Source organism: Hyperoodon ampullatus (genome assembly GCF_949752795.1).
Source record: "Hyperoodon ampullatus genome assembly, chromosome: X".
NCBI classification, from domain to species: domain Eukaryota; kingdom Metazoa; phylum Chordata; class Mammalia; order Artiodactyla; family Ziphiidae; genus Hyperoodon; species Hyperoodon ampullatus.
Window position 1 is genome coordinate 112433988 of NC_136913.1, and position 144179 is coordinate 112578166.

Sequence of the window (144179 nt, forward strand, 5' to 3'; positions counted from 1 at the left end):
GCCTTACAGGTGGCCAGGCAAATGTTAGTACCACCGTGAAGCGGTGCCGAGGTACCACCAGATGTCAGTTGTAAAATGGCAAAGAAAAGCGAGGTTGAAGTCAAGTGGGTGAGCCCTGAAAGCTTGATACTTTGGCAGAGCCCCAACTTTGCAGGGTGTGGCTAGCCCTGTACTGCGCTGTGCTGTGGCCCAGCTAATCACAGGCCAGCTATCAAGGGCCAAACCTCAGCTGGCACTGGTCGTCTGTACAGTCAGAAATTGGTCCTTGCGATACTTGGGGGCCTAAGCAGGTTAAAGTGGCAAGTCGTGGCAGTGGGTGAAGTAACGGGGGTCTGATAACCTGGATTACAGAGAACTGAGGCTACAAGGCAGAGGCTCACTCTTACAACAAGCCCTGTTATCTAGCATCATCCAACCAAGCAATCAAGGACTTGGTCAGCACTTTGCCAGGGTTTTGGGGGATGGCGCATGTTGTCCCCATCCTGAGAAAAAAGTCTCTGCTCTGGGATAGCTTACAATCAATTTAGGGAGTGAACACTAATAATGCAGAGAACGACTTAAAGAACAATCAAGTTCAAAGGCAGTAAGTGCAATCGAAGTTCAGAGATGAAATCATGCGCAGGCACTAGTCCAACTGGTACTACATCACCACGGTGGGATTTCATCTGGGCCTTGAAAGATGAGCAGGATTTGGATACGTAGAAGGGAAGAGGGACAGTGTTCCAGATGTGAAGAGCACAAACAAAAGTTTAAAGGTGGCAATAAACCAGATGTATATGTGCGTATGCACATGCACGTGAAGTCGTGGCAGAGGAGGCCCGTAGGGCAGAGTGGGCTGAGGTCAAGAGCGCTATGGAAGGCTTCGGACTTGCTGTGATTGGTGACAGGGAGTCAATGTACGTTGGTCACCAGAAGGTCGGGGGGGGATATGGACCAAGTGATGCTTTAGGAAGTCATCTAGCAGCAGTAGTTGACAAAGGACGGATGCTCTGGCTGATGTCCATTCTTGGTGTGTATCTTCCTGTGGACACAACTGAGTATATTATACTTCTGCGTTCACATGTCTGCGTTCCTCACTGACACCAGGAGCTCCTTAAGAGAAGTGGCCATGTTTTCTCCATCTTCCTCTTCTGCCATCTACCTGGCTCATAGTAGGCACTCAATGAACACTGAATAGAAGAATACATCCTTTCATTTTAATTAACTGAATTATTATGACATTCCATACAAGGATGACAACTGTCAAAGAGAATTAGACTAAATTGTACCTGATACTAAAACAAGGCAAATCACAATTCAATCTTTTTAAAAAACGATTTGTGAAACACTTCAGGATCTTACAGTTGTAAGATCTTTGTAAGCAGCAATTACTGTATAGTAAGTCCCGTTTCACAGGATACTAGATGAGTTTTCTACCTACATTATGGACTTAAGATATGTCATGCCTCAGATCATATTTCACTAAACCTGTATACATATAGGAAGAACCTGTTCTAGTACAGCTAATTCTTAAAGTGGACATCTGTCCTGTTCTAGTGTTCAGAAGGGATTTCATTGTAGCTGCAACTCCCTTTAAACAAACCCAACATCGAAAAAATCCAGCCTGGTAATAATTTTCTCTTTAGAAAAAGATTCACGATAGGACTCTTGAAAGTAGTAAAAATTTCCTCTTAATTGAAATAAGATTTGATTTTTAAAAGTTAAGTAATTTGAAATGCAAAAAAATGAGTTGATTTATGAAACTTTGACTTCTCTTCCCAGGAAATCATTTGTAAAGTGAGGCATGCCTATAAGCCTATTTGAGATAAAAGGGGTTAGGAGAGGGCAGACTTCTAGTTTGGGAGACAGTGGGCGGAGGAGTTGAGAGACCACAGTCCCTCACCATGAGGCAGGTCTCCGAACCTTCGTTTCTGTCTGCAATAAATGTCTTTTCTGCCCTCCCCTCCCAAGACCAGTTCAGTTCTGGGCTGTGGGGGTACACAGGGGAGCTGTCCCAGGTAGAGCAGAGTCTAGTCCACATGTTTATGTGTACACTCATTCAACGATTCACTAAGCACCTACTGTGAGCCAGACCCTGTGCTCAGCTCTGGAGAGAGAACCATAAGCAAGACAGGAAAGCCATGGTTCTGGCTTCCAGGAAGCTGCAGAGCAGCAGGGAGACATGTAAACAAGGAACAGGCTTGGAAGGATCAGGAAAGTCTTCAGAGACTGGGACGTTCCCCAGAGGAGGGGAGAGGGGTCAAGTGCTGTGGGCAGAGGTCACAGCAGGTCCGTACAGGAGGTCTGGAGGGGTGAGGGAGAAGTTCAGTGAACTGAAAGAAGCTGAGAGTGTGGAGCAGGGAGCACAAAGCCGAGGAAGGTGATGCACTTGGGAGTGGCTCCAACTGACTTGCCTTCTAATATGCACAGCTTTCCTCCCTTCACCCACTTGCTCCCTTTCAAAGAGAAGATAATTTAATTTAGAAGAATCAGGTTTTATTTAGTGATGTGAACATTAAGAATTTGCCTACATAGTTGAAATATTCACAAAGGACTTGATTATTCACACTCATACATACAGAGGAAGTCTGCTGAATAAAAAACGCTCCTTTACCCATCCAAGCTGCTGTCAGGGACAGCAAAGGGCCTGCCTGTTCCACAGCAGTCTTCAGTCTTCATGAATGTTGAAAAGCTTCGCTACTTCATTGAGATCTTCATGTTCCTCACCGTCCTTAATGATCTGAGGGACAGAGGAACAGGAGCGTGTGGGCTGGGCCGCACACCAGGGCAGCCCGGGCCAGTCGCTACTTCACACTGGGAGGGAGTCATGGGAATGGCTTTCTACGAAGCCCAAGTGAGCATGTGCCAACGCCCACGCTACCCAGCCATGTCCCGAGTGAAAAAGAAACATACCCGAGCCAAGGCGATACCTTTGTTCTGCTCAGGCACAGTCTGACCTGGGTGGACAGTGCGTGGCAGGACATCTGACGAAGTCACAGGGACGGTTTCCGCCCACACCTCCCATCTTCCTCTCAGAGCTCTGAAGGGCACCTACCTTCCTTGCTATTGGCATTCGGTTGAAGATGTTCCACAGCACGATTCCCACCACCACTTTGTCCCTGAGGTAGAAGATGACGCCTTTGCCGTAGTCCTCCCCTTGGGCGGGGACCTGGGGGACTACAGGGTTGCTGGGAGGAAGAGTGATTTCTGAGGCCTCAGACTCTGTCTCACTCTCTGATCGGATACCAGTCCCTGTAGCCAATCCCCAAAACAAACAAGCAAAGTCAAAACAAAACAAAGTCAGTTCTTATGAGCTTGGAAATTCTACAAGGCAACTATCTTTCAACACCTGCTTCAAGCTGCTTCTAAATGATTTGTTTTTCTATGCGGCCTCAGTAAACACTGGCCTATTCCAGCCCCTCTCCATTGACAAAGCCAACAAAAGCTCTTCCTTGCCAGCTCCTGGGCACTGGGTCAGTCTGACCCCAAACTTCCTATCTCATTTTAAATTTACACTACAGATATTTCCTGGTATCTTTTTTCAAACTACAGAAGACTTGCTCTTGTCCCCTGAGAAACATTCTAGTGCTACATGGCCAGTACAATAGCCACTAGTCACATATAGCTATTCTAATTAAAATTAATTCAAAATTAAGTTTATTTTAGTTAAAATTAAATCAAATGTAAAATTCAGTTCCTCATTTGCACTAGCCACATTTCAAATACTAAAGAGCCACATGTGGCTAGTGGCTAATGTATTGGGCAGAGTAGAGATAGAACACTGCCATCATAGCAGAAAGTTCACTTGGATGGCACTGCTAGAGACACTGGCCAAAGCAGAAGGCACTTCCATATGGAAAAACCATAGTGCAAGTGTTTCCTCCTGTGCAGGGTGGTGGCAACAGCCTGGGGAGAGGGCATTTTGTCTTCTGGGAACAATCAGGCTTCAAGTAATACTGCCCAGTGGAGAGAGTAGTGGCCTGTAGTTTATAAACACCTACTGTATAAGTCCCTGGGTCCCCCTCCTGGATCCACTTCCCAGGAGAGGTCCAAATTAAGGAGTGGGTATATGTAATCCACTTAGATTACACAAGAAAAGGACCTCATATCCATGTAATGTCTTGCTTTCTCCTTCTTAAAGAGCAACTTGTCCTTGAAACGCCTCTAACAAGAGGACACAGAGGTTAAATAACTTCAGCCAAGGTCACGAAGGGAGAGAGAAGAGACCTAGGAGTTAATGAAAGAGATGTGTGTCGGAGAGAAGTTCATTCCGAGAGGTGCCTCCCGTCTAGAGAAAACCCGCTATTAAGATCTGACAAATGGAATTAGAGGCAGCTCAAGGACTACTCAGCCCACTTCTTCACTGTTCAGGGCCCAAGGAGGGGAGCAGGTCCCAAACTAAGGTTCTCAGGCCTAGTTCTTAGGATCAGCAGGAAGCAAAAAAAAAAAAAGCCATTGAAAAAGTTCAGGTTTTCTTCATCACACAGGTCTTCCTAGTCCCTCGGGACAAACTAGACTTACAGAGTCGTTGAGTTAGCCACTGTCCAAGAGTCCAAGAGTCTAGGACGACACCCACAATCCACAATATCTATGCTTTGACCAGGATACCTGATTTCGCCAGCTCTCAGACCACTAAAGAGTGAGGACTTCGGGTTTGGTTTATTTTAAAGCACAACATGAAGAGAGGCTTTCACTGACAGTTCCCTCTGGCCAATACAGATACCCCTTGTTCAGGAGGATTTGGACCATGGTTTCTCAACACTCTTCCAAGAGAAGTGGTTGGGCTTCCTTACCTGACTGCTCTGTGGCAGATTTGGGGTTGTCTTGTGCGGTTGCTTTTGCAAAAACGCCGACTGTGGGCAAACTACTGTCCACAAGACCAATAGCTTCATAGCCAACATCGGGGCCCAAATCACTCCTAAGGAAGGAGAGAGAAGAGGGTGTTCTGTCAAAGGACTGTAAAGGATGGTGCGGTAGAACGTTTCCTCTAAGGCACCACACTTTCATGCCAACCAAAGAAACTGGTATGTGCCACAGCAAGAGAAACGCCAAACTGATCTGTCGCCTGCTAGGACGTCTGGGGACAATTGTGAGAAAGCACGATTATTCCAAACAGGTTTTATTTTCCTAACAAGCCACTATGCAGATCACAAATCCATACAATGATCTATACCTTCTTAAATTTAATCATTTAATTTTTACCATATCACATTTGGGGGGGGTGGGTTCCCCACATTTACTATTCACTACCTTCCTTTACTCTTTTTAAAACTGCCTTTTTGGAACTTTAAAGAGTGCTCCATATTTATGGAATCCAGAATCTGGGATCTTTTGTGGTTTTATTAACTGACAATATTTCCTCTTAGCCTTCAATTTTCAAGGCTGAAGGGCTTTCTATAAAGTGGCACCTTCACTCACTTGGTCATTTTATTTTCATTGTTCTTCTTGGAAGCTTTTCCTATCATCATCATGCTGTTTTTAATATGCTAGGAACTTCACAGAATACTTGTGGCACAGACACACTATGGTTTTGTAATCATCCAAGCTACTTGAGATATTTTGTTTCTGGTGTTCTACATTTTGTTATCTTCTTGGCCACAGAAGCTCACTGGACTGGTGTCTTCAGGGAACAGTCTACAATGACTTCTTGGATTTGTTCCTGGAACCTAACTGATAATTGTATAGCTACGAACTACTTTTTTGCCTAACTGCATTATCTTACACGTGTTGACCCTGAAACCCATCTGTTGTGTTTTTTGCTGCCCACTCATGAAACTGTGTGTGATTGTCTTAAAATGTACTCCCATCAGCTGAGAATTTCCCCAACAGAAACTGCTTAGAGGCTTCTGAAACCCTGAAGTTTTATGTACCCCAACTTTCACATCAACAGATGAGAGTGGGCCAAACAGGGCCAGCTCCAGTATTCAAGAATGTCCATTGCTAACTTTCTACTATCCAGAGAGCTGCCTATATACGTCTGACTCTGAGTTGCTGATCTTAAGGGTTACATATGAGTGAGCTTCCTTTTTTGTCAGTAGGTTGGGCTCAGTAGAATTAGCAGCAAAGAGCAAATAAAATATACTGCTGTCTGTATCTAAGAGCACACTTTTGTACTACCTACTGTAGCTCGAACTCTGAGCTATTTTAGCAGAAGTGCTGATGCCATTTCCATTCATTCACCTAGTCTAACTTATGTCAGATGGAACCCTTTTACCAGAAGATGGCTCAGGGGTAGGATGCGTGGACACGAGACGGAATTTTTTCACCCCCTGTATGAAGCTAACTGGCCCACCAGGAAACCAAAGCATATAACTCTGGTTCCATTAATTCTGTGTTCTAACCAATTGAGTCCTCAAGGCACAAAACTATTACCAGAACATTGACTGATGCCAGTACGGCTTAGCAGCTCCAGTCATATTTTCTCCAGCCAATCTTCCGCTCACAACAGCGTGATCATGGTGCTCCACCCGCCTCCTACCCAACTTTATATCGTAGAAACATGCAGCATCTCCTGCCTTTGGAGACAAACACATTACATGAACACATGATAAAAAAGCAAGTTAAGGACAGAACATACACTTTTGGGGCTCAAAAAATGCTTGTGATGTTAACTAATGATTTCCAACCACAGGCCAGAATCATACCTACACTATCAAAAACAGTTGCGCTTCCATTTTTACAAAAACCATTCTGTGCTTCCACAAAGCTAACCTTAATCTTCCATGCTCCAGCTTACAGCTGTTTCTTCTCATTCTGCCCTCAGCAGAAACAGGATATTTAATAACCATGATTTGCAGAATATTCTTTCCTGTGTGGAATCCAGTTTTTAGATGTGACTGCCTCTTACCTAGACATCTTTTCCAAGATAATTTTTTTTGGTCATTCACTATTCATTCAACAAGTATTTACAGAATACTTACTCTGTACAAAGCATTATGCTGTCTGGGCTGCAGAGACACGCCTGACATAGACCTTGCCCACGAGGAGTGTATAAGTGAGTTGAGGAAGGTGTGGCACTCTCCCTCACTATGGTGTACCATGCCAGAGGTATGCAGTGAGTGAGCTCAGTGTTTCAAGCAGAGAGAGAACCCCCGGCTGGAGGTGAACAAGGCCAGCTTCACAAAGGATGTGGTATGGGAGCTCGCTCACCCTTTGTTTGTCTTTGTGGCTATTCAGACACCCCCAAAGCAACCTAAAAATCCAACATGTGAGCAACGGCGAGATAAGCTCTGAAATCCACCTAATGGGATATTATACAGTCGTTACACTGTTTATGGAATCTGAAGCAATGTGGAAAAAACTTACATTTGAATGTTAAGTGAAAAAGAAAATACAAATGTTTATACGTAGTATGCTCGCCATGACTGTCTACAACAAAGAAAAAAACTATGCGTGAGAAAATGAAGGGAAGAAACTACACCTAAACATCAGTGGTTGCTGCAGGGGAATGTCCCTTTCTCCTTTTTGCCTGTGTTTTTCATACTGAGCGTGTATTGCTTTTATAACAATTTTTTAAACTCCAGTACACTGTAACTTTAAAAAAAAAATCTTTACGGGAAAAACACCCTGCAAAGTTCCTATGTCCTCAGTTGCAGAGTCCATAATCAAACACAATACACTTGTAATGATCTAACAATAGGGAAATTACCTCATGGTTCCTACATACTATAGTCTTGTTTGTGTCATAACAGATTTTTAAAAACAGCTAAAAATAGTACTCAAGGAAAATGAAAATGGAGTAATTTTCCTTTCCAGAGAATGTTATAAAACTGCCTCATCCTCCATTCCCTGGACTCGAGTTCAGGCAAGGGAATAGCAGATCAGTCTGAAAGCCACGCACACGCCCACCAGGGTCATGTTGATGGCTGCTGCCAACAGTGGAACCAGGAGAGACCTACTCCTGTGGGCACGAACACTGCTCATTTCCTTTTCCACGAGCCTGCAGCGTGAGGCCAGACCTGATCTCGTAAGCCAAGCAGTTCACAAGTTCCTGCTCTCCACCCTCAGCTTCCAAACACACTGACCCTATTTGGGTGAGCTGCTGCTGAGCCTTCGCACACCACCGGGCAGACCTGCTCCCAGGCCGGGACCAAGGCACCGTGCCTGGTCAGGCTGTCATTGCATACTTACCACCCAGATGTTAGAGCGGGCCTGGAGCTCTGCATTTACCCGGAAGCCACCAAAATCAGAGTCTATCTCCAGTCCGCCAGTCTTGGCCAACTCAACATTGGGCTCCAGGCCCACAGCTGCCACTATGTGGTCAGTTTCTACCTGAGGACAAAAAGAATTCAGTCAATTATTACAGTTTCCTCATATGCCTATGAACCCAGCGACTGTAAATCACAGTCACAAAAAATCGGGGCTTCACACAAAAAATCATCGGGTAACTCTGGTCAAAAGATTTTAAGTTCCATTTCATAAAGTGCCACCCCTCCACACATACATACCCCCTACCATCTGAACAGAAATCTGCCACCCTAGGAAGGTCTCAAAAATCTGTGATACACATAGGAAGAGGCTATGGGAAATGGTTCCCAGGCGGCTACTCTGGCTCTCATCATTCTTCTTTTAGCAAAAGACAGTTCATTAAGAAAATGATGACAGGTTAATGGTGACTACCAAGACAACTAATCTACTGGTTATCAAATGAAGGAGTAAGAATGAGGAAAGGGCAGAGCAGGCTTGGAAGGTGTTCTGGCAGCCTGTCTTCCCCTCCTTACCTTCCGGCCATCTTTCAGCTTGATGAGTAACCTGCCACCGCTGACTCCAACTGATTGCACAATAGCACTGGGCAGCACCTTAACCCCCTCTGTAAAGGCAAACGAGACCTGAGGCTGAGCCTGTGAGCCTACCACCTTCATGACAACCAGAGAAGCTGATGAGAGTAATCATTAGTACGTAGGCAGCCTTGGAGAGCCACAGGCACCCACGCCCACAGTTCACTTCCAGCACTTCCAGGAATCTGGTGTGTCAGATTCAGAACACCTACATGAAGCTGGCTGACAGGAGAATGGTGGAAACTTTTTATCGGGCAGCTGGTAAGGCTTATGGACAGGGGGTTCCCAAAGAAGCAAATTTTGCCTTAGTCTTCACTCAAGGCAAGAGTGGGAGCATATGGAAAGAGTGTCTCTACCTTGCCTGACTTTTTCCATGGTCCAGTTGCTGAGGTATTCGGGGAGGATCTTTCCCATATTTCCTTTCTCAGGGAAGAGCTGAATCACTTCTGTGCCCGAGGCTCGAGCTGGGAAGAAGAAACAGAGTAGGTATAGTGGAGGCAAAAGTCAATCCTAGAAGACAGGAAGAGAAGTAAAGGAGCCACAGGCAGCCATCTACTGCACACAGGGCAATGCCGCGACCCAGGCCAGAGCGCCCATTTGTGGGGCACTAGGGCACAAGTGCATCCACAAGGCAAATACAACAGATGCCAGAACTTGTCCCTGGATTCAACTACATACTGTGAACTCAGTGCACTTATACTTAGGCTTACACAAGTGCCTTGCAAGCTCTGAATAGTAAGCACCCTCCCGAGAAGATGCCCTGATTTCACACAGCTGAAAAATAACATTAAGAAAAAAATGGTTGCCATGAAACATTCAAACTGGAACTCACAGATCTGTCAAGCTGGGAACCATCATGTATCTGAAAGAAGTCTTTGACTTTTACAGGGAGCAGCAGTTCAAAGATACATACAGTTCTGTAGTCTACATTGCGCCTACCATCTTAATAACTCACTTTCCTTAATATTTTATTTCTAAGGAGTCCTGGCCTCCTAGAGGCGAGAGGAAAGGAAAAAGGAAAGAAAGCGGCACTGCTCAGCTGCTCAGATGACAGCTTTTCGATCACTAAGGCATCCCTCATCAGAGCTAAGCTCAGTGATTAGTTTTTCACCATGTAAACCTTAATCAAACTCTTTCTACTGATCCTGGTAAATGCATCTCTGAAAAGCATGTGATATAAGACCAGAGAAAGAAAATCAAGGTCACTCCCCAATACTCACCCTTTCGGCCAAGAGCACAGGCCAGTTCGCTACCAAGGAAGCCCCCACCGATAATTGTAATCGACTTTACTTCCCGGGAAATCTTCTCTAAGGTTCTAAAGTCTCCAATCTGCAGGATCACACAAGTTTAGTCCATTGATTTCCCAAAGGAGCATAGGATGATAATACCAGGAAATATTTTTGCTAAATCTTTGACAACAATAATTTGCACATAAGATCTTCTCCTTGTATAAAGTGACTCGATTACAGCCTCTATTTTATTGATGTAAATTTCTTTCTCCAATGTAACACTCTTTCTAATAACAGTGGTTCTCAACTGGGGGCAGATATACTCCCCCTCCCCCAGGGGACATCTGGCAATCTCTGGAGACATTTTTGGCTGTCACGACTAGAGTGGGGAGACACTAGTTGAAGCTAGTGGGTAGAGTCCAGGGATGCTGCTGAACACCCTACAATGCACAGGACAGCCCCTCACAACAAATGGTTATACGGCCCAAAATGCCAATAGTGCCAAGGCTGACAATCCTTGTTGTATCAAGAACTTAAAGGACAGTACAAACCTTTTCTGATACCCATAGCAGTGGCTGAAATTTTTCAGCAGTTTTCTTAAGTAAAGCATGGTGTTAAGAAGCAATCCCCTGCTTCCTTTTTCACTTAGGTACTCAACTTTTCTCCCTAAAGTCTCCACAATAGCACTTGCAGTGAAAAATGCCAAGAGGCTATAAGGAGTTCCAATGACTCAAATGCATCAGGAGAAAACAACTATGGAAGGGCAATCGAAGGAACTATAGCAAGCAATAAAAAACACTAAATCTGTTTTTCTCCTAGGAGCTCAAAACCCTTGAGTGAGGTATCTGAGGTGCAGAGAGAGGAAGTGACTTGCTCAAGGCCAGATAACAAGCCTGTATGAAGAGTCATAGTTAGAACTTCAATCTCCCAATTCCCGGGTGGGTACTTGGGGACCACAAGATCATGCTACCTCTTCAAAACCGCCACAACGAAAGCACTAAAGCTGACAATTACCTTTCTGAAAAGTGTTGTTCTACTCTTCACCTCTGCTCCAGCCCTATCAATGGCAGACAGACTTCTTGGAGTGCCTCCTGGAAATAAGAGGAGAAAAATCCTTTAGTCCAACGAGCAGGAGCTAGCCCAAACAATCCCCCCACAAAGGTGGTGCTGTGGTGTGTGCTGCTGGTGTCACAGCGGCATCAACAGGATACAAGACTTTGTTTTCCCTCCACTCTCCCCACAGTGGGCTTTAATCAATTTCCTTTGAAAAGCAGATTTGAGAGTCTCTCTTCAAAGGGCCCACCATTCCCATAGATGGCCAGAAGCCCTCATTTTTTGCTCCCATTCTCTTCTACTTTTTCATGAGGATTCACCAGAAAGCATGGCTATGTTTGTTTAAGCAACTGCATCCTTCTCCTCTCTTGATTACTGATTGGAACTGGCAATGAGGCCATGAGGTTATATCACTTTCAGGACACAGGGCAGAGGGCAGAAGGCAAAGGCTAAGCAGGGAGAGAAAAAAGAAAGGCAGTCCTCTTCAGTACCCATCCATCATGCCTTTACCAGAAGGAACAATACGGATAATCCAGACGGGCAACTGATCAGATGCTTGTAGTTAAGTCAAGCTTTGCACCAAGAGAAGACACCCACTTCAGAGTATGGGTTTCAGTTTTCTTAAGATTAAGTAATGTCTTTATACTAAAATTTGAATGAGCTGTATCAGGGAATAAAGCCATCTCCAGAAATACTCACCTGTTGCAATCAAGCACTTTTCATAGGTTATTTGAGAGCCATCATTAAGTTTCGCCACATTGCCTCTCACATCCAGCTGTACTACCTGGTACAGTCAAACACATACACACACAGAAAGATATAAATTGGCTTTAAAATTTTTTACTGAGATATACAACATAAAATTCACTATTTTAAAGTGTACAATTCAGTGGGTTTTAGTATATCCACAAGGTTGTGCAACCATCACCACTATATAATTCTGGAACATTTCCATCACCCCCAAAAGGAACCCTGTACCCATCAGCCCAATGAGAAGAGTTAGTTCTTGACCTAAGGTGATCCTTAAGAAACCATTTCTAGGTAATCACTGGCACTACAGTTTCTGGTACCCAGTTTCTTCAAGTAGTCATAATTTCCTAAGCAGCCAACATTAGAGTTAAGTCCCTACTGTCCCAAAGTTCCTGCCCAATTTGTGGAAATGGACAACAGGGACAGACTCTTCTGCCTGGCTGTTTGGGACCCTTACTTCTTTGCTAACAACTCTCCTACATCCTCAACAGCTTTGCAGGATGCTTTCTCCAACTTCTAGCTTTCACTAAAACTGAGCCCGCTCCCCCCGCCCCCAGGAAAGCTCATACATAGAGACTGCTCACTCACCCAAACTCCTCCCCATCACAAGGAGAGGGTGTTGGCTGCTGGTGGTTCCAAGTTATTCTTGTACTATCATCCCCTCTGAAAGACACCGACATATATCCCTACAAATCAGTGTTATCCAGCCTCCTCCTGGTCACTCCTCATTCACTGAAGTCCTTGGCAGCTGGATTATACTTCTCCTCTGAGTCACATCTAGAATCCTCTCTCTTAAACTTCTACTTCAAACATCTCACTCTTTGGTCACAATTTTCCATCCTTCCAGCTTTCTCTCGGTTCCACCGCCACCTATCCTTGCTTTTGATTTTCTCCATTTACCCAGTGGGCTGCTCCATTCCAACTAATCTGGGCCAACAGTAGATCATCCAAACTGTGCTCTTGCCAGCATCCCTAATTTCCTTGCACCCTGCTCCTTAGGGTGAAAAGCTTGAGCTTTGCAGTCAGAGAGGCTGGGGTTCCTGGCTCTGCTCTATTCCTTATGAGCAGTGAGACCATTCATTCAAGACATATTTATTAAGCACCTAGTATGTGTCAGGCACTGTGATAAGTGCTGGGGACACAATGTTGAGAAAAACAGATACCTTCCTGCCTTCAGAGTGTAGTAGCCAAGACAGACAATTTAACAAGTACTACAATCAAGGGTGAAAAATTGAGTGAGAAATGCTCTAAGAAGGACAGTACAGGTAGCGCTAGAAACATATGACAGGTGCACTCAATCGAGTTTTCTGGGGTGTGGGGGGGTGGGCAACGACATAAACTGAGATTGGATGTGTGTGCAGCTTCCTTAGCCGCCTTTGATTTGTCCTGGGTAAGATCCCTCTTCAATCCAACGCCTGTACTCAACCCTCAAACTGCTCACTCTCAGATAACCACCTGGTGTCCTAGTTTATTGCAAAAACAAGTAAAGCCATCAGATGTGATCTTCCTCAGCTTCCCGTACGGATTCCCACCTCCCAACGCCCAAATAAAAACTTTACTTCCTTTCTTCCAGCTTCTGGGATGAGGTGGCCTTTCTGTTCTGTTTCTATGCCTGACCCCCATCCCTTTCTTTCTCTCCCAGAACATTCCCCTATTAGTCACCTGCTCATTCCCCCATCTCTCTCCTGACATCTTACCCCTCAGCCCATTGACATGTTTAAGTCTGTCCCATCCTAAATGTCCCACCTTTGACTCTATGTCCTCCTCAAGCTTTTGTCCAATGTCATCTCCGTTTTGTCATTTAAACTTTCTGAAAGAGAAGTTTATCTTCTTTTCTAACTTCACAATGATATCTGAACATCTAAATGTAATGGGTCATTTTATGATCCTTTTTCTAGCAGATTCCTTTGCTGCGGTAATACTATGGATCACATCCTGCTTCTTGAAACTCCAACCTTGGCCCCTGCCCTGGGTTCTCCTCATCCTATGCTTTTAGTACTTCTTTCCTAGTCTCCTTTTTGGACATTTTTTCTTAAGGCTGTTCCCTGAAATTTCGGTTCCTCAGGGTTCCATCTTTGCCTCACTCCTTTTCTGACTACCTCAGTTCTCCCAAATCTGTATCTGAGCCCAGAACCCTCCTCTGAACATTATAGTCATGTATCCAACTGCCCTTAGGACATATCCACACAGATATTCCATTTAATACTTAACAGTGCAAAACGAAATTTTATGTCCCCCTTAAACTAGGTCTTCCTCTTGCAATGTCTCTCTCAGCTGGGGGTGCACCAGCGTCTACCACACAAGCTGGAAATGAGAAAGTCATCTCTGCCTCCCCGTCTCCCTCACGTTCTGCCTCCAATCAGTTGCCACCACGCCCTACCAAGTTTGCCTTATGCCGTCAGTCTGTTCCCTGCTCTTCACCACCTTTCTGTCAGGAAGCTATACAATGATGTAATTAAGAGCTTGGGCTCTGGAATCAGAATTCTCCATTCAGAGAGATCTGGGCTCAAATTCTGTCTCCACCACTTATTAACTATGTGATCTTGAGCAAGTTACTTAACCTCTTTTTCATCTCAATTTCTTTCTCTATAAAATGAAAATAATTATAGTACCTACTTCATAAGATTTTTGTGAGGGTAAAATGATGTAATACACGTAAAGCACTTAAAAAAACTATGCTTACTTCACCTTCTTCCTCATCATCATCACCACCACCATCACCATCACCACCACCACCACTACTGCCCTAATTTGGGCTCCCATCATCTCTCACCTGGATTATTATAATCGTCTTCAAAATGGTTTACTTCTAATCTTGTTCCCCTGAAGACCATCTTCCTCACAGCCAACCGAGTGATTACTTAAAATTCAATCCAACTGTTTTAGATCCTTGTTTAAAACTCAACAGCTCCTCAGTGCCAATGGGATAAAACTCAAGCTCTTTCACACGACAGAGCTCTCGACGAACAGACCGTGCACAACTTCTCAGTTTCATCTCCTGCCACTCCTGAACTTTCTGCTCTATCGGTACCTAGCTGCTTGTGTTCCCCTGCACCAAACATGCTTTTTCATACCCTTGTGCCTTTGCTTATGCTATTCTTTTTTTTTTTTTGCGGTACGCGGGCCTCTCACTGTTGTGGCCTCTCCCGTTGCGGAGCACAGGCTCCGGACACGCAGGCTCACGGGCCCAGCCGCTCCGCGGCATGTGGGATCTTCCCGGACCGGGGCACGAACCCGCGTCCCCTGCATCGGCAGGCGGACTCTCAACCACTGCGCCACCAGGGAAGCCCTATGCTATTCTTTTTTACTTGAATGCTTTTCACTTTTCTCTCATCTGGTGAATGCCTCTTCATTCCATAAGATTTCTCATTCTGTAAGACTGCCTTCTCCAGCAAGCCTTTCCTGAAACCATCATTATACTGGGCACACTTCCCAATAATTCCCACAGTATACTGAGTTTCTTTCTTACTTCACATCTGTGTTATGATTATCTGTTCATGTTTCTGCCTAATACTGTTAGCCCCTGGAGGGCAGTGCCTGTGTGCTATTTACCCATAGGTGATACTTAATACATAAGGTCTTCTTACCAGCTTATCCACAAACCCATATCCACCTTCTCTGCCTAACATCCCCTTATAGGAGAAGTGGGCCTATCCCTATCAAAGGTCAATGCCTCCACTTGTGCTCTGGATCCCATCTACTCTGGGCTTTATTCCTTCTGATAACCCTTCCCTCTCTACTGGAACATTGCCATTAGTTTACAAACACACTCTAGACCTCCCTCTTGTTAACAAAAACAAAACATAACACAACAAAACAAAACCTTCCCTGGACCCTAAATGCCCTCCTGTAACTGCCCCCAGTATTCAGGCACTCAACTTTGTAAAGTCTAACAATATTTTCCATGCTGATGTCATGCCTGAATTATTTTACTATCCTGAATAATATACATTTGTCAATGTCTTGCCATCAATAATCCCAAAGAAATGTTAATGTGGAAAAACAGGAAGAAGAAGGAAAGGCAGAGGAGCAAATCAGAAAAAGGAACAGCTTCAGAGTCACGGTCCCCAATGATTTGACTTCCCCGGGAAAGTTTAGCTAGCCTGCTACTCTAGGCTTGAGACTAGTGCTTTCCCCAGGAAGACACACTAATTAGTGTAGACTGGCAATATTAAACCTAAAATGACTTGATCTTTCTTTGATGAACTACAATGGCAGGACAGACATAAATGGTACTGGGAATACAAGTCACCATGTTCGCTGCCCACATGGGCAGATAGGTGGAGCCTGACAAAGGAAGCAGCCTACTAGTTCACCTTCTTCCCAGTGAGGACGGCCACACCACCATTCTCAATGTGAGGCAGCTCCTGAGCAGAGACATAGAAAGAAGGTGGCTGGAAATATATGCTGTATGGAGGAAAGGGAAAAAATATTATAAGTACCTGGAACTGCTATCGACTTCCCCCAGAGCTTTAGTAAAATTGCTTTCACCATGGAAAACTTTTAGGAACATTTTCTAAAGTAAGTCTCCAAGGCCACTAAATCTTGGTTGCGACTTACTCATACAGAGGTGTTTTATGCTAGTGAGTCTCAACTGGGAGCAGTTTTGCCTACCAGGGACATTTGACAATGTCTGGATACATTTTTGGCTATAATAGCTTTGGGGGAGTATGCTTCTGGTATCTAGTGGGTAGAGGCCAGGGATGCTGTTAAACAGCCTACGATGCACAGACAAGGCCCCCAAAACAAAGAATTATCCAACCCTAAAGGTCAGCAGTGCCAAGGTTGAGAAACCCTGCTCTGGATTTAGGTTCCTTTCAAAGTTAGAACACGGGGAGTGTCCAAGGAGCTGGTATGCACATCCACCCAAACGAGCTGTCCAGAATGGCACTGGTCAATGGACAACTAGGTCTAGCTCCTGAGATGATTTTGCCTCAAACAGTAGACAGTAACCATGAAATATTAATTAAGGGATGGATAACATAAGTGGAAGTATGCATCCTGCCTGAGAATAGGACATGATAATACGAGTGAGGGAGGCAGGTAGATTTATAAAATTTAGTCCAGTGTCAAAGGGATCCACTAATGAGAAAAAAAATTGATACCTGAAGAACATGGTACTGGACTCAGGAGATCCAAGGAGTCTTTTAAAAGGAAAGGGCTTCTTGACTTGTATTTCCAAGTCTCTCATGCAAACATTTTAATAGAGGTTCTTCCTTACAGTGTTCCCACTATATACTCCCAATTCTTTTTTTTTTTTTTTTTTTTTTTTTTTTTTGCGGTACGGGGCCTCTCACTGCTGTGGCCTCTCCCATTGCAGAGCACAGGCTCCGGATGTGCAGGCTCAGCGGCCATGGCTCACGGGCCCAGCCGCTCCGCGGCATGTGGGATCCTCCCGGACCAGGGCACGAACCCATGTCCCCTGCATCGGCAGGCGGACTCTCAACCACTGCGCCACCAGGGAAGCCATATACCCCCAATTCTAAGTGCTTCCTAGGGCATCCAAGGAAGTGCCACCGAACAGTTTCTTTCTTTTTTTTTTGCTTTTATGGGACATGCCTAGGCAGGTGTGAAGAAGTGACAACACAGGCTGAGCTGCTCTTCACTACAGAAGTCTAACACAAAGGTCCTGGAAACAGGAGCATTAGTGCTTCAGAGGCCAACATCACATCTTCAGTTGTTGGTAGATCTGGTTAACAGAATCCAGGACTCTTGCCACTACAGCCTGTTGTCGCCTCTAAGCTATACCAAGTGTGTACCACAGCAGACTCCAGTGTGCAGCCAAGTCATCTGTCCTACTCACTACATGTGGTTCATGCAAAATCCTGACCTACTCTTTGTGCTTAGCTGAAGTTGCTGGTTGGACCCATTTTACATAAGTGAACAGACCTCCTCTCTTTCCCATTCCATTGTTTGAATCGCAGTGTCTTTGTGACGTTTGGATCATCTGAAAACCACAGCTCTTTTGAAAGAGGAGGTCTCATGTATGGCAGCTCAGGATCTTCAGATACGATTAGTACCTTTAGACATGAAACAATGATACTTATCAGAGCCAAGTCATTTAAGAGGCAAATAAAGTGTTCACATTGGCTAAGTGCTTGCAGACCACACCCTCCATGCCAAGCAAGACAGTATGTGCCTTACCCTGGCCCCAGGATCCCGAGCCCGGATGGATCTGGCTGCAGCAAAAGCAGCAGTGCCTCCACCGATGAGCAGGAATGGAATGTGACTTGGTACCCTGACTTCAGGAACTGGCTCTCCTTCTGGAGCTGTAAGCAAAAGACCAGACAGGGTGAACTTTTTTTTAAGTCTCAGACAACTCCTTACCACTATTTAAAAAAAAAAACAAAGGGCTTCCCTGCTGGCGCAGTGGTTGAGAGTCCGCCTGCCGATGCAGGGGACATGGGTTTGTGCCCTGGTCCGGGAGGATCCCACATGCCGCGGAGCGGCTGGGCCCATGAGCCATGGCCGCTGCGCCTGCGCGTCCAGAGCCTGTGCTCCGCAACGGGAGAGGCCACAACAGTGAGAAGCCTGCGTACCGCAAAAAAAAAAAAACAAAAAACACCTTGCACTTGACTCAATCCTTTACATAAAAAGCTAGCAAAACACTGCAGCTACATTAATCTTATCAAATTTCATTGCATTCTGATAGTATAGGAGAAGGAAGCATCCCTTTCATTTCATAAGTGAAAAATACCCAAAAAAGAGGTGAATAATTTGGCCAATGTCATTCATTCACTAAGTCTCTCAGAACTAGAACCTAGCTTAGTGTTTAGCTATTTCTAAAATATATGAGAAAGTATATATTAGAAAGCTTCTGCCCTTCCCATTAATTTCTTAATGACCAACAGGAACATATCAAGTTCAGTTTCACCTTTTGTTAGCAATAAAGGGGGAAAACTCAGCAGATCAATTGTGGATTATTACACAATGTTCAAAACTAAGGAGGTGGTATGAAGGAAAGCAATGGAAATCGCCTACCCAGAGTCGTGGGGCTTATTAAAGGATTAAAACATTCCTCTCTGAAAAATCAAGCCAGATGTGTGGGATGGAAGTGATGGCTAGACCTATATGCTTCAGGGAAACAAATATATCTTTAACAAATTGAAACTCCAAAGACTCAAAAGGGGAACAAAACAGACCAAAAGAATGTCCTCATGGAAAAAAAAGGGGCTTCATCTCTTTTCCAATAATTTTCCTTGCCAAGCTTGCATTTTTTATTTAAAGCTTGCCCTTAAGAGTCTAATATAAAGAAAAACAACCAATCATAATTATCACTAATTTTATTCTCAAACCCAAATTACAGTCAAACACTGTAACAAATTGCTCCCTGGTCTGGGGTAATACCATAGTTTCTGGAAGCTTACAATCTCACAGCATCATCGTGTCTAAACAGTATACCTGCAAAGCATAGCACCCAAATTGTTTATAACTTTCCCTTTATATACTGAGTCTCAAATCATACTCACCAGATGATGTGGCCTTTTTCTGTTTCTCTTCTGGTGTCAGCCCTAACCCTGAAATTCTTTCATTGTATCTTTTTTGGTCATCTTTTATTGTCTTGTAGGCCTGAAGACCCAAACATGGAGAAAATTTATTTCATCATACAGCTAGCTAGCTCATACCAGAAGTAACATTCATTATCTTTCGATTAAATGAGAAACTTTTGTCTACATGAGGTAAGTTCTTCTATGTTAGAATCACTAAGGCAAAAATTATTTTCTTAAGAAATAAAAAATACCGAGTGTGTACACACTTGGTGTGGAAAGAATACACGTAAGCAGAAGGAAATGTTGCAGTTTCAGATTTCCTTAGGCTATATGTGAAGAATTTTCCTCATATTTAAGGTACAGCTAAAGAAAAAAGAAAAACATTTTATACTGGAAGAATAAAGTGCTAGGAAGAGCTAAACTTTATAAAAGGGGTTTTGGACTATGCTGGATACTACCTGTGAAACCAATCTATATGGTCCTGAGTAGGAAGCTGGGACATAGGTTTTCTTGGTAGATGTCCCAAGTTTCGCTAAGTACTTAGATAATGCCCTGAAGCATGTCTGCCTGTATGCCTAGTCTTATAGAGTAACCCATCTTTCCCTCAATGGCCTAACCTTTTATGACACTCAGATACTTAATGGGCAAACATCTCTCTTAAGCACCTACTGTATTTCAAATATACCATCTTCTCTATCCTTTCAAATTGAAGAAGGGTACCTTAGCACTGACTAGTTTTTTTTTTTAAATACAGCATCAGAATTTATTGAAGATTTTTTAAAACGCAGTAGGCAAGAATGAATTGTTTTCATTACAACACTTTTGCTCTTTTGTACCCCACAGGGTCAATAAGATAGGAATTTAAGTGACCATATGTCAGTTGAAATCCCAGATTGTTAATTAATTGGAGGAGAAAGTAAGGACAATCAGAGGAAGTATCATAAAACATGTTCTAAGAATACTTCTATGAGCCCCTTACAAAGCAGCCCACTAGGCAATGTGCTGCAATAAGGAACCTGGACTCTCAGACCTGGACTTGACATTTATGAGCCTGGAAACATCTAACATATGATATGAATGGACTAGAAAATTAAGTACTGTATGTTAAAAGATAATGGTTATTCCTTGAATTTACCACTAAATTCATCAAATTCATAAATCGAATTCAACTAACATTAATTTCAGGAAGAAAGTTTTTTTTATCTTGGCATCAGATATCATACACAAGTCCAGCATTTACCCATTCCTTAAAAAAATATTTATTTTAAGAAAGAGACGTTTACCTAAAAAGACGGCTTAAGCTGGTCAGTGTGAGTGAACAGAGAAATAAACTGGGGTCATGTTCACATTGAGAGGGATATCCAAAAATAGCCTAGGGCCTCTCATACCTCCTAATGGCTTCACACACGAAGGGAAGAGCAGACCAAGAAATAGCTTGAGGTTTAGTGGGGAAAGGACAAGAAAGAGGTTTGTCACATATTTATATACATATATATTTATATATTTAGCTTTTAAGTAAATGTTCCAATATAAAAATAAGTTTACAGACATACTAAATAAAAATTTACCTTTTTCCCCCGAGTGTTTCTGTCTCCCCAGATTGCACAGATTTTCAGTTAGTGACATGAATACATGTCAGGTTAAGAAAACTACAAACTTATGAAATATGTTAGCAGACAACTTTCCTAAACAGATGAATATAACGCCATATATTCATCTTAAAGGAATATGAAAGGAAACAGTTCATTTTCTGGGCCAGGCAATGTGGTCCTATCAGTTGAACAATGGCAAAGGGCCCAAATACTAAATCTCATTAAATATTCTAAAGGCCACCCTGACTCTGCTCACTGACAAATCTAAGCCACCTCATTATTTAAAATGTAATATAAAACTATACAAAATAGTTTGGTAGACAAAAGCTTATCATTTAATCTGAAATCACTATAATATAGCAGCTTTATTATTACCAGTGTTGGATAAACCCAGAGGGCAATGAGGCATTTAACTGAATGGCTTGAGAGGAACTTGTGCTTCACAGACATTTCTAGGCAGGAGAAAGCAACAGTGAGTGGCCCTATCTTGTGGCCTGGCATTAAGAGATTCGCCTGGCCAGCTCTGTGGAGGCCATCCAACTCTGGTACAGCAACATAAACCAGAGGTTTAATAGCTTTCAACTGTTACAAACATATCAGATGCAAACAATTTAAATCTATTTCTGAATGAATGGGGTGGAACTGATGGGAAAAGTTGAGAGAGCTATAAAATGGAAAAGTTAAGGTTTAGACGGTAGTATCTGAATTATGAAAGAGAGGCATTTAAGAAAGCAATCCACACGAATGCATTAGCTTGTACCACTTCAGCCACTAGGTTTGACCAAATTACAGATTACAAAAGGGACACTGCCAAATGAATTTACTTGAAATAGAGGCTGGGGATGAGCGGGAAGAACACTGCAATTTCTATGGCTTTTTGGACCTCCTCCGAAGCATTCAATAAAATGCCTTTTCACAATAAAAGTAGGGTTAATTTATTGTTTCCCACAAAACACAAAAATTACATTTTACCTAAAATGATTCAAAATGGTGTTCAAGTTACCTTTACTTGCATTCAATGTTTACTCTTTGAGACTGTCTTGTTAGGTATGCAGCACTAAAGCACAATATAATTTAGCATCATAAAAAAAAGAATTATGAAATTGGCAAAAGTTTCAAAGAAAGGGTTGATGATGAGGATTTATAATAATCATTAAATGTACAGCTTTAGATATATCTGGTAAGACTTCCACAGTCTGAAGAATGAGACTGGAGGACTCCCTAGTGACTGACAATGTCCCTTTAATAAATACCTAGAAAGCACATGCTGTGAATATTTCATTGTATTCTAATGGATCAAGTTTTCATTAGTGCCATGGTCTCACCCACCCTACCCCAAAATATATTTTACTGTAAGTATCTTACATAATAAACTCCTGCCCCAGTGACTGTTGCTCCTACAATTAAGAAGTATACTAGGCTGCTGCCATCTTTCCCAGAAGCACCTGTAGACGCTAGTGATCTAGAAGGGGATCCTAGGTGATGACACTGCACAACTGTAGGTAAAGATAAGGCCAAGAAAGAAACAAAAGGAAATAGAAAAAGCACTAAGTATTAATGAAGAAACATTCAACACAAAGGCAGGGAAGCATTTTTGGTTACCCTGTGCTAAAAAAGAAAAAAATGCTGCTCCAGGAATGGAGGAGAATGTATATTTCCTCAAAGTCTGTTATCAGACAGAGCTCACCTATTTCTTACTCTGATTTGACCCACAGCTGGTAAGAGCTGTCTACTTTTCTTGTGCACTTGGGAGTTAGGTCAGGGAATGATAATCTAAGTAGCTTCAAATAATTTTCATGTCCCCCCCTTTTTTTAACCTAGATCAAGTAACAAAGATAAGTTCACCGTCTTACCAGGGTAGAAAGAACTAAAACTGTAATGTCATCCAACCATTTTCTCTCAATAAGTAAAACAAACAGCTTCCTTCAATCAAGGGTGCTACTAGGTGTTATCTAAGTTGGTTCACTGGGCCTTACATGATCCAACTTTAGACTGATCTGCTTAGTCACAGTAAACCCTGCCAAGTTAAAGAAAAATGCCCACAGAATAACTCCTCTGTGACCAGCTAAGCTGATCAGAGTTCATTTAAGGAGATATTATTGTGGTACTACTACATAGCAGTTTAAACCATATTTCTCACCTCACACAAACTCCATCCTAAAACTGGAGATACTAGGTCTACTTCTATAATTTAGTATTTGGGTGAGATTCAGGGATAGTTTTCCTTTCAGGAATGCCAGATTGAAGGTTGTTGTTTTTAAATGTTTATTATCCCAAACTAAGGAAAAATAAAATATTTGACAAATGGGTCAAAATCAAATATTGTGCTAAGGAGCTGCAATGAATTTTGACCATATTCACAGGTTAGTGTGTCACATCGAAGAGAAAAGGTACAATTTTGTGGATTAGTCAAATCTAAGAAAACGCAGAGGCTTTCAAGTAAAGAGTAAAAAGACAAGTGAAAAAAGCAAAGATAATCAACGGGAGATTAAATTTCAGTCATTCCCAAATTGGCTCTCATAGGATATTAGACAGTAGGCACTTTAAAGAAGGCTTTTTGGAAATTTTTCCAAAAGGAGAAAGGAGAATTAGTTGTAAAAGTCTTAAAGCAGAGTAGTACTGAGTCTATTAATGGGAGCTGTTTGGCAGCTTCTTTACACAAGCTGCTTTTCTACTTACATATGCACCAGCTCCTATTGTTGATAAGCCCACAATAAGGACTAATACAGAATTATCGATTTTGCCCCCTGATGCACCAGAGCTAGTCATTTGTCTTGTCATCTGGAGTTCTAGAGGAACATGCCATCGCTGGAACAAGTTGCCTAAGGAACAGAATTTATTAAGACACACACATACAAAAATAAAATAGTTAATACATGTTTATGACTAAACATTAATGCACTGTACAAGTAAAGACTTAACTGGCCATTGGGCTGTGTGATACTCACTGTCAAATGACCAAGGGAAAAAATCTTCAAAACTGTACACACAAATACAACAGATATCAGAATGCACACTCTTACGTTGTTGGAGTTTTAACAGTACAATTTAATGCTGTCCAGGGAGGAGTTTATAGCTTCCAGAAAAGGTAATGAAAAACACACGGGCAGTTCATCAAATACCTCTCTCTTCACATCTTCACCGTAAATGAAGTAAACATGGAGAGATGACTGAATAGATAGATATAACAAGTTAACTACAGACTACCTGGGACACGCTAACAACTACTTAAGGAGTAGTCTAAATGGCTGGCTCAAACCTTGCACAAAATAATAAACTCCTGCAACACAATCTAACCAGAATACAGTTTAGTCTTGTGTGAAAGGTAATGTGTCCTAGAAGACAGAAATGGTAAAGCTTAGAAGAAAACCAGAAAAAAGAATTTAGGTGAATTTATCTCCCCCAAAGAACTGAAGAATTTTGGACTATGAAATATTTTTTACAATGACAAAATTTAAAATATCTACCAACTATCAATACTTGGCTCTCAGTCCTCCAAAATAATACAAAGATTATGTTGATGTAAAAACTCGGTACAGCTATGTAAGAATCTGAGGATCATAACAACGCTCACACATGGAACTATAAGAGTTTCATAGACTTCTTTCTCCAGGCGGATGCTGGCATTTTCAGATGAAGGAAGAAGGTCTCAGCACCTTCTCTGCTTGTGATATTCCTCGTGTTGACTACTGACCTAGAACAGGGGTTTGCAAAACTTTTTCTGTAAAGAACCAGATAGAAAATATTTTCAGGTTTGCAGGTCACATGGTGTCTGCTGCAACTACTCAATTCTGCTGATGTTGCACAAAAGCCATAACATATAAATGAATGGGCGTGACTGTGTCCCAATAAAACTTTGTTAATGGACACTGAAATGTGAATTTAAAAAATTTTTCAAAAAATAGTCTATTAACAATTTTTTTCAGCCATCTGAAAAATGTAAAAACCAATTTTAGCTCAAGGGGCATACAAAAGCATGTGGGTTTGGCCTGTGGACTGTAGTTTGCCAATCCTGATCTAGAACAGTGGTTCTAAAACTTGAGTGTGCTTCAGAATCCCCTGGAGGGTTTGTTAAAACATGGATGGCCAGACCTACCCCCAGAGTCTCTGAGTTGGAGGATCTGGGATAGGGCTCAAGAACGTACATTTCTAACAAGTTCCCAGGTGATGCTGATGCTGCCAGTCTACACTTTGAGAATCACTGGTCTAGAGGCAAGTATATATGTTCTGGTCTGACCAAGCTTTAAAAGACAAACAGAACGGCGCCGGTAGCTATTCCATATGTACTTGCAGAGATGTGAAATAGGGAGCTTTCCCCCTTGCTTTCACAATTACAGGGCTCAGAGGGGTAAAAACACGTCCAAAACAGGGCTGCAGTCTCTTACCTGAAATGAAATCCTTGGGAACATGTGCATTCCAGAACTTGGAATTGTTAGGTTTTAAGTATATAATGCATACACCATATAGTAACACCCAACACAGTAAGGGGCAGCAACCCAGTCACACACATTAATGTTTCTATGACCAAGCACACTGAGTGGAATAAACAAAAGACTCTAAGTAGCTTCTCTCCAGTTCAGGTCAGGTTTTACTGACAAATGAGTTACAAAAACTTGATTTTTAGTCCTATTTTGATTTCTAGATTATAGATAAGAGACTACGGACCTATATTCTTAGAACTGGAAATGTATTTTTCTCAACTGTTTTTATTTCTTACCTGTTTTAGAATTCTTCATCACCACATGAAATAAAAGGGCTTATATTTGGAAATAACAACAAATCACTAAAATAAAAACATGTGCAAGAGTGGAGAACCTTATCTCGATCTGGGCAAGCTTCTGATTTTCAGAAGTCCATAAAAACGATGAAGCATCAGAAATAGAAACTGACAACTCTCAGAGCTTAGGAAATGAAACTGGGTAGAAAAAGTTCCACATGGCTTAGTACAAAGAATTTAGTTTTGTCCCTTACCTTCACTCCAAGTTTTTTTTTACTGAAAATAAATGCTTTTAAAATCCCGTTTATCTCTCTAGAAGATCCTAAATACAGAAATAATAATAACTTTGCTTTAATATAATAATTTAATATAATATTCTGATTTTGCTTGCTTTTCACAAACATAAAACTAAAGGTGTAGATTTGGGTAAGTTCAGCAGTTCTGGCCTCAATTTGCACAAAAAAAAAAAGACATTTAAAAGTAAATTGGTTTTCTCAGGGTATATGCCCAGTAGTGGGATTGCTGGGTCATATGGCAGTTCTATTTTTAGTTTTTTAAGGAACCTCCATACTGTTCTCCATAGTGGCTGTATCAATTCACATTCCCACCAACAGTGCAAGAGGGTTCCCTTTTCTCCACACCCTCTCCAGCACTGATTGTTTGTAGATTTTTTTTTTTTGATGATGGTCATTCTGACCGTCATACCTCATTGTAGTTTTGACTTGCATTTCTCTTAAAAAAAAAGGTGCTAAAGAACCTAGGGGCAGGACAGGAATAAAGACGCAGACGTAGAGAATGGACTTGAGGACACAGGGAAGGGGAAGGGGAAGCTGGGACGAAGTGAGAGAGTGGCAATGGACATATATACACTACCAAATGTAAACTAGATAGCTAGTGGGAAGCAGCCGCAAAGCACAGGGAGATCAGCTCGGTGCTACGTGACCACCTAGCGGGGTGGGATAGGGAGGGTGGGAGGGAGATGCAAGAGGGAGGGGATACGGGGATATATGTATACATATAGCTGATTCACTTTGTTATATGGCAGAAACTAACACACCGTTGTAAAGCAATTATACTCCAATAAAGATGTTTTAAAAAAAGTAAATTGATTTTTTACAAAGTAAATGGGTTTACATTTAAACTATTGTTTGAAAAGAAATATAATACAATACTGTCATTAACAAACCAACTTTTTACATACCTAGTGACTCTAATTTTGTAAAAGGTGATAATATTGTATGGATGTTCATATTTTCCCTCCAATCTTCTTTTACCTATAAAATTATTCCCACACCTTTCCCCCCATAGCCTCAAAGTCTTAGGAGATTTTACATTATGACTGAAACATGCCTTTTCACTTGTCTTATTAATGTGGGAAAGCCACCTTACTCCTTGACTTCTCATTGCCCCAATCTTACTTGTTTTAGATTTTCTGCAGTCAGACCACATGTACAGAGGTAGAGCTTCCTTCCTCACATTTAGGATTCAATTCTTTCTTTTTAAATTTGATCATTTATACATAATAATATGATTGCCATTTTAGCGATAATTAGAACCTCTACTGTGTCATATAATTATCATTTCTTTTTAGTGGTTGGAATAATTAAGATCTAGTCTCTTAGCAAGTCTGATAATATAATACAACATTATTGTCTATATTCAGTATATCGTGCAAAGATTCAATTCCTGTAGGTGTCTGCTCAACAAATATTTCTTGAATTAATGAATAAAATAAGGAAATAGAAATTCTTCCCAGTTCTACTGATAAGGACTGAACATTTTGAAGAATTCTTTGCAAAGAAGTTTTGGCCATATCCCATTGTACAGGCTGCTTAATAATAGATTAGTAACTTCAAATACCACAGGCTAGCATTAGAATAGTACCTAAATTAGCAAATTCATTTCTTTAGGTTTCATAATCTCCTGTTTTCCCATACTCCCAGAAGGCCTTTTCCAGAAATACATCCACACAATTGAGGCACCTAGGAATCTCAAGTGGTTAAGAGGTCTATATGCTCTTGAATCTTGTTTTCTGAATGTCAAACTTATTTTTCTGACATGGATAAAACACAGGATAGGACAAGCCTAGATGATCTGTCCATTGTAGTTCGATGCCTCTTGTGTGAAACACTCTGAAGGCACCAGAAGAAAAATGATTTAGATGACAGAAAAAAAAAATCTAACTCTATTCTGCAAAGTTAAGTCCTTCACAGTACTAGGGTTCAGTCACTGAGAATTCACCACGTACCAGAGACTGTACAAAATGCTGAGGACACAAAAATAAATATGAAATATGACATAACTCCTGTCTCAGATAGTGTATAGTTTAGGAGGGGAGAATGGCTGCTACTATTCTGAATATCAGAAAATGAACTTGACACAAATCACAAGAGACTCAAGACTGCTCAGTTTGGTTTTTAATCCTTAGGTCAGAAGAATGGAAGGGAAAGAGTCATTATTCATCAGAACAGTAGTTTCCAAACTTGCCTGATCATATGAATTACATCAAGGGGCTTGTTAAATATAAATATAAATTCCCAAGGCTCTCTCCTAGAGATTCTCATTCAGTACTTTTAGGGTTGGCCCTCCACTCAATTTATATGACCAGGCAAGTTTTGGAAACATAAAACTTACAATATGCAACAACGCCCTTAAAATATTAGAAAATGTCTAGAAAATACAACATATTAATTGGTTGCAGAAAATGCTGACTTGCTAAAATTTTCTTCTGGAAAGTTTTGCCTCAGCAGAAAGAGTGGGTAAAGGCTCCTCTTCTAGGCTTCAAAGAAAGTGTCATTTGGCAGTGTCCAGGAAGCCTGGATCCTTGCCCACAAGATGTCCAGTTTCCTTTTTAAAGAGGTGAGAAGGATTCTGAACAGAGAACAATGTTCAAACATTTGACCCTCACCTCAGGGGTCGGTGATCAGTCTGATCACATAGGTGGCACAATGTTTGATAACCAAATAAAATACTACAGAACAGAAAATATCTACTACCTAACCAATCTGCTCAGTGCTGAATGCAGATATAAAGTGGTGACTATTAATTACCTTTAATCATTTCTGGAAAGAGGCAGAGCATCCAAATAAAGTAAATAAACAAATAGTAGCAATTATGGTTTTAAGGTAAAAGGCAACATGTAATGGAAATGAACCTGACAATGGTGACAGATGTGGATGAGATGTTTCAAGGGAGGTTTAAAGTTTGCTATAATCCTGGCAAAGAACTAGTGGGGAGGAAGGGAAAAAAGGAGGGGAAATGGCATATCAACAAACAATGCCTCTTCCTGAACTATGCAAAAACATATGTAAATGCTGCTATGTGCAAAAGAAACCAGATTAAAAGCAATCAGTAATCAAGCCAGAAAACAAGGTTGATTCCTTAAATGACAGAAGCATTTCTTTTTGAAATTGTAACCACCCCCACCCACCGCTAAAGGTAATGATGTTATACTCTGGTGCTTGGCCAAAGGACAAAGTAACTGTATACAAAGAAATGATGGATATGTCGAGAAGTCAGAATATATTCTACAGCAGACTGCCTTAAAATAAAGTCATGCAATGGAAAAGAACATTTTCAGTGAGTATTTTTCAGTAGTTCTAATATCATCAACCACCTCAAATGTCTCATAAATCAATTTACCTTTGCAAATCCATACTTAATTGATGAGAACTTTTGGTCAGACTTCAGAATGCTGGCAAAAGTTGTGAGTTTTAAGCAAAATAAGCACACAAAGTTTGAAAGCCCAGTGTGGATGAAAATCTTCAGCTTACCTAAATTCCTGTCCAACTTACATAGAGCATCCTCATTTCAATGCACAAAACCCATACAGATGACATCATAGACAGGATGTTAGTTTTTAAAATCTAATCTGGTTTTTAAGTTCCCAAAGCAACATGTCTTAGAACATACCTCAGGTACACCCATCAGGAAACATTTTCTTGAGGCATAGCAACTGGAAAAACTATTCAAATGCACATTTCCGAAGACTCTCACAATCTAAGAGAAATATTTTCCACTTTTTTTTAAAGCACCCAGAAGGCAGTTCCAAATTGAAAAGGCCTCAAGGCAGTTCCACACTGACATAGCAAATGTGAATATCCTCGGGTGGCCATTCAAAGATGATTGATAAAAAAAAAAAAAAAAAAAAAAAAAAACCAAGAACAACAAAACAGCACCTCCTATAGGTGGATAACTCTTTACCCCCCTGAAATGTGCAGGTTGGAAATCAGCAGGCTCAAGACATGCTTAGATAAATTCAAGGAATCTGATGCCCAATGGGCTAAAGGGGAACCGGATTCATCCTTAACCTTTTGAGGTCAAACTTTAGGAAGCAGTGTGGAGTTGGGGAAAGAGGATTAGGGACCTAGAGACTGGCAAACTAACCATTGCTCTGCCTGTTACTTAGGTATGTGACCTTGAGCAAGCAATTTCACCTCTCTGTGCCTCGGTTTATTATCTATAAAATGAGTGGGTTGAACTTCACTACGAAATCCCTTCTAGCTCTAAAATTTGTTGAAACAACTTCATGGAGGGCAAATACAATGCTTTCTGCAAACTGTTTCTTCGAAGCGTTGAGACTACCAAGAATTACACTGACCAGGCATCTCAGACTAATTCTAGGCCAGCTCTTCCCAGTGGCTGGCGCACGGCGGACTGACCCCTTACTTGCACTGATTGCACTGTTTCTGTTTCACAGGGCACTCAAATCTATGAATCTGATCTGGGGTTTGGAAGGTAGGCAGGTAATATGCTCATTTACAGAAGGAACTGAGGCGTAGGGCTTAAGTGTCCTGCTTAAAGTCTCTCAATGGATAAATGACAAAGTCTACTTCACCTCATTGCTCTAAAAAGGCAGACTGGGGGTGGCCGGGAGGTGGCATTGGACAATACGAGACAGCCAGCTGTTCTGTTATCCCTGAATAGCAAACCCTCCCAGTAAAAGGCCTCAAGCCGACTACTGGGCTCAAATCCCTTGAAGGTCAGGCCGGCACGGCTTGCGAAACTCACGGTTTGGATCCCGCCAATTCGGAATTCACGCGACTGTGAGTGTGTTTATAGTTTTTCCCCAGGGGTGGGGGTGGGGTGGGGAGGGAAGGCCTGAGAGGCATAGGGAGCCTGTAGAACCCAGGCCTTTGGTCTTCAAGGTGGGGTTTGCCCGGGATGGGTCAGTCACCTGGGAGCCGGTTCCTCTGCCTTGGGCCTCGGAAGCACACTGTCCGCACCAAGGGCGCCAGCTTCTGCTTCAAAGCACCCGCCGCCAGGCCTCCACACCGGTACATTTCGGCAACCGTTACTCTGGACCTCCTCCTCCTTTCCTTTCTTCTTAAGCACCGACCGACAGGACAAACACCGTGGTCCTTGGCCCGTTCCCCCGGCTCCCTTCACACGCACTCTACGTAGGCTCCTCCTCCCAGCTCCGGGTGGGCATTGGACAGCTAGGCCGGCCTTCTAGGGCAGGGGAAGGGGAAGCGCGACTGGAGGCCTACCGCGCAGGCGTAACGCTCAGCGCCGCATTGCGATTGGTCCGCACGGGGAGAAGCTGTGCGCATGCGCCTAGCTGTCCAACCACTTGGAAAGACCCCAGGCTGAGTTGCTTGCAAGTTTCTGCGGGTTGATAGCAACGCGTTCCGCTAAGCGAGCTCAAAAGCTGTCCAAGGAGGGACCGGTTTGCCTGGCGGTTGTGGCCGGTGTTGCCGCTCTGTCGATGGCGGGAACCTGTAACGGCACCTCACAAAGCGTGGCCCCAGCACCGCAGTTTGTTCTTCTGTCCTAGGCCACTAATTACTAGGTACTAAGCTTTCCCGGTTCTCTGGCTGGAGTTCACTTCCAGTATTTCCGTAGGTCCAGCCGGGGCACCTGGCTTCCCAGATTCGGAGTGGACTTCCGTCTTTTACACATTGCTGGCTCTTTCCCACCCAGCCCCTGTTTGCAGGACAAGTAATCATTCCGCGCTCTCTTTCCCAAATCGCTTTTATATTGTGCAGTTCTGTGTCCTAGATGCTGTACGAGGTGCTGCGGACAGTCTCCTGCTATTATGGCTTCCGTGCTTGAGAGCAGGATGCTGGCAAAAAGAGTTCGTGCTTCCCAGACTTTCTGTGAGAGTATTCCTAAGCAGGATTTTAAGAGTTGTGGGAGGAGTAGGGTGAGGGGCTGAGTGTAAATAGGTGTTTTGACTCTACCAAATGTAAGCTAAATTGGAAATAAATTATTGGCTGTGTGCAAAACATAACATATGCCTATTTCAAAGTTTTGAGTTACATGTTCATTTAACAGGTATTTATTGAGCACTTGCCACTTGGACTGTGCTATTAAAGGAGCTCTGGGGGATATGAAAAGTATAGGAAGTGGTCACTGTCTAGTTGCGGAGATGACATATACTGGTCATTTAAATAATAAATAATATCTGATGTAGTGCAAGAGCAAGAGAAAATATGGGATGGAATAGCTAAGAAAGGACTTCATGTAAGAAGTGTTACTTGAGCTGTGTCTTGAAGGATGAGTAGTAAAATTCAAATAGTGGAGGAGAAGGAATGATATTTCAGATGGTGAATACTTTGGGACCAAAGGTAATATTTTCAGTGGTTAAGCACCATTGACTTTGCATCCGGTCTGCCCCAGGTTGAATCCTGGCTCTGCCACTTGGGCAAGTCACTTAACTTGTGCCTCACTTTCCTCTTTTACCAATCTCATAGGGTTGTTATGAAGATTAAATGAGCTAATATTTGTAAAGTATCTTAGAGGAAGCACCATGCTGCTTGGAGGTATAAAACAAAACCCAGCACGTTTTCAGGGGACGATGGTAGAGAGTACATACTAGGAAGTAAGTAAGGATGGGTGAATATGGTGGGGCCAGATATGAACAGGCAAAAGAGTTTGGCCCTAATATCGTAGGTGATGAAGTTATTATCTTTAGTGGAATAGGGATAAAGAATGAAATTACAAAGTTGTTTTAGGAAGTTTAACCCAGGAAGCAGTATTTATTGCGTGAAAATGATCCAGGGCTCCCTTACTCATTAAGAATAGGTTAATGTTCAGAAGTGCAGGTAGTAGTTGCCTTTAAAAAAAAAAACATTTATTTATTTTTATTCTTGGCTGCATTGGGTCTTCGTTGTTGTGCACGGGCTTTCTCTAGTTGCGGCTAGCAGGGGCTACTCTTTGTTGCAGTGTGCGGGCTTCTCATTGCGGTGGTCTCTCTTGTTGCAGAGCATGGGCTCTAGGTGTGCGGGCTTCAGTAGTTGTGGCACGTGGGCTCAGTAGTTGTGGCTTGCAGGCTGTAGAGCGCAGGCTCAGTAGTTGTGGCGCATGGGCTTAGTTGCTCTGCGGCATGTGGGATCTTCCTGGACCAGGGCTCAAACCCATGTCCCTTGCATTGGCAGGTGGATTCTTAACCACTGTGCCACCAGGGAGGTCCCAGTAGTTGCCTTTTAACCTAAGGCTCTTTGGGGGGATAAATATTGAAAATATCAATTCCACAAGAAGGTAAAAAATTATTTCTACTTATTTCATATTTTAAAGGTCTTGCAGACATTGAAATTTATTGCTATTTCTAAAAGCCAATAATCAACATGGATTGATTAAATACAAAGTTAATCATATCTGTTGGTGAAAGAAGCTTTGGAAAACACTATCAAAATCATGACGATCAGATACCTATGAAAACAACTGGGTGTATTTGAAAGATAGTCATTTAATGATGCACAATTAACATACAAAAAAGACACTGTACAGCACATTCATTTTTGCAATAGGTACAATGAGGTTTTCTTGTCCTCTTAATAAAAAATTATATTTTATCATTTTGGGTGGAAAAAGCAACTTACACATATTGAATAACTCCAAAACTATAAGTGAAAGTTCCCCAAAATCTCACTCCACAGAGTATTTTATTAGGGCATGGGGCCCATTTTGATATACCAAATTTCCAGAAATCAGTGTTTCTACCTTACAAATATAATGTGAACGCTCAGACTCAGTGACAAGTTTTTGCTGGGAGCATATGTCTAAATAAACTTATGTGGATGTAATATCTTTTTATATCTCCCAGAAAGTTAGCATTAATTATGGCTATGAATTAGCAAAGCTTCTTTTCACTCTTTTTTTATTTTTTGGCTGTGTTGGGTCTTCGTGGCTGCGCACGGGCTTTCTGTAGTTGCAGCGAGCAGGGGCTATTCTTCATTGCCGTGTGTGGGCTTCTCATTGCGGTGGCTTCTCTTGTTGTGGAGCACGGGCTCTAGGCGCGCGGGCTTCAGTAGTTGTACCACGCGGGCTCAGTAGTTGTGGCTCGCGGGCTCTAGAGCGCAGGCTCAGTAGTTGTGGCACACAGGCTTAGTTGCTCCGCGGCATGTGGGATCTTCCCGGCCCAGGGCTCGAACCTGTGTCCCCTGCATTGGCAGGCGGATTCTTAACCACTGCACCACCAGGGAAGCCCTTCTTTTCACTCTTACCTACTGGATATGCCTAATTAATAGTTACCTTTTTAAAAAAATAGCTACTCTTCTGTAGATAATGATCACCATGATCCGGCAAACTATTATGTAGACATCAACCAATCAGAAACAAAATACTGTACAATGAGGATTACTATTCACACTGGACAATGATAATTGGTATTCATAATGATGACCTTCGATTAGCCAACTAAGATTAAATCCTTCTCGAGGTTTAATACTGAATAGTATAATCTAGGGTTTTAGAAATGGGTGACCCACATATATGCTAAAAGAGTTAGCTATAAATATATCTGCTAACTCAGCTTAAAAAGCTTCTTAACTAGAAGACCCCATTTTCCTAGCCATTTTGAGTAACTTGGACTTGGCTGAGCAGTCACATTCCAGTTTGCTTAGAGATCTATCACTGATGCACTGAATTGTTTTCCTCATAGTGGGAATGGATTTAGTCATATTTGTCTCTTCTGCAGCTCAGCCTCACACACAAATAAGATGGTAACCCACGTGGGCTGCTGGAATCCCTGACCTTGATGGCGTTAGCAAATAACTCCTACGTCGGTGCTATTGGTATGTGTCAATATTACCTTAGCTTATGAAATATGTGGGAGGAGGGATAAAGTCTTAAAAGCAAACATAAACGGGCACATTTTATTGTATGTAAATTGTACCTCAGCAGAGTTGATTTCAAACAAATTCTGAACCTGCAAATCACTTCCGGCAGAGGGAATACTGGTCTTGACCAAGATGTGTTATGCTTATTAAGCCTTGGGAAGCTGCCCTCTTAACACCGTAAGAAAGTTCTGTTCATTTATCATCTTCCAAGCATAACCTAGGCTTCTGGCAAATTAGACCCAACCACTTTGTTCTACATTCAGTTGCAGAGGGGTGAACGCTCCTGGGGGTTTCTAATTCCTTTTGAAACTCCACCATTCTGGAAGAATTTATGATTATATGGAGGGCTCGGGAATGCAACACACTGTGAGGTTTATGCTGTGTCCCAAGATCCCTCCACCTGGACCTGGAATGGTTAGCCCCGGAAACAAAGTCCCCTTTGGCTGAAGCTGCCACCACCAGCTTCCCCCTTCTTCTACCCCATGTTCGGCCCTCTCCCGTGGCGGGCCTTCCCCATTGGCCAGACAAACACAACCGACTGCGGCAGCCAATGGGAGCCACTCTCCTGAACATTCAGAGGATGGGTGCTCGTGGTGTGATGAGGGGAGGTTGGCGCCTGGCACGCGCCCCCCTACATCTGACAAGTCTGTGACAGAAACACTAACTCCCCCTACACACGCACACCCGTGCCCCTGCCTACCTTTCGCAGCTGCGCGGGCCCCCATAACCCACAGCGTGTCTTGGCAGCGCCCTCCCCGGCTCCTTGGGGCACGCGAGCGCACCTGCTTTCTCAATAAGACAGAGCATCACTTTATCCTAAGGCTTGGGAGGGGGCTGCGGAGGCGCGGTGCAGCTGCCGGCCGCTTGGTGAAGGAGGTATCTCCGCCCCACCCCCCACCCCCGCCGAGTAGTGTCGCTCCGAGGCCGAGGTGCTCCAGAGATGCCTGAGGGTGCAGCTCTCTTTGTCCTCCCCAGCTGTGCCCGCTGACCCCGTGCGCTCCGAGAAAGTGGGGGTGGGGAGCCCGAAACCTATAAACCTATAAAATAAATGGGGGCAAGGAGAAAGGAAGACCATCCTGGGGTGGTGTGTGCGGCTCTCTCCACCCACCCTTTCCTCCTTAGGCTTCCTCCCTCCGGTGTGTCCCTGGAGTCCAGGCAGGGGAGGGTCTAGGCAAAGGTGCGGTGGCGGCCGCGGCAGCCTGGGGAGCGCGGTAGGATTGCACGCCCGAGCGTCCCGTCCCAGCGCACAGGCGCAGGGAGAACGCTTGCCCACTCTCCTCCATCTCTCCTCCCCTCCCTGGCTTTTGTGTCGCTGTCTCAGAGCTGCTAGTAGGGTGCGCTGGAGGAGGGGGGGCCCTGGGGTGAGAGGCACCCCCTTCACGCGCGCGCGCGCACACGTTGCTGGCGCACGCACACACGCGCGGATACAGACACGCACACTCTCACACACACACACACATATACACACGCACAAAGCTCGCTCGCCTCGAGCGCACTAACGTGGCCGTTTTCTTTGTGTGGAGCCCTCGAGGGGGGTTGGGGCCCGGGTCCGGTCCGGGGGAGATGGCGCAGCCCATCCTGGGCCATGGGAACTTGCAGCCCACCTCGGCCGCTGGCCTGGCATCCCTGGAGCTGGACTCGTCGCTGGACCAGTACGTACAGATTCGAATCTTCAAAATCATCGTGATTGGGGACTCCAACGTGGGCAAGACCTGCCTGACCTTCCGCTTCTGTGGGGGGACCTTCCCGGACAAGACTGAGGCCACCATCGGCGTGGACTTCAGGGAGAAGACCGTGGAAATCGAGGGCGAGAAGATCAAGGTGATCCAGACGGTCAGGTCCGGGAAGGGAGGGATCTGGGAGGGGGCCTTGCCAGAGGCGTTGCTCTAGTGGTTGTAAATGTCCAGCGCGTGGCTGTGTCGCCGCTTGCTGAGCCCAAGACCCTCGGCACGTCCTCATCCCCTTCGCCTCTCTCAGTGGCCCAGTACCCACCTCACCCGTTTTCTGAGGGCAGGCGGGAGTGGCTGCATTCATGCCCTTTGCCCCTGCCTGACAGCTCCCACTAGGAAAAGCCTGTTTGATCCTATCCTTGACCCTGAGCCGGGAGCAGCGGCACCTGTGGGCAGAGGGCGGTATGAAGAATCTCCGTCCTGGTCTGTGGGATGGATCCCAAAGCGCTTTACACATCTTGAGGTCCCTTCTACCTCGTGGGTGCCAATAGGTTGCAAAAACCTGCTTTGGCTAAGCCCCCAGGCCTTGCGGGGGTGGGGGGAGATGGAAATCCATAGAGAATGAAAGCTGCTTTATTTTAAATTACAAGTTATAATTAAGTTTAAGGCTGATTTGGAATGGGAGTGGTGTGGGGTGCTTCTGGCACAAAGCCATGAGCCCTTTTAAAGAAATTGAGACAGGGTTACCTGCCAACACTTCATAATAGATAAAACTAGTTCTTTTGGAAAGTACCCCTTAAGTGGTATCTTCTTTATTTGTCTGGGTACCTAATGCCCATTACTCATTCTGTGGGTATTGGCTTCAGCAGGCCTTTGTAAAAATGCAGAGCAACTTATCTGAGGGCTAAGGGAAGTGTCTTAGTGCCCCCTCTCTTTGGTTTGTCAAGTAGGCTAAGTACAGGTATTCTTGTCTGACCATTTGTGCTCACTTTTGGTTCATAAAAGGTAGAAACTCGATAGGACAGTAATATTTCAATGTGCAGAGGATGGAGGGAGGGAGGACGTGGCAAGGGCAGCTTCATGTGTCAGAGGAGCAGAGGGGGCAGGGTTATGGGCAGGAAAGCCACCTCAGAAGGCACTGGGCACTAAAGACCCACTTCTTTAGACCCACAGCTGGCCTTTTCTTAATTCTTTTTGTCTTTTAATTAATTAATTTTTGGCTGCGCTGGGTCTTCGTTGCTGCACGCGGGCTTTTCTCTAGTTGCAGCGAGTGGGGGCTACTCTTCCTTCAGTGCACAGGCTTCTCATTGCGGTGGCTTCTCCTTCTCATTGCGGTGGCTTCTCTTGTTGTGGAGCACCAGCTCTAGGTGCGTGGGCTTCAGTAGTTGTGGCACACGGGCTCAGTAGTTGTGGCTCGTGGGCTCTAGAACACAGGCTCAGCAGTCGTGGCGCATTTGGCTTAGTTGCTCTGTGGCATGTGGGATCCTCCTGGACCAGGGCTCGAACTCATGTACCCTGCATTGGCAGGCGAACTCTAAACCACTGTGCCACCAGGGAAGTCCCACAGCCGGCCTTTTCTTGAGCCTATGGTCGGACACTGTCGGGTGAAGGCAACCCTCCCCCCATGGTGGGTAAACAGCCCCAGTGACCACAGGGCCTCTCTTCTGAGTGATGTGGAGAGAAGGACTGAGTAACTGAGGAGAATGATGAAATGCTCTAAACTGTACAAGATTCCTGACTCCTTCATTATTAAAATGAATGTGTTTTAAAATGGCTTCAGAGACCAGGCCAAGGCACTAGATGTCAGGAAGATGGGCAGCTCAGTGTTGGTAAGGGAGTGCTCTTGAAAACAACTGAGACCCAGGATCAGGAAGACAGGGCACTGTTTGGAAATAGTGATCTTTTTTGCCCCTCGCATTTTGGAGGTAATTGCTACATTTCCTTTCAAAAGTCAAAGTAGGTCAATATCTGCTTGGCTAGGACTTCTTTTAATGTAATATTGTAAGACTCTGGCATTTCTAAAACATGCCTTTTAAAATCCAAAATAGAAATGTACTTATGGATGTGCTCTTAAACCCTCAAAACCTTTTGAATTTAATGCTATCGCTTGTTTAAAATCGTGTCACATTGAGCCAACGAGTCCTCTGGATTTAACAGAGGGGGAAATAAGTCCCCTTGAAATTTAGATGGAGGAAAAAGGAAGCGTTTGGGAGTCTAGGGTAGGAGAACAGGGGGAGAGGAGAGGAGGAAGCCAGAAAGTGGGAGATGAAAGCGAGTGGAAGAGGGTCACTACCCAATGGCCTTGGGGAAATTTTGCAAAGATTCCTTCCCTTCTAACATCCAGTACTTGATCAAACTGGATTTTACAGTCTCTGCCAAAGATTCCGGACTTTTTCCCAGAGGGCAGAGCCTGTGACAATGTGACTCACTAGAAACAGAGCCCAGCACAGCACCACGTGCAGATAAATGCTTAACACAGGCTTTTTTGGGAAGATGATATTTTCAAGAGGGCAAAACCTTGTGACACTGCTCATGGAGGAGCCCTCTGAGTGCAGATTCTGAAGGAGCTCAGGGTGGGGTGTGGGAGCAGCGGGATGGGGACCCTGCCTCTGGCAAAGCTGCTGCAAGCTCAGGGCCCAAGCCGGCAGGCGAGACCAGCATGTCCTTGGGGAGATGGCAGAGAATGGCAGCTAGCAAATGAGCTCCATAGGAGATGATTTTGCCCCATACTCCGGCTGGCCTGAAGTTTCTCAAGGAACAGGTACCAAAGTCACGCTAGGAGGTGACTGCCTTTGGGGAAGAGAGAAATGTCCCCAGGCTGAGGTGGCCCTAGACCACAGCCAGCAACAGAAGGCTGTCAGGCTCTAAAATGCCAGTGCTCACAGGAGAGTGGCAGAGAGGTCTCAGCAAGCCCTTCTCTCAGTTCAAGAATAGGGTGTGGCCTCTCCTGGGCTGCCCCGCTGTGTCCCAGGGTAGCGCATACTGTCAACCCCTGCAGGGGGATGACTAATTTAGCATATTTGGGGCTACTGTCTTAATTACCAGGGCCATCCCTAGGGCCTTGAAGCCCCATTTGGTATCTCCAATCAATGTGTCCCCCATGCCCTCACAAGATTTATAATCTAGCATTTTCTGGTTCACAAGAACATCAAGAAAAGCCTGCAAGGAGTAGGCAATAATCATAATAACAACAACAAGTTCTATTTATTGAAGAAGCAAAGGCTAGGCACTTTCCATGCACTATCTTATTTGGTCTTCTCAGCAACCCTATGAAATTAGGACTATTATTACCATTCTTGTTTTAGAGATAAGGAGACCAAAGTTAGAGAGATTAAATAATTTGCCCCAAGGCACGTGGATCTGACCTTCAGTATTTGACTCTTGAGCCCAAGCACTCTGCCATCTCACTATCCTGCCTTCCCCGTGACAGGGCCAGGATTTCAACCTAGATTCCGAGCTCATGCTCTTTCCTACTGCTCTCTCCTCTAGCGGGGCAGTATCTGGCTGCGGGGGGGTGCATTGTGCTCAGGGGGAGGTGGCATGCCAGACAACCAGCCTTATGGTCTCTTCTAGGCCAGGGGCTCAGGGTTTCAGCCCCAGAACCCAGGAGCCTTCAAGATGTCACCTTCAGCTGCACCCCAGACATCGAGCCGAGTACCTGGGTTTTACTTTTTGCACCTTGACTGTCTCATCTTGGGTATGAGAATCAGAGGATGTTCAGAGATGGAAGAGACCTTAGAGCATCTCTAATCCGACTTCCTTGTTTTACAGAGAGGAAACTGAGGCTCAGAGAGGGAACGTGACTTGCTCAAGATCACCCAGGGCCCGGCCTACAACTCAGGTCTCCTAATTCCCTTTTCGGTGCTCTTTCCATACACCATGCTGCCTGGCTTAGAAGAGCATGTAAATCCCCACTCTGGGCCAGCCTCATCGTCCATCCAACCCACAAAGTTACCTGTGACAGGGACATGGTGACACATCATATGGGAAAGCTGACAGTCCTCCCTGACATCAGCCTAGGAAGGATGGAGGCCTCCCCCAGTCCCCAAAGGCAGGGTGGAGCTTCCCTTAATGACCATTAAGTGTCTCTCACCTTACAGGTTTAGCTAAATCATATTGCGCCTGTCTCAGTCTAAAAGCATTGGAAGATGCCAACTGGGGCGTGTGTTTGGGGGTGGGCAGGTAGTAGAGGGGAGGCTCAGTTCTAACTTTTGAGCCATTCCTTGTAAATTTTCATGCAAGCACCCCCTGCTGTCCAGTTGGGCTCCTCCTATAGCCTGGGCAACCCTCTGCCCCATCACTCCAGACCAGGCACGCTCGCTGCAGGACAGCCGAGGCTGTGGGCAGGTGCTGCTCAGGATTGTGGATTTCTCTTCCTCCGCCGATCACTTGGAAAAACACCTTCGTGTGTTACATTACCGAGTGGCTGAACTAAGCGTTCCCTCGGAAGCTGCCCGCAGTCAGAATGACGTCATGTCTTCCTTAGGGCTTCTGAGCTTCCATCTTCTGCCAGTTAGCTGAATGGTAAATTATCCAGCCGTTTTGTTGTTTCTCTGTCTCCGTTGCTGCCTCTCTTGCTGTGGGTGAGTTTCTCTTTGTTGTCCTCCTTTGCCGTTCTCTGTGTCAGCCTGGTGTGTGAACGTGGTGTATCTTAGATGCAGATGGGACAGCCAGCTAGCTGAAGAGTTATCTTAAACTTTTCCCGTCATCCACTCGGGCATCCTCCAAAGGTTACAGATGTAGTTTCTCTCTTTTCCCACTTCTACCCCACACCCCCCCACCAGCCTCCAACAAAAGGACATTCATGCCTCATCTGTAGAAAGATGCCAGATATGTTCCCTAGGGATAAGAAATACCCATGTCAGCTAAGAGCACGTGCAGGGGTGAGGGACTTGCCGAAGCTTGCTCAGGCAGCGGTAGCCCCAGGAAAATGGTTTACAAGGCTAGATTTATCTTTGGCAGCTCCCCACCCTGTGCCCCTTGACTCTCCAGAGCCCCTGTCACTTTGGGCCTGCCCCCAGCCACCCATGGCATGTTGCTGGCCTTCCTCTCTCTTCCCCCTCCCCACTGACTGCGTTTGCCTTGGCTCTATCTCATCATCAAGAAGCCAAGCTTGGGGCTTCCCTGGTGGCGCAGTGGTTGAGACTCTGCCTGCCGATGCAGGGGACACGGGTTCGTGCCCCGGTCCGGGAGGATCCCACATGCCGCAGAGCGGCTGGGCCCGTGAGCCATGGCCGCTGAGCCTGCGTGTCCGGAGCCTGTGCTCCGCAACGGGAGAGGCCACAGCAGTGAGAGGCCCGCGTACCACAAAAAAAAAAAAAAAAAGAAGCCAAGCTTGGACTCCCCTGGCGGGCCAGTGGTTGAGACTCCGTGCTTCCAATGCAGGGGACACAGGTTCAATCCCTTGTCAGGGCAGTAGGATCCCGTATGCTGTGTGGCACAGCCAAAAAAAGAAGCCAAGCTTTCTGCGCTTTCCAGGATGAGCACCAACAGATCCAAGGAGCAGTGCTACCAGGACAGGGCTCATGGGCCCTCTGAGACAATGGCAACAGCTAATATTTGCAGAGCACTTTATACTGTGCAAAAGCTCTTCCTCGCATGTTATTTCATTTGGCTGGTCATTGACTCAGCTAGAAAGCTGAGGGGCTAGAACCCGGCTTTCCCAATTCCACATCTACTGCTGCGTTTCCAACAGCGCCAGCCCAATTAGCTGTCAGGCCAGACTTGATGGTGGCGGTTTCAGGCCAGGGACGAAGGGGGAGTGTATTAGGCACTGTGTCCTGTACTCACAAGGAATGCTAATCCTCACAGCATCCCTACCGGATTGCTGTGTTTATCCTTAGTTTCCAGAGGAGGACACTGAAGATAAAGTAACTTGACTGAGGACACCTAACTAGTGGGACATGATTGGGTTGAGATTTGCACCCTAGTTGGTTTGACTCCACTATACCCCACTGGCCCTTGGAGAGAAAAGAGGGTCCTGGGGGCATGTGTGTGGCTAAGGGGCAGGCGTCAGATGCAGTGCCCACAGGAAGGGAGGACTGGGTGAGGGAGCGCCAGCTGCCAAAGGGAGGGGAGATGCTCTCATTGTCCGACAGAGGCCAGGGGTTTATGAGGATGCGGAGAAGGACAGGGACACTAAACCCAGAAACAAACTGAGGTCGGTCGTGTTCCAGCGATCCTGACTGCCGTGCTGTCCCTTTCTGATGGCTCTTGAGGCCACAGCATTGGCTCTTCTGATTCTCTGCTGTGAACAGCCTGCTTGCTGGCTCCCCTCCCACCACAGACAGGGGTGCAAAGAACCTGGGGTGGGGTTTCTAAAGAACTGGAATGAGAGCAGTAGTTGAAATTCTGAGCCTCCGAATAAAAGCTTCAAGGCTCCCCAGGCACTGGAAAGGCAAAGGAGGTCTCCAGCAGAGAGGGCCCTCCCTGCAGTTCTGGCAGCTTGGGTGGCGTGCATAATTCTGAAGCCATAGAAAAGCCAAACAGCCAAACTACTCAGCCCCAAACACCTCATACACTCCCACCCACGTTCCTGCTAGTGGCAGGTATTTTTAGAGTCCTGAGCTCATGGTGTTAAAGCATCTGCCACATGCCTGAGGGCTGGTAGGCATTCAGCCTTACTCAGAGGCAAGAGTTCCGACTACCGGAGGGTGGGGGTGGGAGCCAAGTGGTAATGATATTCTCGCAGGATACCTGCCCTCTTCCCACTGACCTCCGTTCCTTTCCTGGCCTGCTCTCCTCTTTCTTCCTGCTCAGAGCACCAGAGAGGTGGAAGAAATGAAAATCTCTTCTGTCTCTGCTTGCCGAAGCAAATCAGCCTTTGAGGACTTATGTTTTTCTGGGTAACCAAAGTCGAATGTTGTCTCTGAAATCACCTTGGCAGATACCTAGGATGCCAGACAGTAGTTTTGCTGGCTCAGGCCAATACTGCTTTTTGATCACGACGACGATTATTGACAAGCATGATGACGAGTGATCTGATGCAGAAAAAGACTGCTTACAGTCTAGCTGGAGGGATGCCAAGAACACTGATGAAACGACTAGAGAACAAATAAATATATTCTAAATGGTGTGGTGCAGACTCAAAGTGCGATAGGAATGCCTAAGGAAAGAGAATTGAAGAAAAGTTGGAGAAGGTTTTAGGAAGAAGGTACAGTGTGAGCCGAGCCTGGAAGAATGGGTGAGATGTGGATAGAGCAATGAGGGGGCAACCACTTCTGTAGGGGAAGGTAGACTAGCAGGACCAAAGGGACAGAGGAGAGAATGAAGCAGGTGCAGCTGAGTAGTCGGAAACCAGCTTGGGTGGGGTCCGATTAGGGCAGACAAATGTTTCCATTTTGATGCCACATGCAGTAGAGGGCTATCGGAATTGGCTGAAGAAGAGGATGACATGCTGATACAAGCAGGGATTTAGGAAGGCTAGTTTGAAAGTGGTATGCAAGAGGCACTGGAGTGGAGACGTCTAGAATCCAAAAGACTTTGCTGTAATCCAGGAGTGAGGAGAGGAGAGTCTGACCAAGAGACATGGAAATCTAAATAGAAGAAGGAGATGAATCCGAATGTCGTGCCAAAGGAATATGGAGGCCATCTCCATTGAGGAGATGAAGGGAAGCCTGGACAATGAAAACTGATGTTCACAATGATGACTCTGGGGCCCTGTAAGATCTTCATTCAGCAAAGAGATTTAATTATATTTACTAGATTATACTTACTGACTGCTAACTCCAAATAAAGGCTATACTTCGTTTTAAGAACCATAGTAGTCAATTAGTGACCATAATCACATTTTCTTTCATAACTGAGAATTGTATAAGGCCTTGGGACTGTCGTTCTCAGCATGATTTCTCTTGTCCAAGACTTTGGATGTATAACGGGAAATAGATTGGGCTGAATGTGTTTAGACTCCAGAGTATCCCCTGGGAGTTGTATCTTTACATATGTTACTGATTGGCGTGATCCCAAAAGCTGAGATGCAGAAGAAAAATCCAGTGAGCTAAATTACCTTTTACATAACAAAGAAGTGAACTTAAAATCAATTGAGCCACACGGTGAGATTTTAACACTAACTTTGTTTTCTTTAAAAAGTCATGAAAAAAAAAAACCCAAACCAAACAAACAAACAAAAAAACCACAAAGTGACGTATGCATGCAGTAGAAAATTTGGAAAACATAAAAAAAAGAAGAAACTAAATATCACCTAAGTTCCACTGTTCATAAATAACCATTAATGTCCTGGCCTATACACTTCCAGTCTTTCCTATGCATTTGTCTATGTTTAATTTTTTTTTAAAAAATTGGGACCATAGCATATGAAAAATTTTGTTTCCTACTTTTTTCACTTACATTTTATGAGCATTTTCTACACCATTTATTCTATGAAAAGGTTATTTTAACGGCTGCATAATAGCCCATTGTATAGATATATATTGGGTTGGCCAAAAAGTTCATTCAGGTTTTTCATAACATCATATGGAAAACCCCAAATGAAAATTTTGGCCAACCCAATACATACATTTTAGCTGCTCCTCTCCTAGTGAATATTTAGGTTGTTTCCTATTGTTTTTTTTTTTTAAGTGATTAAGATCTTTGTGCAGAATTTTGACCACATATCTCTTTCTTTTCTTTTTTTTTGCTCCCCCCCCCGTTTTATTGAGATATAATTGACGTACATCACTGTATAAGGTTAAGGTGTGCAGCATAATGGTTTGAGTTACGTATATTGTGAAATAATTACCACAGTAAGTTTAGTGAGCACGCATCATCTCATACAGATACAATAAAAAGAAAAAGCCAAAAGAAGAAAAAGTTTTTCCTTGTGATGAGAATTCTTACGATTTATTCTCTTAACAACTTTCATATATATTATACAGCAGTGGTAACTATGGTCATCATGCTGTATATTATATCCCAAGTACTTATTTACGTTATCTGCTATTTCTTTTGTATAGATTTCTGGAAGTGGGATTCTAGGCTCTAAGAGTTTTGTACATTTTTAAGGTTTTTGATAATACTGCCAAATTGCCGTCCAGGAAAGTTGACCAATTTACATTCCAGTTTTTCAACTAAAAACCTTAAGAAAGACTTAATAAACCCTGAAAGAAACTTCTCTCTATATGTTGATAAGTCCATTCTGCCAATTTGTCGAAGAACCACTTCCTGTGTCAGGGCTTGTCGCCTCACTTTTATAATGCCACAGAACCATGTTTTCTCCTATCTGTTCATGTTTCACTTTCTGACTCCAAATACGGGTCTTTGTATCTTCCAGGTTCAGGTGTGGGACACCGCCGGTCAGGAACGCTTCCGAAAAAGCATGGTCGAGCATTACTACCGCAATGTGCATGCCGTGGTCTTTGTCTATGACGTCACCAAGATGACATCCTTCACCAACCTCAAAATGTGGATCCAAGAATGCAATGGGCATGCCGTGCCTCCACTAGTCCCGAAAGTGCTTGTGGGCAACAAGTGTGACTTGAGGGAACAGATCCAGGTGCCCTCCAACTTAGCCCTGAAATTTGCCGATGCCCACAACATGCTCTTATTTGAGACATCGGCCAAGGACCCCAAAGAGAGCCAGAACGTGGAGTCAATTTTCATGTGCCTGGCTTGCCGATTGAAGGCTCAGAAATCCCTGCTCTATCGTGATGCTGAGAGGCAGCAGGGGAAGGTGCAGAAACTGGAGTTCCCACAGGAAGCTAACAGTAAAACTTCCTGTCCCTGTTGAAACCAAACGGTGTAAATACAAAAGCAGTTATCACTGGAGGTTTTTTTCTTTCCCCTTTTTCCGTGCCTGTGTAACACTGACACCTGCTTGTTTCCATACAAATTGATATTAAAATAAAATTTGTATAGATTATCATATGCCTTCATGTCTTGCTTTCCTCCAAGAAGACATTTCTGATTGTGATGAGTAGAAGAGGCAGCTCGCCCTGCTAGAAAGGCACACTCCCTACCAGCCTTCTACGCTGCCTGAAATGCTCATCCTTTGAGTCACTTCTTCAGGACTAATTCATTCTCTCACATGATGTCATCAGTGGGCAGAAACACCCGGAGGGGGTGGAATACAGGACAGGTATGTGGTTCTAGGGAGTCAGTGCAGGCAGAGGGATAGAGAAGTTTTGAAAGGAGACATTGACTCATCATTATTTCCTAGGTTCCTTGGATGTCGAGAGTAGGCTGCTCTCTTCTTATTTCCCAAAATTTAAAAATAAAAATATAGGTTGCCCAACAGGCCGAGTTCCTTCCAACGCCGTTAGCTCCTGCTTCCCCATTTTTCACCAAGCAGCCCCTGATACCAAAAGTATTTCTTTCCCCCTGCCCTTTCTTGAAGAGGGCAGGGTTCAAGCTAACATAGGTCTATGATGTCCCCAGATCTTTGCTGGAAGAAATGTAACAGGAGGATTCATCCCCTACGTTCCAAGACCCTCTGATTTAGTTGTGAGAACAATGTACACACTGAAACTACTTGGGAACAAAAATTAGACAAGAATATTACCAAGTGCAAGACTGTGCTATGGAACTTGAGAGCATCATATACTCAACATCAGGGAGGAGTCACCAAAAAAATCATTGAACTTATTTTGGTTGTTGAATAAAGTGTAATATTTGGATTGGTAAAGAGGAGGGGAGTGGGCAAAAGTAGGGAGGCAGGAATGACCCTGGGGCTTGAGCAGGACAGCTAGGAGTCTGGCCCACTGACAGCTGAGCAGCCCACGCCCCAGGCAGGACAGTTTATTGCTTTTTGAGCCAGTGGGAACTTCTGGTGGCTCTCCAGCAGAAGTCCTGTAGGTATTTCTTGTACATCTGGTCCTATGGATGTGAAAGCTCCTTGTCCAATGGTTAAAGAAACTAAAAGTGGCTCTGAAGGTGTATCTATTGTACAACAGCCCCACGTAGATTTCTTTGCTTGGGGGTGCTCCTAAAGGCAGCCCTCTTGTTGGAAGCCCAAGAGGAGGGGAGGGGGTCCCAGACAGGTAGCCCCTGAGCACTGTCCTCTGATAGGCACACGCAGCTCTGGCCCTGCCCCTGACAGTAAAGGGTAACAGATGTGCTTCCCACCCGAACAGCCTGTCTGCTCCTGCGTCCCTCACTGACTACTTCCCCACCCAACCCCACTCCCGCCTGGTCTCAGCCTCGGCCCAGCCGCCAGTCTGGTTCTCATCACTTTGTTTCTGCCTGGATCCTGGTTTTTGGAGTCTTCCTAGTACCCCCAGTTAAGGCTGTGTTTTCTGACCGGTTGTCCCCACCCAACGTCCTGCCCCCGACTCTCACCCGAGGGGCTGGGGTCCTGTTGTCTGTTGGTGAACTGCCCGCTGAAGCCCCTGTCGCTGTGCTTCTCCCCGATGGAATACCCCAGGACCTTGTCTCAAACTTCAGATGCCGACTTCTTGCCCAGGATACGGACTACTGTTGTGGCATCTTTTGGCTCTCGTGACCCGGCTGCAGGGCCGGGCCACCTCTCAGTGGCTGCGGGGACACTTGTCCATACTAATGGATGCATTTTAGTCCGGGTCCCGGCCCGTCTTGGTCACACCCGTTTCTGCTTTAACAGGGTCAAGATGACAACATTCCAAGTCCTCTGACCAGGATTGCCTCTGACACCTTTCAGGCATTCAACAAACGTTTACTGAGCACCTACTGTGTGCCACTGTTCTAGGCCCCGGGGATACATAGGTAAACAAAATAAAATCCTACTCTCATAAAGGAGACAGACACTAAACAAGAAATGAGATATATAAATGAGATCGTTTGAGAGAGTGATAAGGACTCCAAGGGCCATAGAATGGGGTAAATGGACAGAAAGTGCAGGAGGTGGGGGGAGGGCAACATATTAGATAGAGTGGTCACAAGAGGCATCTTTGAAGAGAGAACATCTGAGCTGAAACCTAAATGAAAGAAAGCAACCAGCTGTGAGGGAAAAGAACCCCAAGCAGAGGAAACAGCAGATACCAAGGCCCTGAGGCAGGGGTAAGGTTGGTGCATTTGAGGAACAGAAAGGGGGCTGGTGGGGCTGAGCAAGCAGGGAGGAGAATGTTGGTTTATTTAAGTGCAGTGGGAAGCCAGTGGAAGGGCTTAGCATCATCTAGATTCAGTAACCTTTGGGAAGATTCAGCAGGTTTACCGATCGGCAAGGGGGAAAAGCCTCCAGTTTTCTTAGCTCCTCTGAGAGGAATAGGCAGCCTTCCCGGGTGCCTCCTGAGTGTGGGCCCCAGGGATGTCCCTTCCATGCTGGCTGCTCCCCACCTTAAAATCCAGACTTGAAAACTGCCCCCAGACAATTACCTTTTGGTAATTGGTACCGCCAAGGCTCTGGTAGTTTTGCTGCCAAAAGCAGGCACTCACCAATCCTACCTGCCTGTATCTTCTGCAGCTCACCTGCCCAATCCCGTCCCTTCCTGTAGGATGACATTGCTCTCGCTCAGGCACCTGGGGACAGCCAAGAAGTCAGGGGGTTCCCCACTGTGGCCCCAGGAATCCTGAGAAGCTCTGGGCTCCATCCAGTCTCCCAGCCCCAGAACTTCCTGCTGGCAGCAGCAGGGTGGCATGGTGGCGCCCAGGCCTCCCACAGACTGAGCAAGAGGACCTGGGAATGGGCTGTTCCCAGAGTGCACCCAGAGGAAGGGGACTCAGGAGGCCAGAGAACGGTGACACCCTTGTTGCTGTGAGGGTGGTGAGGAGCGGGGGGCTTCAAGAGACACAGGCTCCTCATTCAGCCTCAGTAAAGCTCTGGAACGATGCATGATGGCCAGTATCTCCCCTCTACAGCCCCCCTTCACTTTCCAGACCTGTACCCTTGAGTCTTCAACTGTGCTTCAACAGAGACAGGACCTGGAGAAATAACTACGAACATTTCAATGCCTAGTGGATACCAGACCCTGTACTAAAACACTTTATATTTTTTCACTAGTTCATTTAATCTTCCTTCAACCCTGTGAGGTAGGGATAATACCTTCCATTTTACCGATAAGAATATGGGTGCTGACCTGTCCAAGGTAGTAACTGGTGAAGGGAAATTTGTCCTACTTCAAGTCTAGGCTCTTTCTATGATATTATACTGTCTTTCCAGCTGGTTCCAAGCTCCAGGATTTCTCCCCTTGCAGGGACTGTGGGTTTGCTCCAGCCAGTCCCCCTGACCTATGGAGGCTTGACCAAGAGGCCACTCAATATCCGGGAGGCCAGACGGGGACATTCCTCCCTGAATGGGACACCCCTGACCACATCCTCCAGGAAACCCAATTGGCTGACAGAAGAAGTGTCAGCTCCGGGCCAAAGGAGTCCCTGAGATGTCCTTGGCTTGGACAATAGCTAGGAACCACACAGCCAGCCAGACTCCGCAGCTCAGCCTTTGGGGGCTGTAGGATCCTGTCACTGGGACCCCCAGCACCACCCTCACCCCAATATTGGAACATTTGCTCAGGACCCCGATTCAGCCTGAGGACTGGCTCTGGCTGAGTTCAGTGTGGCTGAGAACTGTCTCAGCAGGGTCCTTCAGTCAGAGAGACCAAGACCAAATGCTTCTCTGAGCACCGCCACCTGGAGCAGTGCTGGGGAGGGAGACCCAGGCCGGAATAGCTGGAGAAGCCCACCCCCCAAGTGTAGCTGAGTGCAGCCCACCCTGTGTGCATGCGGGGCGGGGATGGAGGGCTTGGAGACGTGCTGAGGGCTCCCTGGAAAGCAAGGCTTAGCTTCTCCTGCAACTTTGAGTGGCAGATGCAGAGAGGGGTCAGTGATTATTCTCTTATAGCATCTCAGGGGACAGAGTTGCTGCCTTAACTTATAGAGGCCTCCCTCCACCCACCATCCCTCATCCCCTCACTGGGAGGGGCCTTGCTCCCTCTGGAAGGGCTGGCCTAGGCCCCACTGGTTTCACACCTAGTTCTGACTCCATGACTGTCCATGTCCCTAAGGGCTGGAGCTGCAGCAGCAAGACTGAGATAGGAATGCCAGAGATTGCCCTAGATTAGCAGTTCCCAAACGCTGGTTCACATCTGACTGAATGAAATCCGTTGGCACCGTGTTAAAGTACAGATTCCTGGGGCACCAGCCTGGACATTCTGATCTACTAGATCTGGAGGCAAGGCCCAGGAATTTATTTTTTTTAATATCCATAGTTGATTCTGATGTGTCTCCAGGTCTTTCCCTCCCCCCCCACCCCCAGGCTTCCTGATAAACCCTAAGATCTGCAACTACCTTTCCTGAACCACGCCTTCAAAATTAGTGGTCTAGTTAACATGGAATCCAGCCTGGTGAGGTGGATCCGTTCCTAGGATAAATGAAACTGTTCCAGTCATACCAAACGTCCTTGGGCTGTGCGTCTGAAACTAGTAGGCAAGAGCCTCTTAACCATGAGAGGCCAATGAAGAACTAATTCGGAGCATAAACAGCTCTGCACTATGAGGACCACTCTGGACGCAAGGTTGATAATTCAATAGAAATTGCATGTCTGTTGTGCGCCCTCTGCTGGTAAAATTAGTGAAGGCTGGAAAGTGTTTACCGGTAGTTTTTTCTTTTTCTTTTTTAAACATCTTTATTGGAGTATAATTGCTTTACAGTGGTGTGTTGGTTTCTGCTTTATAACAAAGTGAGTCATGGAAGCAGCCGCATAGCACAGGGAGATCAGCTCAGTGCTTTGTGACCACCTGGAGTGGGGGATAGGGAGGGTGGGAGGGAGGGAGACGCAAGAGGGAAGAGATATGGGGATATATGTATACGTATACCGGTAGTTTTTTTAATGGGTGCTGACCATGTCCTGGCAAGGAAGCCCATACAGAAGGAGCTAATCCTGGTCCCAGTTTGGGTACTTAAGACACTGGGAACTAGAAAGGTTACTAATTAAAAAAATATTGAAGTGGACTTCCCTGGTGGCGCAGTGGTTAAGAATCCGTCTGCCAATGCAGGGGACACGGGTTCGAGCCCTGGTCTGGGAAGATCCTACATGCCGCGGAGCAACTAAGCCCGTGCGCCACAACTACTGAGCCTGCGCTCTAGAGCCCGCGAGCCACAACTACTGAAGCCCGTGCGCCTAGAACCCATGCTCTGCAACGAGAAGGCACCGCAATGAGAAGCCCGCACACTGCAACGAAGCCTGCTCTCTGCAAGTAGAGAAAGCCTGTGCGCAGCAACGAAGACCCAACGCAGCCAAATAAATAAATAATTTTAAAAAATATTGAAGTGTAATTGATATATAAAAACAACATATTGACTTTATACAATTTGATGAGCTTGGACGTATGCACACACCCCGTGAAATCATCATCACAGTCAAGGTAATAACCATATCCATCACCTCCAAAAGTTTCTTTGTGCTCCACGCTTTTGTGTCAAGAACACTTAAAATGTGTTAAGAGGGTGGATCTCATGTTAATGGTTACTCTTATAAGTAAGCTACCTTCACTAAATCACTGGGGCTTAACTCTCTTAAGGGAAATCTGTGACCCCTGGTGAGAACTGTAAGCCTGGCAGCAGAGAGGGAGGGGAGACATTGAGAAGCACCTCACCTGTCCAGGAAGATAGATTTTGAATCTATCCAAGGGAAGTAACCCTGGGAGCCTTAAGAGAGACCCCTGGGGTCACAGGGAGAGTCCCCTAAGCCATGACACAGTTGAAATAGACAGAAATGGACTTCATGACCTGAGCTGACTCTGTGGTTGGTCCTTAGTCTCTTCTCCAGTAATAAAGTAAGGATTGTGACCCGCCACGTTTAACTTTTTTTTTTTTTAACATCTTTATTGGAGTATAATTGCTTTACAATGGTGTGTTAGTTTCTGCTTTATCGCGTTTAATCTTAAAGTATTGGAGGAAGCCTCAGGTAAAAGCTCGGATAGGAAACCTGGCTTATCTGATTCTTACTCACCAATTCCAGGTGGAAACCCCGATGCTTCAGATAAAGGGGAAGTACACAGGTATAGTGGTCCTGCCTATCCTTCCAGGGGGATCACTCCATGGGAAGGATGATATCAGATCTAGCCTAATTTTCAATCTCTATACCTCCAACTCAAATAATGACAATTATTAATGGCAGCTAATCTTTATTGTTTACTCTGCACTGCTAAGTACTCTGTTATGTGCTTAACATGGACTACCATGCTTGATCTTCACAGTAAACTCTGAGGCACAGAATGATCAAAGCAACTTGCCCAGACTCACACTGCTGCCCAGGGTCAGAGCAGGGGCTAACCCAGGTCTAACTGCAGAGCCAGAACCACAATGCTAACTTCTCTTATCTCTATTTCTTTCAAGCCTGGAAGGAAGCTGTGCTCCTGGGCCTGGGACTAATGGCTCTGCTCCTGCTGCATTCAGGACTAAGTAGTAGATTAGTTGGGAGATGATCCTAGATGCCAGGGCTTGATCTGGTGAAATCACTCTTAGCCCAGGGGTAGGTCCAGAACCTGGGAGTAGGGGCTGAGTAGGTACCTGAGGATCGAACTGTCCTCCTAGGAAGAGAGGGCAGGGCAGGGGTATGGAAAGGCTAGGAATGGGCTGGCTCTAACAGTTGGAACTTTAAAAAAGAGATACTTTAGAAGAGCTTCTTGCACCATTTGAGAGATGGGAAAAAATGACCTTCATGAACCTTTCCAGTTCTACATTCATATGGACAACACCGAGAATAGTGTGATTGTGCGCTAGCTTTTTTTCGATGGCCGTACGCATTTTAAGCCAGCTATGAAGATAATGACGTTTTAGGCCTTTGGATAAGAGTTGCTTCCCTGTCTGCAGATCAGAAGTCTGCTTTGAAATTGTGCAGATCTTCCATTAGAGAAGATGCTCAGATTTGACCAAAACTGGGGCAGGGAGGATGGTGCTTCCGAGTCAGTACTTCCTGATACCATTTTATTTTCAGAATAAGTAACCTGTTTGTTCCTCTGTAAAATGGGATTGAAAATCATCTTTACAGGATTTTTTGAAGATTTAAATAAGATAGCATGTGAAATGTAGTGTACGGGTAAACATTTGTATATTATACTTTATTCAATTCCCCTAATATAAAGGGCATTAGGAAGAAACCAAAATGGAAGACTATTCAGGTTTTTCCAGATCATTCAGTTTTAAAAATAAAGCAGTATTGAATAAATTCTTCTCTTAAATTATTCAGAACTGAGGTAATTTGACCACAAAGCCACTTGAAAGTTACTGAGATAACTAAATCAAGTTTTTAAAATAAATAATTAATTAATTTTTGGCTGCGTTGGGTCTTCGTTGCTGCACGTGGGCTTTCTCTAGTTGTGGTGAGCGGGGGCTACTCTTCCCATTACAGTGCGTGGGCTTCTCACTGCGGTGGCTTCTCTTGTTGTGGAGCATAGGCTCTAGGCGTGCAGGCTTCACTAGTTATGGCACCCGGGCTCAGTAGTTGTGGCTCACGGGCTCTAGAGCGCAGGCTCAGTAGCTGTGGTGCACAGGCTTAGTTGCTCTGCGGGCATGTGGGATCTTCCCGGACCACAGCTCGAACCCGTGTCTCCTGCACTGGCAGGCGGATTCTTAACCACTGTGCCACCAGGGAAGTCCCTTAATCAACTTTTAAAATCACTTCAAATTGTGGTCTTTAGGACATTTGAGTCAATCAGTAAATAGACAACTGGTTAAATAGCCTAATTTTCTAAGCTTGAGATATTTATTGATTTACCCAAGGATTCTTATGCTTTGAGGCTCTGAAGATTTGCTAGATAGAAATACCCCATTCTGTTCTCAACATTTTATCAAGAAAGAGAAACTTGTACAACTTCAAACGTTCCTTCTGTTCTATGTTATAATTAATCTATTCAGGCAGATATACTGGAGAAAATGGAGGACAGGAAAGGAGATAAAGGGCAAACAGATGGAGCAATTCCCAGGCTGAATGAAAATATCCCTAACTTCTGAGAAAAGCAGGTACTTTTTAATCATTTCAAAGTCCTACTAAAGGAAAGGCCACTTTACTGCTGGTATTTACAATTATACTTTTTCATCAAATTACTGGTATTAGATAAGAAGCTGAGATTCCTGGAAATGAATTCCTGGTAATAATCATTAAAAATTTTCCTGTAAAGATGGGATCCTCTCAGCACAAAAGGAATGTTTTCCCCCAAAGCAGATTGGATTCTGTACTCATTTTTAACAAGGCGGTGTCTTTTCATTGTCTTGACAGGAAAAGCCAGAACTACCCTCATTTCCGACATTAGACAATTATACCACGTGTAATTGAAGCATTGTGATAAGATGTCATCCACCCTGCAGTCTGGAGGAATGTACTGCAGGACATCTGAACTACAAGCCAAAGTTACAGATAACCACAGTGCTGACGGATTGCCTCTAAAGCTGTCAATGAGAATATTCCACTGATGTGTAGTTCCCAGGGTCTCCTTCCAGCAGTAGCAATAGTAGTAACAGCAATGAAAGCAATCACGGCAGGAGCAGCAGCAGGAATGGCACTAATGTTAGTAGTACTAGGGTAAGCAATGGCATTTATCAAGCGCCTACTTTTTGTCAGGCCAGTGCCAAATTACATATATATATATATATATATATATATATATATATATATATATATACATATATATATATATATATATACACTTTTCACTGATGAGGAGCCTGAGGCGTGACAAGCTTAGGTAATTCACCCGAGGCTACACAGCTGGCTAGGTTCAAACCCAGGATTTAAACTTAGGACTGTCTTATTTCAAGCCTGAATTCCCTTCATACCACCATACATCCCAGTGGTATCAATAAATAGATATTTTTCAGTGTGAAGGATTACAAACAGTAGAAGAGGGGCACAGTAGCCTCTCCAAGTTGCTTGGCGACAACAAGGTTTTCCACGTGGTCGAATACCAAAGTGACAGGAGTGAGGCTATGGAAGGATCTCAAAATCAGAGAATCGAGGTGTATGAATATGAGTATGAGGTGAACCATTGTGTGATCAAGTACAAGGCAGTGTAATTTAGGAGAAATACCCTAATACTATTTATAAAAGACAGTTATGACTCAAACGAACCTAGGAGCATTCATACACGTTCCCTAAAAATAGAAGTCTGGTGAGCTTGAGACACCAAAAGCTAATGGTATGCCTACCTTTAGTACTCTGTGCTTCAACCGTGATTCTCAAGAAAGACATACTGGGTTAGGAAAAGAAAGTTAACAGAAATGATTGTGAAAGTGGTGTTGGAAGGTGGGAATGAAAAATAGGGAGGAGGCTGGTGGGAACGTAAATTGATACAGCCACTATGGAGAACAGTATGGAGGGTCCTTGAAAAACTAGAAATAAAACTACCATATGACCCAGCAATCCCACTACTGGGCATATACCCTGAGAAAACCATAATTCAAAAAGAATCATGTATCACAATGTTCATTGCAGCTCTATTTACCATACCAGGACATGGAAGCAACCTAAATGCCCATTGACAGACGACTGGATAAAGAAGATGTGGTACATATATACAATGGAATATTACTCAGCCATAAAAGGAACGAAATTGAGATATTTGTAGTGAGGTGGATGGACCTAGAGTCTGTCATTACAGAGTGAAGTAAGTCAGAAAGAGGAAAACAAATACCATATGCTAACACATATATATGGAATCTAAAAAAAAATGGTTCTGATGAACCTAGGGGCAGGACAGGAATAAAGACGCAGATGTAGAGAATGGACTTGAGGACATGGGGAGGGGGAAGGGTAAGCTGGGAGGAAGTGAGAGCGTGGCATGGACATATATACACTACCAAAGGTAAAATAGATAGCTAGTGGGAAGCAGCTGCTTAGCACAAGGAGATCAGCTCGGTGCTTTGTGACCACCTAGAGGGGTGGGATAGGGAGGATGGGAGGGAGACGCAAGAGGGAGGAGATATGGGGATATATGTATATGTATAGCTGATTCACTTTGTTATAAAGCAGAAACTAACACACCATTGTAAAGCAATTATACTCCAATAAAGATGTTTAAAAAAAGAAAGAAAAATAGGGGGGAGATTAGGGTCATTCTATCTGAATAAAATGAAGGTAGAAATAAAATCAGGAAGTTTAGTAATAGACTAACAATAATAGTAACAAAGATGACTTACACTCCTGGGTGCCAGTCACTGTTCTAAGTGCTATATACATGTATTAACTCGTTTAATTCCCTCAACCCTATGAGTAGGTGCTGTTATTTGCATTTCACAAATGAGGAAACTGAAGCCCAGAGCCCAGAGTAAAATATCTAGTTGCTGGCAGGGCAGGAACTCCAACCTACGTAGTCTGCTGCAGGCCCTGGGCTCTTAGCCACCCCACTGAACTGCCCCTTTAAGGTACAGGGAGGCTTTACTGTGCAGTTTGGGATCGAAGCTCGTAATCTTAGTATCAAGGAAAATCTCTTGAAGCTGTTTAAGCAGGAAGTAAACTTTACAGAGTAAGAAAGTCCTTAACAGATAAAAATTGGCTGAAAATAGTAAGTTTCAAGAAAAGTAGGCAAATGTGTAGATTTGATAAGCATGAGTTACAGAGAGAAGTTAGACATAATTTCAGTAAGAGTCTGAAGCCTCCTGAGTTTGAAACAATGTAAAGTGACCATATACTCCAACACAAATTACTGGTCTCTTCCAGTTATGTATTTCTTATACTTTACAACCACAATCATGAGCACACAAGTTTCTCCTGATATAATTTCCAAAACTATGAAAATGGATATTGCTAGCCTCCAGTTTCATACTCCATCTTACAAATGATTCATGAACGTGAATGAAATGTCTAGAAGTTCATCTTACTCTCACCCAACTATTTTTTATTTCCCAGTTCAGAAAATCGAATGATTATTCTAGGTCAGCATTCTCCATACTGTATCTTATGGAGATTAATGTTTAGAAGTTATTAAGTATTGGGGGTGAAATTCCAGAGTCAAATAAATGTCTGCTAATTTTTTTCTTAGAGAACCATAAACCACATGTAGCATGAAAAATCCCACAATGAAGAATCTATTTAACTGTAACCCAGCATTTCCTAAATTTATTTGACCATGGCACTTTTATTATGCAGATCATTTACAAATTATGGACAACTCTAGACCTAGATCCCTTCTTTTGCAGAAATGGAAGAGTATTACTTTTACAAGAGTACATGTAGAGAGTTAACCATGACTAGGAATAATTGGGGTATTTCATTCTCTCAATGTATAAAAACTGTTTCTGCTATTGGGGAAAAAACTGTTTCTGCTATTGGGGAGAGTGGATGTGACATTCTGAATTCACTTTCTTCTAAGAACAAATTATAAGTGATGTTTAGGTATAACAAAAATACAATAATAAAATCCAAGAACTCCAGAACAAGTTAGTACCCACATTTTACAAATAGGCTATCTGAAGTCAAGGATACTGCCACTTCCCTGGTGTTCTTCTCACATCACTAGCCACGCCTCAGTCTCCTCTGCTGATTCCTTCTCATCTCTCTAACCGCTTATTGTTGGAATGCCCCAGGGCTTTATCTGTGGACCTTGTCCGTTCTCTACCTCTACTCTATCCCTCGGAGATCTCATACCACCTTGTGACTTAAAAAGAAATTTAAATGTTGACAGCCTGGACCTCTCCCCTAAACTCCAGGCTTACACATGAGAATGTCCATGACATCCCCACTTGGATATCTAATAGGCATCTCAAATTCAAACATGTCCTAAATCAAAGTCCTCATCTTCCCTCCCAAATCTGCTATTTTAGTCTTCTCCACCTCAGTTAATATCAACATTATCTTCCCAGGTGCTTAGGCTAATGACTGTGGTGTCCCCTACAACACTTTTTCTCTCACACCTCACATCCAACAAATTCTGTTGGCTCAACTTTCACGATATAGCCCCAGTTGAACCACTTATAAACGTACACTCTTACCATCCTACTCCAAACCCCTGTTATCTCCCACCTGGATTATTACAATAGCTTCCTAGCTGATCTCCCTGATTCTGCCCTTGGTCCCCTGCATCTTATTCTCAAGTCAGCAGCTAGAGTGATCCTGTTCACTGTACTTAAGAATTTTTGTTTTTCACTGAGGTATAAAACACTCCTGTATTCATCTGGAGAGGGTGTGGAGAAAAGGGAACCCTGCTACACTGTTGGTGCGAATGTAAATTGGTGCAGCCAGTATGGAGATTCCTTAAAAAAATAAAAATAGAGCTACCATATGATCCAGCAATCCCACTCCTGGGCATATATCTGGAGAAAACTCTAACTCAAAAAGATACATGCACCCCAATGTTCATTGCAGCACTATTTACAATAGCCAAGACATGGAAGCAACCTAAATGTTTACTGACAGATGAATGGATAAAGAAGATGTGGGACACACACACACACACACACACACACACACACACACACACACACACACAATGGGATACTACTCAGCCATAAAAAAGAATGAAATAATGCCATCTGAAGCAACATGGATGGACCTAGAGATTATCATACTAACGGAAGTAAGTCAGAGAAAGACAAATATCATCCTATATCACTTATATGTGGAATCTAAAAAAATGATACAAATGAACTTATTTACAAAACAGAAATAGGACTTCCCTGGTGGTGCAGTGGTTAAGAATCCGCCTGCCAATGCAGGGGACACGGGTTCGAGCCCTGGTCCGGGAAGATCCCACATGCCGCGGAGCAACTAAGCCCCGGGCAACACAACTACTGAGCCTGTGCTCTAGAGCCCGCGAGCCACAACTACTGAAGTCCGCGTACCTAGAGCCCACACTCCGCAACAAGAGAAGCCACCGCAATGAGAAGCCCACACGCCGCAATGAAGAGTAGCCCCTGCTCGCCACTAGAAAAAGCCTGCACAAAGCGCGAAGACCAAACAAAGACCCAACACAGCCAAAAATAAAATAAAAATTTAAAAAATTAAATTAAATTAAAAAACAATACAAAACAGAATCAGACTCACATAGAAAACAAACTTCTGGTTACCAAAAGGGAAACGGGGGAGGGGTGAATTTGGAATTTGAGATTAACAGATACACACTACTATATATAAAACGGACAAGGATTTACTGTATAGCACAGGGAACTATATTCAATATGTTGTAATAACTTAGAAAATAATAATTATATATGTATGTATAACTGAATCACTTTGCTGTACACCTGAAACATTGTAAATCAACTACACTTCAATAAGAAATAAAAATTAAAAAATAAAAACACTCCTTTGTTCAAAATCCACTAATGGCCTCCTCTCCCAGAATAATAGCCAAATCTTCACAATTGCCTGTAAGGCTCTATACTACATGGTCCACATTACCTCTCAGGCTCCATCTCCTACTACTGTCCCCCCTTCTCCCCAACTCTACTGCAGACCCATCAGTCTTGTTGCTGTTCCTTGAACCAGGCATGATCCTACTTCAGGGCCCTTCTTTTTCTTCCTCTCATTATGCTAGCTGTAGATTTTTATTAGGTTTAGGTTAAGGAGGCTTCCTTCATATTCCTAGTTTGCTAAGGTTTTTGTGTTTTTGGTTTTTTTTGTAGAAGATTCACATGCCATAGAATTAACCATTCTAAAGTGAACAATTCAGTTGCATTTAGTACATTCACAATGTTGTGCAGCCATCTTCTGTCTAGTTCCTCAACACTGTCGTCACCCTGAAAAGAAAACCCTGTACCCATTAAGCAGTCGCTCCCCATTCCCTCCTCCCCATAACCCCTGGCAAACACCAATCTTTCGGTCTCTATAGATTTGCCTATTCTGTATATTCCATATAAGTGTAATTATACAATGTGACCTGTGATTTTTCACTTAGCATCGTGTTTTTGAGGTCCATCCACATTGTAGCATGTATCATTACTTCATTCCTTTTCATGCCTAGATAATAGTGCATTTTATGAATATACTAGTTTATTTATCCCTTCATCTGTTTATGACATTTAGCCTGTTTCCCTCTTTTGTCTGTTGTGAACATGTGCTGTGCTATGAACATGCATGTACAAGTATCTGAGTCCCTGCTTTCGAGGCTTTTGGATACATACCTTGGAGTGGAACTGCTGGGTCATGTGGTAATTGTTTAACTTTTTGAGCAACCACCAAACTTTTTCACAGTGGCTGAACCATTTTGCATTACCATCAGCAACGAATGAGGATTCTAACTCCCCCTTCAGGACTTTTGCCTTTGCTGTTGTCTCTTTGGAATGCTCTTCTGATAGATATCCAAGTGGCTCACTTCCTTATCTCCAGGTCTTTAACTCATTTGTCATCCTGTCATGGAGGCCTATTCGGATCACCAAATTTAAAACTGCAACCTCCCAACTACCAATCTGTACTCACTATCCTCCTTCCGTACTTAATTTTTCTCAAGAATGTTGATCATCATCTAACATACTATACACTTTTCTTATTTTCTATTGTCTATCTTCCAACACTGAAAAATAAGCTCCACAGGGGCAGAGATTTCAGTCTGTTTTGCCAGCACCTAGAATAGTGTCAGGCACATAGTAAGTGCTCAGTAAATATTTACTAAACAAATAAATGAGGTCCAAAGAGGTGCTTTGGCAAAGTTTGACAAAACAGAGTAAGAAACAGTCTTTGTAGTTCAGAGGTTATTTTTCTAATAATGGTGATGGATTGAAACTGAGCCAATCACACTTTTTATTCAGCTGTAACCAAGAAGCATGCGTGCGTAAGATGGCTATTTCTAAATCAGGTGAAAGGACTATTTAGAATAGCCTGAAAGTGAAGAGATCAGACTGTCAAGCTAAAATTCATTAGCACCAATTAAAACTAAACTAACTGCCTATAATAAGCAAGCTTAGTACCGACTGAGATGTCTTATTTAAATGAAGTAAAAAAATGATGCTATGGGATACAGAATTTTAAGAGCATTATACTTTACGAAAATGAACCTAATATATACTGTAAGAAATAGAATCCTATGGAAGAACACAAAGGTGCACCCCTGCCTAAAATATTCCTATAGCAAGAATGTGGTTTATCGTTATTTGTGAACTATGACAGAGGCACAGAAAATATCTGTATATAAAAAGAGAACCTGGGGCTTCCCTGGTGGCACAGTGATTGAGAGTCCGCCTGCTGATGCAGGGGACATGGGTTCGTACCCCGGTCTGGGAGGATCCCACATGCCGCGGAGCGGCTGGGCCCATGGGCCATGGCCCCTGGGCCTGCGCGTCCGGAGCCTGTGCTCCGCAGTGGGGGAGGCCACAGCAGTGAGAGGCCCGCGTACCGCAAAAAAAAAAAAAAAAAAAAAAAGAGAACCTATGTTAAAACCACAAAGAAGTTATTTCTGGGCAAAAGTTTAAAGCTTGGTGCAATTAATACTGATGAATTATTCACCTGAAAATGGTTAAAATGGTAAATTTTATGTTATATATTTTTACCACAATTTTTGAAAAGTAAAAAAATATGGATAGAAAGATGGTGAATGAAAAAACATCTTAGAGACAGATATGGAAATAAAGACTAGAAATATCGCCAAGTCCACTACTAAGAAACAAGCAACTTCTGGAAATTTTGGAAAATCATTTACAGCAGAAATCAGTCTGGAAAATTAAAACTAATAAATTCAACTCTTTTGACTATGAGTTACAAGTAGACTACATAACAAGTGGTCCTTGAAATTGGCTTTCAATATGTTTCTGCTATAGGCTGAATGTTTCCCCCTCCCACCAGCCAAATTCAAATGTTGAAACCTAGTCCCCAGTGTGATGGTATTTGGAGGTGAGGCATCATTAGGTGATTAGGTCATGAGGGTGGAGCCCTTATGAATGAGATTAATGCCCTTGTAAAAGAGACCACAGAGAACTCTCTTGCCCTTCCCACCATGTGAGGAGACAGAGAGAAGACGACTGTCTATGAACCAGGAAGCAGGTCCTCAACAGACAATGAATCTGCCAGCACGTTGATCATGGACTTCCAGCTCCAGAAAAATGAGGAATAAATTTCTATTGTTTATAAGCCACCCAATTCTGTTATAGCAGCACAAACGGACCAAGTTTCAAAGTACAATTCAAGAAGTTCTAATGTTAAGAGGAAAAAAACCACTCATGATTGAGCCAAACAACTTCTGAGCCTGCCCACCTTTATGGTTATTAGGATTACAAAGGGACTCTTGCCACCGCTTAAAGTTCTAAAAATTAGTAAAGTATAAATAGTGAGTTTTTTTGTTTTGTTTTTTTTTTGCGGTACGCGGGCCTCTCACTGCTGTGGCCTCTCCCGTTGCGGAGCACAGGCTCCGGACGCGCAGGCTCAGCAGCCATGGCTCACGGGCCCAGGCGCTCTGCCGCATGTGGGATATCTTCCCGGACCGGGGCACGAACCCGTGTCCCCTGCATCGGCAGGCGGACGGACTCTCAACCACTGCACCACCAGGGAAGCCCTACATAGTGAGCTTTTAACTGCACTGAAGGAAAAACCAGAAGATGGATTCAACAGATAAAGCTCTCAGTCTGTAGGCCAAGTAATCAGGCTTCCATGTAAGAAGCAAAGCAATGCTCCTGGTTGTATGACAAAATCTACAGCTTTTATTCGAAGTTATTTGTTAGAAAATAATTCCAGAGGCACTTTAACAAACAAACTTTATTATCAAAACTGTTCAGCAAATCTATATTCAATGTAACCAAAATAAACACCAAATAAAAAAAAATATACATCTATATATATATGGACAAGAAACAAGTGCAGTTTTTGGTCCCAATATTTTCTGGATATATTATCTTTATCCAAAGGAGTTACATTAATGGCTAAGACGACATTATGTGTTAGATGTACAGAAAATGTAACTTTAAAATTTGTTTTAAGGTCTGTAGGAAGTGTTTTTTTTGCTAATTCTTTATGTCTTTGACCTCACAATCACTAAGATGTTAATGATAGTCCCAAGATAGACAGAGGATATAATAATGTCTAATGGTCTAAACAATTACCAAATTAAGAAGCTACCAATAGGTAGCTACATAAAATCTGTGGAGAATTGTAAGGATTTTGGGGGGAGCTACTAATGAAACAAAACAAACACAAGTTTTAAAGAAAAGAAATAAAAGAGGACATGACAAAATGGACGTTAATAAATTTGGTGAAGACAACATAAAACCAAGACAACAAAATTAAATTAGACTTAAAAAAATTGAATATTAGTACTGCTGAAAACTACTAGGGTTTAACTTTAACACTGGATAAAACTTTAAATGACTAGTAAAAATAACTAACTTTAGAACTGTAACTTTAGAAATTTGTTTTCCAAGAACATGGAAATAAACTTGGTTCCCTACATAACCAGTTTTTATATTCCTTGGACTGCATGCATGCTAGAGAAAGATTAAAGGGCAGCAGCCAAAATGATTAAACTTCAACTTGGATGTTGAAGCACTGGTTTGATGGGCTTTTTTCTTGGTCAGAATCAATCCATAAGCTTAAGATCACGAACCAAAGCCCCCAGTGGGAAGCTGTGCTCAATTTGGTGGGCCTTGAGGTCATCTCTGGCCACATTAGCATCAGTCTTATGGGAGGCCAGTCATGAAGGAACGGACTCTCCCTAAGATCTGATTTCTTAAGGCCACAACCTAGAGGAGGTCTCACAGTCAAACAATTCACATTCCTTGGAAAGAGAGAACAGGCATCAGATGTGTCCATCGAAGGGGGACACTGACCAGGAGTACCCTGGATTTTTTTGGAAATTTCTGTGTTGCTTCTGCATCTGAAAAATATGAAAAATAGAACAATGACAGACAAGGAAGGAGGAAAAAGACAGCTATCTGACCTAAAATTTTAAGACTTATAAGAAATTAACTAAGAAACCAGACAAAACAGACAAAAAAAGATGAACAGTCACATCTTTGGGAATGCAATATTCTGAAAGCAAGTATAGCAGAGAAAAACACAAATTATTTTAAGCAAAGCGAGAAAAGACCATAGCAACAAAAGTTATTTTTGAAGAGAGCCAACTAGAGAGAAAAGCGTATGTTAAGATATGTTAACCTGACACAAAGATAAGGTGGAATAAGACTCTAGTGCCATCTGAAAGCTGAAAAGAGCTGAACAATGAGAACTAGTGTCATGAACTTGGCTGTTTAACCACCTTCGTATGAGAAAACACTTCAGAACTTTGAACTTAGGAAACTGCCTTTGTGTAAGAAAACACTTCAGAACTTTGAACTTAGGAAATTCCAACTTGTCTTGCACCAGGTTGCACGAGCTCCATAGAGCAGGAATCTATTTCAACAAGCGGCTTTAAAAACAAAAACAAAAACAAAAACACTTTAATATTTTTCATTTCTATTAATGATACATTTAAAAAATGCAACAGTGCTAAAATCCATCAAAGAAAAACGCACTAAATGAATATTAAACTTACGCAGAAGTGGGTCCAGAAGCTGAGATACTTCCAGGAACTGAAATTAGAAGAGTTTTACATTTAAAATAGAATATATGAGGAATGAAAAGGGGAAAGGGGGGAAGGGATAAATTAGGAGTTTGGGATTAGCAGATACAAACTACTGTATATAAAACAGATAAACAACAAGGTCCTACTGTATAGCATAGGGAACTATATTCAATATCTTGTAATAAACTATAGTGGAAAAGAATCCGAAAAAGAATCTATGTATATGTGTATAACTGAATCACTTTGCTGTACACCAGAGACTAACACAACACTGTAAATCAACTAACTATACTTCAATAAAAAATTTTCTTTAAGAATATATGAGGAATGAAACTATCATTTTAATATGTAAGAGCCATATTGTGGCTGATCAAAAATACTGGAATAAGTATCAGAAATCCAAAGTAACACAATTATATACGTACCATTCTCCATTATAACTTGGCAAGTATGAGTTTTACGTTGACTTAAGTGTTTAGCCATAAGATCTAAACCAGAAGAATCAGTTAGGAAATCACATTTAAGGCACACCAGAGTAATGCCCCTATGAAAAAAAAAAGAAGACAGAAAGAAAAGGTTTTTATCTTTTATGAAAATCCATATACAAGTTCAACCATTATTTTTTCCATGTAATAACTTGATTTGTTTTTTATGTGTCATGATCACCATTTGCAAATTTTGTTATATAAACCCGATATATATGAGATGGTATAACCATGTCTCTAGAAAATGGCATAGCCATGTCTAAATTATGCTAGCATTTAGTGCTCTATAAGCTGTTCCCTCTAATGCCAGTTTCCAAAAGATATGAGTGAAGAGAACTAAAGCCCAGTCATGACTCCACTAACTTATATAACTTGTGCAAGGTACAATCTTTCCATGCCTTTGCCCATCTGCAAAGCAAGGTTACAATATTCATCCATTCAATACACATTTTCTGAGAACCTTCGTTACATACTCTGTACTACTAGGTCTTATGGATACAAGAGTGAACAAAAAAGGATACACTCTGTGAGGCCTACAATCTAATGCCCTATTTAATTGATGATAAAATCAGAAAAGAAAGGAGGCCTTAAAAATAAATCATGCAGGGAGTTACAAGATGGCGGAAGAGTAAGACGCGGAGATCACCTTCCTCCCACAGATACATCAGAAACACATCTACACGTGGAACAACTCCTACAGAACACCTACTGAGCGCTGGCAGAAGACCTCAGACCTCCCAAAAGGCAAAAAACTCCCCACGTACCTGGGTAGGGCAAAAGAAAAAAGAATAAACAGATACAAAAGAATAGGGACGGGGACCTGCACCAGTGGGAGGGAGCTGTGAAGGAGGAAAGGTTTCCACACACTAGGAAGCCCCTTCACGGGCAGAGACTGTGGGTGGCGGAGAAGGGGGAGCTTCGGAGCCACGGAGGAGAGCGCAGCAACAGGGGTGCAGAGGGCAAAGCGGAGAGATTCCCGCACAGAGGATCGGTGCCGACCAGCACTCACCAGCCCGAGAGGCTTGTCTGCTCACCCGCCCGGGTGGGCGGGGGCTGGGAGCTGAAGCTCGGGCTTTGGTCGGATCCCAGAGAGAGGACTGGGGTTGGCGGCTTGAACACAGCCTGAAGGGGCTAGTGCGCCATGGCTAGCTGGGAGGCAGTCCGGGAAAAAGCCTGGAGCTGTCTCTTTTTGAATTATGGTTTTCTCAGGGTATATGCCCAGCAGTGGGATTGCTGGGTCGTATGCTAGTTCTATTTTTAGTTTTTTAAGGAGCCTTCATACTGTTCTCCATAGTGGCTATATCAATTTACATTCCCACCAACAATTCAAGAGGGTTCCCTTTCAGAGCCCATATTCTTTTTTTTTTTTTTTTTTTTTTTTTTTTGCGGTACGCGGGCCTCTCACTGTTGTGGCCTCTCCCGTTGCGGAGCACAGGCTCCGGACGCTCAAGCTCAGCGGCCATGGCTCAAGGGCCCAGCCACTCCGCGGCATGTGGGATCCTCCCGAACCGGGGCACGAACCCGCGTCCCCTGCATCGGCAGGCGGACCCTCAACCACTGCGCCGCCAGGGAAGCCCAGAGCCCATATTCTTAAATGTGACATGACACCACCTCTCCACCTTAACCCAGGTTATCTTATTAAATTAGTGTTAACTACTGCAATAGTCTTAACCAGTCTATGTGCCTCATGTAGCTACAACTCACCTTGTATACCCCTCCAAATTCATCTTCTTTCAGTACCCTTGATTCTACACAAAACCACGATGGCTTTCCCAACATCCTCAAATTAAAATTAAGTCCAAATTCCCCAGCCTTTTTCAAGGATTCCACAATCTGCATCTCAGCTCAAAACTATTTCCCCAGACTCTGAACTTAATGCTGTTATATGAACTTCATGCTCCATTCAAACTGTACTACTTGTCATTCATTGTGTATGTCTTCTGCTTTTTTCCTGTCTGCATTTTTATTCATGCTATTTCTTCCAACTAAAATGCCCCATGCCTCTTCTTATAAGTAGAAAGCTTTCTTTTGAAATCAGTAACTCTCATTGCACTTATTACAAACCTCCTTGCATTAATTTCTGTAGTTATTTATGTTCACACCTTACTGTAAATGGTACATTCCTTGAAGGTTGGTACCAAGCCTTCTTCATCACTGTCATCTTTATAGGACTTGCTACGTTGTGTTATACATAATAGATGTACAATAAATAGCTAAAGAATGAACACTGCATTTTAACAAAATATTAATTACAAAATTTGTTTTGTAAAATTTCAAGTATGTAAACTCCCATACACAGAAAATAACCAATTTTCTGTTTAAATTTGAGATCCACCCAAGGTAAGAAAAAAGTCCCTCAGATCTTTAAAGACATGCAGTTAATTTAAGAACCAAGCACACAACTGTGTTTGACAACAGTGAGGTAAAAATCAAATTAAATTCTCATCTTTACAAATCCTTTTCATTACTATAAAAATTTTTAGTACAGGTTAATACCTAAATATAGTTTATTAGAATCTTCTAATGCCTTGAATTTAGTAATATTTTAAAAATAGCACGAATATATTTTAAAAATGGAATCAAACTTTCCTCTGCCTATGAGCTATTTGTCTATCATCCACATACTCCACATATGTCACTTTCAATATTAATTTATTCAACAAATATTTATGGAATGTCTATCATGTGTCAGGCACTATTCAATGCCCAGCAAATGTCTGGCATAGCTCAGTATCTGAACTACACACATCCTAGTGAGAAGATATAGACAATAAACAAGAGGGTGAAATATACAATACATTGAACAGTAAAAAGCTGCCATGAAGTAAAAATAAAGCAAGAAAGGGAGATAGGGAGTGCTGGGGGTGGGGCCCGGGGAAAGGATGCTACCTCATTATTATTATTATTATTATTATTTTTTGCGGTACCCGGGCCTCTCACTGTTGTGGCCTCTCCCGTTGCAGAGCACAGGCTCCGGACGCGCAGGCTCAGGGGCCATGGCTCACAGACCTAGCTGCTCTGCGGCATGTGGGATCCTCCCGGACCGGGGCACGAACCCGTGTCCCCTCCATCAGCAGGCAGACTCTCAACCACTGCGCCACCAGGGAAGCCCGGATGCTACTTTAAATGGGGCGGTCCAGGAAAGGCTCACTCATTGGAGGAGAGACCTAAAGGAGCTACCTAAAGGTAGCTACCATGGGAGCTAGCTACCCATGCAGATATCCGGGGAAGAGGAAATGAGGCAAAAGGAATAATAAATACAAAGGTGCTGAGACACAGCAACCCCTCTTCTACTTTTCCACTAACCCAAAGCATCAAAACAAGTATTGGCTAAACTTAAGTCTATGTCTTAGCCTCCTGCTACAAAGATCTTGACAATGGTATTTCAAATAGCAATGAGAACATGAACAAAATAATTAAACAAAGGAATATGGAGTGAAAAGGAATTAGAAGAATGTGAAAAAAAATGGTGCTTAGTGAATTCTGAGCAAAGTGTGTGTGGTATAACCAAAATGAATTATCAATGCCTTTAGAAATGTTCACAACAATTCCTCCGAACAGTAAACAAGTTGTGTACTTTTATTTCAAAAATAAAAAAGCCCCAAGGATTATGAAGGCTATATATTGATCACAACCAAAGTAGTATTAGTCACTTTACTAGGTATCTTAAAAGTCTTTTAAATTTTCAAATATTGCTGGAGAGCCTTATTTTTTAAATTTTATAATGCAAATTCATGCAAGTTTCACCTTAATGCCTGACATCACTGAAACAAGTTTAGCTGGAGAATATAGGCAATTCCCTCTTTGAGGTAAGGATATAAAGTACAGAACTCTATTATGTCTAGTAGCAATCACTTCATTTTCCAAACTAAGCACTCCAGCATCAGGTTAAAAAGCTACTATAATTTTTCAGTAGAGAGAATGAAAAAAGATCAAGTACTTACCTGAGAGTTCCAGAGTGCTTCTTAAAAAGATAAAACCGTTTAGTTGGCTGCTTGCTATGAGAGCTGGAGAGACAAAAGACAAATGAGATTTTATTATACAATAAGTCATTAATTAATTTTATGACCAGTTTTCAAGCCTATGCTTAGTTTCTTAGTTTTGAAAAAAGACCATGATTTAAATTATAAAACTCTATTAGCATCTCTGTTTAATTCAAGATTTTTATCTTACGTTTCATTTTCCCTGTGTGTTTTCGAACAACATATTTCCCGGAGAATAATCTTAAATGATCATACCTCACCATTATAAAAAAAAACCTTTAGAGTTAAAAATGCAAAGAGCATCAAATTAAGTTTTTCAACTGTTAAGATTTGAGAACAACTTAAAAGGTATTGGCTAATAATGTATTTTGCTATAATATAAATTGTTATGAATAATAATTATTACTTTCTAATCTTGATATACTTAGCCCAGGGGACCAATCTGAATGATCCTGAAAGTAACTGTTTCTTGGGCTAAATGACATTACTTACCATCAGTAAAAATGAAACATTTAAAGAATCTTTTGCAATTACTAGGAGAACTTTTAAAGAACACGAATTAAAAGCAGAGCTCATGAGTTAAAACAATACTTTCTCTACACACAGAACAGAAAACCGCTAACCAAATTTCGCAGCGAATGCTAATAGCTTTTATACCCCCTTTTAAACTGATAAGGAAAGCTTTCCTGTATTAGAAAGTCACGCAGAATTAGCTGGGATTAGTGTAGCACAGTATTACTCAAACTGTGGTCCACAGACCAGCAGCATCCATATCACCTGGGAGCTTATTAGGAATACAAAGTCTCAGCTCCCACTCCAGACTTACTGAATTAATCTCTGGTGGTGGAGCCCAGAAATCAGTTTCAACAAGTTTTTCAGATGATTCTTTTTTTTTTGCGGTACGCGGGCCTCTCACCGCTGTGGCCTCTCCCGCTGCGGAGCACAGGCTCCAGACGTGCAGACTCAGCAGCCATGGCCCACGGGCCCAGCCGCTCCGCGGCATGTGGGATCCTTCCGGACCGGGGCACGAACACACGTCCCCTGCATCGGCAGGCGGACTCTCAACCACTGCGCCACCAGGGAAGCCCTCAGATGATTCTTATGCAAGATAAAGTTTGAAAAGTACTAGCCCTAGCTTGCACTGACAGACCCAAACCAGACAACACATCAAGTCAATGGTTACCCTAAGACACACAGTAACTATCATCAGCATACCATGTATACATGGGAAAAGAATGGCTACCTATAATCCCAAGAAAAAATCCTCAGAATAGGTGCTATGGTGAATACAAAGAACTGCTCTCTCAAGTAGGTAAGACAGACACATTTAATATGAGGCAGAATAGCTGAGTAGTACAGAACTCAAAGAAACAACTGATTCCTATGAGTGGCTGTGGTGATCAGATACTTCACAGAAGGTAAAATGAAAGGGAAGGAGAAGGGTATTCCAAAGAATAAGGAAAAGTCACTTTAGATATTGAATATGGGACGAACTATACATTGGGGAAGATTAATTAATCTGGGAGGCTTGACTTCTGTATGATTACAGAGTTGGTATGGGCTGAGAATAAAGATACTCAACCTCTGAGAAAAATGAAGCTTCTGTATGTACAGAGCTTTATCCTGTGACAAAAGTCCACACGGGTCGGAGTGAGGGTATCCAATTAATGGGGAGGTACTTGAGGCAACCAGGGAAGCAAGGCACCAATGAAGTAGGGGAAACACAGAGAGAGCTTCAAGGCCCTTAGAAGAATAGAAGTGGAAGATTTCAGTTCTATATGAGGCTAACGATGAGTAAGCAATGAGTGTGCGTGATGACAATGCAGTGCAGGGTTGGGGCTAACTGGAAATTAGAAAAGGGCTATGAAGGAAGCCTGGAGCCAACTGGGAATATTTTGGGATAGAATGGGGTCAGAAGTCCTACAGGACAGTTGAGGAGCCTATGGAAAATGGGAAAGGAGAGGACAGAATGATCCATGGGTTTAAGAAACACCAAAGATAATTTCCAATTTAATCTCTTGGAAATTAGGGGCAGAATTAAAGTCCCACTGGGGCAGCCATGTGTTTGGCACAGAATAAGAGACCAGCATTCTCCCCAGCAGTATACTGAGAGAAAGGTTGGCTGTGGTCTGGTTTGGAACAACTGAGGTATGGGTGAAGAACCACTGCAGTAGTTGTGAGGCAGAGTGGTAAATTACAGAAGATGGACTTTCAGGAAGCCATGATGAATGGTGGCAGATCCAAGAGAACTCCATAGGCTTCAGAAACTTAAAGTGTATTATTTCCAGGTGATGCTCCACATTTATGGAAATAATGCGTGGAGACAGACTGAGCTTAAAGGGTACTGGGGTGATAAGAGTTTGGATCCTAGACAGACAAAAATGTTTGACTTATTTGTGTCCTGTATAAATGCCAGTGAGTTAAAGGTGAAAATATCTATCAAATAGTTAGACATGAAGAGTTGGATCTCAGGAAAACTCAGCATTGAAATTGGAGGATTTACAGTTGAAAGGTAAAAGATAAAACTCTAAGAGTGGTTGAAGTACCAAGAAAAGAAACGTAAAGAGGCAAGAAGAGCTGAAGAAAGAAAAGGTAATGAAATAGAGGAGTAGCAAACAAGAAAAAAATGGTGGTAATAGTTTGAGAAGTTGAGAAGAGTTTCAAAAGTGAGTGATCAAAAGTATCAAATACTCTAAAGCAGTCATGGAGGAGTAAGAATGAAAAGCAGTGAGTACACTGAGTGATTAGGACATGACTGATAACCTTCAAAGGGGCAGCTTGAACTGACAGATGGGGGTGATACTCAAATTACAAAGGGTAAAGAAATGACAAACAAGATAGTAAAGAATACTCTTTACAAATGTTGACAGTAAAAGGAAGATAAGAAAATATGCAAAGTAAAGGCAAATCTCCCTCATCCTAAAAAAAAAAAAAACCTGAAAATATTTGCAGGCAGAAGGAATGTGGTAGAGAGAAAAAGATGAAATGTAGGTGCATAAGATTATGGAGGAAATGGAGGAGATGAGGGGCAGGATTAACTTTGAAAAAGAGGACATATCTTTTTCTGAGATTAATGTTTGGATGAAGGAAAAAAAACGAGGTAGAAAGAGGTTAACCTTGGGAAAAATGAAAAGGATGACCTCTGAGTAATTAGTAGGCAAGGTTAACAACTGAGAGACTAGAATAAAATCTTGAAGGTACTGAAAAGGATTTAAACATGTTGTAGATAAAAACAAAGAGGTACTTTTAAAAAGACAGGACCACATTAAAGTTAAAGATCAGGAATCCAGAGCTGACTGAATCAAGCACAGTTTGGGTTCTAGAATTGAGCATAGAGAAAGATCAAAAAGGATAAGAGAGTCAAGGATAGCAAGGTTAAGCATGATTGAAGATGTAAAGGATTCTAGAACAAAAAAACAGAGCAACATTCAAAACAGATGAACTTGAGGGTGAAGTTGACTATACGACTCGATTGGTGATGCTGGACTGGAAAAGAGGGGTCAAGACTGAAAGTCCTGGGGTAATGAGGTTTCAAAACGAATGAATATTGTATATGATGAGGTAAAATTGGATGGTGGTAAAGAAGGGGGTACAACACCTCAGAGGTGGATGTGAAGTGCTGGCATTAAAGAAGTCAAGGCAACATGATGACAGGCTGATCATCAGGGGGAAAAAAAACCTGAGAGCTAAGTTCTGAAGGCATTAAAAAATGTGGGCAAATCCTTGAAAGTGGTAGTTAACTATGACCATAAAGTAATGTAGAGGTCTTGTTATGATTTGCAAGAAAACCACTTTTATTGGTTATACCTTATTTCTGACTGAAAATAAATGGAACTACCTCAATCTGAATAATCAACTTAGTATATTTATATCTGAATAATTTTTGTCTATTAAAAAAAATCTATCCCGGGGCTTCCCTGGTGGCGCAGTGGTTGAGAGTCCGCCTGCCGATGCAGGGGACACGGGTTTGTGCCCCGGTCCGGGAAGATCCCACATGCCTCAGAGCGGCTGGGCCCGTGAGCCATGGCCGCTGAGCCTGCGTGTCCGGAGCCTGTGCTCTGCAATGGGAGAGGCCACAACAGTGAGAGGCCCGTGTACCGCAAAAAAAAAAAAAAAAAAAAATCTATCCCAAAGGCATAAAGTACCAATGAGGTTCAAATGAAAGTAATGTGGGCTCTGAAGTCTTTCTCTAGCAACAGAGTACATGGTAGGTGCTCAAATAATGTAAATAGAATTGATATATGAAAAGAAATTCCAACAGTAGCGTCATGACCGGAATATCCCTGTACTCTCTCATTTCACATTCATCAAATGAATGCAAAGATAGATGGCTTGAAAGACAGATGGACAGACAGATGGATAAGAGAGAGAGAGTGCGAGAGAGTGAGCATGTGAGCACCGATGATGTTCCTAGCGTCTTTGACAAAGCTGAAGTCTCTAAAAGTTAACTGCTTTGAAGTGGATAACACTCACGTGGTTACATATATTTATTTGATAAATATTTTGGAAACATTTAAAATTTTATGGACCACTTTTTGAAAGACTTTGAAAAATAATTTCCTTAACAAACTTATTCTAATTTCATTAGTCTAACTGTTCTTAAAATTTTTGTTCCACTAATTTCATGAGTTATTACGCTGGAAAACAGTATTGGGTAATATCCTAGAAGTTCCCTGTTGCTAGATCTTTTTAGATCCTTGATGTGACAAACTGGCTTTGTTTTCAAAAACCAAATATCTTGAATGGCAGTTTTGACTGGCAGTGTACATGTTTAACTCACCTCACCATATGATTTATAAAGGCTTTGTTACAGTTTGTTTTGTATCTGCAAAAATTACAGTGGATATATATTGGAAAGTGGCTTGCAAAATCTTTTATTTTGGAACGACACTCAATGCACTTGGGAACTCCCCAACGACACCTTATGGAGACAGAAAAAAATATATTGTAAAACAAAAAAATAAGGTAGAGGCTTATTAATGTTTTATTAATTGAAGCCAAGGTGTTTAAATTAAATCTTTAAATAGAGACTTATAATTTGAAAATTTGCTTGGAAACAACAAGCTAGAATAAGTAAAAAAGTCTAATACCAGTTAATGTTTCCTTGGAATAAAAAGGATCACGTTAACAATTCAACTATCACAAGATATAAGAATAAAATATAAGATTAGTGTAAAGGATGACAATTATACAATAAACTCAGTAATTCAAGTTCTGTTCAGCAGTTGTAAAAAGTACCTTTTTATTATCTTCTTGGCCTTCATGCCGGATAAGTGATTATCATGTAAATGTGCGTATCTAGTGATATGCTAAGCTATATTTAAATAACCTTTAATATTTAATATTAGATTAGGATTGTATATCAGGAATAGAAGATATTACCTTAAATTCTTCAAAGCTATGCTGATTTTATTCTTCCTGTTGCGCTCTTTCTTTTGCTTGCAATAATAGGTTTTTGCTTTATATTCAAATACACCTCCACCTTGCTTACTTGCAGTGGATGTAGTTGCACGAGTGCTTCTTGTATTATATCTACTTTTATGAGCTTTTGTAGGATTTTTAGCAGTTTTACTTGTAGACATTGAAGGTGAGACCTGACAAGAAGAAGTGCTTGGAGTATACTTGGAAGATGTAGTTGATAGACTTGAACCAAGAGGTCCAGCCGAAGCTCTAATAGTAACCTATAAAAATGAAGACAATATATATTTTTAGAAAATTAAGCATCACATTAATATTAAAAAGATCAAACATTATGCAGGCCATAATTGGTTTTTGACAAGGATGCCAAAACAATTCAGTGAGGGAAACAATAGTATTGTCAACAAATGGTGCTGGGACAACTGGATATCTACATGCAAAAGAATGAATTTGGACCCCTACCTCATACTAAATACAAAAATTAACTCAAAATGTATCAAAGACCAGACTGTAAGAGCTAAAACTATAAAACTCTTAGAAGAAAACATAGGAGTAAATCCTCATGACCTTGGGTTAGGCAATGATTTCTTAAATATGATACTGAAAGCACAAGCAACCAAAGAAAGAATAAATGGACTTGGTAAAAATTAAAACTTTTGTGCTTCGAAGGACACTATTAAGAAAGTTAAAAGATAACCACAGAATGAGAGAAAATATCTGCAAATCATATCTCTAATAAGGGACTTGTATACAGAATATATAAAGAACTCTTACAACTCAATTAAAAGACAAATAACCCAATTAACAAATGGGCAAACGATCTGAATAGACATTTCTTCAAAGAAGATATACACATGAAATAAGCCCATGAAAAGATGCTCAACATCATTAGTCATTAAGGAAATGCAAATCAAAACTCCAGTAATGTATCACCTCAGACCAACTAAATGACTATAATGAAAAAGACAGGTAGCAGCACGTGTTGACAGGATGTGGAGAAACTGCAGCCCTCATATATTGCTGGTGGGAATGTACAGTGGTGCAGTAGCTTTGGAAAACAGTTTGGCAGTTCTTCAAAATGTTAAACATAAGAGTTATAATATAATCCTAGGTGTTCCACTCCTAGCAATTCCACTCAAGAGAAATGTACACACAAAAACTGGTACATGAATTTTCATGAGAGCATTATTCATTACAGCCAAAAAGTGGAAACAACCCAAATGCTCATCAACTTATGAGTGAATAAATAAAATATGGTATATCCATACAATGGAATAATATTCAGCCATAAAAAGAATAAAGTACTGATACACAAGTACTAATACAGCCTTAAAAAGGAAGAACAAAGTACTGATACAAGCTACAATATGGATGAACCTCATAAACATTATGCTAAGTGAAAGAAACCAGTCATAAAAGACCACATATTGTATGATTCCATTTGTATGAAATGTCCAGAATAGGAAAACCCACAGGGATGGAAAACAGATTAAAGTTTGCCTGTTGCTGGTGGAAAGGAAATTGGGAGTGACTACTAATGGATATGGGGTCTCTTTAGGGGGTGATAAAATGTTCTAAAATAGATTGTAGTGATGTTTTCACAACTCTGTGAATATGCTAAAAACCACTGAATTGTATACTTTAAATGGGTGAATCATATGGTATATGAATTACATGTCAATAAAGCTGTTACCAAAAAAAATCACTGCAATACAAAAAGTTAAACATCAGAGTATAAACTACAATCAGGTAAGTCTCGCACTTATTCTAAATGGTCATACCAATTAAATGAAATTTACCTCAGTATTTATTTACTATTGTAATACTAGTTTTGTACTGACAGCATTTATATGTTAACAGAGATAGTAATGGGTCAGAAGAGCACATTCCATGGCTATTTTATGCTCTGATATAACTAAATACCTTTGGCAAATATAGAGGTCAAAATTTAAATCTCAAATTCTGAAATAACTCTGGAAAGGCATGCATTAATCTTTGGTAACTATAAGACAGATCTCCAGAATCACTGTTAACACCTGAAACTTATATAATATTGTACATCAACTATACCTCAATTAAAAACAATAATGCACCCCCCCAAAAAACCCAGACCTCCAGTAAATGTGACCTTCTCTCTCTGGGGGTTCTTTGGGCAAAGGTTACTGTGGAGGTTACATCAATTCATCATACAGCATGGAGAATTTAATAATATTCAGAATTTTCATAGAGGGAACTAATATAAAATTTCTCATTTAATATGCAGAAAAAGAAATGTTTGATTATACCCATTGGTTGATAATGAAAAACAGTCACCTATATAGTTGGTATCATACAAAAAGCACTGAACTAAGAGTCAAAAGACCTGAGGTTAAATTTCAGTACTACCTCTTCCTAGCCATGTGACCTCGAGTAAGTAACTTATCCTCTCTAAGCCTCATCTGTAATATGGGAATAATACCTGCCTTCTCTACCTCACTGGTTTGCTACAGGGATTAAATAATAGAATGTATGAAAAAGCACATGGAAAGCTTAATTCTGAAGTGCTAACAAGACATTTAGTATCATTTATTAATAATAATTATATTATAGTATACTAATTATTACTATTATTATTAATAAGGGAAGATACAGAGAGGATTGCACTGCTTATGTTAGTATTCTGCATGTCTTGTTCCAGCATGGAATGAATGGACTACAGGGAAGGATACTGGATAGCTTCTCTCCCTCTAGAGCTTCAGAGCATTTTTTATATTATTTTAATGAACTCAAATAGCAGACATAATCACATCAAAGTTTAGTACTCAAACATAAGTACTAAATGTTTGGGAATTATTTCACTTTGGATTGTGCATCCCTCTACTGGAGCAAATAGTCAAAAGCTGACTTTACATAAAAGAAGTCAAAGAAGACAGATGTACGTAAGGCAGAGGGAAAATGAAATTTGTAGTCAGATGTGTGTTTGCTCACTTAACAGTGCAATGCTCATTAAGAGAATTTGCTTCTCGAAGAGGTGACTCAGTAATACCAACTTCAACAAACTACGGCATTCAAGGCATTATGACAGATGTTGGAGACACAAAGATAAACATGATTCCTCACCAGCTGAAGCAGACATGTACACTGCCAACTGGAAAAGCTCAAAAACAGACTATAGAATATTTTTTTTAAGTTAAGTACTTTTTAAAATTAATTAATTTTTTTTTTTTTTTTTTTGCCGCGTTGGGTCTTTGCTGCTGTGCGGGCTTTCTCTAGTTGTGGCGAGCGGGGGCTACTCTTCATTGCGGTGCATGGGCTTCTCATTGCAGTGGCTTCTCTTGTTGTGGAGCACGGGCTCTTAGGTGTGTGGGCTTCAGTAATTGTGGCTCCTGGGCTCTAGAGCGTGGGGTCAGTAGCTGTGGCGCATAGGCTTAGCTGCTCCGCGGCATGTGGGATCTTCCTGGACCAGGGCTTGAACCCGTGTCCGCTGCATTGGCAGGCGGATTCTTAACCACTGTGCCACCAGAGAAGTCCCCAGACTATAGAATATTGAAACAATACAATGATTCAGTCTACAGTTAATATAGTTGCACTCACTGCAAAGGAATATGCCCCAATATAGCACATTTCAATCACCTCAAAAAACAATGGATAGGGCTTCCCTGGTGGCGCAGTGGTTGAGAATCTATCTGCCTGCCAATGCAGGGGACACGGGTTTGAGCCCTGGTCCGGGAAGATACCACATGCCGCGGAGCAACTGGGCCCGTGAGCCACAGCTACTGAGCCTGCGCGTCTGGAGCCTGTGCTCCACAACAAGAGAGGCCGCGACAGTGAGAGGCCCACGCACCGCGATGTAGAGTGGCCCCCACTCGCTGCAACTAGAGAAAGCCCTCGCACAGAAATGAAGACCCAACACAGCCAAATAAATAAATAAATTAATTAATTAAAAAAAAAAACAATGGATAAAAAATTTTCTTTCCAAGCATAAGAATGATAAAACCTACAATTAAAATTTTAATGACAACCAGAAGTCAATTTTTAATATTATATTGAATAAATAAAAACAGGCAGGGATTTATTTCTATTATCATACAATGTTAAAATACAACATATTTAAAACTCACTTGTGTACCAGGAGGCAATCCTTGTAGCTCCTTAGGCTTTATAAATGTCCGATGCTGGGTCCTGTGATCCAGTTTCTCTTTGTAGGTCAAAAATTGTAGTCTGCATTTTGTACAACGATGAACTCCTTTATTCTGTTTACAATAAATATTAGAAATAATATTAGAAAATAATTTCTACCACCACAAATCCCGAGACCTGAAATTGCTCTTAATTCTAATAGCTAAAGAATTTTAAAACCAGAATTTTACCACATCCTATCATAAGTAATTCCAAAATATTTCATTTTTTACAAGTATTTCTTGCATTAGTATTTGAGTTTCAAAAGTATTTATCATACAGGCAATCAATATGATAATTATATCAATTAGATTACAATGGGACAAGTCCTATACTACTTGTAGTGTGAGTTTATTTAATTATTAATTTGAAGTATAAACTATTCAAACATACGATACCATGAAAATGAGCTGTATTATACTTTTATTCTTGGAAAGATCAAATAATTTTTGTTATTTCCATTTGTTTCACAAGTTGGTAACATAAATTGAACTTTCTAAAACCAAACAAATTTAACCAGACACTCCCAAGAAAGTTATGTTATAGAAATGGTTGTATATGTCAGTGTTTGTCCAACAGAACTTTAAATAGTGATGATAATGTGCTATACTGCACTGTCTGATGTGGTATCCACTGCCACATGTGGTTATTGAGTGCTTGAAATGTGGCAAGTGCAACAGAGAAATCGATTTTAAAATTTCATTTAATTTTAATTTTAAATTAATTTAAATTTAAATAGACGCATGTGGCTAGTGACTGATATTGGATGGCATGGTTACAGAAGCATAAATCAGAACAACTGATCTGAATTTACTATTTGAGAACCCCTTGACTATGTTCCTTCTGAAACCTGGTCATATTATTATTTTACCAATAGGAAACAGGACCGAAGAGAGATGTAAGGCACTTGCTCATAGCTAGTTAGTGTTCTTTCTACTACATATTAGCAACTGCAGTTTTTTTGTATATGCTGTCATCAATTAAAACATGTATTGTACATTCATCTGTAAATTTGGAACAACGTACAAATATAAAAATGTTTTCTCTAAAGCTGTATCTCCACAGGTTCATCACTATTTGCATTTAAAACACAAATAAACATTTAGGAAAAATCAAATGAGGTAACATACATTAAAGTACCTAGCCATTACTGGTGCACAGTAGGCATTTGATAAATTAAAATTCCTTACAAAGTTCAAAGCAACAGGTAAATATAATGTGCTTGTATTACTATTTTAGTTTCATCTTAAGAAGTATGGTTAATTGGATCATATCGTAGGTACAGCCAACATAAACAGATTCACCTATATGTACTCAAGAGAGGGGAAGAGGGGGAAAAAAAAACTCAGTCAAGAAGCTGATAGCAAGGTAACATGACAGAAAGTTCCCCAGATATAGGTCCCAGAAATCTCTTCTCTACCTGTACCTATATCTCATCCAGTTCCATGACTTTAAATAGTATTCATCCAACTGCCTACTCAACATCACTACTTGATATCTAACACGCACTTCAAATCAACATGGACAAAATTAAACTCTAGATTTTCCCCCATCCACCCTTAAAAAAATCTATTCCTCCCCTAGTCTTCCCAATATCTCAATATATGGGAACATCATTCTTGCAGCTGCTCAGGACCAAAGAACTTGGTCACTCTTAACTCTTTCTCTCACACCCCACTGATAAAACCTTTCAGCTCTACCTTCAAAAGCATAATCTTTCCGCTTGTCATCACCTCCGACCACTGCCACCAGATGAGTCCAAGACACTCACCCGCACTCTCACAATAGCCTCCTACTTTCTTGTTTCCACCCTTTCCTCCTAACAGTCTATTCTCTCCATAGCAGCCAGAATAATCTCTCACATGCCTAAACACTCCAATGGCTTCCCGTAACACTCCAAAATCCTGACTCTGGCTTAGAAGGCCATATACTATCTTCCCCGCATTCTATTGCTACAACCTCATTTCCTACTACTCTTCCTCCCACTTGTTTACCATGCTCCAGCCACACTGGCCTCCTTGTTGCTTCTTGAACATCTAGATACATGCTCACCCTGCCTACTTACTGTTCCCTCTGCCTGGAACATTCGCTCCCAGATAGCCACATGGCTTAATCCCTTATTTCCTCTGGAGAGACTTATTTGACCACCCCGCATAAAAAAAACAGAAGCTACTCTTTCACCTCCTAAGCCCTGGCGTCCCCTATCCTCATATATTTCCTCCCTATGGTACTTATTCCCAGCTGCCATACAGATACATTCAGACATAATACATATTCTCATTCTCTCTCCCCCCTGCCACCATAATGCAAATTCCAGAGGGCACAAACTTTGTTTTGCTCACTTCTGTAAAACAGCCCCTGGCATATATTAAACAGTAAATAAATATCTGTTTAATAACCAGTAAGGCAGGCAGCAAGAGACTGACAGAGAGTGCACATGAGAAGCAAGAACAATTAAACTAGTTCAAAATGTCTGCCATTCCATTCAATGAGCATTTGCCCAGAGCCCTGAGATGGGGACATTAACCTACTATTCCCTTAGATGGACTCAAGTCTTTCATCTCTCTCTTATGCATGTATACCTGTGATGTGCTGAGAATAATACAGTATGTTTTTTAAATAACATGATGTTCAACCAAAAAAATGGTGACCTATTCCAAGGATAGAGAAAAAAATTGTGTTGAACTTTTTGACAAGGATACTATATCTTTTGGGTGATTTGAGGGATTTCAAGGCTAATTCTGACTCTCTGTAATATCTGCCTTTAGACCTAATGTCAGTGAAAAATGACTCTGTGGTAAAAGCTTGGGCCCTAGGTCAATTTTTGGCTCTGCCAACTATTAGAGAATGTGACACTGGGCAAGGTAACTTACTTTCTATAAAGTTTGTTTCCTTATCTATGAAATGGAAATGATCGCATACCTGCTTTGCAGAGTGGTTGTAAGGATCAGACAAGATAATGCAAGTAAAAGCACTGGTGGCTGTCGTACAGCAAGTGATTAGTATATGTTAACTGCTTGTTATTACTATAAAGATCTAATGAGGCTATTTAACACATCTGAAATCCTTCATCCTTTCTTAAAAGTTGTACAAACTATACTGTTAGCTCTGAAATCACTCAATACATAATAATCTATTCTTGTAAGGAAAAGGTTACAACCAAAGTCTTTTTTAAAAAGAATAAAATGAGCCACAGACTCAACAATTCTTATGGTCTAAAATTGCCCTAATATCATCTCAATTACGAGCTTATAATCTTGCTCAGCTATGTTTTTTGAGTCTTTTGTGAACAATTACATACAAACTGAGAGTCTTTCCTCTATTGATTGCTGACTGCCTACCTCTTAAGTACTCCAAACTTACAAAAAAATTGGGCACCCATGGTGTGTCAGTAGTCCCAAGACTACTCTCCAGTTTGATGATTCAATAGAAGGACTTATAGGGCTTAAAAGCTGTTACACTCACAGCCATGATTTATTACAGTGACAGGATACAGAACAGGATTAATAAAGGAAAAAAGTGCACTGGGTGAAGTCTGGAGGATACTGGCACCAGTTTCCAAGTGCCCTCTCCCAGTGGAGGTGCATAGGACATGCTCATCAATCCCTCAGCAACTAACGGCAGCAACAGGTATGAAGTTTTTTGGTTTTGTTTTGTTTTGTGTTGTTTTATTTTGTTTTCCAGGGAAGCTCTATTTGAGTCTAAGAGCCCAGGTTTTTCATGGGGTTCAGTCACCAAATCTTCAGACTCCAGAAGAAAAGCAGGCATTCACCATAATCATATTTTTGCACAAGATCTAGAAAAGCTGGTACCACATGGCTCAAGGTTCCAGGAGTGTAAAACACTCATCAATTAATAACAAAGGCTCAGTTTTCAGAATTAGCCAAGGGCTAGTTATGCAAGTGGACTCTTCTGAAAATGTGCATATTTGAGCAACTCAGACCTGCTGGGTTAACGCTTTCCTATATATGTGGCAAGTTAAGACATACAACTCACGGTATGAAGAGTGACTACAGATCAGGTTAAACCATTTAGGAGACACAGTCCACGTAGCAAGCCCATCTGTCTCTTTCTTACCTTTCTAAGCATCTATTACTCCCTCCACATCTATACCTCACTCTGGAGCTTAGTAAAGCACAAGAGAAAAGAATTACGTTAAAAGCTTCATAATAAAATAGAGCTACTGCTTTATATCTCGTTCTTTCTTTCAAAATCAAAGGTCAAAAGATGAAATAGAGAGCACCAAGATCAGTGTTTCAAAAACTCTATTCCTCAAGAAATGTTAATATGTATTGTGCAAATAAAGGATTCAATGGTCAAATAAATTTTGGAAACAACATGTACAATATCACTTGCTTGGAGATTTATGATCTTTTAAGCATTTTTTAGCATGTTAAAAGCTCTGAAAAATCCTATTAAAAATAAACAAAAAACTATTCATTTTGTAAGGGCAGCCATTTACTGAATTTCTTTTTCCAGGAACAATTTTAGAGTAGAACATCTATTTGACATCTGATGGAACATGGGGGAAACTCTAGAATAGAAAGATTTTGCCAGAGTTTAACAGTGAGGTGACATACCAGGATAAAAAAATAAGCATGTTGCCATAACACAGGTGATCTTGAATGCATTTGGATATTCTATGATTTTTTCCAATTAACAACTATAAGTTGATTTCATGATTATCTAATGACTGGAACTGAAAGCAATGTTAGCACAAGTGCTGAATAAAATGGCCATGATAACGCATTCAATAATAAGGAAATATAATAAGCTGATCAGTGAGGAGGCAAAACCTGATTACATAATCAGATTCAGTAAATTCATTGACTTCTGATTTTGGCAAATGTATGACTGCTCTTTCAAGCACTCAAGAATAGGCTCACTGTTTTATCAAGTTTTCAGCCCAAAGAAAGGATGATCTAATTGTGTCAGGAAAAGAACCAGCAAGCATAAAATGAAAATTCAAGGGAAAGGTGCAAGCACTAGTACTGATATTCCAGAAATTACAAAAGCAGAACTGGTAAAAGTCATCTAAGAAACAAGTTACAACCTAAACACTGTTCTCTGGCATAGTTCACGTATCTAGAAATGTGTCATTGCTGTTTCCTTTGTCATTGGCTGCTACAAGAGACCATCCTGGATCACTGATGACAACCACATGTCTTCTCATAATAAAAAGTGGGCTAGGGAATTCCCTGGAGGACCAGTGGTTAGGACTCTGCACTTCCACTGCAGGGGCCCCTGGTTTGATCCCTGGTCAGGGAACTGGGATCCACAAGCAGTGGGGCAAAAAAAAAAAAAAAAAAAAAAAAAAAGGACTAGAAAGTGGAGATAAAGTTTGAAGAGAAAGAGGAAAACAGAAGATTGTGAATCCTCAATCTTATCTTCCTTAGTTCAAACTTATCATTTTCCCTGCTCTTTAAAATCATTCCCATTCTCACCACTCTTAAACCCTTGAAATGTCCAATGTAAATATTCCACTCATCTTTCCTCTTCCCCTCCACACTAGGCTCCTATTGGTACCTACCTTTCAGAATTTTCACTATCCATGAGCCTCATCATCACCAGGAAGCAGACAAGGAAAAGAAGTGGAAGTTTCACAAGTATTTCAGCATTAATTATAAATTAATGGTGTCATTTGGAACAACTTTGCTTTCCTTCTAGAACAAATCTAACCAATGTTCTAAGTTTATATATATAACCTTTTCACTAAGACAAAATGAACAAATACAAATTGCTAAATCCCACCTGATGCTTCATGTAATGATGCATGTAGGGGGCTGCCGTTTTACTAACTTTGAGGCAAAATGGACACAGCAAGTTCTTAGTATTTTCATGGGATGCTCTAAAATGAGTTTCTACATCAGAAAATGTTGATGATCTAAACTGGCAAACCTAGAAATATAAAGAAGATTTAATTTAACTTGAAAATTTATAACCAATATGCAATTATATCAAAGTAGCAACAATAAGTCATTTGTTTATCGAGTAACATGATGTACTACTAATTCAGCTCTGCTGCCTATACAACCAAGGATCCTGATACTGCAAGTAATACAGATAATTTCTGAAGCAGAAAAGTTGTCTTTCAAAGTTTAGGGATATATTCCTAAACATCAGTAGATTCCCTTCTTTTCAGATCTACTATCCCCCATCCCCATCCTGACTTGAATTTTCAAAGTCTGACACCTCTTGACCTATAAAGTTTTTCCTGTTACATCAAATGAGGATTCTCTTCTTTGGATTTTAAATAGCATCCAGGCTGTAACAGAAGCAATTTATCTTTATCTTGCTATCTTACTGGGAACCACTTGAAATTCTGGAAAAATACTGGCCCCAAAGCCTTTAGTTGAGTTCCCCGTAACTAACAGTATTTCCTATTTCTCTAACACGTCTATATCCTTTCCTACAGTGTAAGAAAGTCAATATGTTTGTCTTTCTGCAGCAGGGCTTTTTGTCTAGTAGAGGGGTCAGCAAACTATGGCCCACAGGTCAAATCCAACCCACCACCCACACATACATGAGTTAAACCAAGAGTTTCAACTACTGAAGAGGGTCTTCATTTTTATTTTAAAAAAATCAAAAGAACAATACTATTTCACAGCATGTGAAAATTAAACACCTAAATACACAATAAAATGTGTGTGTACCTGGCAAACATATGGCATTTCACCGGGTTTATGAGTGGCTTTCATATGTTCTAAAAGAAAATGTTCTGTTTCAAATGATAATTCACAGATTTTACAAACAGCTGAAATGGAAAAAAAAACATTACATCATTTTAAGGATTATAAATCAAAGATTCAGTTTGCACATCCATAACAACAAGCAACAACAAGTAATAATAATAATAATAATAGTGGTGATGGTGGTTCCAACAATTCTACTGTGGTTAACTTTGTAACGCTGTTCTAAGGACTTTACTTAGTATTAGCTTGTTTCATTCTCATACCATCACTGAGAGCTGTACTGTTAATTTTTATCCCCATTTTTCAGATGAGGAACCTGAGGCACAGAAAGATTAATTAACTTGACTGACATCTCACAGCTGTATTAAGAGGCAGAGCTGGGATTTGAATCCAAGCTAACTCCATACTCTGTGATTTTAACTATCACTGCAGTTACTTTTCTTATTAGAGTGTAAATGAAGACCATTAATTTTATATTTGCAAACCAGGGAATCTGAGTTTTATAATTTACTTCCTACATACAATGCATAAGTTATGCCAACAAAGTTTCAATTTACAAGAGGGACTTCAATTTTAGTAAGTAATTTTATTGAAGAGTTTATACAAGTTAAAATATGCTTTCAACTTTGCCCCCAAATTACAAAATCTATTTCTTAATTCTTATTTTTCCATCAGAATTCTTAAGGATTCCTCATAGGTTAGATAATCAAAATCATTAATGTTCAGGATTTTAATAAAATTGTGACTTACTAGAAAACTCATAGAAAGTGTGTGTCTTCTCAACGTGACACTGCAGCTGGAATGGTGTGGGATACGGACGGTAGCAGTGCTGGCAGGTGGGGTAGGTTTCCAAGCTCTCAGTGTTCTGCTTCTCAAGTTCCAAATGATGTTTCACGTGGTTCATAAACCTATAAATGATTGTTAACAGGTGCAAATATTCAAATTTATAACCAAAGACAAATCTCACAAATAAGTATCTGAACCTAAATGTTAAAAATGCAGTTGTATTACTCAAAATAACACCTCCAAAGCCATACAGTCCTCTGGAAAAGTGTGCAATTCAAATGATCACTTTCATTAAGTGCATCAGCGAACATTCTTCTTTGCATCTTTGTTTTAAAATAATCCATTAATATAGTTAATACGAAATACTGCTAATTTGCTTCCTCACCATTATTTCAGATTAAAATTTTTTTGTAAAGAAAAACAGCAGGCTTCTTTTCCATACATGAAATACTATTTACATTTTAAAATAAAATACTTAAAGGAAACTCTACCACCAAGAGCAGCTACAGAATCATGAGAGAAATCTTTTGACGGCCTTGCGATATACAATAGCTTTCAGCTGCTTAAAAGACAAATTGTTAGTATTTTTATTTGTTTCTTGGTTTCTACATGCAATAGCAATTTTAATACCTATAATTACAAGAATCTTTTGTTTTATTTAATGATACAGGTTTACTGTTAGCACAAACAGTTCATTTTAACTCGCAGACTGTGCCCTTTGTAGCACAGCCCATTTTTCAGTTCTACATTCTGCTATGTCAGATTCCCTAAAAGGCTTCTTATGAGAAGAACTATGACCTCTAATGGCAGAGAGTACAATATAAACAGGCATATCTATTTCAAACGGCTTACTGAAATGTTTTACTGAATTTCAAAGTAAAGTTATTTAATCAAAATTACAATCTCAAGTCTGGGTCAAGTATTAATAGCTAGTCACTATGAGTCCCTAAAGGAAATAATCTTGAAATGAAGTAATAATGTCAGCAACCTAGGCAGCAATTATTACAGAGGTTTTAACATTTATCTCTTCACACCTCCAAAACACCACTTCTCTTTAAGAGCTGCTTATGGTACACTTTGAAATATCTTTTTCCCTCCTTTCATTTTTACATCATCTCTATTAAAATCTATTTAAAAATCCCAGTCTTGCCTAAATATTTACATATAAAGGTCATGAGCCATTAACCTTTCAGCTCACAACTTTAGTAAAATTTATTTGTATAAAATAATCTGTTAACTACCTCTCAGTTATTACCCTGCCCCCATCAGCAGCTCACACTTCTTAAACCAGTAGATGGAGATGTGGAAAAAAGGAAACCCCTCACAAGGCTATTCTCAGAATAAAATAACCCTAACTGGTTTTGGTGACACTCGATGTAGGGAAAAATATACTACAATATGTTGTCAGGGCTGAGAGGAGAAATCTTGAGCTATTAGGGTCTGCCATCCCTTAAAACCATCAGTTTTCCACCCTAATTTTTACCATTAAGGTAAAATGTTATTTAACACATATAACATCTTCGGTTATCCAGTGTTTACTGTCCCGATTTCATTTACTAAATAGTATATGTCAAAATGCCACAAAATTCCTAGGTATTACAAAACATGGTTAGTTCAAAATTTCTAGATATTCTGATAATCTAGAAATCTGTAGCCAGTCTTTTGAAATGAAAACAAAAAAACAAAGAAAATTTCATGTTTAATATTAAATGGGCTAATCTTAAAGAAAAGCCAAAAAGCTAATGCTGGAAGAACTTCTAATATCATATACATAATAGTTAAGTATAACAAGGAACTTAACTAGTGAACCATTTTTCTATGCATTTTACGAAGTTTACCAACATTATTTTCTGATTTTTTTTTTTTGGCTGCATTGGGTCTTCGCTGCTGTGCGCGGGCTTTCTCTAGTTGTGGTGAGCAGGGGCTACTCCTTGTTGTGGTGCGCGGGCCCCTCACTGTGGGCTCTAGGCACGCGGGCCTCAGCAGCGCGGCACATGGGCTCAGCAGTTGTGGCTTGCGGGCTCCAGAGCGCAGGCTCAGCAGTTGTGGCGCATGGGCCCAGCTGCTCTGTGGCATGTGGGATCCTCCTGGACCAGGGCTCGAACCCATGTCCCCTACGTTGGCAGGCGGATTCCCACCACTGTGCCACCAGGGAAGTCCCTTTTCTGATGTATTTTACTATAAGAATGATAATATGGAATGAGGTCTCAGAGTTGGGATTTTTTTTGGCATTATTTTATTTTTATTGAGATATAACTGATACATAACACTGTACAAGTTTAAGGTATGTATCGATTTGATAATTTATACATTGCAATATGATTACCACAGTAGCATAAACTAACACCTTTATCACATCAGATAATTATCATTTCTTTTTTTATGGTAGGAATCATTAAGATTTAGTCTCTTAGCAACTTTGAAGTTTATAACACAGCATTGTTGTCTATAACCATTATGCTGTGCATTAGATCTCCAGGACTTATTTATCTATAAAAAGTGGCAAGTTTGTACCCCTAAATAACATATCCCCAATTCCCCCATCCCTGGTAACTATTGTTCTACTCTGTTTTTATGAGTCACTGAGTTGTTTTTTTGTGTGTTCTTTTTTTGTTTCTTGCAGTACGCGGGCCTCTCACTGTTGTGGCCTCTCCCGTTGCAGAGCACAGGCTCCGGATGCGCAGGCTCAATGGCCATGGCTCACGGGCCCAGCCGCTCCGCGGCATGTGGTATCCTCCCGGACCGGGGCATGAACCTGTGTCCCCTGCATCGGCAGGCGGACTCTCAACCACTGCGCCACCAGGGAAGCCCTGAGTCACAGAGTTGTATCGTAACATTGTTTCAGTGTTATATCGCAAATAACAATTTCTCTTCTGTTAAGCTACTGGGACCATTAGCAATTGATGGCTGGTAGGGCTTGATAAAAGGAGGTAATGAAGTGTGAAAACTCATATGAATAATATAAGTGAAAGGTCTTTGAAAACTATAAAACGCTACCATAAATGTAGCATTCACAATTGTTTTAGGCTTATATTACAGTGTATTTCAGTGTTTTTCTATGTACTTCATTTTGGACCCAAGAATTCACCAGAAAAAATAAATGCTGAGCTTAGAAACGACCTACCTATAGAATATTTAAGAATGCTACTTATAAATGATGGTTTTCAAGGGTAAATATTTTTAAAAGTTTATAAGCGTGTATGTGTCACAATATAGGTACAGACATAGATATACATATATGTATCTCACCTAAGGGAAGTGCATTGATGTCTGCAGTTTACTCTGAAAAGTATAAAAAACTCAGATGGGTCTGTGGATAAATAGATATGTAGTAATGCAAGTAGGGTAAAATATTAATGGTAGAATTGAGGTGGTAAATATATAGAGATGTTCACTGTAAAATTTTCTCAACTTTGCTATTTGAAATTTTTTATAATAAAATATTGGAAAAACAATGTCAGGCTATATAGCCAATTAAAAAATACCAATCAATATATCTCATTACTTTGTTCTTGTTATATTTCACTTAGGATGATAGATATGTAATATGCCATATAACTCAAAGACTGCAAAGTATAAGTTCCTAAAATTTGAAGCATACATGTATAACTCCTCAGAATTCCATTGAGAATTAAATCTCTACTTTGAAAATGTGTTAAATTATAAAATCAAAGCAGACATGTTGCATAGAACTGGTACTTCTGGGCTTCCCTGGTGGCACAGTGGTTAAGAATCTGCCTGCCAATCAATGCAGGGGACACGGGTTCGCGTCCTGGTCTAGGAAGATCCCACATGCCATGGAGCAAGTAGGCCCGTGTGCCCCAACTACTGAGCCGGCGCTCTAGAGCCTGCGAGCCACAACTACTGAGCCCATGTGCCACAACCACTGAAGCCCGCGCGCCTAGAGCCAGTGCTCTGCAACAAGAGAAGCCACCGCAATGAGAAGCCCACGCACCGCAACAAAGAGTAGACCCCGCTCGCCGCAACTAGAGAAAGCCCGCATGCAGCAAAAAAAACCCAACACAGCCAAAAATAAATAATAAATTTAAAAAAAAGAACTGGTACTTCTCTAAAGATTAAAAAAAATCACTTTTTCTGTAAGGAAAATGTACTAAAATTATAAATACGAATTGTAAAAGAGAACATTAAATAAGACAAACATGGAGGAGGTAAAATTGGATAAAGTGGTTCTTCTTGTGACAGGAAAAATAAGATTCAGAAGCAGTTAAAAAATAAAAATATCTCATGGAAATTCCTAGTTCAATGATAAATACAGAGAAAAGAATGATTTTCCCCTAGCTTAAAATAAATTTTGTCCTTTCTTAAGCTATCTGAAAGAAATACAACTAAAGTGGATCCAAGTGTCAAACTCCTAAAAATACAAGAAAAGATAAAAGCTTTTCAACATGAAAATCTGCCTTTTATTCTTAGTAGAAAGTTAAAATTGCTTATCTGGGATGGCACAGAAAAAGAAATACAGTATTTACATCTGTAGCATCCCAATTTTCCAATAGAAATAGAAATAAGTATTTACATACCTAACATTATTTTTAAGAACTTTCAAGCAACTGAAGCATTTATATGTTGTATAAGTCTTCTCTTCCACATCAACAGCTCCTTCATGTCTTCCATAGTAAAAGTCACTAACTAACATAATCAATTTTCCATTCTCTGCATCATTTTTATCTTCAATACAGGAAAGTTGTACTTTAAGCATTTCCAAAAATTCATTTACCATGTCTGGACAACAACGCTGAAAGAGAATATATAAGCCTTATTTATATTTCTTTTAAAAATTAGACACCAAAAAATGATTCTGTGTTTATAACTAGGGCCAGCTCATGTGGAAAGACAGTCTCACATAGTTTTAATCACAAACAATAAATTAAAGCTACATTTTAGAAAAAGTCTGTCACTTTCTCCAGGTGCAGAAGTATATATAACATGCTATGATTTGTATATATTAATAGATGGAAAATAAGAACATTCATGTGTGCCTGTATATGCAGAAAGAAAATCAAAGAGGATACAAAACAAGTTAATAAAGAATGATTCCTTTGTGAGTTGTATTGAAAACTAGGCAAACAGGAGTCAGGGTGAGATTTTTTCACTGTATTCCTTCTTATACTTTTTGAATCATGTGACTATAATTACCCCCAAATAAAATAAACTAAAGATAACTAACAAACTCATTCCTTTCTTTTCTCTATCTATGATGCAAAACATAAAAACATCACTTGATTGTGTATCTCTACACAATATTACATAAATAGGAAACCTGAAAGCACTGTAGAAGTTACTTCTTACTTTTAAAACGAAAGCCCAAAGTCCAGTTAACAGAAGTCACACTCAGGGAGATGGAAATAGTGATAGATCAAATACAGTTTTGCCCAAGAATAAAGAGACTGTAATTGGAATTCCAGGATGCTCCTTTTCTTTCTACATTTTTTTGTAAAATGCTGAATTTCAATGAAAAAATTGCCAATCTTTGAAATAGTGAGCAATAACTTTTACTAAATAGTTTTCTTTACCTTGCATTCTTCTCATCCCTTCTTTCCTGCATATATTCTACACGACCTTTTTTCTTGCCTCCTTCCCCCCTTCCTGCCATTTATACTGGGCATACAAAAAGAATACGGACTATCTTTCCAAAGACACAAAGGACACTGTAGTATCTACTAAAATATTTTAAAATATTTTCATTAGTACTGTGAAAATTACCTAAAACCTAATTTCAAGAGCTTCTTCCACCAATATAAATCTAGAATTAATTTATAACAACTACACATACTATATTCTGGATTGAGTTAAAACTATCATTTCATATGAAATGCTCCACCATTAGGAGTTTATGTCTAAGTGCTAAAAATTAAAATGCAAGGCTAAGATTTTCATTGAGTAATGTGAGATACATATATCACCATGGACAAAAAATAACGTAAAAAAAAGGAATTAAGTTACATGAAAGATTAAGCACCTAATAAAATGCCTGCTTTATAAGAAGTTTGAAGAATGGCATGACCTAGTCAATAAAATATTCTGATTAATATATTATTTCATTAAAAATTAAAATATAATATGTAGTGTTTGTAAATTTAGTTTTAATAATTTAATGATTGGGGGGCTTCCCTGGTGGCGCAGTGGTTAAGAGTCTGCCTGCCGATGCAGGGAACACGGGTTCATGCCCGGGTCTGGGAAGATCCCACATGCCACGGAGCGGCTGGGCCCGTGAGCCATGGCCACTGAGCCTGCGCGTCCAGAGCCTGTGCTCCACAACGGGAGAGGCCACAACAGTGAGAGACCCACATACCACAAAAATAAATAAATAAATAAATAAATAAAATAATTTAATGATTGGGAAGGATTTTTAAATCTCTTATCAAGTTAATCATTATGAGTATCAATTTTTACTTAAGTTATATGAAAACACCAATGAGAAGATTTCTTATCTAAACATCTGGATAAACTAGCATTTACTATATATCAATCCTTAATATTTTAATATTAATATTTTCAGAGATTTGTGAATATTTTTAAAAATCAAATTTTGAAGAAGTTTTACCTTCATGTGATATTTCAAAGGATCCAAAAGATTGAACTGAACATTGCACTTTGGACAAGATCTTAGTAAAGGTGCTGCAGTTCTATAGAGACTTGGTGAGGTATTTGTACCTAAAATAAATTAAGGAGTTTCATGAGTCAAATTCTCCTTTTTTAACCTTAAACCCAACCAGTAATAACAGTTTTAAACTTCATCACAATTTCTGAAATTTATGTATAAATAATACAATTTCTTTTTTATACGCCAGATTCATATTTACCTTTTGATATCAAGATATGGGAGGATGTCACTGAAGGAGAGTGCTTTAAAGACAATGAAGCACAAGGATTTCTGTCAGAAACTCTTTCGCTGGTCTTTGGCTTTTTTGGATTAACACTGATTACTTTAGAAATAGAAGAACATTCTATTATACGCGGAGTTTCATCTAGACCTACAATGATTAAAATAGTGGGAAAGATATTTGAAATTGTTTTAGTATAGAATATTGCTTACAAATGCTACTAAAATGGCCTTACATATAAAATTAAGTGAGAATACTTTGGAGATAAAGGTAATATAATTTAATTACCATATCATACAACTGACAATAAAGAATGACCAAAATTTATATGATCAATAGGTAGAAAGAAACTGCACAAATAACCATTATTATGGACTACACAGTTTGAACAATTCATGAAATAAACTTTTTATGCAAGAAAATTCTAAAGATGCTTTCAAATTTATAAATAGGTATCATGAAAGAAGTCAGACCAAAAAAACCCAAGCCCCCCCTCCCAAAAAAAAGGCAGCAGAGAGAATACTCTAAAAGCTCAGTTCCAAAAAATGAATTTCTCTTCAGATGCTTAAGTGCATTTGAGCTTGTAAACAAAAACAATTTATATTCTAATCTAAAAATTTAGAGAAACTCCTTAAGATACTTTAAAAACAATCCTAAGATATCTAATGGAAAACCAAGTTGGTTCTTTTCCCACTTAACAACCTTATGGGTAGTTTAAATTATCTATTTAATTCCTAAATGCAAAGTAGAAACAACTAATCTTAAATATCTTGAATGACAATACCTCACTTATTCATATGAAAAGGTCTGGAATCAGTATGATGGCTTTCAAACTATGTTCCCCTGAGCCTAATGGTTCTGCTTTAGGGAATTCAGTGGGCATGTCAGATAGAGAAATTCTCATTTTACTTTAAAAAAAAAATGAGACTTTTACATAAAATTCTGTTTGAATAGAGATTTCATTGCTAAAAATAGTTTTGAGTTTGAAAACCATCACCTTAAAGGCTAAAGAATTATGCAATTCAGGGTATTTGCAAGAGAAGTGGGGCTATTTAGGCTATAACCAGACCCAGAAAAAGTCCCTTTTGAAAATAACACACAACTGTACTTTGTGATAAAGATTCTAAAACTGCACGTGTTTTAATGCTCCCAACTGTATACTAATAGGAGAAGCAGAATAGATATATGCCAGGAAAATAAGAGTATTACACCAGTGGGCTCCTCTGTCAAATCTGCGTTTCATTCTTTGAGATAACACAGAAATGATTTTTTTCCATCTTCAAACACATGATTACTGACAGCTATATTGCAGACATTTAGGACTGATTTCTGTGTAATCACACTAACATTCCTCCCAGTTGCTTAGGTTAACTGAACAACCAATGAGTGCTGGTATTTTGGACTAGGCAACTAGTTATCTAATAGGCTGTTTTATATATAATTTTTTAAGCATGCATAAATCTCCAAGTTAAATAAAATCACTCTGAGCTCAATAGTTTTAAATTCTGATTCTTCAACTTATTTATCTGTGTTGCCTTTGGCTTGTGCTGTTCGCTATCCTCAATAGTGCCAATAAAAATCCCATTCTCCTTCTTCAAAATCAAGTTCAAATCCAGCCGTCTCCAAGATCCTATGATCATCCTAGACAGGAGTCCATTAATCATGCTTCTGAACATATAGTGCATATTATTATTCATAATTATCATGCTAACAATGTTTATTGTCAAGTCTTTTAAAGCTTTAATGAATTTTTCACTTCTCACTATCTCATTTGAGCCTCAAAAAAGCCCTGAGATAAACAGAGCAAGAATCAAAATTATACAGCTAGGGCTTCCCTGGTGGCGCAGTGGTTGAGAGTCCGCCTGCCGATGCAGGGGATGCGGGTTCGTGCCCCGGTCCGGGAAGATCCTGCATGCCGCGGAGTGGCTGGGCCAGTGGGCCATGGCTGCTGGGCCTGCGCGTCTGGAGCCTGGGCTCCGCAGCGGGAGAGGCTGCAACAGTGAGAGGCCCACGTGCTGCAAAAAAAAAAAAAAAATTATATAGCTAAATGGCTGATTTCAGGTCTAGAAAATGAATGCATTATGTGAGAAAAATAAAAATATCTATTTTAATAATATGAGAAAATTGAGGTGTAAAGAGGTTAGGTGATTTAATAAAGGCTACAGAAATATTTAGAATAGAGGCTCAAGCCTATATCTTCCTAATCAACTATAACCCTATTTACCATCACGGCAAAGTTCCACTCTTTGCAGTATAACAACTCAGAGAGAGAGAGAGAGAGAGTGGAAGCTTCAAGATTTTTTCTATGAATAAAGACTGTGTGCATTATAAAATCAGATTTCAGACATCTATTTCATCTTCTTATTTATTTTGGTTCTTGGTTATTTTACTCACTAGATAAGTGGCGCCTAGGTAAGTGATTATCAAACCAAGTATTATCAAGGGAAAATGTTTTTGGCGCACATATTACTATAAATTTCTATTTTGGTTTTGTAAATATATACTAATTTGTTAGTAAACAATTTAAATATTCACAAAAATTTTTGTGTACCTTTCTCCAGTTAGTGAAATACATCAAATTTGCTAACATAGAAACAATAATTGCTTTGATAACAGGGAATTTTTCAACTAGATGAAACTCCTTCATGGCATACTATTTCAGGTTAATGAAGAACTTTGTTATGGTATACAATCAAAGAATTGTAATTCTTCTTTAATTGGAAATTTTCATTATTCCTTCAATGGATATTTACTGAGTAGTTACTATGTGCAAATCACTTATTTCTTTAGTATTGCCATTTTGTACTACTATCCTATAACCATATTTAACTATCACATCTACGACACTAATTTCGATAGAAAGACTCTAGCCTATTAAGAAATCAACTATAGCCATGCATTTTTTTCTCATACTAATTACCAAGTAATTAATACTTTTTTTTTAAACCATAGTATTAGGGTATCAGGGGACTTCCTTAACTCACAGAAATTATATTAAGATTTTTCAGTGCATGGCTGGCTCCAAGTGAGAATGAGCTCAAAGAATATGTTAGCCAACTTAATAAAAAGAAATAAAACATTCTATCATTAAATACGATTTTATATAAAATCACCCAAGAAAGACATTCAGGAATGATTAGCTTCCATTTTACAATATATGAAAAACATAGCATGAACATACAGGCCTCAAAATAGAAATCCATCGTATATATATATATTCATCAAGTCTCTTTTTATTATATTTATAAAAACTGCCAAACCACACCTTCTACATAAACTGGTGATCCACCTTGGCATGGTGGTATTGTATCCTGGGTCAAGTCGAACACTAGATCTGAAGAATCATCCAAATCACCTTGTGATGGATTCTTTGTAAAATCCTGTAATAAGTTATAATTATTTTGTTTTACAAAGTTTTATAAAGGTAAATTTAACTGTATGTCAATACTATAAAGATAACCTTAGTGATTCAATTACTAATAAGTTATAAAACACAAAGATATTTATTACTTGCTGTCAAAATCAGCATCTACTAGGTAAAGGGTACATGAGAACTCTCTGGATTATTTTTGTAATTTTTCTGAAGATCTAAAGTTAGTTTTAAATTAACAGTTAACACTTAAAAATAATGATAATATTACTAGCAAAGTAGAGGTTATATTTTGGTATAACTTTTCTGCAAGAAAATTTTGGGAGTATCTATCAAGGGCTTTAAATCCAAGTTTTGAGAGCCAGTGGTCTGGGTAAAGGCTGTCATTTTAGAAATGAAGAAAGTGAGGCCCACAGAGGTTGTGACAATGCTCTACTTAGGAACAAAGACAGAATCAGCATTCAAGTCTCATTTTCAATCCAGGTTTCTTGGACCATTAATCCAGGGCTCATATTATGATTGATAATAATTTCGGAATACAGATATAGGTTTTCCAAAATTGAATTTTTTGCTTGAAAGCTCAAATTTTATCATTGGCAAGAATAGTATCAGTTTTCTCCCATGATAGGCATGCTTTGTATATGTCTGAGTACTGAAAAACTGTGTGGCAGACAGACTCTAAAGGTGGCCCCCATAATTTCCTCCTGATATTTACACTTGTATAATCTCCCCTTGAGTGTGGGCGGGACCTGTGATTGCTTCTAACCAAGAGAGTATGGCAAAAGTGAAGGGGTGTACACGATTATGTTACATAGGCCATCTTTCCCTTGCTGGCTTTGAGGAAGCAAGCAAGTCATGTTAGGAAGGCCTACATGGCAAGGAACTGAGGACGGTCTCCAGCTGACAGCAGCAAGAACTGACACCTTCAGTCTGACAACCCACAAAGAACTGGATACTGCCAACAACAATGTGAGCTTGGGAGCAGTATTAACTGATACTGCAGCTCTGCCTGACACCTTGAATGCAGCCTGGCCCAGCAGAGGATGCAGTTAAGCCATACCCTGACTCCAGACTCACAGAAACCATGAAATAATAAGTATATATTGCTTTAAGCTTCTAAGTTGGTGGTACTGTTGTTAAGCAGCAATAAATAATTACTCCATGGTGCTTTGTCAGTCATCCTTTCAAGTAAAAATGGCATTCTATTTAAAAAAAAACCAGCTAGTTCAGCTTGCAATTCAATCTCACAAGTGCTTTTCCTCAAGAAAAACTTCATACTGCAGATACAGAAAAGCTTTATGATGCATACTACCCATTTTGTCACACAGAATATTTAAAAAGAAGTGTATTCAAGGGTTGAAAGTTAATAAAACTAGAAACAATTTATTACTTCTTCAAGAATATTCTTAAGTGAAAGTGAAATTTTTCTACTGTGAGTGCTTGGTGGCCACCAATACAAAAACTACTAGTACAGTTGGGTGGCACTGCCTTGACTCATATTAAGGCACCAGCAGTTTCACCCTCCATTGCCTTTGTACCACTAGTGCAAATGTTAACAGAGTGAAAAGGGCAAATGTCTTAGTGTTAGTATGACAATGGTTTTGACCTCACAGACTACTGAGGGTCTCAGGGAACCCCAATGGTCTGTGAAATACACCACTGCTCCAAGGCAGTGCTTCTGTTTTTAAAAGCACATACTTAAATGTATGTATGGATGTGTGTATGTGCATATTTTAAAAACTCTGGGCTAACCTGGATTGAAATCCCAGATCCATCATTACCAGCTGTGTGGCCTTGAGAGAATCATTTAGACTCTCTGAACCTCAGTTTCCTCAACTATAAAATGGGGGAAATGGGCTTCCCTGGTGGCGCAGTGGTTGAGAGTCCGCCTGCCGATGCAGGGGATACGGGTTCGTGCCCCGGTCTGGGAAGATCCCACATGCCGCGGAGAGGCTGGGCCCGTGAGCCATGGCCGCTGAGCCTGCGCGTCCGGAGCCTGTGCTCTGCAACGGGAGTGGCCACAACAGTGAGAGGCCCGCGTACCGCAAAAAAAAAAAAAAAAAAAAAAAAAAAAAAAAAAAAATAAAATGGGGGAAATAACTGCGCTTACCTCATAAGAAAGTCATAAGAATTAAAAGAGATTAATTTATATATAGCATCTAGAACTAAGACTTACCCATGGTGACAGACTAACAAATGTTAAATATTACCATTATCTATTATTTCTGTTAAAAGTTTTAAAAACTAAACTATGAAAGTATGTTTTCAAAATAAACAGCAATAATGACCTTGGAAAAATCTTCCCAATTAAGAATGCCTGGTTCACAGTTTACTGTCTTAAGAATTTTGCCATTATGCAATATTCATTACTGATTATACTTTTTTACTCACCTTTAGATAGCATAGTTTTCAATATTACACCTATTTAAGAATATTACCTGATTTATTGACAGGTTGGATAGTTAGTTCCTGCAGCTATTATTTTGGGTATTGGCTGAGCCATCATAAAGATGGTGACATTTTTTTTCTTTTTTTATACTCTAAGATGTTAAAAAAATGGTATATATGTGTCAATCCCAATCTCCCAATCACAGACTCCTTGTTTATAATAGCCCTTCCACTTTCCCTTGCTCCTTTTTTTTTTAACATCTTTATTAGGGTGTAATTGCTTTACAATGGTGTGTCAGTTTCTGCTTTATAACAAAGTGAATCAGTTATACATATACATATGTCCCCATATCTCTTCCCTCTTGCATCTCCCACCCTCCCACCCTCCCTATCCCACCCCTCTAGTTGGTCACAAAGCACCGAGCTGATCTCCCTGTGCTATGCGGCTGCTTCCCACTAGCTATTTATTTTACATGTGGTACTGTATATATGTCCATGCCACTCTCTCACTTTGAAGATGGTGACATTTTCTGACAGTGATTATGTTTCTACTGGGATGGTGACTAACTATGATAGTCCACAATTCTGACTGGGTATAATAATATCCACTGTGTCCCTGATCTAATTCTGTAGTTTTAGAAACACTTACAGGTTCAGACATGCTCTGAACAATACCAGAGCTACGTGAAGATTTAGATTCAGGACGAAATCTAGGCAAGGCAGCCACTGGATCTGATGTCGGGTGTCTGTAGTATTCACTTGTAGGCTGGAAATCACCAGTAACACCTGTATTTTAAAATTACACAAATATTGAATACTTCTCTACACAACCAATTTTGTCAAAATATTTCACTTTAAAATTAAAATAATACAATAATACTATACCTCGTCTGACTGTCTCATTCTTCGTTCCATTTGAAGATGAGCGGGGACTACTTCTGTTCAAAATATCTGTAAAAATTATATTTATTTAAGAATTTTTTATTTGGGGGCTTCCCTGGTGGCGCAGTGGTTGAGAGTCCGCCTCAACCACTTTGAGGGGAATTTGAGGACAAGATTTAAGACTTTTTCCCCTTTTCCTCTTTTTACAACGAATTATCCCAAATTAAGGAGGTGGACTTTGAGAGCAAGATTTCAGACTTTTTCCCCTTTTCTTCTTTTTTACAACAAATTATCCCAAATTGAGGAGGTGGACTTTGAGAGCAAGATTTTCGACTTTTTTCCCCTGTTCTCTTTTTGTGAATGTGTATGTGTATGCTTCTGTGTGAGATTTTCTCTGTATAGCTTTGCTTCCACCATATGTCCCAGGGTTCTATCTGTGCGTTTTTTTTTCAATAATTATTTTAATTTTAATAATGCTACTATATTTTATACTTTATTCTATTTTACTTTACCTGCTTTTTCTTTTTTTCCTACCTTCCCTTCCTCCCTCCCTCCCTCCGCCCCTCCTTTCTTTCTTTCTCTCTCTTTCCTTCCTCCCTCCCTCCCTCCTGTCTTTCTTTCCTTCTCTTTCTTTTTTTTCTTTCTTCCTTTCTTTCCTTCCTCCCTCCCTAACTCCCTTCTTCCTTTCACTCTTTCTTTTTCGTTCCTTCCTCCCTCCCTCCCTCCTTTCTTTCTTTCTTTCCATCCTTCCTCCCTCCCTCCCTCCTTTCTTTCTTTCTTCCTTCCTTCCTTTCTTTCCTTCTTCCTTTCTTTCTCACTCTCTTTCTTTCTTCTACTAATTCTTTCTTTCTACTTTTTCTCCCTTTTATTCTGAGCTGGGTAGATGAAAGGCTCTTGGTGCTGGAGCCAGAAGTCAGTGCTGTGCCTCTGAAGTGGGAGAGCCAACTTCAGGACACGGGTCCACAAGAGACCTCCCAGCTACACATATTAAGCGGGGAAAATCTCCCAGAGATCTCCATCTCAACACCAGCACCCAGCTTCAGTCAACGACCAGCAAGCTACAGTGCTGGACACCCTATGCCAAGCAACTAGCAAGACAGGAACACAACCCCACCCATTAGCAGAGAGGCTGCCTAAAAACATAATAAGGCCACAGGCACCCCAAAACACACCACCAGACGTGGACCTGTCCACTAGAAAGACAAGATCGAGCCTCAACCACCAGAACACAGGCACTAGTCCCCCCCCCCCACCAGGAAGCCTACACAACCTACTGAAACAACCTTAGCCACTGGGGACAGACACCAAAAACAACGGGAACTACGAATCTGCAGCCTGCAAAAAGGAGACCCCAAACACAGTAACATAAGCAAAATGAGAAGACAGAAAAACACACAGCAGGTGAAGGAGCAAGATAAAAACCTACCAGACCTAACAAATGAAGAGGTAATAGGCAGTCTACCTGAAAAAGAATTCAGAATAATGATAGTAAAGCTGATCCAAGATTCTATTTCCAAGATCCAAAATCTTGGAAATAGAATAGACAAAATGCAAGAAACAGTTAACAAGGACCTAGAAGAACTAAAGATGAATCAAGCATCGATTAAAAACACAATAAATGACATAAAAAATACTCTAGATGGGATCAATACCAGAATAACTGAGGCAGAAGAACGGATAAGTGAGGTGGAAGATAAAATAGTGGAAATAACTGCTGCAGAGCAAAATAAAGAAAAAAGAATGAAAAGAACAGAGGACAGTCTCAGAGACCTCTGGGACAACATTAAACGCACCAACATTCGAATTATAGGGGTTCCAGAAGAAGAAGAGAAAAAGAAAGGGACTGAGAAAATATTTGAAGAGATTATAGTTGAAAACTTCCCTAATATGGGAAAGGAAATAGTTAATCAAGTCCAGGAGGCACAGAGAGTCCCATACAGAATAAATCCAAGGAGAAATACGCCAAGACACATATTAATCAAACTGTCAAAAATCAAACACAAAGAAATCATATTAAAAGCAGCAAGGCAAAAACAACAAGTAACACACAAGGGAATCCCCATCAGGATAACAGCTGATCTCTCAGCAGAAACTCTACAAGCCAGAAGGGAGTGGCAGGACATAATGAAAGTGATGAAGGAGAAAAACCTGCAACCAAGACTACTCTACCAAGCAAGGATCTCATTCAGATTTGATGGAGAAATTCAAACGTTTACAGACAAGCAAAAGCTGAGAGAGTTCAGCACCACCAAACCAGCTTTACAACAAAATGCTAAAGGAACTTCTCTAGGCAAGAAACACAACAAAAGGAAAAGACCTACAATAACGAACCCAAAACAATTAAGAAAATGGGAATAGGAACATACATATCGATAATTACCTTAAATGTAAATGGACTAAATGCTCCCACCAAAAGACACAGATTGGCTGAATGGATACAAAAACAAGACCCATATATATGCTGTCTACAAGAGACCCACTTCAGACCTAGAGACACATACAGACTGCAAGTAAGGGGATGGAAAAAGATATTCCATGCAAATGGAAACCAAAAGAAAGCTGGAGTAGCAATTCTCATATCAGACAAAATAGACTTTTTTTTTTTTTTTTTTTCGGTTCGTGGGCCTCTCACTGTTGTGGCCTCTCCCATTGCAGAGCACAGGCTCCGGACGCGCAGGCTCAGCGGCCATGGCTCATGGGCCTAGCCGCTCCGCGGCATGTGGGATCTTCCCGGACCGGGGCACGAACCCATGTCCCCTGCATTGGCAGGTGGACTCTCAACCACTGCGCCACCAGGGAAGCCCCAAAGTAGACTTTAAAATAAAGACTACTAGAAGAGACAAAGAAGGACACTACATAATGATCAAGGGATCGATCCAAGAAGAAGATATAACAATTGTAAATATTTATGCACCAAACACAGGAGCACCTCAATACATAAGGCAAATACTAACAGCCATAAAAGGAGAAATCGACAGTAACACAATCATAGTAGGGGACTTTAACACCCCACTTTCACCAATGGACAGATCATCCAAAATGAAAATAAATAAGGAAACACAAGCTTTAAATGATACATTAAACAAGATGGACTTAATTGATATATATAGGACATTCCATCCAAAAACAACAGAATACACATTTTTCTCAAGTGCTCATGGAACATTCTCCAGGATAGATCATATCTTGGGTCACAAATCAAGCCTTGGTAAATTTAAGAAAATTGAAATTGTATGAAGTATCTTTTCCGACCACAATGCTATGAGACTAGATATCAATTACAGGCAAAGAGCTGTAAAAAATACAAACACATGGAGGCTAAACAATACACTACTTAATAACGAAGTAATCACTGAAGAAATCAAAGAGGAAATTAAAAAATACCTAGAAACAAATGACAATGGAGACACGACGACCCAAAACCTATGGGATGCAGCAAAAGCAGTTCTAAGAGGGAAGTTTATAGCAATACAATTCCACCTTAAGAAACAGGAAACATCTCGAATAAACAACCTAACCTTGCACCTAAAGCAATTAGAGAAAGAAGAACAAAAACATCCCAAAGTTAGCAGAAGGAAAGAAATCATAAAAATCAGATCAGAAATAAATGAAAAAGAAATGAAGGAAACGATAGCAAAGATCAATAAAACTAAAAGCTGGTTCTTTGAGAAGATAAACAAAATTGATAAACCATTAGCCAGACTCATCAAGAAAAAAAGGGAGAAGACTCAAATCAATAGAATTAGAAATGAAAAAGGAGAAGTAACAACTGACACTGCAGAAATACAAAAGATCATGAGAGATTACTACAAGCAACTCTATGCCAATAAAATGGACAACCTGGAAGAAATGGACAAATTCTTAGAAATGCACAACCTGCCAAGACTGAATCAGGAAGAAATAGAAAATATGAACAGACCAATCACAAGCAATGAAATTGAAACTGTGATAAAAAAATCTTCCAACAAACAAAAGCCCAGGACCAGATGGCTTCACAGGCGAATTCTATCAAGCATTTAGAGAAGAGCTTTCTCTAAACACCTATCCTTCTCAAACTCTTCCAAAATATAGCAGAGGGAGGAACACTCCCAAACTCATTCTACGAGGCCACCATCACCTTGATACCAAAACCAGGAAAGGATGTCACAAAGAAAGAAAACTACAGGCCAATATCACTGATGAACATAGATGCAAAAATCCTCAACAAAATACTAGCAAACAGAATCCAACAGCACATTAAAAGGATCATACACCATGATCAAGTGAGGTTTATTCCAGGAATGCAAGGATTCTTCAATATACGCAAATCAATCAACGTGATACACCATATTAACAAATTGAAGGAGAAAAACCATATGATCATCTCAATAGATGCAGAGAAAGCTTTCGACAAAATTCAACACCCATTTATGATAAAAACCCTGCAGAAAGTAGGCATAGAGGGAACTTTCCTCAACATAATAAAGGCCATATATGACAAACCCACAGCCAGCATCGTCCTCAATGGTGAAAAACTGAAACCATTTCCACTAAGATCAGGAACAAGACAAGGTTGCCCACTCTCACCACTCTTATTCAACATAGTTTTGGAAGTTTTAGCCACAGCAATCAGAGAAGAAAAGGAAATATAAGGAATCGAAATTGAAAAAGAAGAAGTAAAGCTGTCACTGTTTGCAGATGACATGATACTATACATAGAGAATCCTAAAGATGCTACCAGAAAACTACTAGAGCTAATCAATGAATTTGGTAAAGTTGCAGGATACAAAATTAATGCACAGAAATCTCTGGCATTCCTATATACTAATGATGAAAAATCTGAAAGTGAAATCAAGAAAACTCTCCCATTTACCATTGCAACAAAAAGAATAAAATATCTAGGAATAAACCTACCTAAGGAGACAAAAGACCTGTATGCAGAAAATTATAAGACACTAATGAAAGAAATTAAAGATGATACAAATAGATGGAGAGATGTACCATGTTCTTGGATTGGAAGAATCAACATTGTGAAAATGACTCTACTACCCAAAGCAATCTACAGATTCAATGCAATCCCTATCAAACTACCACTGGCATTTTTCACAGAACTAGAACAAAAAATTTCACAATTTGTATGGAAACACAAAAGACCCCGAATAGCCAAAGCAATCTTGAGAACGAAAAATGGAGCTGGAGGAATCAGGCTCCCTGACTTCAGGCTATACTACAAAGCTACAGTAATCAAGACAGTGTGGTACTGGCACAAAAACAGAAAGATAGATCAATGGAACAGGATAGAAAGCCCAGAGAGAAACCCACGGACATATGGTCACCTTATCTTTGATAAAGGAGGCAGGAATGTACAGTGGAGAAAGGACAGTCTCTTCAATAAGTGGTGCTGGGAAAACTGGACAGGGACATGTAAAAGTATGAGATTAGATCACTCCCTAACACCATACACAAAAATAAGCTCAAAATGGATTAAAGACCTAAATGTAAGGCCAGACACTATCAAACTCTTAGAGGAAAACATAGGCAGAACACTCTCTGACATAAATCACAGCAAGATCCTTTTGGACCCACCTCCTAGAGTAATGGAAATAAAGACAAAAATAAACACATGGGACCTAATGAAACTTAAAAGCTTTTGCACAGCAAAGGAAACCATAAACAAGACCAAAAGACAACCCTCAGAATGGGAGAAAATATTTGCAAATGAAGCAACTGACAAAGGATTAATCTCCAAAATTTATAAGCAGCTCATGCAGCTCAATAACAAAAAAACAAACAGCCCAATCCAAAAATGGGCAGAAGACTTAAATAGGCATTTCTCCACAGAAGATATACAGACTGCCAACAAACACATGAAAGGATGCTCAACATCTTTACTCATTAGAGAAATGCAAATCAAAACTACAATGAGATATCATCTCACACCAGTCAGAATGGCCATCATCAAAAAATCTAGAAACAATAAATGCTGGAGAGGGTGTGGAAAAAAGGGAACACTCTTGCACTGCTGGTGGGAATGTGAATTGGTACAGCCACTATGGAGAACGGTATGGAGGTTCCTTAAAAAACTACAAATAGAACTACCATATGACCCAGCAATCCCACTACTGGGCATATACCCTGAGAAAACCATAATTCAAAAAGAGACATGTACCAAAATGTTCATAGCAGCCCTATTTACAATAGCCCAGAGATGGCAACAACCTAAGTGTCCATCATCGGATGAATGGGTAAAGAAGATGTGGCACATATATACAATGGAATACTACTCAGCCATAAAAAGAAATGAAATTGAGCTATTTGTAATGAGGTGGATGGACCTAGAGTCTGTCATACAGAGTGAAGTAAGTCAGAAAGAGAAAGACAAATACTGTATGCTGACACATATATATGGAATTTAAGAAAAAAAAAATGTCATGAAGAACATAGGGGTAAGACAGGAATAAAGACACAGACCTACTAGAGAATGGACTTGAGGATATGGGGAGGGGGAAGGGTAAGCTGTGACAAAGTGAAAGAGCGGCATGGACATATATACACTACCAAACATAAGGTAGATAGCTAGTGGGAAGCAGCCGCATAGCACAGGGAGATCAGCTCGGTGCTTTGTGACCGCCTGGAGGGGTGGGATAGGGAGGGTGGGAGGGAGACGCAAAAGGGAGGGGATATGGGAACATATGTATATGTATAACTGATTAAATTTGTTATAAAGCAAAATAAATAAATAAATAAAAAGGAAAAAAAATTTGTTTGGAAAAACAAAAGACCCCGAATAGCCAAAGCAATCTTGAGAACGAAAAACGGAGCTGGAGGAATCAGGCTTCCTGACTTCAGACTATACTACAAAGCTACAGTAATCAAGACAGTGTGGTACTGGCACAAAAACAGAAAGATAGATCAATGGAACAGGATAGAAAGCCCAGAGATAAACCCACGCACATATGGCCAACTTATCTTTGATAAAGGAGCCAGGAATGTACAGTGGAGAAAGGACAGCCTCTTCAATAAGTGGTGCTGGGAAAACTGGACAGGTACATGTACAAGTATGAGATTAGATCATTCCCTAACACCATACACAAAAAATAAGCTCAAAATCGATTAAAGACCTAAATGTAAGGCCAGAAACTATCAAACTCTTAGAGGAAAACATAGGCAGAACACTCTCTGACATAAATCACAGCAAGATCCTTTTGGACCCACCTCCTAGAGAAATGGAAATAAAAACAAAGATAAACAAATGGGACCTAATGAAACTTCAAAGCTTTTGCACAGCAAAGGAAACCATAAACAAGACCAAAAGACAACCCTCAGAATGGGAGAAAATATTTGCAAATGAAGCAACTGACAAAGGATTAATCTCCAAAATTTATAAGCAGCTCATGCAGCTCAACAGCAAAAAAACAACCCAATCCAAAAATGGGCAGAAGACTTAAATAGGCATTTCTCCAAAGAAGATATACAGACTACCAACAAACACATGAAAAGAATGCTCAACATCATTACTCATTAGAGAAATGCAAATCAAAACTACAATGAGATATCATCTCACACCAGTCAGAATGGCCATCATCAAGAAATCTAGAAACAATAAATGCTGGAGAGGGTGTGGAGAAAAGGGAACACTCTTGCACTGCTGGTGGGAATGTGAATTGGTACAGCCACTATGGAGAACAGTATGGAGGTTCCTTAAAAAACTACAAATAGAACTACCATATGACCCAGCAATCCCACTACTAGGCATATACCCCGAGAAAACCATAATTCAAAAAGAGACATGTACCAAAATGTTCATTGCAGCTCTATTCACAATAGCCCAGAGATGGAAACAACCTAAGTGTCCATCATCGGATGAATGGATAAAGAAGATGTGGCACATATATACAATGGAATATTACCCAGCCATAAAAAGAAATGAAACTGAGCTATTTGTAATGAGGTGGATAGACCTAGAGTCTGTCATACAGAGTGAAGTAAGTCAGAAAGAGAAAGACAAATACTGTATGCTAACACGTATATATGGAATTTAAGAAAAAAATGTCATGAAGAACCTAGGGGTAAAACAGGAATAAAGACACAGACCTACTTGAGAATGGACTTGAGGATATGGGGAGGGGGAAGGGTAAGCTGTGACAAAGCGAAAGAGAGGCATGGACATATATACAGTTCCAAACGTAAGGTAGATAGCTAGTGGGAAGCAGCCGCATAGCACAGGGAGATCAGCTCGGTGCTTTGTGACCGCCTGGAGGGGTGGGATAGGGAGGTTGGGAGGGAGGGAGACGCAAGAGGGAAGGGATGTGGCAACAGATGTATATGTATGACTGATTTACTTTGTTATAAAGCAGAAACTAAAAAAAAACAAAAAAAAAAACAAAAAAACTAATACAGGACTTCCCTGGTGGTGCAGTGGTTAAGAATCTGCCTGCCAATGCAGGGGATAAGGGTTCGAGCCCTGGTCCCGGAAGATCCCACATGCCGCGGAGCAACTAAGCCCGTGCACCACAGCTACGGAACCTGCACTCTAGAGCCCACGAGCCACAACTACTGAGCCCATGTGCCACAACTACTAAAGCCCGCATGCCTAGAGCCCGTGCTGCACAACAAGAGAAGCCACTGCAATGAGAAGCCTGTGCACCGCAATGAAGAGTAGCCCCCGCTTGCTGCAACTAGAGAAAGCCCGCACGCAGCAATGAAGACCCAATGCAGCCAAAAATAAATAAACAAATAAATTAATTAATTTAAAAAATAGATATTTAAAAAAACTAATACACATTATTCTAGTTGAGTACTAGTCATCTATAACTGATATAAATCCAATGTGAACTGTCATGCTTTCAATAAGATGATGTGAATAATATTGAAATATGGCGATATTTCAGTATAAAAATAATCACAGTGACTAGGAAACATTAAGAGAATATAATATTCTCTTTCTCTATCAGCAGCAAATATGCCAACATGCCTACTTCCTTGAAGTCGCACTCCACTTAGCATCTCTCAATTTGCCACAGGAAGTGATACCGAGAATTAAACTAAATTAAATTATTCTACCTTTTATAAATCTGAATAGAAGTGCTATTCTAAGTTTAGAGTCAAGAGAAGTAAGAACTAGGCTTTCAGAAAGTTACAAACTTTTCTCTAAACTACACTATTATGCACTGCCATAGTAAGTAAGAAAACACTGGTAGGCTGGCTACATTCTTTGGTAAATTCTCCTGGCTTAACAAAAGTAAGTATAATGAGAATCTGTTTCTTCATTCTCCACTGAAACTCAGTATGTTGTTCCTCTGCATTTTACACATTTCTGATTGGACATCTTAACAAGTATCATTAATATCTTCACTTTAACATTATAACACCGTCAAGTCTAATTACTCTATGAGAAATCCACAAAGGCACTGGACATATTCTCCTAGAAAGTGTGGATTAAGGATTAAGTGTGCTGACTGCCTGCATCATCCCAATATAGCAGCTGAAGATCAGGCCACTGTATATTCTTCATGAATATACAGTAATCAGGAGTTGCTGAAAGATGGGTGTGGCCAGAAGCTACCGGCCATGTTGGCACACAGACCAGCACCTTTAATTTTTGTAGCCATGAATCAAGATGACTCTGATGAGGCACTTGCCTGTGTGTAAGAAACTCCATCAGAGACTAACAAAAACTTATTTAGTAGTCTGATATTTTAAGCAAAACATTCCAACACTTCCTTTTCTGGGTACATTTGGGCTTAAGGGAAAAAAAGAAAAATTAACAAATAAACAAGTAAATAGGCTACTTGGCTTCAATAAAATTATGATTTCTAATCTCAAAAGGCCTACAATGTTGTTAGGTAATCTTAACCTTTAGGTAATTTAGTTAACATTTTCCTTTTCTCTCATATGACATTTTTACCTCTCACACCTCCTTATTCAACTCCCCAACCACATTCTCCCTCCGATTCTCACAAATTCTTACTGACCTCTATGCTCTCTCTCACCTCCAGCTCCTTATAGAGTAACAAGGACATATAAGACAGCCCCAGGTTTTCCATTAGAAGCAACATCTTATAAAGCTTTGCTTCACTGAAAGTGAATGCTTACTTGAAATGGCTGGTCTTGAAGATTTTACCTCTCCAACAAAGATCACCTCATCATCATCATCTTCATCCTTAATTTTTACTACTGTCTTCTGCCATGGTTCCAGATCTTCTTCTTCACATTCCATGAACAGTTCTGCCATTTTGGAATTATCTAATTTTCAAAAAGAGAGAATCAAATTTTATTTTTTTAAACACTTTTTTTTGCAATACATAGTATGATATTTAAGATGTACTTTAATATTCTGATAGCAATTACTGAACTGGTATTTGTCAGTAAATGGTAACAGAAGTATGAAACTTGGAACTCAACCTCTAATATCTAAACTAGTAAAATTAATCTAGCTAGATAGATAATGGATGACAGTAGTTATTTACAGTGGCTAATAAATTTTAGGAACAATCAAATCCAATCAAAGTGAGTTTCAGTTTTATGACTAGAATATGATTATATCCATGAAAGAACTGTACCTATTATCTGAAAACCGCCCCCCACAAACTTCTGTATTAACAAAAGGGAGATAAACTGAGAATAAGAAGCAACAGGTGGGAGATATGCTAGAAAAACTGAACCAGATTCAGGGATACCAGGCACAGGACAAGGCAGGGATGAGATGCTGGAACGAAAATAGGATAATTAAGTGAGGCTTATTCCATCCCAGAGCAGATTACGCATTTCTCACCTGAAGAAACTAAGTAAAGAACATACTGTGGATACCACCAGCCTACAAATGCTGACCAATCACACAGAGCTACCAGGAAGCATTTTAGTGCCTCATTCTTAAATATGGATAGACACCCAATAAGCCCCAGAAATATGACTGAAATCTCCAATGTGAAAGACCAAAGTAATAAAATGGACCAAAAGATATTAAAGAAAACACAGATAATACAGAGAACAAGAGAAAACATTAGAGACTATAATTAGCATTTTAAAGAGATAAGACAGGAACGTTATAAATAGTAATATTCACAAAGCAAAAAGATTAAAAATAAAATAGCCAAAATTCAGTAAAGAAAAATAAAATGCCAAATTTGGGTAAACAGCCCATAAGTGGAAAAAGTAAAAAAGTATACATATACTAAATAGAGAAGACAAGTTGGCTATAAAATCAATTTCAAAGGTACAACTCACGTAATAAAGGCCCAGAAAAGAACAGAGGAAAAAAGAGGATATAATCAAAGGAAAAATACAAGAAAAATTCCCAGTTCTAAAGGACATAAATCTCTAGATTGAAAGGGCCCACCAGCACCTAGCACAATGATCAAGAAAAAAACCTACAGTAGATGGACAAATCATGAAATTTCAGAATGCTGGAAATAAAGAGAATATCCTAAAATCTGAGAGAGAGAGAGAGAGGGAGAGAAGAAAGTTGGAATAATGATTTCAAAAGTCTTAGTAAAAATAATTTTCAATTTAGAATTCTATAACCAGCCAAGATTTTCGTCAAGCATGAAGTTACATATTCTTTCAGCAAGAATAAAGACCAGTGGGACTTCCCTGGCAGTGCAGTGGTTAAGAATCCGCCTGCCAATGCAGGGGACACAGGCTCGAGCCCTGGTCCGGGAAGATCCCACATGCCACGGAGCAAATAAGCCCGTGCACCACAACTATTGAGACTGCGTGCCACAACTACTGAAGCCAGTGTGCCTAGAGCCTGTGCTCCGCTGTAAGAGAAGCCACCACAGTGAGAAGCCAGCATACTGCAACGAAGCGTAGCCCCCGCTCGCTGTAACTAGAGAAAGCTCATGAGCAGCAACAAAGACCCAACACAGCCAAAAATAAATAATGAATAAAATAAATAAATAAATAAATACACAAGCTTAAAAAAAAAAAAAGAATAAAGACCAGCAACATCACACAAAATTTACCTCCCATTCACCCTTTCTTTCTTAGGAAGACCCTATCAAAATATGAGACTTAAGGAGGAAGACACAGAATGCAGAAAACATGACATTGAACACAATACAAAGACAAAGGGAAGTCCCAGGACAATAGCTGTTCAACAGGTCTAGAAAGCAACCAGCCAGAGTAGAGACGACCATCACTCCCAGGAGGAATGTCTCTAGGAGACCAAACACACACACATACACATACACACACACACAGATTAACAATCAAATTGTTAGATTACCTGACAAGTTTTACCATATAGAAAATCAACTTAAGAGGCTACAGAAGGGTGTGAGAAGACTTGGCTATAAATTTTAATAAAATTTAGCAAATTTTAAAAACCAAAAAATTTAAATTGCTGGATATATATTAAAAAAAAGGAAATGTATCCATAATATATTATTACCATCATATCAATACTATGCTCATCAGCAAACAATATTTGTTATAGTCATCACAATAAAAACATCAAATATGATTTAACCAAAAATTGAGATATAACTACATTGGGAGGTGCTTGGGGGTGGTGGTTAAGTGTACGAAAACTAAAATCCTCCTATTCCTTAATGGAAAAATCATTAGATAATGTCAAAAACTGATGATTCAAGAGACAGCAGTACATATTTCAAAAATCTAGAAATATGAAACTAATTATTAGAAAAACAGCTAAACTATTCAAAGTGGATGTCTTGAAAAAACAGGGAGTACATAGGCCCAAAACACACACACACCTCTCTCTTGCTTGCTCTCTCTCTTTTCAAGAATCTGTGGGTATGCAACCTATAAATTTCTGATTGTCTTTTTTAAATTATGTATTATTTTTAGAAATGCACCCAAATTAAAATAATAGCAATGAAGATGGATATAAGTGGCACTAGATATATGGAGTAAGATGTGGATGGGCTAACAACTTTGAAAAAATAAAAACAAAACAAAATAATAACTCTAGAGCTCTGGCTTAGACAATGATATCCTTTTTTTATTAGACAATGATATCTAAAATTTATCTTTTAAATAATTTCTAAAGGTAATTTTACTAGATTAAAACAATGTCATTTCTACTTTTGACTCAAAATTAAAAGGTACTATGTGAATATAATGATTTGGGGATGGCATACAAAAGAAACACTTTAATAAATTGGTGCTATTTTCTAACAAATTTTTAAAATGTAGTTTCCCCTTCTATACAAATAATTTCTTAGCATAGTGTTGTTTAATGCTTAGTAGTTCACCTACCATAAAACAAAATAAAAAAATCTTCCACCCTCCCGAATGTAACCAATTTTAAGAACCTATCTCTTTTCCAAACCTTACTTAAAAAAATATATACAGAATGTTCTAAGTGAAATAATTAAAAGTGTAATTCATAGTTTAGCATTTGCATATTGTGTCCCTCAGAGCCCTCATTTGTACTGTTTTTCCATCTAAAATACCCTTCCTCCTTACCTTATACTGTCCATATTATTCAAGTATAGTAGAAAGAGCATGGACTTGACATCAAATTGAATAGTTCAAATCTTCATTGCACCATTTCTAATGTAACTCTGGAGAAATTACTTGAATCTGTTTCCTCACCTAAAATATGGGTGTAATATCTACCTAATAGAAGTGGTAATATAGATTTGGGGAAAAGCTATATGAAGTATCTAACCTCAAGCAATACTCAACAAAATATTAATTCCCTACTCCTTCCCAACTCTTGGTTCAATTGTAACTCCTCGATAAACTATTAGACCCTGTTTTTCTTCCACCTTTTACTACACTGACAGCCTATGCCAGGCAACTCAGAATATACTATATATAATCTCAAACTGCTATTTCTTAATGTGTCTTAACTGTACATGTCTAGCTCCAAAGTAAGCTCCTTGAGAGTAAAGAACATATTTTCTTCTTCCTTTACATTTCCTTTTACACACAGTAGTCTACTGGATATCCAGTAGGCACTTAACATGCGGTAATCTAAGGGCTAAGGAACTAGGCAAAGTCAGGCAATGCCAAGTTTAAAAAATGAGAGACCCATGTATACTGATAATAAAGAAATTTGTATCTACGTTAATACCATGGTCTTAATGCCATGTTGATACATAGGTCTTCCTCATTCTTTTTAACTGGGTACCGACACTGTCAATATATTCAAGATAGATGGTTGAGTAAAAAATTTTAAGGGCACATAATAGCATATACAGTATGATCTTATTTAGAAATAATTTATTTTTTGTCTATGCATAGAAAAAAGTTTGTGATTATGTATACCAAACCGATAATAGTAGTTATCTCTGGAAATGAGGAAGAAACACTTCATTTCTACTTTACTGACATTTTTATTGTATGTAGTTCTTTTTTACTATGGTATTACTTTAATGTTTTTGTGTGTTTTTTTAACGTGCCCACCTCTGTCTCTCTCACCTTTTCTCATGAAGCAAGGTTATCAGTACAAGACCCAAGTACACTAGTATCACTTGCAGCAGCAATACTTACTTTTTGGTTGAAAAGGGTTGTCGTTATCCATCAAGTTGCAGAGTCACCTAAGCATTAACACATGACATCAATCAATTTTATGAGTCACCTTAAGTAACACCAAATATACTGAAACATGATACTTGGGATTCAGAAATCTTTGGGTCTAATTTCAATCTCCAGAAACTCACCATGTGACTCCACACAAGGTAGCAAGTTAGGTCTTAGTTTTCTGCCCTATAAAATAAAGATACTTACTATTAGGGTGGATTTGTTAAATTAAATGTACACACATTAAATATTTTTCTCTACAAAAAGTTTACCTTTTGAGTTTGATATACACATGCTACTCACTTTCCATAATTGGTTCATTCCTGAATGAATGCAAATTTTGTAAATAAAATGCTGAATGTAATAAGCATTTATTACTTGAAGAAATCTGAAATTATTAAATTACAAATAATTTTTGAAAGAGACCCTTCTGTAAATGAGTAATCACCCTGTAATACATGCTTTAGTAAATCTGAATTTTGAAATGCTAAGTAACATTAATCTTTAACTGTTGTTCTTTACATTTCAGAAATAAATTAATATTACAAAAAAACACATTCAAAGAAATTTTTAGGTTTTGTTTCTTATCAACGCTAACAAAAGAACAGAAAATTAGTTGGATACATTTTATCATAGATTAACTCATTAAAAATAATTACTCATTGCCTTCTGTACTCAATGAAATGTGCTCAGTTCTAGGGAAAAAATTAAGATGAATAAATCATAGTCCTTGCCTTCAGAAGTTTACAATCTAATAATGTCTATGTTTCTTTGGGCTTTTAAAAAGGCTGTTACAGGGCTTCCCTGGTGGCGCAGTGGTTGAGAGTCCGCCTGCCGATGCAGGGGACACAGGTTTGTGCCCCGGTCCGGGAGGATCCCACATGCCGTGGAGCGGCTGGGCCCGTGAGCCACGGCCGCTGGGCCTGAGCGTCTGGAGCCTGTGCTCCGCAACGGGAGAGGCCACAACAGTGAGAGGCCCGCGTACCACACACACACACACAAAAGCTGTTACATTAAACATTTTCAAAAAAACATTTAAATTGCTTTCTTTAAAACAGGAATTTCTGTTCTGAATTCTCATGCACATACACATTTTTTTACATACAAGATAAACATGCTTAAAAAACTATTTCAGCTATTTAAAAAAGTTAAAACTTAAACATCAATAATGTAAAGTATTAAGATAAACAGAGTTAACTGAGTTTCCACATTTGTCATAATCCTCAGAGTAGCAAAAGCAAGCTTTCTTGCTTTTTCCAATTCCAAATCATTTAGACTGAATTAGATCAAAGGAAAAAACCGACTTTAACTCCAGAAGAAGTTACTGGTATAAATGTTTGAATTACTATTACAAGAATCTCTAGTGAATTCTGTACTTAAGTAAATTCCCCTATTTCTGAGGTTTGGCTATTGAAACCTCTGAACTCAATTATTTGAATAGTTATTGCTTGTCCCTAAACGAGAATTAAGGTAATGCATATGTCAAGTAGATAAATACATGACAATTCTCGCTCAGCATTAAGGACCTACTGCTACGAAGAATACAGAACATTTTTTAAGAGTCACAACTGTACAGCATTTGAGATTCATATAGAATCCTTTTATTAAATGATCATATACAATATCTATTGGTACAAATACCCTAAATTGGTACTAAATGTACAAGTAGTCTATATAAACAAGTCATATCCACTGCCCATGACTACAGCGGTACCTTTTGAGGCTGATAGCAGCCACCAAGGAGCCTCAATTGGTACATTCATAAACACTCTCAGATGCCATTAGAACCATAACTTCAGTCTAAAGCTGTGCTATCCAATAAGGTAGTTGAGCCCCCCCCCCAAAACTAACAGTTTTGGTGGCAAGGCAAGGAATTCCATGGGACATTAAATCATCTGTTAGAGAAATGGAATATCTAGCAAAATATGCAAGAAGTATCTTAGAATCCCTGTAAGAGCAACTCCAACGGGTCTCTAGGTTCTGCAACTCAGAGTTGGCACCAAAATAAGCGGAAAAGAACTCTCCACCTCAGCTATTGACAAGTAACTGACTAATTCCAAGTAAGTGACTAATGAAAGACCTCCTCCAGGACAACCCATTCAGTTTTTGGAGACTGCATGTATAAATAATTATAATTATAATTTACATACATATATTTTGTTTCAGCTTTTATGCATCTAAAATTCAACTATCTTTTAAGAGTTAATTCTACAAAAATTAAAAAAAACATTAGTGGATTAAAATAGTTACAATAGTTAATTGTATGTTATGTGTATTTTACCACAAAATAAAATATTTTAAAAAGTAATAGATACAATTTCACACCCACTAGGATGGTTATAACCAAAAAGACAGACAATAACAAGTGTTGGCAAGGATATGGAGAAATTGGAACCCTCATACACTGCTGGTAGGAGTATAAAATGGTGCAGACACTGTGGAAAACACTTTGGCAATTCCTCACAAACTTAAAGTTACCGTATGACCCAGCAATTCCACTCCTAGCAAGAGAGAATTGAACACGTATGTCTACACAAAAACTTGCAGATGAAAGTTCATAGCAGTATTATTGATAATAGCAAAAAGTAAACAACCCAAATGCCTGATTAATGGAGAAACAAAATGTGATATATCCATACAATGGAATAATATTGTCATAGAAAGGAATGAAGTACTGATATATACTACAAAATGGATGGATGGATGGACCGACCTTGAGAACATGATACTAAATGAAAGGAACCAGTCAAAAAGACCACATATTGTATGATTTCATTTATATGAAATGTCCAGAAATGGCAAATCCATAAAGGCAGAAAGTAGAGTAGTGGCTGCTTAGGGCTGGGAGGGTTGGGGGGAAAATAAGGAGTGACTTCTAATGGGTATGGGGTTTCTTTATGGGGTGATTAAATTTTTTTTGTTTTTTTAAAAAATATTTATTTATTTATGGCGGCACACGGGCTTTCTCTAGTTGCAGTGAGCGAGGGCTACTCTTTGTTGTGGTGTGCAGGCTTCTCACTGCGGTGGCTTCTCTTGCTGCAGAGCTCGGGCTCTAGGCCCTTGGGCTTCAGTAGTTGCGGCTCATGGGCTCTAGAGCACAGACTCAGTAGCTGTGGTGCACGGGCTTAGCTGCTCCGTGGCATGTGGGATCTTCCCGGACCAGGGCTCGAACCCGTGTCCCCTGCATTGGCAGGCAGATTCTTAACCACTGCACCACCAGGGAAGTCCGAAAATGTTTTAAAATTGATTGTGGTGATGGGTGCACAACACTGTGAATGTACTAAAATCATTGAATGGGTGAATTGTATGTTATGTGAATTATAGCTCAATAAAGCTGTAAAGCATGTATTAAGCTGGTAGGATATAAGTCTGGTGGTGATGGAAGTCCCTATGTGGAGAAAGACTACCTAAGAAAGACGCCAACAAAGAGAATAGCAAAACCATAAGATTATGGAGTAGAGAAAAAGAGGGTAGGACAGGGAGACATTCAAGTTCTTTTGCTACCATCTAAACACCTAAGCCATGCTTGGAGGCAAAGTAGCTACTAGAACTTTTCAGTTAAGAGAGGGAATAATTGTTCATTTCTGGTCAAACTACTTTGAGTTAAGTTTCTGGTACTTACATTCAAGATTAATAATGCACTTTCCAACAAATTACCCCAACATTTTTGAAACTAACAGACCTCTGGGAAAATACTTATATTCCAGATGGTACAAGAAAGCTCTAAAACAATACATTGTTTTGCTATCTAAAAAATTAACATAAGCATACTCCAAGGATCATCTGAATGACTACTTTATAATGAAGCTCAGTCACATAATTTCAGTACTCACATTTTTTAAAACTGAGATATAACTGACATACATTATATTAGTTTCAGGTGTACAACACAATGATTTGATATATGTGCATACTGCAAAATGATCACCACAGTAAGTCTAGTTAACATCCATTACCACATATAGTTACAATTTTTTTTTCTTGTGATGAGAACTTTTAAGATCTACTCTCTTAGCAACCTTCAAATATACAATAGTCTTATTAACTGTAGTCACCACACTATATTACATCCCCAGGACTTATTTTATAACTGGAAGTTTGTACCTTTTGACCACCTTCACCCAATTTTGTCCCCCCCTCCCCCAACCACCAATCTGTTCTCTGTATCTATGAGGTGTGTGTGTGTGTTTTTAAAGATTCCACATACCAGTGAGATTATATGTTATTTGTCTTTCTTCGTCTGACTTAGCGTAATGCCTTAAAGGTCCATTCATGTTGTCGCAAATGGCAAGATTTCCTTCTTTTTTATGGCTGAATAGTATTCCACATTTTCTTTATTTGTTCATCCAAAGATGGACACTTAGGTTTTCCCATGTCTTGGCTATTACAATAATAACATTATACTACAATAATGCTGCAATGAACATGGGGGTGCAGATATCTTTTTGAGTTAGTGTTTTTGTTTCCTCTGGATAAATACTCAGAAGAGGAACTGTTAGATCATACCAGTACTCATGTTTCTGTCTGTATTTACTATTGCATTGTCATCAAGTACTATCACTTTTACTGCTGCTGGCTAATAATAAAAGAACAGAGGGAGGGAATATCTAAATGATGCATTTATACTAAGTGCAAGGAAAATGACAGTATTTATGGTTAGCTAGAGAAATGAAGGTATTGAAAAAGTTTAAACAGAAAAATCTTGCTACTGTTTAGATAGATATGAATCATGGATATGAAAAACTCAAAAAAAGTCGTCAGTGACTTTGTTTCACCAAAATACATTATTCAATGTATTAAAGTTGATTCGAATTGCACTGATTTTGCAGTTTTCATTATTTTGTTTTATGATTGTACAACAACTCTAAGAATATTTAAACATTTTAAGTAAGAGGGTGTCTGTGAAAATGTTTTCCTTATAATAGGAATTAATTGGTACGGTACTCAAATCCAAGAAACACTGGGTTATACCTTGGTTTCTTAGACAATTTCACTGGCACCTAAACAATTCAAACTCTCAAACCAGGTTTTGGGAACAAATCACATATAATTTAGAAGGAAAATATACACTCATCATCTTTTCTTTGTCCAAGAAGTTTTTATATTGTGGAAATGATTTATTTTTTTGAAAGCCTGAACACATGAAGTCCAGGTACATTTTGAGCAGATCTTTAATAACTCTACTATTTCCCCCCTAATTTAAGTTTTCAACTTTTGTCTGTTAACTTTCATGCTTCATCTATATGTAGAAAATTGCTAGTTGACACTAAGATTTAAAATTCATTAGCATAATGCTTTGCAAAGATTGTCTATATTTTAAAACATTTTAAAATTAGCTCTTGGGATGGACCACCCCTCTAATAAAATTTACTTTCTGCAAAGTAATTTTTAGATCATATTCAGGGTAAAGATTTTATCTATAAGATGTTTTTATTGTAATTGATATGTAAAAGATATAACCTGGAGAAAAGACAAATGCATAATTGGCCTTTCAAAGACAAACTATATAATAAATGTTTTAATAAGTTTCATAAGATATTCTTTAAAAAATATTTATTTATTTGGTTGCACCATCTCTTAGTTGCAGCAGGTGGGCTCTTTAGTTGCGGCACGTGAACTCTTAGTTGCAGCATGCATGTGGGATCTAGTTCCCTGACCAGGGGTCGAACCAGGCCCCCTGCATTGGGAGTACAGAGTCTTATCCACTGTGCCACCAGGGAAGTCCCTTTCATAAGATATTCTATAATCACTAATTCCTAAAGTAACTTCAGGGAGTATATATTCTTAATTAATTCACATTTTATAGGAATAAAACTGATCCACTGAGAAAATATCAAGTAAAAATATGGAGCACAATTATGGGAATACTGGACATAGGGGCTGAATAACTGAGTGGGAATTTGAAGTCTACCACTTTCTGGTTGCCAAACCTATAGGATATTTAACTGGCCTCTTTGAACTTAGTTTTTCTATCTGTAAAATGAAAACAGTAATACCTTCCTTGCAGCACTACTGGAAGGTTAAATGAAGCACATGAAAAATTACTGTACAATACTTTGCATTATTTTGCTCAACTGTTCCTTCTTTACTGAAAATCATACAAGTTGATGAATATAAGCACTAAGAAGAAACAAAATTCTAGTTCACGTATAGAACTGTTAAAATACTGTCACAAATAAAGAACACCAGATCAGCAGTTCTCAAACTTTTTTGGGCTCAGGTCCACTCTTCATTCTTAAAACTTATTGAGGACCCCAATGAGCCTCCTGTTTATGTGGATTATATCTCTTGATACTTACCATATTAGAAATTGAAACTGAGAAAAAATTCAATATATATTAATTTATTTAAAGTAATAATAAGCCCATTACATGTCCATATAAATATTTTTAATTAAAATAACCAATTTCAAAAACAAAAAATTTAAGGAGAAGAATGACAATGATTTACGTTTTTGCAAGTGTCTTTAATATCTGTCTTAACAAAAGACAAGTGGAGGGCTTCCCTGGTGGCGCAGTGGTTGAGAGTCCGCCTGCCGATGCAGGGGACACGGGTTCGTGCCCCGGTCCAGGAAGATCCCACATGCCACGGAGCGGCTGGGCCCATGAGCCATGGCTGCTGGGCCTGTGCATCCGGAGCCTGTGCTCCGCAACAGGAGAGGCCACAACAGTGAGAGGCCCGCATATCGCAAAAAAAAAAAAAAAAAAAAAAAGAAAAGTGGATTCTTTTATCAGCTTCTGGAATGTATTTTTTAGTTCTTCTAAGTATATACAAAGAAGTACACCATGTCTAAACACTTATTAAATACCTAATAAAACTGGTTTCACTATTTCTTTATTCTTATGTAAATTATTTCTAAAATGACTTATAATATAAAAGATGAAATAAAAATTGTCCATTGGACCCAGATGGTACATAGGGGTGACTACTTTTCCTGATATACTATTATTAAAAACACTTCTTGAAAACTGCTTTGCAATGAATGAATTTAAAAAGTCTAGACACGTTTGATAGAAATTACTGAGTAAAACAAGTCTTCTGGGGTCATTATTTAAAACAACCTGACTGAAAATCATATATATTTTAAGTCCTTCTCTGAAGCAAGAAGAAAAAATATTCAAGGCTACGTATTTAATTAGTGAATATGTCAAATATTTCTGATCTTTGAAAAGTCACTTTCAAAATAAAGCACATTTTCCATATAAATTTCCAATATCCTATCTGTCACTAAAACTATGGGTTACTTTCTATTCACAAAAATTGCTATTCATTTAGGTATTGCCCCTGTCCAACTGGTATAACAAGAACAACAGAAAAATTTGGGTATGGTTCTAAATGTCCTCTTGAATAAAGAAAACAAATTGGATAGAAGAGGAGGTAAAGAATTATATATCCTTTCCCCTTACTCTCCTCTTCCACTAAGAAAGCTGATGCTGAGAAGTAAAACCCTGGGCTGAAAAAATCAGATTGGACTAGAAAACTTAACTGGGGAAAAGCGGTTGAAGAGAAGCTGAAATTTGGATCCCTTCAACGTAGAACTTTTTTCAACTTTTCAACATGCTTGGGAATAATAACAATATTATTTAAATTAAAAAAGTTGAAAAGATATGAAGTCTTCTAAAAATATTTTACTGAAGTGTAGTTGATTTACAATGTTGTGTTGATATGAAGTCTTAAATATTTTAAATATAAAGGAAAAGAGAATTGAAAAGTGTTACTTATATATTTTAGGTGAGTCTCCATGCTTATTCTCCTTGACCGCCTCACTCTCATAAAAAAATGGATCATAATATAGTGAACTGAGCACTGGGTGAGGAGTCAGAAGACCTAGGTTCGAGAATTGGTTCTATCACTCCTAGCCCCATGACCTCGGTAAAGTCTCCTCCTTGAGGCTGTTTCCTCACCTTCTAAACAGTTCTATCAACACCCCACAGCCCACCTCAAAAGAGGTGATAGCCATGAAATATACAAATGCAAGATACAACTGCAGTGGGACTTGTACAAATGTTAAAACATCAAGGGCACACAGCCTTAATTTTATAAGCAATCCAGTGTCTTCATAGCTTAGTAAAGCTTCTGCTTAAGGAGACAGTTTGAGCTTTCACTGTAACCCCCCCAAAGCAAGACACATCACAAATGCTAAGACCAGACTTCTGTAGTTAAAACTCTACTTCTTGGTTTTAATTTTATGTTTAATGGCACTAAAAGGCATTAGAAATCACAGTTGAAACCTGAAAATAATAAAAGCAAAATTTAAGTTCACAAATTAAAAAAATCTTTGCAAACAAAGAGAACTCTTTGGATGTAGACCTCCTGTGCTTGTAGAAGCTGGTTCACTTGACATTTTCTTCTCTGATTTCTCCTTTTTAAAAAAAGCATTAAAACTTGAGATGAGTTAAGAGGAACTCCCTCCGTGTCTAGAGAAGGATAAAACCTCAGAATGAGATAATTTTTTCCGTCTCATTAAGTAAAACCTGCAAAGATCACTGTTAAAAAAACTGTGTCTCTTAACTCCACGTTTCTCCTCAGGGCTCTTCTCCTCTAGACAATAACGGAATGGAGCACGATTTCTATGACGGAGGAGAGAAGTCCCTTTGGCAAGAACAAGGGTGTGAGCATTGAATGACCAGTAACCTGGGTGGGGGGGAATCAGGACAGAAAGAAAGGAGGAGCCCAAGAGGCCCTGAGGCCAGAAAGTTCGGAACCCTCTCTGGTTCCTATCCCCATGACTGAAGAGCCGGGGATGGGCGGGTCTCGCCAAACATCGGCATAATATATACAAAAGACCAAAGGGAGTTGCCTCCAGAAAGAAAAGCCAAAACCAGGCTGGGACCGACCGACACATAGGCCCCAGAAGGTGAGGAGGCAGCAGTGGCAACCCGAGTGACCCCGGCCCTCAGGCCGCCAACGGCTGCCGCCAAGCAGTTACCTTTCCGAGATGCCTCCCCCCGCCGGGCTGGTGCAAGATGGTGGCCCACCCGCCACCGCGCCGCCAAGTCCGTCCCCTCCCCCGCGCCCTGGGCCATCCTGGCGACGCACGCCAGCATCCAGACCCTCGACCTGCAGTCCTCACGGCCGGGCCACCTCAGCTGCCCTCAGAATACAGTGGCCGTCGCCTCGCGGGAGAGCCCCTGCCTGCTTCCGCGCGGCGCAGGCGGGGGCGGGGGACACTTACCGCGAGCGGAGCAGGTCGGGCTGACTGGGACTCGGAGGAGGAGAAAGAGGAGGAGGAAAGGGAGGAGCGTGAAAAAATTAGGCGGCGGCCTCAGCCACAGCCACCTACTGGGGCGACTATCGGCGCGGAACGAGCACCTCTGAGGAGGAGAGAAGTATATAACTACGCGCGCTGACTCATGGGTAGACGCCAGCTTCTCCCCCGCCCCCCAAACATCCGGGTTTCTTTTCTAACGGACCAGGGAGGGCGGGCGAGGACATGTGCGCGGCCTTACACATTCTCGAAGGCAGCGGTGCTCTGCCTGCGGGTGGTGTGCTGTGGGCCACATTCCGGGCATCAGGACGAGGGTCTGGGCTGATGCCTATCTCCTCGGCCAGACAACTGTCTAGCCCGTGTTGCAATCCCGAAATCAGGGCTACACATGAAATACGAGCACATGGAAACGTGAATTCTGGGTCCTCCCAGTGTGTAAGGGCTAGAAGCACCAATTTAAAAAAATACTGTACCCAAGAGGTGAAGACATAAATCAGATGAGTGAAAGGAATAAAAATCAGGTTATTTTAAACAACTGGTTAATTTTACTAAATTTACTTTAAAAAATATGATTTTGGTTGCATCTCTGTTATTCCTAACTTGGTCATATAGTCGTCTATAATAGTTATTAAAATGTTAAGAAAAAAATACATTTACAAGAAAAACACTTGCAAGATACTGCTTGCACAAACATATTCTAAACAATGTGTACTAAACAGTATAGAAAATTTTCTCTCCCAATTTTCCTCACAAGGTCTATGGCACTAGTGTTCCTCCTCTCAAGACTTAAAATCTTGCCTCAGTAGTTCCTTAACACACATGTAAGCTCAATCAGCCACTGAACTCTACCAATTCTTCTATTTGAGCTAGTTTCTTCTTTCTCACCTATACTGCTCTTTGCTACTGGCCCTGATATACAGAGAATAATCAAAATAACGAACTTGGAAAGTTTAAAGTTCCAAAATCTTAAAGTATTCATAGATTGCTCCCCACTTCTGGACAAGCTGATAAGAAAGCCCAGCTCCCTCTTCCATGTTGTCAGTAGCAAACTTAAAACTAGCAAATTTACAGTCCTGGCGCCTTCACCCTCGTGGGAAATTTCAAACTCGCAACTCTCCAGCCTGACTCCTCCTTTGGCACAGGTGGGAAATTTAAAACTTGCAAACCTACAGCTAATGAGGGAGTGCTTTTCCCCAGTCCCCTGCCTGAAGACTATAAAGGCCCAACGCACTCCCTCTGCCTCTCTCTCAAGACAGTCCTGACCATTTTGGCCCCCCTGCTTTCCGTGGGAGGCCCCTTGAGTAATAAAATTTCTCTCAAATTCTGTGTATAGTGTCATGAGCCTGCACATCTGAACTAAAATTAGGAGGAGGGAGAGTCAATCTGCCTCAGAGGGAGGACCAGAAATTGTTATAAAACAAACAAAAATTCCAATCCAATTTATTCTTTCTTCAGGAAAAATATAACAGCCAAGAATACTGAAAAACTCTGGTCAGCAAATTTTCTTTCAAAAGGAAATGTACATGAGAAGCCAAATTATAATAAAAAGGACGCCTGGTGAGAATGGAATCAGCACAAGGGAAATTGTTTGGATGATTTTGACTACTCTATCCTTAAAACTCCTCCCCAAGCTTCTAGGAAACCACTCTTTTGATTCTCTTGACTAACTGTCCACGTGTTCTTTTTTCTTCCAGGACCACCATTCATCAGGATTTACTCCTATATAGCCTTTTGTGGGCAATTTTTAATTGAGATAAGTTAACATAAAAATACACCATTTTAGAGTGTAAATACAGTGATTTCTAATATACTCACAATATTGTGTAACCATCTCCACTGTTTAATCAGAACATTTCCATCATCCCCCAAAAGAAACCCCATACTTGTTAATAGCCACTCCCAATTCCCTCCTACACACACCCCGTGGCCTTTTTTAACCAGTGGAGGGAAATAGAATCAAGGGTATCCCACAAAAGATGCAACACTCACATGTTTTTCTACTTGAGTTTGGAATAATTTATCAACTTTTTATCAATCAATTTTGTGTCTCTACAGATCTGCCTGTTCTGGACATTGCACATAAATAGGATCACAGTATGCAGCTTTTTGTGTCTAGCTTCTTTCACTTACCATAATGTTTTTGAGGTAGGTTAATCTATGTAGTAGCATGTATCAGTAGTTCATTCCATATTTATGGCTGCATAATATTTTATTGTATAGATATACCAATTTTTGTTTATCCATTCTTCAGCTGATGGATATTTGGGTTATTTCCACTTTTTGGCTATTATAAATAATACAGCTATACAGCTGTGAACACTGGTGTACAAGACTTAAAAAACAGCTTTATTGAGATATAGGTCTCTATTGAGATACAGACATATATTCAAATGAAAATAAAAAATTATTCCAAACTCAAGTAGAAAAACATGTGAGTGTTGCATCTTTTGTGGGATACCCTTGATTCCATTTCCCTCCACTGGTTAAAAAAGGCCATTTCTAAGCAAAATGGTGATACTGTGAAACAAGTTTGTCTGCTACTCCTTTTCCTTCTTCCCTTTCCATGTTTCTTCCCCTACTGCCAACACACTCCAGTACCCTGGAAATTCATGATGCCTTTGTGTGTTTATGATACCTACCTGAGCTTGCCTTCTCCAGAAAGTGTCTCATTCTATTTCTTTTTATTCTTATCTGTTGCCCTTATTTTTCTCTGAAATCTTACTTATCTCTAGCATAACCCTCAGAGACTTGCTCTTTGCTAGGTAGCTATTGTAACTGACTGACCTGGGCTAATGGACTGGTTTTGCTCCTAAAGAGTGGTTGCACACAGAAAAGTATGGCAAATTTTAACCCTTGAAAGTTGGCCATGGTAGGAAAATTACTAATCAGGGCTCATTGGTTCTAGGAGAACTGATTTACCAACACAACACTGATTCAATTCTGTGGTCTCAATGCCTGTGGCCCAGTGCTTAACTAAGGGGTGCCTCAGGAAGCGCCTCATCTTCTTTTTAACCAAAGGATCAACTCCATGTTTATATTTTGAACTCCTACCTAATACTTATGTGAAGAAAAGTTTCCACTGATATAAAATAAATAATAAACATTTGAAAACTACTGTTCTAGGCCAACCAACTAATTTTGAAGATGAGTCAATGGAAAATTAGAACGGTTAAAAAGAGTTGTCCAATATCACACAAAGGACAAGAGAAAAATGGCAGGGCAAGTACTAGAACCTAGGTTTCCCTATTCCCAGTCTAATGCTCTTCCTATTTTTACTCAATGGTCCCACATTACAATTTCCCTGTGTTGTTTCTCATCCCATGAAAAAAACAAAGATGTCAAGTAGTATATCTGATGGAGTAACCAAAGTTCCCAGTAATGTATGCTGATTATGAGTGGGGCCTTCTAGAGAAATGCCCGCTCAGAACATTTTAGTGAATGGAAGAAATTGAATGCAAGAAAGAAAGGAGAGGGGCTTCCCTGGTGGTGCAGTGGTTGAGAGTCCACCTGCCGATGCAGGGGACATGGGTTCGTGCCCCGGTCCGGGAAGATCCCACATGCCGCGGAGCGGCTGGGCCCGTGAGCCATGGCCACTGGGCCTGCGCATCCGGAGCCTGTGCTCCGCAACGGGAGAGGCCACAACAGTGAGAGGCCCGCGTACTGCAAAAAGGAAAAAAAAGAAAGGAGAAGTAGCAGTAGAGGCACTGGGTATACAGTAATGATTACAACTGTAATTTAAAAAATTATAAAAAATTATATAGCACTTAGTGTGTGCCAAGCACTGTTCTCAGTACTTTATAATATTAATTATTCAATACAACAATTCTATCGGGAAAGTACTCTTTTTATCATCCCCATTTACAGATGGCACAAGGATGGTAAGTACTTTGTTTGCAGTCGTACAACTAGAAAGTGATAAAGCCAGGATTTGAACCCAGGCATTCCTGCTCTAGCATCTGGAATCTAAGCCATTAGACTGACTTCTCTTCAGATGTTCAATAAATATATGTTGAATGAATGAATGAATGAATAGATAGTAGATAGTGGGATCAGAGATTCTTGGGGACATATCAAATAACGGGAACATCAAACAATGCTGCCTTCATGTAGAATAAGTGCAACAGAGTAAGTCGAATGAATCTTTTATTAAGAAAAAGTCACACTTGTCATAAATTTTGGTGGGAAAAAATATGTTTAATCAACTAGGCCTCTAGGATTCTAGTTAAGCCTTTCTATGTCCCTCACATTTCTGATTGAACCACTTAGAGGGCTTAGTAGAGGGCTCTTGAACAAGTCTCAAGGATATCAGCCCACTTATATAATTTCTAGGAAAAGAGAGTCTTCCCACTCCTCTGGTAACTGTATGCAGAGATTGACTTAGCCCTTCAAAGTTGAAAGGTTTAAAATTTTGTAATCAGTACTTTGCATTATACTATATGTTAAAGGGTGGGGGGGATAAGGAAGTATACAACATAGACCCTTCTCTTATGGCATTACAATCTAATTGGCAAGCTAGGCTCAACACCCCACAAATGATTAGTGAGCAATGCAAGAACACTTATAATCAAGTGTGTGATTCAGACTGTCAAGCAGAGTGAGAATTCAGAGAAATGGGATATTAGAGCAGATGGAAATAGATGTGGAAGGCCTGGTCTGAAAATGAGCTTAAACTAAGCAGAGTCTTGCAAGATGAACGCAACTTGATAACGCAAAGAAGAGCATTTTAGGTAAGAGGAGAGACATGAAGGAAACCAACCATAGATAATGCTTCTATGACTCAATAAATGGACCACTTTGATTAGAGTAGATATTGTGCATCAGGGGTAAGGGAACTGAAGTTGGGTATTTATTCATTTACTCATTCATTCATGGAGCAAATGCTAAGTGAGCACAATGTCATGTGTGGGAATATTGTGATAAATGGGACCCAATCCTGGCCTTCAAGTTGCTTATATTCAAGTAGTAGAAACAGATTCATAACCATAATAGTGCTATGATAGAAGTGGGCTCCTGACTCAGCTTGGCTGTGTCAGGGATGGCTTCATGGAGGAAGTGATGGCTGAGCTTAAATTATTGGTACGATTCAACCAATCAAAAGTGGGGAGGACAGTTAGAGTGGCAGAGAGAAGCATGGGCAAATCCTACATGAGTAGGATCATGTAGCAGCCATGGCAACAGCCTAATCAGATCTTCCTATGAGAGTACCTGCTGTGGAGATCACTGATGACAGACTCTAGCTACAACACCCTTGAATCCATTGCAGTGTTCCCATCAGGCCATGCTTCCCCCCGGGGAATTCTCAAAGACTGGGCATAGCAGGGTTACTAGTATCAGTCCATTTTTTGCCCATTGTTGGATTCTTTTAATGGGCAACTTTTGCTTGGTTAATCCCCGTCAACCTTGTCCAAGACTTTTTTAGAACTTCATTGCAGTATGAGGCTCTTCCTTCTCAATCCTTCTTTCCTCTCTTCTTTCACAAGTGTCAGACCTGCATCATGGTTTCTAAGCTCTTCCCAACTACTGCTGCTCCCTCCCTTTTTATCCTTTACAAATGGGTCTTCCAATAAATATTTTGCATGTCCAATCCTGTCTTGACCTCTGCTTTTCTGAGGAATTAAACTGACACAAAGCAGCAAAATATATGGAGGAGAACAAGAAATCATGCAGTATTACTTGTGGGTAAAGGCCAGTGGAGGGAAATCAGGTGGAGAGGTAGATGCGGGTGGGGGTGGGGCAGATGACTGAGGGCACTGAATACCTTACACAGGAACTTGGACTTTAAGCCTGTGGACATAGGGAGCCATTGAAAATTTTTACGGAAGAATGAAGTGCAGATTTGTGATTTAGTTTTGATCTCTCTGCACTCAAAGTGGAAGAGAGACTTGAAGGAGTTAAGACTAGATGCATGAACAAGAGACCTGATTTTAAATCCGGCCTCTCCTACTTATTATGCATATTTGTAATATGGTAGCATTTGTAGTATTTGTAAGTAATTTAGTCTGACCCTTTGTTTCCTCATCTTTAAAATAGGTGGGAAGATCTACTCTACAGAATCATTTTAAAATAAAATATGATAATATAGTTAATACATGCCTAGCATAGTACCTGATACAGAGTAGAAGCTCAATAACTGCTATCTTTTTTCTCTTCTGTTATTATTTTACACTTGTAGTTTAAAAAAATTAAAGTATTGGCTAAGGATAACAGAAAAAAAGGCTAGATGCACGAAGACTAATTAAGATGCCTTTGTGGTGGTTTAGAAAGAAATAAAAACGACAGTGACAATAGGAAGGAAGAGGAGAAGAATTTAATTAATATTTAGGCAGAAAAACTGGAGGGACTTGGTGAATGTCTGGTTGTGGGGATTAAGTGTGAAGGTGGAACCTAGGATGAGGCCCAGTTCTGTAGTGTGGGCTTCTGCGTAGAGAATATGAGAGGAACCATCAGCTTCAAGTTCCATTTAGGATATGTTTGGGTTGTTGCTCTATGGATCATGTATGGGACATTAAGATGTCCAGCAATTTATCATATATGGAAGTCTAAAACTCAAGAAATAATTTTGAGTTGGAGATAAAGATTTGGGATAGGTTAGTGGGTATGTGAACTCACCTAGTGGAATGTGTCAAGTAAGAAGAGGAATGAGCTGAAGATGAATTTAGAAGTGGCACCCTTTGACTGGGGTTCACATTTCATTTAAACGCTCTCATTTCACTTATGCTACATCCACCTTCTCAGACTCATATTTCTGAATTGCTTTACTTCCACTTTAGACACTGTCAGGATAAATTAGACACCAAGGGTCCATGATACCCTCAGAAGCAGAACTGCTATATAACAAGGGAGTTTTGATTTTCTATATAGTGTAGCACTTTTTTGGAGATTTTTTTCCTAAGAGCAAAAATGGAAATGATAACTTGGGTGAATTTTGAAGCATAAAAAAAGAAAATAAAATTTTACTTTACTACATATCATCCAGCAAGTGTAGCCAAAGGAGTGTAGGTAATAGTAAATATTTTATCGCCTGACGGTGCATCTGCAAATCGTTCTGCTGAATAATCTGATAGATTCTGACGATGAGCAGAGAAAGGAGAATGACTCTGATGATACATAAACTTGGATCAGATATAGGCTCCATTTTTGCTGTTATCATCCATCCATGGCCTAGCCCACTCAGTTGACATGGCATATTGTTAATAAAGCATTAGTACCACAAGTACATTGCCCTACACTGTGCTTATCTTGTTGGAAACTGTAATTGTGTGAAACAATGGCCTTAGTGAAAAATGTAATATGTTATGAATTATATAAAGATCAAAATAATTTAGACTAATAATAGTAGTTGTTTGTGAAGGACAAAAACATGGGTTATATACTTTGTAGAGTTTACAACTCAGCATTGCTCTTAGGTTTTGTTTCCATTCTAGTCCCTGTGAGGGAGCCATGAATTTCAAGCCGAGCCTTCTGGGAGAAACAAAGTTCCCCGAAGAGAGAGAGAGAGAGAGAGAGAGGGGGAGAGGGGGAGAGGGGGAGAGGGGGAGAGGGGGAGAGGGGGAGAGGGGGAGAGGGGGAGAGGGGGAGAGGGGGAGAGGGGGAGAGGGGGAGAGGGGGAGAGGGGGAGAGGGGGAGAGGGGGAGAGGGGGAGAGGGGGAGAGGGGGAGAGGGGGAGAGGGGGAGAGAGAAAGAATATGAATATCACAAGTGTGGGAGGCAATATCCCCGGTCTTTGCTGGATGCCCCCATTTGCATCTGACATCAAGGAATGCTGAAGCCATGGTGTAGCCTTGCCAGGAAGTGATATGAAATATACCATCATTCTGAGGATGGCAGAGCAGGAAGAAGAAATCCACTTGGGTCTTCGATGACATACTTGAGCTACCCAATTAACCAATCTTGGAACCATCTTCCCCCAAACTTATTTTATGAGCTAATACATTTCTTTATTTTTAAAAAGTCACTTCTGGGGACTTCTCTGGTGGTCCAGTGGTTAAGAATCCACCTTCCAATGCAGGGGACGCGGGTTGGATCCCTGGTCGGGGAACTAAGATCTCACATGCCTCGGGGCAACTAAGCCTATGAACCCTGGAGCCTATGCATCACAACTAGAGAGAAGACGACTGTGCCAGAAGGAAAAGATTCCGCATGCCACAACAAAGATCCCATGTGCCGCAACTAAGAACTGACAAGGCCAAATAAATAAAAAAATATTAAAAAAAGATTTATCAGAACACAGCCATTTAAAAAAAGTCATTTCTACTCAGGTATTCTGTTGCACTTGTACTGATGCCTTCCTTGATCCCTTGGAGTAAAGTAAGAAGTGAAAGCATGTGTGATAAATATGAGGTGTGGGATTTGAAAAGTTTGAAACAGATATTTCAGCTTTCACCTTGGCCCCCCTTCCCTCACACCATCCCTACGCCACCTCCCACTGGACTCAGACATGGGCCAGGAAACACAGGACTGGAGTCGGAGGATCTCTCTCTTCTGATGACCTGGGCTCTGCTTTTGGCTCAAGCTTATTGTGTTTGGCTCCTTCTTCCTTGAGGACATGTTCTCTCCCAGGAGGCTCCTCAGTCACTGAGGTAATCTGACATGTCTGAACCACAAATCACAGCTTAGGCTCAAGTGGGGGACCCCAAATTCAGCACCATTTTGTGCATTATCTAGAATGCTCCACTGCCTTTGAGCATGAATAGAGTGAATAAAAACAGCCCAGACTCAGAGTTGGGAACTGGCACAGGCTTGGGAGAAGGTCAGAGTACGCAGGAATGAGCGTGGCTCCACTAGATTATAACGTCTATGAAGGCCACATACCACACAGCCCAGAATGCTGCATATACAGAGTTAGTGCTCAACAGATGTGTACTGAATTTATTTGAAGTTGATTGGTTTCTAAACTGAAGGTCGGTCAAAAGGCTTCTTTCTACTGAATCTTCATGCAGAGTGCCTTTTACCTGCCACTCCCTTCCCTCCCAAAAAAGAAACCTTCAATATTTTCACCTCAGGTATCTGTTTATTTTATGACATATTTGTGAGATAGGGAAAGATAAGAATAGTCTAATTAAATTTACGAGAAAGCAGCAAAGACACAAAGAGTTGATCTAACTTGGCCAAGGTCCCAGAGGGTGTCTGTGGCCAAGCTGGGATTGCCCACTAAGTCCTCAGGCTCTCAAGCCATTGTACTGATGTCCCTGTACGTACTTCTTTTTTTTTCTTTTTTACTTTATTGGAGTATAGTTGACTTACAATGTTGTGTTAGTTTCAGTTGTACAGCAAAGTGATTCAATTACACATATACATAGATTTTCCTTTTTTTTCAGATTCTTTTCCCATATGGGTTATTATGGAATACTGAGTAGAATTCCCTGTGCTACCTACTAGGTCCTTGCTGGTTAACTATCATATACATAGTAGTGTGTGTATGTTAATCCCAAGCTCCTAATTTATCCCTCCCACCCACAATTCCCCTTTGGTAACCATAAGTCTGTTTCTGAAATCTCTGCAGACAAGCAGATTAAAGTTTTACTGAGCTCTGCCCACCAGACCAACACCCAGCTCTACCAACCACCAGTCCCTCCCATCAGGAAACTTCCACAAGCCTCTGAGATAGCCTCATACACCAAAGGGTAGACAGCAGAAGCAAGAAGAACTACAATCCTGCAGCCTCTGGAACAAAAGGCACATTCAAGGACCTAGAAGAACTAAAGAGCAAACAAACACTGAGGAACAACACAATAGGTGAAATTTAAAATTCTCTAGAAGGAATTAACAGCAGAATAACTGAGGCAAAAGAACGGATAAGTGACCTGGAAGATAAAATAGTGGAAATAACGACTGCAGAGCAGAATAAAGAAAAAAGAATGAAAAGAATTGAGGACAGTCTCAGAGACCTCTGGGACAACATTAAACGCACCAACATTCGAATTATAGGGGTCTCAGAAGAGGAAGAGAAAAAGAAAGGGACTGAGAAAATATCTGAAGCAATTATAGTTGAAAATTTCCCTAATATGGTTAAATAGTTAATCAAGTCCAGGAAGCGCAGAAAGTCCCATACAGGATGAATCCAAAGAGAAACACGGCAAGACACATATTAATCAAACTATCAAAAATTAAATACACGGAAAATATATTAAAAGCAGCAAGGGAAAAACAATAAATAACACACAAGGGAATCCCCATAAGCTTAACAGCTGATCTTTCAGCAGAAATTCTGCAAGGCAGAAGGGAGTGGCAGGACATATTTAAAGTGATGAAAGAAAAGAACCTACAACCAGGATTACTCTACCCAGGAAGCTACCATCTTTTAATTCCTGGTTTGCAAGCCCCTCTCTAGAAGCAGATATCTCTAACAGGTGAACGACGCACACTAGTTTACGCGTCACGCCTTAGGTGGGTCAACTGACTAGGCTTTTAAAAAATATTAAATAATAGAGAAAACAATTATAAGATCGTCATCACTCATATATACTATTTCTATAAAACATCTCAGTATTTAATTTATACTACAGAAGAGTTACAGAAACTATCTAAAGCTCTTTCCCTCCAAATAGTGGACTGGTTAAATAAGAACTCCTACATCCATAAGATGCAGCCATTGAAAATCATCTTTTCCAGGTCTTCTTGGAGATATAGCTGACTCTAGGATTGGAGCAGGAAATTACAATATGATTCTGGAACATCCTGTCATATCAGAAGTTAAATATGAAAGATCACTGGATCATGCTAAAAAGGACTCAGGAAGCAGAAAAGTTACCTGGGCTGGGCCGGGAGGCTGGGCGCGCCACGGCGCGGGAAACCGGCTCTTTGGCGCGTCCTCTGCTCGCTCCGCGGAGGCTCGGGCGTCGAGAGGAAGCCGCAGACGCGGGCCGCTCGCCGAGCTCCCCGTCCCCTTTCTCAGGAGCCCCGGTCGCTCCTCGGAGCACACGCCCAGGGATGGCGCCCGGCCAGGGTCGGTCGCGGGGGAGGGGCGCCACGGCACGTACGGACCCTCGTGACGCAGCTGCCTTCTTTATCCGCGCGCACAGGCGCGCTCCGAGTCCACGCCTCCAGACCGTTGCTAATCTCGTGAGCCTTTAGATTTCCACTGCGATTTCCGACTGGATCTCTTTCCCCCGCCCCTCCCAGACACACCGCCCCCGGCGCCCCAGTGAGGGGACGGTGTTCCTGACCTTCAACCGCGTGGCTGACAGGGTCTAGGGGCTTCCGCCAGGTGTCACGCCTGTGCCCCTGAGGTGGGAGAACCGAGTTCAGGACACTGGTCCACCAGAGACCTCCGGGCTCCACTCCACGTAATATCAAACAAAGAAAGCTCTCCCAGAGATCTTCACCTCAACGCTAAGACACAGCTCCACTCACCGACCAGCAAGCAACTGTGCTGGACACCCTAGGCCAAACAACTAGCAAGACAGGAACACAACCCCACCCATTAGCAGAGAGGCTGCCTAAAGTCATAATAAGTTCACAGATACCCCAAAACACACCACCAGATGCCGTCCTGCCCACCAGAAAGACAACATTCAGCCTCACCCAGCAGAACACAGGCATTAGTCCCCTCCACCAGGAAGCCTACACAACCCACTGAACCAACCTTAGCCACTGGGAGCAGACACCAAAAACAAAGGGGACTAAGAACCTGCATTCTGTGAAAAGGAGACCCCAAACACAGTAAGTTTAGCAAAATGAAAAGACAGAGAAACACACAGCAGATGATGGAGCAAGGCAAAAACCCACCAGACCAAACAAATGAAGATGAAATAGGCAGTCTCCCTGAAAAAGAATTCACAGTAATGATAGTAAAGATGATCCCAAATCTTGGAAATAGTATGGAGAAAATAAAAGAAACGTTTAACAAGGACTTAGAAGAACTAAAGAGCAAACAAACACCGAGGAACAACAAAATAGGTGAAATTTAAAATTCTCTAGAAGGAATCAACAGCAGAATAACTGAGGCAGAAGAACGGATAAATGACCTGGAAGATAAAATAGTGGAAATAACGACTGCAGAGCAGAATAAAGAAAAAAGAATGGAAAGAGTTGAGGACAGTCTCAGAGACCTCTGGGACAACATTAAACGCACCAACATTCGAATTATAGGGGTCCCAGTAGAGGAAGAGAAAAAGAAAGGGACTGGGAAAATATCTGAAGAGATTACAGCTAAAAATTTCCTAATATGGGAAAGGAAATAGTTAATCAAGTCCAAGAAGCGCAGAGAGTCCCATACAGGATGAACCCAAGGAGAAACACGCCAAGACACATGTTAATCGAACTATCAAAAATTAAATACACAGAAAATATATTAAAAGCAGCAAGGGAAAAACAATAAATAACACACAAGGGAATCCCCATAATCTTAACAGCTGATCTTTCAGCAGAAATTCTGCAAGCCAGAAGGGAGTGGCAGGATATATTTAAAGTGATGAGAGAAAATCCTACATCCAAGGTTACTCTACCTAGCAGGCTACCACCTTTTAATTCACTGTTTGCAAGCCCCTCTCTAGAAGCAGATATCTCTAACAGGTGAATGACACACACTAGTTTATGCGTCACGCCTTAGGTGGGTCAACTGACTAGGCTTTTTAAAAACATTAAAAAATAGAGAAAACAATTATAAGGTCATCCTCACTCACTTATATATACTATTTCTATAAAACATCTCAGTATTTAATTTATACTACAGAAGAGTTACAGAAACTATCTAAAGCTCTTTCCCTCCAAATAGTGGACTGGTTAAATAAGAACTCCTACATCCGTAAGATGCAGCCATTGAAAATCATCTTTTCCAGGTCTTCTTGGAAATATAGCTGACTCTAGGATTGGAGTAGGAAATTACAATATGATTCTGGAACATCCTGTCATATCAGAAGTTAAATATGAAAGATCACTGGATCATGCTAAAAAGGACTCAGGAAGCAGAAAAGTTACCTGGGCTGGGCCGGGAGGCTGGGCGCGCCGCGGCGCGGGGAACCGGCTCTTTGGCGCGTCCTCTGCTCGCTCCGCGGAGGCTCGGGCGTCGAGAGGAAGCCGCAGACGCGGGCCGCTCGCCGAGCTCCCCGCCCCGTTTTGCAGGAGCCCCGGTCACTCCTCGGAGCACACGCCTAGGGATGGCGCCAGGCCAGTCTCGGTCGCGGGGGAGGGGCGCCAAGGCACGTACGGACCCTCGTGACGCAGCTGCCTTCTTTATCCGCGCGCACAGGCGCGCTCCGAGTCCACGCCTCCAGACCGTTGCTAATCTCGTGAGCCTTTAGATTTCCACTGCGATTTCCGACTGGATCTCTTTCCCCCGCCCCTCCCAGACACACCGCCCCCGGCGCCCCAGTGAGGGGACGGTGTTCCTGACCTTCAACCGCGTGGCTGACAGGGTCTAGGGGCTTCCGCCAGGTGTCACGCCTGTGCCCCTGAGGTGGGAGAACCAAGTTCAGGACACTGGTCCACCAGAGACCTCCGGGCTCCACTCCACGTAATATCAAACAGAGAAAGCTCTCCCAGAGATCTTCATCTCAACGCTAAGACACAGCTCCACTCACCGACCAGCAAGCTACAGTGCTGGACACCCTAGGCCAAACAACTAGCAAGACAGGAACACAACCCCACCCATTAGCAGAGAGGCTACCTAAAATCATAATAAGTTCACAGACACCCCAAAACACACCACCAGATGCCGTCCTGCCCACCAGAAAGACAACATTCAGCCCCACCCAGCAGAACACAGGCATTAGTCCCCTCCACCAGGAAGCCTACACAACCCACTGAACCAACCTTAGCCACTGGGAGCAGACACCAAAAACAAAGGGGACTAAGAACCTGCATTCTGTGAAAAGGAGACCCCAAACACAGTAAGTTTAGCAAAATGAAAAGACAGAGAAACACACAGCAGATGATGGAGCAAGGCAAAAACCCACCAGACCAAACAAATGAAGATGAAATAGGCAGTCTCCCTGAAAAAGAATTCACAGTAATGATAGTAAAGATGATCCCAAATCTTGGAAATAGTATGGACAAAATAAAAGAAATGTTTAACAAGGACCTAGAAGAACTAAAGAGCAAACAAACACTGAGGAACAACAAAATAGGTGAAATTAAAAATTCTCTAGAAGGAATCAACAGCAGAATAACTGAGGCAGAAGAACAGATAAGTGACCTGGAAGATAAAATAGTGGAAATAACGACTGCAGAGCAGAATAAAGAAAGAAGAATGAAAAGAGTTGAGGACAGTCTCAGAGACCTCTGGGACAACATTAAATGACCCAACGTTCGAATTATAGGGGTCCCAGTAGAGGAAGAGAAAAAGAAAGGGACTGGGAAAATATCTGAAGAGATTACAGCTAAAAATTTCCTAATAAGGGAAAGGAAATAGTTAATCAAGTCCAGGAAGCGCAGAGAGTCCCATACAGGATGAACCCAAGGAGAAACACGCCAAGACACATGTTAATCGAACTATCAAAAATTAAATACACAGAAAATATATTAAAAGCAGCAAGGGAAAAACAATAAATAACACACAAGGGAATCCCCATAATCTTAACAGCTGATCTTTCAGCAGAAATTCTGCAAGCCAGAAGGGAGTGGCAGGATATATTTAAAGTGATGAGAGAAAATCCTACATCCAAGATTACTCTACCTAGCAAGCTACCACCTTTTAATTCATTGTTTGCAAGCCCCTCTCTAGAAGCAGATATCTCTAACAGGTGAATGACACACACTAGTTTATGCGTCACACCTTAGGTGGGTCAACTGACTAGGCTTTTTAAAAACATTAAAAAATAGAGAAAACAATTATAAGTTCATCATCACTCACTTATATGTACTATTTCTATAAAATATCTCACTGTTTAACTTATACTACAGAAGAGTTACAGAAACTAAAGCTCTTTCCCTCTAAAGAGTGGACTGGTTAAATAAGAACTCGTACATCCATAAGATGCAGCCACTGAAAATCATCTTTTCCAGGTCTTCTTGGAGATATAGCTGACTCTAGGATTGGAGCAGGAAATTACAATATGATTCTGGAACATCCTGTCATATCAGAAATTAAATATGAAAGATCACTGGATCATGCTAAAAAGGACTCAGGAAGCAGAAAAGTTACCTGGGCTGGGCCGGGAGGCTGGGCGCGCCGCGGCGCGGGGAACCGGCTCTTTGGCGCGTCCTCTGCTCGCTCCGCGGAGGCTCGGGCGTCGAGAGGAAGCCGCAGACGCGGGCCGCTCGCCGAGCTCCCCGACCCTTTCGCAGGAGCCCCGGTCGCTCCTCGGAGCACACGCCCAGGGATGGCGCCAGCCCAGTCTCGGTCGCGGGGGAGGGGCGCCAAGGCACGTACGGACCCTCGTGACGCAGCTGCCTTCTTTATCCGCGCGCACAGGCGCGCTCCGAGTCCACGCCTCCAGACCGTTGCTAATCTCGTGAGCCTTTAGATTTCCACTGCGATTTCCGACTGGATCTCTTTCCCCCGCCCCTCCCAGACACACCGCCCCCGGCGCCCCAGTGAGGGGACGGTGTTCCTGACCTTCAACCGCGTGGCTGACAGGGTCTAGGGGCTTCCGCCAGGTGTCACGCCTGTGCCCCTGAGGTGGGAGAACCGAGTTCAGGACACTGGTCCACCAGAGACCTCTGGGCTCCACTCCACGTAATATCAAACAGAGAAAGCTCTCCCAGAGATCTTCATCTCAACGCTAAGACACAGCTCCACTCACCGACCAGCAAGCTACAGTGCTGGACACCCTAGGCCAAACAACTAGCAAGACAGGAACACAACCCCACCCATTAGCAGAGAGGCTACCTAAAATCATAATAAGTTCACAGACACCCCAAAACACACCACCAGATGCCGTCCTGCCCACCAGAAAGACAACATTCAGCCCCACCCAGCAGAACACAGGCATTAGTCCCCTCCACCAGGAAGCCTACACAACCCACTGAACCAACCTTAGCCACTGGGAGCAGACACCAAAAACAAAGGGGACTAAGAACCTGCATTCTGTGAAAAGGAGACCCCAAACACAGTAAGTTTAGCAAAATGAAAAGACAGAGAAACACACAGCAGATGATGGAGCAAGGCAAAAACCCACCAGACCAAACAAATGAAGATGAAATAGGCAGTCTCCCTGAAAAAGAATTCACAGTAATGATAGTAAAGATGATCCCAAATCTTGGAAATAGTATGGACAAAATAAAAGAAATGTTTAACAAGGACCTAGAAGAACTAAAGAGCAAACAAACACTGAGGAACAACAAAATAGGTGAAATTAAAAATTCTCTAGAAGGAATCAACAGCAGAATAACTGAGGCAGAAGAACAGATAAGTGACCTGGAAGATAAAATAGTGGAAATAACGACTGCAGAGCAGAATAAAGAAAGAAGAATGAAAAGAGTTGAGGACAGTCTCAGAGACCTCTGGGACAACATTAAATGACCCAACGTTCGAATTATAGGGGTCCCAGTAGAGGAAGAGAAAAAGAAAGGGACTGGGAAAATATCTGAAGAGATTACAGCTAAAAATTTCCTAATATGGGAAATGAAATAGTTAATCAAGTCCAGCAAGCGCAGAGAGTCCCATACAGGATGAACCCAAGGAGAAACACGCCAAGACACATGTTAATCGAACTATCAAAAATTAAATACACAGAAAATATATTAAAAGCAGCAAGGGAAAAACAATAAATAACACACAAGGGAATCCCCATAATCTTAACAGCTGATCTTTCAGCAGAAATTCTGCAAGCCAGAAGGGAGTGGCAGGATATATTTAAAGTGATGAGAGAAAATCCTACATCCAAGATTACTCTACCTAGCAAGCTACCACCTTTTAATTCACTGTTTGCAAGCCCCTCTCTAGAAGCAGATATCTCTAACAGGTGAATGACACACACTACTTTATGCGTCACGCCTTAGGTGGGTCAACTGACTAGGCTTTTTAAAAACATTAAAAAATAGAGAAAACAATTATAAGTTCATCATCACTCACTTATATATACTATTTCTATAAAATATCTCAGTGTTTAACTTATACTACAGAAGAGTTACAGAAACTAAAGCTCTTTCCCTCTAAAGAGTGGACTGGTTAAATAAGAACTCGTACATCCATAAGATGCAGCCACTGAAAATCATCTTTTCCAGGTCTTCTTGGAGATATAGCTGACTCTAGGATTGGAGCAGGAAATTGCAATATGATTCTGGAACATCCTGTCATATCAGAAGTTAAATATGAAACATCACTGGATCATGCTAAAAAGGACTCAGGAAGCAGAAAAGTTACCTGGGCTGGGCCGGGAGGCTGGGCGCGCCGCGACGCGGGGAACTGGCTCTTTGGCGCGTCCTCTGCTCGCTCCGCGGAGGCTCGGGCGTCGAGAGGAAGCCGCAGACGCCGGCCGCTCGCCGAGCTCCCCGACCCTTTCGCAGGAGCCCCGGTCGCTCCTCGGAGCACACGCCCAGGGATGGCGCCAGGCCAGTCTCGGTCGCGGGGGAGGGGCGCCAAGGCACGTACGGACCCTCGTGACGCAGCTGCCTTCTTTATCCGCGCGCACAGGCGCGCTCCGAGTCCACGCCTCCAGACCGTTGCTAATCTCGTGAGCCTTTAGATTTCCACTGCGATTTCCGACTGGATCTCTTTCCCCCGCCCCTCCCAGACACACCGCCCCCGGCGCCCCAGTGAGGGGACGGTGTTCCTGACCTTCAACCGCGTGGCTGACAGGGTCTAGGGGCTTCCGCCAGGTGTCACGCCTGTGCCCCTGAGGTGGGAGAACCGAGTTCAGGACACTGGTCCACCAGAGACCTCCGGGCTCCACTCCACGTAATATCAAACAGAGAAAGCTCTCCCAGAGATCTTCATCTCAACGCTAAGACACAGCTCCACTCACCGACCAGCAAGCAACTGTGCTGGACACCCTAGGCCAAACAACTAGCAAGACAGGAACACAACCCCACCCATTAGCAGAGAGGCTACCTAAAATCATAATAAGTTCACAGACACCCCAAAACACACCACCAGATGCCGTCCTGCCCACCAGAAAGACAACATTCAGCCCCACCCAGCAGAACACAGGCATTAGTCCCCTCCACCAGGAAGCCTACACAACCCACTGAACCAACCTTAGCCACTGGGAGCAGACACCAAAAACAAAGGGGACTAAGAACCTGCATTCTGTGAAAAGGAGACCCCAAACACAGTAAGTTTAGCAAAATGAAAAGACAGAGAAACACACAGCAGATGATGGAGCAAGGCAAAAACCCACCAGACCAAACAAATGAAGATGAAATAGGCAGTCTCCCTGAAAAAGAATTCACAGTAATGATAGTAAAGATGATCCCAAATCTTGGAAATAGTATGGACAAAATAAAAGAAATGTTTAACAAGGACCTAGAAGAACTAAAGAGCAAACAAACACTGAGGAACAACAAAATAGGTGAAATTAAAAATTCTCTAGAAGGAATCAACAGCAGAATAACTGAGGCAGAAGAACAGATAAGTGACCTGGAAGATAAAATAGTGGAAATAACGACTGCAGAGCAGAATAAAGAAAGAAGAATGAAAAGAGTTGAGGACAGTCTCAGAGACCTCTGGGACAACATTAAATGACCCAACGTTCGAATTATAGGGGTCCCAGTAGAGGAAGAGAAAAAGAAAGGGACTGGGAAAATATCTGAAGAGATTACAGCTAAAAATTTCCTAATATGGGAAATGAAATAGTTAATCAAGTCCAGCAAGCGCAGAGAGTCCCATACAGGATGAACCCAAGGAGAAACACGCCAAGACACATGTTAATCGAACTATCAAAAATTAAATACACAGAAAATATATTAAAAGCAGCAAGGGAAAAACAATAAATAACACACAAGGGAATCCCCATAATCTTAACAGCTGATCTTTCAGCAGAAATTCTGCAAGCCAGAAGGGAGTGGCAGGATATATTTAAAGTGATGAGAGAAAATCCTACATCCAAGATTACTCTACCTAGCAAGCTACCACCTTTTAATTCACTGTTTGCAAGCCCCTCTCTAGAAGCAGATATCTCTAACAGGTGAATGACACACACTACTTTATGCGTCACGCCTTAGGTGGGTCAACTGACTAGGCTTTTTAAAAACATTAAAAAATAGAGAAAACAATTATAAGTTCATCATCACTCACTTATATATACTATTTCTATAAAATATCTCAGTGTTTAACTTATACTACAGAAGAGTTACAGAAACTAAAGCTCTTTCCCTCTAAAGAGTGGACTGGTTAAATAAGAACTCGTACATCCATAAGATGCAGCCACTGAAAATCATCTTTTCCAGGTCTTCTTGGAGATATAGCTGACTCTAGGATTGGAGCAGGAAATTGCAATATGATTCTGGAACATCCTGTCATATCAGAAGTTAAATATGAAACATCACTGGATCATGCTAAAAAGGACTCAGGAAGCAGAAAAGTTACCTGGGCTGGGCCGGGAGGCTGGGCGCGCCGCGACGCGGGGAACTGGCTCTTTGGCGCGTCCTCTGCTCCCTCCGCGGAGGCTCGGGCGTCGAGAGGAAGCCGCAGACGCCGGCCGCTCGCCGAGCTCCACGTCCCCTTTCGCAGGAGCCCCGGTCGCTCCTCGGAGCACACGCCCAGGGATGGCGCCCGGCCAGGCTTGGCCGCGGGGGAGGGGCACCACGGCACGTAAGGACCGTCGTGCGGCGGCTGCCTTCTTTATCCGCGCGCAGAGGCGCGCTCCGAGTCCACGCCTCCAGACCGTTGCTAATCTCGTGAGCCTTTAGATTTCCACTGCGATTTCCGACTGGATCTCTTTCCCCCGCGCCTCCCAGACACACCGCCCCCGGCGCCCCAGTGAGGGGACGGTGTTCCTGACCTTCAGCCGCGTGGCTGACAGGGTCTAGGGGCTTCCGCCAGGTGTCACGCCTGTGCCCCTGAGGTGGGAGAACCGAGTTCAGGACACTGGTCCACCAGAGACCTCCGGGCTCCACTCCACGTAATATCAAACAGAGAAAGCTCTCCCAGAGATCTTCATCTCAACGCTAAGACACAGCTCCACTCACCGACCAGCAAGCAACTGTGCTGGACACCCTAGGCCAAACAACTAGCAAGACAGGAACACAACCCCACCCATTAGCAGAGAGGCTGCCTAAAGTCATAATAAGTTCACAGACACCCCAAAACACACCACCAGATGCGGTCATGCCCACCGGAAAGACAACATTCAGCCTCACCCAGCAGAACATAGGCACTAGTCCCCCCCACCAGGAAGCCTACACAACCCACTGAACCAACCTTAGCCACTGGGAACAGACACCAAAAACAAAGGAATCTAAGAACCTGCATTCTGTGAAAAGGAGACCCCAAACACACTAAGTTTAGCAAAATGAAAAGACAGAGAAACACACAGCAGATGAAGGAGCAAGGCAAAAACCCACCAGACCAAACAAATGAAGACGAAATAGGCAGTCTCCCTGAAAAAGAATTCACAGTAATGATAGTAAAGATGATCCAAAATCGTGGAAATAGTATGGAGAAAATAAAAGAAACGTTTAACAAGGACCTAGAAGAACTAAAGAGCAAAGAATCACCGAGGAACAGCAAAATAGGTGAAATTAAAAATTGTCTAGAAGGAATCAACAGCAGAATAACTGAGGCAGAAGAACGTATAAGTGACCTGGAAGATAAAATAGTGGAAATAACGACTGCAGAGCAGAATAAAGAAAAAAGAATGAAAAGAGTTGAGGACAGTCTCAGAGTCCTCTGGGACAACATTAAACGCACCAACATTCGAATTATAGAGGTCCCAGTAGAGGAAGAGAAAAAGAAAGGGACTGGGAAAGTATCTGAAGAGATTACAGCTAAAAATTTCCTAATAAGGGAAAGGAAATAGTTAATCAAGTCCAAGAA

At 41.0% G+C, this 144179-nt stretch overlaps 3 protein-coding genes across 7 annotated transcripts; 1 reads left to right on the plus strand and 2 right to left on the minus strand.

The window, feature by feature from the left end:
* Positions 1–2484: 2484 nt before the first annotated feature.
* Positions 2485–30869, minus strand: AIFM1 (apoptosis inducing factor mitochondria associated 1; the record flags this gene model as incomplete). 3 transcript variants are annotated; one of them, XM_079726860.1, is made up of 16 exons in its annotated part: positions 2485–2719; positions 3035–3231; positions 4773–4897; positions 6352–6494; positions 8110–8250; positions 8700–8788; positions 9113–9220; positions 9977–10085; positions 11000–11076; positions 11738–11822; positions 16105–16195; positions 17678–17808; positions 17933–18057; positions 19258–19357; positions 22236–22366; positions 30764–30869. In XM_079726860.1, the coding sequence occupies 16 exons, from the start codon at positions 30867–30869 to the stop codon at positions 2648–2650; spliced, it is 1830 nt and encodes a 609-aa protein (XP_079582986.1). In that variant the 3' UTR covers positions 2485–2647. The 3 variants fall into 3 exon arrangements, with proteins under 3 accessions (XP_079582986.1, XP_079582985.1, XP_079582984.1); XM_079726859.1 differs by lacking the exon at positions 22236–22366 and adding an exon at positions 23550–23692 and having other exon boundaries at positions 17933–18051; XM_079726858.1 differs by lacking the exon at positions 22236–22366 and adding an exon at positions 23550–23692.
* A 5343-nt stretch (positions 30870–36212) lies between these two features.
* On the plus strand, positions 36213–46043 carry RAB33A (RAB33A, member RAS oncogene family; the record flags this gene model as incomplete). 3 transcript variants are annotated; one of them, XM_079727149.1, is made up of 2 exons in its annotated part: positions 36213–36470; positions 45588–46043. In XM_079727149.1, 2 exons carry the CDS (start codon positions 36213–36215, stop codon positions 46041–46043), a joined length of 714 nt encoding a protein of 237 aa, XP_079583275.1. The 3 variants fall into 3 exon arrangements, with proteins under 3 accessions (XP_079583275.1, XP_079583276.1, XP_079583277.1); XM_079727150.1 differs by having other exon boundaries at positions 45594–46043; XM_079727151.1 differs by having other exon boundaries at positions 36213–36487; positions 45588–45696.
* Positions 46044–63603: 17560 nt separating this feature from the next.
* ZNF280C (zinc finger protein 280C) lies at positions 63604–114115 on the minus strand (the record flags this gene model as incomplete). Its single annotated transcript, XM_079727902.1, is given in 19 exon segments — positions 63604–63639; positions 63642–63951; positions 64609–64645; positions 65064–65182; positions 69068–69130; positions 73887–74027; positions 74489–74787; positions 78625–78756; positions 84434–84580; positions 85336–85436; positions 86125–86282; positions 90699–90913; positions 92723–92832; positions 92982–93152; positions 96268–96382; positions 99410–99546; positions 99646–99711; positions 109717–109866; positions 114085–114115. Coding segments are annotated over 19 exon segments (2538 nt in total).
* Positions 114116–144179: the final 30064 nt, after the last annotated feature.